General features: G+C 41.7%; 1 protein-coding gene across 5 annotated transcripts; it reads left to right on the forward strand.

Annotated features, from left to right (window-relative positions):
* The first annotated feature begins 25,290 nt into the window (after positions 1-25,290).
* LOC117448988 (solute carrier family 41 member 1-like) lies at positions 25,291-99,182 on the forward strand. 5 transcript variants are annotated; one of them, XM_034086286.2, is made up of 11 exons: positions 25,291-25,543; positions 27,554-27,894; positions 52,382-52,489; positions 56,965-57,036; positions 57,454-57,598; positions 66,383-66,529; positions 74,872-75,016; positions 77,447-77,526; positions 81,532-81,666; positions 97,599-97,747; positions 98,902-99,182. In XM_034086286.2, exons 2-11 carry the CDS (start codon positions 27,598-27,600, stop codon positions 99,073-99,075), a joined length of 1,452 nt encoding a protein of 483 aa, XP_033942177.1. In that variant the 5' UTR covers positions 25,291-25,543; positions 27,554-27,597; the 3' UTR covers positions 99,076-99,182. The 5 variants fall into 5 exon arrangements, with proteins under 5 accessions (XP_033942177.1, XP_033942178.1, XP_071059742.1 ...); XM_034086287.1 differs by lacking the exon at positions 25,291-25,543 and adding an exon at positions 26,098-26,254; XM_071203641.1 differs by lacking the exons at positions 25,291-25,543; positions 27,554-27,894 and adding an exon at positions 37,264-37,287.
* The last annotated feature ends 44,997 nt before the right edge of the window (positions 99,183-144,179 follow it).

Here is a 144,179-nt window from a genome sequence, read left to right on the forward strand (position 1 = left end):
ATTATTTTTAATACTTTCTGCTGACACTAGGTGGGGCTGTGCCTGCCCCTAATGACCAGTCGCCACTGAGCATTTCACATAACGCTACAGCATTTCAGAAAACGCTTCAGCATTTCAACAAAACAAAACAACATTTCAAAAAACACTACAGCATTTTATAAAACACAACGACATTTCACAAAACACTACAACATTTCAAAAATTGCTACAGCATTTCTCAAACGCTACAGCATTTCTCAAAACGCTACAGCATTTCACAAAACGCTAGAGCATTTCACAAAACACTTAAACATTTCAACTCTCGAAAGGGTATTCCTTTAAGGAGAACGCTTCTTGTTTGTGATTGGACAGAGCCACCCAGAGAAGCACTGCTGTGATTGGTTGTTTTTGCTGCCAGTCAAGAAATGACGCTTCGTGATTGGTCAGCACCCGGCCGACAGCACCACCTATTTCCTGTTTGGTACTATTCAGCTGTTTCTGCACACATTTTAAACTGAGTTGAAAAGAATGGAAGAAGAGATGGAAATCTTAAGGGAATATTTTAACAAAGGGTATACATATGATGTTATCCTCGACATGCTGTCAACCCATCACCACATCAACCTGTCCCAAAACATCAGCCGTTAGCTGTGAGCATACAGAGCTCACAGCTCCTCATATCTGTTCAGAAACTGGACAAAAGTTAAAAATATACAAACCACAGACAGTCTGTGTGAATACAGCCGCTGCTTTATTTCTGTCTGTATCATGTTGTTGTGAGTTTGGCAGCTACAGGTTAGTTTATCCTGATCGATCCGATCTCCATTCAGAAAACACGCATTTTAAAAGGTTTTTCGCCTGCCGTCTTGTCTGCACACTTGTCAAAGCATTAACTCATGGTTTTTACTAACCGGTATCAGTATGTTGTTACTTCGGCATCATTTTGAAACGTGTATTACAATAAAATCACGGTAAAATATATTCATTTTGTTGTAGTCTACCATAGCATTTACATGGAGATAAGCCCCAGTATTCGCATTGCTCTATTCGCTCGAGTTTAACCGCGGCTGTCAGCTGTGTTTACTCCTGTCATTCAAACAGGATGTGCTGGAGAGGGGGCGGGGCTTATATCCATGCAAATGTTGTGAAATGCTGTAGCATTTTCTGAAATACTGAAGCGTTTTCTGAAAAGCTGTAGCATTTTGTGAAATGTCGTTGTGTTTTATGAAATGCTGTAGTGTTTTGTGAAATGTTGTTTTGACTTGCACTTCAGGGCCTCCGTATAATCAGGCAGTACCCAATACACCAATAATGAAACACATTTTTTATTTTATTTTTCTCCTTTATTTAGACAGATAGGTCCCTTGAGATCATGGAGCTCTTTTACAAGGGAGACCTGCATCAATTTAGTTCCACATGAAACATAAAAACAACATAAAAACAAAATGGAGGACATCATATGTACATATTCACCAACACTTACCCATAGTGTCAGAAAGCATCTCGTGCAGACGTGCCTTAAAAACATTCAGAGAAATAAAATTGCTCAATTTTAATTTGGACTGTAGGCTGTTCCAAACAAGTGGAGCTGCGCACATAAAAGATGAACACAAACTACAGTTAAAAAAGCAGAAATAAAATCTGAGCTGTTTTACAGTTAAAATTACATCTAATCCTTTTCTTCCCAAGACTTCGTACTTTTTACCCAGGCTCTGTGCTGTTAAAAATGTGTTACTTTACACCCTTTTAAAAAAAGGACATCCAGTAAAACGGTTAAATAAGAGTTGGGCTGCTGGATGGAACAGCTAATGGAGCCAGATGGATAGTCGAGACCAAAGTCTTTTTGCACCCAATTACGTAATCATTTAATCCATTGCTTCCAAAGCCTGGTCGTATTGAATAAAAGTGATACACAGGAGCAGGAGCTTATAAAGACCTTCCTACCCTAGTGTGAGTTAGTTTGCATAAGTATTTGCCCGCCAAGCAGACATCTTGTATCTGGGTTCACTTTTTTACTGGGAGCGCTGCTTTCAATATTGAGGCCCGGGATAGTGCTTGTTATAAAACAGTACCTCCCGTGGGATATCTGCTTTCTCTGGTACACTGGAATGTACAGAAATTGAGACCTTGTGAAGACTTCAGAGTAGGGCATCCTAGAGAGAGGAGAAAGGTAGCAACACACACACACACACACACACACACACACACACACACACACACACACACGCACGTGTACACACACACACACACACACACACACACACACACACACAGACGAGTATGTTTTGTCCTGGACACAAAGCTTTAAACACTACCACATGCTAAGAATCCAGCAGCGGGAGAGACACACACACTGTGTACACACATTTGTGCATGGCAGAGTGTGTTTGTGTATTCATGCTCACTTATCTGAGTCTGTATAAGAGTCAGTAAGAAAGAGAGTTGACTATATTCTCTACTGCTGATGGTTCTGACCAATTACAGGACTGATTTGGCTGGATTTGGCAGGAAACCATGAGGCTGTGCTTGCCTGCTTAAAGCCAATAAGCAACATGGCCAAAGATTTAAAGTGTTGTTTAACTTGGTCTCTCGGAATGATGCTTTTTACAATGAACAATAGTTCTGTGGGAGAGTTATGTAGGAATATGCATGGCTGGTCAAATGTGTTTTACAGAAACTGTCGTCCAACTGTTCCTGGGAAGCGTTATGGTTTTCTTCTGTGGTCGAAGGATACTCCGGCCCTCGTGTGTGTGTAGATATGTGTGTATATATTCAGTTCATTTTTCCCCACTTTTATATGAATGTCAGACCAGTCATGGACATTTAGAACAGAAAGCATTCATTCAGTAAAACGATCCCACATCACGCTCCAGAACCACAATGAGATGAGAAAAAAAATCACATCCAGCACATCTGACAGGCGGAGTGTATCCAATATTCAATAGAGAGTCCTTTATGTGAATGGATTAGAAAAAAATGGAGGATTCCATATGTTGAGTTTGTTTATGTGTGTTTGTTTGACTGGGAAGGCTTGTGTTGCGTTTGACATTTCCTTTGCTGAACAATTTACTGATGAGCATAGCACTTTGATTTATGTTTGAAGCATGAGAGTGTACTAAGAGCTCTGCTAAAAACAGTTAGTACGTTTTAAAATGACTGAGCTGCGTCTTATTATTAAAATAAATTAAAGAGGACGTAAAAATAAAATGTTCAGGTTAATGTTTGTAATTTTCGCCTATACTGTGACATGTCTCCATGCTTTAAGGTTCAAAAAGCTCTTTATTTTTCTCATACTGCCTTTGCTGCAGCACCTCTTTTCACCCTCTTTCTGAAACCAGAGCAGACTGCTCTGATTGGTTAGCTGGCCTGCTATGATGTGATTGGTCAACAGCTTAGAGATGTCCCGCCCCTTATCATGTTCAATGTGTTGGAGCGCTAGCCAATAGAAGCGCAAGTGTTACGGAGGGATGTCATTATGTTACAGATGTAAACAAAGGAATACAAAGGAGACATTTCAGGTGAGGGGGAGTGTGTGGGAGAGAAACTCCCTCTGGAGGGAATGTTGGGATGTTAGCCTTTGCAAACCATTAAGATGTAAGACAACCTATAGAACACACTACAGGGAAACCCCCAAAAAGCATAATAGGGCCTCTTCAATCACATTCAGGGTTCAGATTTACTAACAAGAAAAACTGAGCCTTTTGAAGCTAAGACTTTAACTGAACCTTTAAAATGTTAGCTGAACAACAACTATTGGAGGAATAAGATATTTTCATGAAGCCCTATTGGAACACCGACATGGACACGCCAACAGCAGCTCAGAATTACAACCCTTAAGCCTATTTGCCAGATAGTTGTTGTTCAATGGGATGCAACAAACTAAAAGGAAACATGCGTAGGCCATGTCTCTACGGAATCCAGGCTCAGAACCAATCCAGAGAGATTTACACGTGCCACAGTTTGTGGAAATTGGGTCATTTAAACAGAAGTTTGGAACTACTTTAGTCTTGTGCTATGTACGATTGTGCAACCATGACTCAAGTGTAATTATTCAACATACAAAAATAAATGTACTCAGAGACGTTTATACAAATGTGTTAGACATACACAGTATTTGTGGGGGAAACTTCTGTAGAAATTGGAATCAGGACTCAAAGAGACACGAGGAGAGCTGGAGCTTTGATGGCAAACACTGACGGTTTATTTGGAGCTTCGGCCGGAGAATTCACAAGACATGTCACGGGCCACGAGTTGACCACATGGGATGCCACAATCAATTCTGAAGACCCCAGAGTGTAATAATCAACATTCTTCAATAGATAGACTAAACTGCAGGTGAAACTGAATCACATTCGCTTATGGCTCGGGGTCATCTACACCCCGAGAAGGATTTGTTCCAGGTGTCCCACAACCATAATTATCTCTGACAGAGAGTTGCCCGGTCATAAACTGGTAACAACTAAATGCTAGGGCAGCCCCTCCTTAAGGGAGATAGCGGCTGCCCAAGGTTGGGCATCTGTGTCAGAGGGAAAAAGGTAAACATGTATGGAAATTATCCCCTGACAGTATTTATATTAAGTTAAAGGGGACCTATCATGTGATGTCTTTTATACATAAATATGTGTCCCCAGTGTGTCAGGGAACTCATGCAGCGTCAGAAAATAAAACCCTCTCTCTTTTCCTACGTACCCAAATCTCTAAAAACGGGGATACAACGGAGCTGATCCAGATTTGCATCCAATATGATGTAATATAGGAAATGTGGACCCACGGCTCTATCAGAAACGTTGCTATCTGCCTGACTGCCCGACTGTTTTGGACGTAATATAGTCGGTGTTTACATTAGCATCGCTAACACTCAGAGCTAACCTGTACTGCACAGAGCATGTGTGTGAAGAAGCAGGAAATAAAAAGGAACTCAACTTGTGGTATAACCGGCAAGAGAGAAAGCCTTTGCGCTCCATACTGTTTCAGACATAATCCTTGATAATCCATGATATGGCGTTTCATCACGGCAGTATTTAGTTTAGACAGTAGCTGCCGGGTCCCGCATGAGCTCAGCCCTCTCCTTTTTTTTTTTATCTATTTCTTATTTTTTAAAGCTTTATACCCAAAATCAGCACTTTTGAAACAGGAAGTGAAATAGAGGGATATGAGGCATGGCTATAATGGGTGATCTGTTTGGTATTTTGAGCAAAACACTTCATAGACATCAGTGGCGAGCCGTGACTTTTATACCTAGGCCCTCTGACCCCCCTTCCCTCGAAAAAAAAGAAGAGATATTACGTCACAGCGGAATATCAAAACAGAGGCCCGGGGTGCAAAACGCATCGATGACAGCGACCCTCTACCACACAGAACAACACCATGACAAATGAATTAAGTCGGCACGGCGGCCCGCATTGAAAATGACTTAGGCCTACTGTACCTTTGATGATCAAATCACTTAAACACAAAGTCCATCCTCCTGTCCTTTTGGATGAAGCACTTGTGGGTCATTCAGCTGATCCTTTGCCACTCCAGTTTATCATTGTAACTCAATCTTGAAAATGACTCGGTTAATAATTTCGCAACGATGTCATCACTCTCACTGAAGTGAGCCATCATGAACGAAATATGCTAATTATAAATATATCGATCATAAATCTATCGTTTAGATTTATGATTCGAAAATAATAAAAGTAGGATAGACATGTGGATATTATCAGGCTGAACAAAACGTGCATTTATCTAACAGGTTCGTTTTCCACAGACCTTATTTACAGCTATTTTCCAAAATCCTATGGAGAAATCTCACTGCTTTCTGTCGAGGGAATCCGAGCGCGGCTTACTTCCGGGTTTTAGGACGCGTCACTGCACCACTTGCATAGACCTCACAGCGGGCGGAACTTGTCATAAAGTCCGCGAAAAGAAAGCCCGCCCATTTAGAGGGAAGATATGATTGGTCAATTGTACTGTCATTTGACATTACTCTCTCGTTGAGTTACTATAGCTGGCCCTCTGTGAATGTAGAGAGGGACCAACAAGCTCTCCCGTCTTCACAGAACTGAGAGGGGTCTGCCTGCAGACCTCCACTCTCAGGACAGTTCCGGTGCAGACCTCCACTCTCAGGACACCTCCACTGTCAGTACAGGAAGTGCACGCTAAGGCTGCGGCCCCACGAGGACGAATTCGGTCGTTTGCGTTACTGTTTAGTGTCATATAGACCGTTTGGCCACACGAGGACGACCGAATATGGCACTAAACGACTGAGGAAACGACAACGGGTCCCAAGGTGGATAGAAATGCATACGCCACTCTCTGGGGGGTCAAACAGCTCCGTGTGTGCGCCCTATACGGACATTTTCAGATCACTGATAGTGATTGCGCAATAGCCCCGCCTCTCCCCACCTCTTCTGCTCACCTCCGCTTACCCCGCGCCAGTGCTGAAGTGTTTCGCCACCAACAACAACAACAATGGCGGATCGCAGAGTTGCTATCGTGCTCCGGACGCTATTGACCATGCTACAGTTGTTTGTGCAACATCTACAGCAATAATGATGAGGCAATAGCCCCGCCTCTCCCCACCTCTGCTGCTCACCCCCACGTCAAAGTAAACTGCACCTGAATTCAGATTATTTATCTTTCTCTCGCGAGTGAAGTCTAATCTGACAGGACGGAGACACGCAGCTCTGCTCACCTGCAGCTCCTCCCTCTGCAGCAAAACACACACTTCAAGTCAGATCATCACCCTTAGCTATTTGAATTACCTCTCAAACTCCCTAAACTAGTTATAAATATGTTTATTTTTACAGTCGGCCGGGTCACTGATTACTGGATGAGCTGCTGCATGAGACAGACACTGGCGCTGTCCGAAGAGAGGGAGGAAAAAGAGAGGCTCCGTGTATTTTATCATTATATTATATAGAGTCGTTATTCATTTGTTTTAAAGCTCAATAAATAACAAAGAAGACCTTTGACCGGCACTTTTATCATTTTGTCCGGAAGATTTCAACTTTAATACACGCTGACTGGCGAAAAACTCTGCCCGGTTCCCTCGGCCCCCACCGCGGAGAATAAACAGAAGGGCAACCATGACAACCTTCTTCTTCGCTGCTTTTGTGGAGGAAGTTACAGCGCCACCTACAGGCTCCTGCATATGTACTGCAGCTTCTCCAGCGGTTGGAGCTAAACGGAGCGGTCTCGTGTGGGCAGACACTATCCGGATAATTATTGCATGTGGACGGAAGCCGTTTGCGATTGCGTTTGTGTTAATCCTATGCGTTTAGCCGTTTTCGTCCTCATGGGGCCGCAGCCTAAGAATTCCAAAATAAAATCACCACTATCAGTACAGTGCCACTTTCTAAACAGGAAATGCACGCAAATACAAAATAAAATCAGATCGTGACGGATCGTGACACTTATTATATACATATATATATATATATATAGATATACGGACACCTTGTAATGTAGTTACTATCAGTACAGCCGCAGCGCCACTTTCCGAACAGGAAATGCACGCTAATACAATATAAAATAGCACTGACACTTATTATCTATATAGATATATATATTTATTTATATATATAAATACGACATCTTGTATTTTAGTTACACCCGCTAGACAACAGTGGAAGGTTCGAGAAACAACCGTGTTTGCCGGGTGCACCGCGGCGGAGGTGGGGAGGTTCCAGCTGGGAACCTCCACCCCGCTGCGGGACCCGTGGGACCCCTGGACGGTGTGTCTTGGTCACGCTTCATATCGGCCGGCGCGGAGGCCCTCCGACAGTGGGTCGCGTTTGCCATTCGATCAGTGAGAGGAGAGGAGAACAATGCAACAAAAATTGTCAAAATCCGTTAATATATGGATGAGTGTGGAGGGGGGGGCTGGACACAGGCCGTAGGTGGACACCCGAGACCGGGCCATGTCCCCGGTAGAAACCGGGTGAAATCGCCAAAAAAATAATAAAACCGGGAAAAAGTGAAAAAAAGTGTCCGAAAATAGGCACTCGTGAGGAGGGCAGAGTCCCCTGTCAACTCCCGTTACATTCCTCCATGGTGTCATTTGAGCGAAAAACTTTTACGAGAACCAGGCTGGGGGGGTCAAAAGGGCTTGACCAAGGCCAACCCAAAGTGCACGGTGGTCGGACTCATCACCTCCGTGATGAGTCTCCATTGTGATTTGAAAACTTCCATCAAACAAGTCCTTCGGTGGGCGGGAAAAAAAACGTGTCAGAATCGTCACTTCCTGTACTGACAGTGGAGGTGTCCTGAGAGTGGAGGTCTGCACCGGAACTGTCCTGAGAGTGGAGGTCTGCAGGCAGGCTCCCATGACAGAACTCGCAGAGACGGCATTTAACCCTTCACATTCCAACAGAAACTGAACAGGCAGATTCGAAGGATTTATTTCTTTGGAAATATTATTTTACATACAATTAAATCAAGTTATTTTATTAAAACTAATGAAAAATATAACAACAAAAACATATAATAAAAAATATTTTTTAAAAAAATGTTTTTTTTATTAATGTTTTCAAATATTATTTCTTAGAATATCTAGCCTAGAGGGCCCTGACGGCTCGCCACTGATAGACATGTTTTTTATATATTTGTATATATCTGAGACCTGCTATTCATACTTGCCAACCCTCCCGATTTTCACGGGAGACTCCCAATTTCATTGCCCTCTCCTGGTTTCCTCCCGGGGTCATATTTCTCCTGCATTTCTCCCGATTTCTGACAAAATCGGATTTACTCAGGACTGTTTCCACTTGGACTTTAATACAGCTACACCATTGTTTGGTTTCCATGGTAGCGCGTCTCTTTAGTAGCGCGCGCAACTGAAAGTCTGAGAGGGTGAGGAAGATAGTCACAGAAAACAGAACAAGAATCGACAACACGACCCTCTGCTCACTCCTCTACAGGTCCAGCCCACACATATGCTCCATCAAGGATGGTGCTTCAGGCTGCAAGACAGTGCACTTACAACTACAATAAGCATGTTAATGTTAATCTACAGCTCTGGCGATCCACTAGCACCCCCCCCCGCGGTGGTTTTGGAAATGCTCCCGATTTCTGAGGTGTCAAGGTTGGCAAGTATGATGCTTTTGCCTAATAATAGCATGATAGGTGCACGTTAAATAAACCTAATTCGTGTTGATTTTCTTTTTACTACATTTGCACACATTTTGAAAAATAAGTTGCCTCTCTTCCCCCTAATGGTATATTTTAATAATTATAGTATTGGTTTATTTGTCCAGGCTTTGAGATATGCCACCAGTTTACAATGGCTTTGCATGGGATATTTGCATAAACCTAGTGTAACAATTAATACTTTTCACATAAAGCCCAATGGGACATGGAAATGTGAACAGCAGCTCACATTACAACACTGTGAGCCTAATTGACTGATAGTTGTTTTTCAATAGCCGCGTTCACACTGCGGTACTTTTCCCACAAAGGTTCATGCAAACTTAGTTCATGATCGCGTTCACACCAAAAAGAGCCGGTACTAAAAGTAGTTCATGCGAACCTTTTTACCCCCTCGAAAGTCCCTGCTAGAAAGCAGGGACTTTCGAGCGGCTCTTTTTTGAGAAAAGAGCTATATTTCTGATTGGCTGGGCGAATTGCAAACCACTCCCCTTAAAACTCCCAAAAAGTTTTGTGAAGCCGCCATTTTATTATCCTCGCATTAGCATTATTAGCATTAGCATTAGCCCAGCGCAGAAACGCAGAGAGACTAACTTATGGCAACACAAAATAAAACATGGGAGCGGTGGAGATGAGGAGGTGTCGGCGTTCTGGCGATTTACTCGGAAGGCTTCAGTAGAAGCTGCTGGGACTCCCAGCAGCTTCTACTGAAGCCTTCCCCAACTCCGGGGACTTCCGGCCGGGGACTTTGGGCGGCAGTATACGCCGTGAAGTGGGTTGCGGCCTGCCAGTAAATCCAAAGCAGAAGAAGAAGAAGTGACGTCAGCGGCTTCATTTGCCTAATCCTCCCCCAGGGACTTTTTCTGGTGTGAACGCGATCTGTACTTAGTTCATGCGAACTAAAGAGTTCGCATGAACTAAGTTCGCATGAACCTTTGTGGGAAAAGTACCGCAGTGTGAACGCGGCTAATGGGAGGCAAAAACCAAATAGGAAACATGGCTGTGTCTCTAGAGAATCCAGGCTCTGAACCAATCCAGAGAGATTTACACGTTCGTGGAAATCGGGTCATTTAAACAGAAGTTTGGAACTGCTTTAGTCTTGTGTTTTTGTACGATTATGCAACTATGACTCAAGTGAATTGCTTGTCCTCAGAGAATTTTAAGCAAATAGTTTGACATCTACAGTGTTTAAAACAAGTTAAAAATACACAAATCAGGTTGATTTTGACAACAGTAAAGTTAGAAAAAAGGTAACTCTCTTGCCCCTAGGGGTATCTGATAGCATTGGTTTATTTGTCCAGGCTTTGGGATATGCCTACGAGATTTTTGCTACCACACAATTACAATGGCTGTGACTGGAGTTTTGTGATGAATGATTCAAAATGTGAACAACATATGAAACAATGTTGTTGTTACTGTGGATATGGGTTTGTTTAATCCTAAGAGAAAAAATCCACTGAAAATCGAAACTACTGGCTAATCCTTGTAAAATACATAAAAATATATTCTACAACCATTTAGGTGAGTCTTTTAATGTAATTAAATATATCAGAAACTCCTGAAAACAATATCCTATGCATAACCAGAAATCAAAAGTGATTATCCCATTATGGCATTTATAATGACTAGTGAAACTCATTTTTAATATAAGGCCAATATGCAGAATAAGGATGATAAAAGACATGTTCGTTTAGCCTCAGCGAAGTATTTAATCTACTGTACTGATCTGGTGTACCATCGGTTAGTAAGCGAGTCCGCTATGCTTTGCCATTGATTATATCAAGCAACAGCCCAAGGTCCTGCTGGCACTCTGAACGCTACTTGGCAAAGAGAAGAAGAGGTTTCTCTGTCATGCACGAAATAAATAGTTCTCTCTTTCTTCTCATCGGATGCAGTCACTTTGATAGTCGTCCAGAGTGTGACTCACCACAGACAGAAAATGAAAAGCGGTTCAGTGACATTCTTTTGTGTCATTGTGTGTACTTACACTTGGACTCAAAAAAGCACATTTGCAGATAGAAACAGCAGATGTGTTCAGCAAGACTCATTCAAGGTACTACTTGAAGAATACACAAACAGTACTTATTGCACACATTGGGTAGGTCTGGGACTCTCAGAGTTTATTTCTCATAGACTTGACAAAGGCCAAAGACATAGACCCTTGCCAGTACCTTCTGTTCTGGTGCTCTATGTATGCATGTGTGCTTGGCAAGGCAACTTGGCAACGACTGAGTACAATCAGGCGATGCAGTTGCTAAACTCTCTCAGGACAGGCGATGCCACCAGCTGACTTAATGTACTTTCTTTGCACAGTCTGCAACTAAGAAGGAAGCAAACCAGCAAACAATGACAAATCATTATTTTTTCTTGATTTGTGATGAAGACCCTGGATGGAAATGCTTCATGTCCTGGATCTGTTGACTGAGGCAGAAGAAAACGAAATAAGAACTATTACAAATGCATCCAACAGTTTCACAGGGCACGGGTAGTTATATGCAAATGTGACGTTAGGACTACAAATAGTAATCAGGGTTGCCAACTCTCACGCATCTGGCGTGTGACACACGCTTTCACTCTCACGCTCTCACGCTGCCCAAACTATTCTCACTCCAAAAACAAGATGAACCTTTTTGGTTGGTTATTTACAATGTTGAGTTGACAGCTGCTCAAGCTGTCGATCCGCTCCCTCCCCGCCCCCACCACTCTTAACAACGTTAACACAGACAGCAGAGCAGTGGGAGCCGGTTGGTCAATCAGGTGTATTGCGCATGTGCAGATCTAAGATCCAGTAGAAATGATAAAAAAGTAAAAGTCTGCTGCTTATTGTTCTACTAGGCCAACATAGAGTCAAAGAGTGTATGAGAATGAGAGTGTGTTAATTCATATATTTGGCAGTTTGGAGTAAGTCTGTAGATTTGTTTGTGTGTGTGTGTTTCATGTATAGGCCTCTCACGATAATTCATTTTGTTGGATACATTTTCCCGGAAATTATCGCTATAAATGATAATATTGTCGGCACCGTTGTATGACCATTTTAGACCACTGACATAATGATAATATAATAATTCAAGTACATCCTTTCAAACTGCTAGTCACATCCTCAATTTATCGACTTCATTTTTATTTATCGTACGATAAGTCAATTAATTGCTTATCGCGACAGGCACACAATAAAACAGTGTGTTTGACTTTCATTAGTGAATGAAACGTTGTGCCCTTTATAGTCTGTGTCCAATATTGTGTATTTGTATATATTGTATATATATCCTATATGCTAAGGTCCCGCTGCTGACACGATAGCAGTCATTTAGTGCGCATATGTGTAATCAAACCCATGATATCAAAATCTCACTCCAGCCAGGTGCCCAGAGTTGGCAACCCTGTAGTAATTGATATACAGCTGTTGCACCGGATTGTTTTGCTAGGCCTCAGTGTCAGTAGAGTAAAGGAGGGTTGGTGGTAGCTGTTTTTGTTTCTTCCCCTCTGTTTTACAACCTCTCCTGCCCACTGGTCTGCTTCCCCTTACTCACAGCAGGCCACTGGGTTTGTGGGTGGAATCAAAGACTCTGCTCACTTCATTATATAAGAACACTGCTGCTTGTTATCAGCCTTTCTGCACCGTCTTTCAGGCTTTAAACCTTCACAAGCTGTCAAGTGTCTTCTAAGGCAGACAGAATCCCCTGTAACCCTCCTTCTTCTTCTTTTTAGTTGTAGAAGTAGTAACTCCATAGCAGCTTTTGTAGATGTAATTGTAGTAGCAACAGAGTAAGTATGCTACCTAAAACTACCCACTTTCATGCTTAATATTGAGAACACAAATTGAGGACTTCATTATGAACTTATTGCTGCTAGCTCAAATGTTTCCTCACATAAAGTCATCTTCTGAAGTTAGCTGCTTGACCTGCATCTCAGTAACATGTTGCTGCTTTCAATTTTAGCTAACGTGAGGGGGGAAAAGTAACTTATTCAGGGATTAGCTAACACAGTTGCCAAAAAAATAAACAAGAAATATGTTCATTCATAAACAGTAAACACCATAAAAACAGAGCTAGCATGCTAACATAAACGCTAGCTAAGGCTAATGTGACATTAACAAGAAACAGCTTACTTTTAGTCAGCTAACCTATTCCAACGATGTCTATGTATAATGTAGGCTGTAATCTTAGATTGATTTAGGAATATAATTTAGCAAATTGGCATTATCCAATGATTGATCTTCGGTTAACATGACAACAAATGTTAAAATGACTAAAACGTAACAAAATACCTCATCAAGGCTAATGTATTTATTTAAAGTTCATTACTAATTAAAGTAGCAGCAACACATAAAGTTATAGGTACATAACGTAGTTGTGAGTTGTCTTTGTACTCAGTTCTGATCCGCAGTACTACAGTAATAGTAATTAGTATGACTTTGGTGGTCATTGGTAATGGCAGCACGCAGCAGTCATGTTACTACAGTGTGACAGGAACCTCAGGGTGACATGTGAGCAACATGAGCTGGTGTCCCCCGCACCTGTGTGCGTATGGAAGAGTTAGCAACTGCTTGAGCCATTGATATGTACCGTGACAGTGTGTGGAGATAAATCACGCTCACACATTACTGCATAGCATGGCCTCACTGTGATAAGCAGGGTTGGGAGAGTTAGAAAATAAAAATAAAATGCTCTGTTTTACTTTAATACATACAGTTAAGCTCACACACACTATTTTATGAACATTTAGGTTCACCTACTGAATATAAAAAGAACAAATGAAGCAAAGAAAGTGAAAACCATAAAGCAGATTCAGGCAGTAGGCGTATAGATTCACACTGAAAGTATTAGCCTACAGAACAGTAGTTTACAGAGAATAAATAAAACCTGATCCTTTTACAACAAAAACACTCTTAAATCTCACACTCTTTTCTAGTTTGCTAGTAACATTGTTATCCCGCTAATAATCTTCAATTTTTGGAAATGTAACAGTTATCTAATTATGCCTTTTGTGTGTTACTGTAAGGGAACACAGATACATTTTTGTTGTATCCTGTTTATTTGTTGTTGTGTAATCCCATTACATGTAATCAGTTGCTCCCCAAGCCTGTGTAAAAGGATGTTTTCAGATCCACAGCTCGGTGGAACATGTTCTTTATTTTAAAGTGATTAAAGTGGAGATGTTTTAATAGTGGGGATCTGTCATTACTATAACACATTTGACCACAACAAATCTGTCAATCTAATTTCCAGTCCCATGCTGCTATTATTGTTAATTTAAGAAAACAAGTGGAACAATGAATACAATCAAATATTTGGAAAGAGAGTTAGCAATGCAGAACAGTGAGTCAGTCAGGAGCAACGTGTGTTGTTGAGTAATCCTGCACTGACGGCTTCTCAGCAGACAGGAGACGTCGGTTAAATATTCTCACGCGACCCAGCTGACCCCGACACTGAGCTCCTCCACAGATGCTGGTCCACTGACCACCCCGAGAACCCCGTCTCCTTTAACTAGTTCCCAAATGCTGCGCACAAGGCTCTTTGACCCCAACACTCAAACCCATTGACTTTAAACTGCATGAACCCAATTGCACTTTAAGGAGTTATTTATTATATTGCTAGATCATTCAAACTCAACTATAGATTGTTTTTTATCATGGAACAAATTGTCTTGACTTTCTATTTCATTCATTTTTTTCCCTAAAAAATTATGATTGTTAAAATAATTGTTCATATATTTGTTATTCCAAACAATCACAAGTGTGCAAGTCTTTTCTGAACAAATACATATTTGATGTTCATCCAGATATTTTGCAAAGGGAAATGTGAGCAGCGATATCAGGTCTAAAACCACCCGTTTCATCCCACAGGCCATAAGACTATTAAACTATTAAATTATGTGAACTTTTCAAAGAACATCCATAAACATTCATCTGTTTGCATCTTGAAAATTATTTATCTAATATATCATATTCCATTTACTTGTAGACTATGCTTACCCTTCATTACCATATCTACACTGTAGCTAATTGTAGCTAATAAACACAACTGTGTACGGAGCTCCAGTCATCAATCATACTGTAAAGTTGAGCATGATTATGTAACACGTCCCTTTACCAGCACAGACACTCAGCAGCAGCGATTCAACAAGTGCTGATCTCAGTTCCATTCAGTGAAACACATGCTAACACATGCTAACACATGCACTTTCCCCACAGGTACACACATGTTCTTTTTGATCCAATGGCTATTAAACTTAGTTCTTCCAACTGCCTCCGACATGTTGCTTGCCCAGAGCATGTGATGTAACCTAACGTTTACAACTAAACTATTATATAAAAAACGGCAAAGCAATAACGTTACCAATACACATGAATCAACATCAAAGATGACACATGTTTGAAATGTAGGCCCACCTTGTGCAATGTGAACTGTGTGTACCCTGTCACCTCCAAATTAAAATGTGATCTATGATAAAAAAGGAACCGAGCACACTTGTTAACCATCATTTTATGTGATAAGCATCTTTGAAAGCATTTCAAATAAGCCCCGTTCAAGGTAACATTTGTGGAGAACTTCTTAAAGTCAGCAGGAGGATGAAAGATACCAAGCGGTCATTTGACACAAGTAGAATGGGTTCATAGAGTTTGGGTCCACACAATTTGGTATTGATGTTGTTCTTGGTAACGCTGTACACACAGCTAAAGAATCAGTCAATTACATTTTTAAGTAGTGGCTGAAGAAGTGCTAACCAAGGTCCAGAACTGGCGCCAGAACAATGGGAAAACCCACAATCTCTCATGGCTTATTAGTTTGATGCTAATAAATGGCTTGATGCTGATCAATTAGCTTGATGTTAGTAAGCAATTTGCTGATGTCCATTTGTTTAGACCTGAATTGGAAGTAGACAGAATCAAAACTCAGAACTCCAGAATAGGCGGCAGAATAGTGTAACACACACAACTGTCTTGCATCTAAATAGCGATTGGTCATAATGTTGGTTAATCAGACAATACTCTATCACACGATTTCAAGTATATATTTATTTGATTACATTTAGTATTTAACATCATAGCATCAAAGTAATCAAAGGAAATGCTTCCTATCCTGAATGTTATAATCAAAGGCAATAGAGCATGGGACCATGGCTGTAGCTCTTGCCAATCATAATGCTGTCTTTACCTGCTCTCCATAGTACCATGAGCTAACAACGTACTGTACCTTAAAGCAGACTCCAGACTTCTCAAAATGAACGTCAGGGCTACTCTTAATCTCCCCATGACAGTTCGCATTGTCTTATTTCGAGAGCCTTGTGTGGTTCTTTCACTTAATGAAGCTTAGCGCAAGTTCAACCAGGAAGACCGTCTTTACTCATTCATGTATTTCTATCTCCATGTTTCTACTCTCTCTCCTCTCAATAAGTGACCGGGGGCGTCACTTTTCAGCTTAGCCAATCACTTCGCTCTATTCCCAAGAGCCTATCATAGCGTGCCGTCAAACCCTTTAAATTCTACTCTTTCCCCTCCGACAGCTGTCATTTCAGGTGACTCAACGCCACCCTCCTCCACCCCTTTTCACCTCCCGTCCCTCCGAATCCAGGGTCAAGCTAAACCACTCCTCCTCAGACCGACCCAACTATCCATTCACCACCACCAGTGTCTAGACCCCAGGGGGTTTTCATCGGATCGGTTCTACCCTCCCGAATGATACTTCCTGCACAACGGGGCCTAAAAACTACTGTCACATTAATTTGTGTATCTGCGCATTAAATATGTATTATCACATCAAAACCGTCTCTCCTGATTGAATTACCATAAAAGATGGCATACATGTGAATGGAATTCTCAGCCACCCCACTGAGTGTACTTCCACTGGGTTTGTTTTTCCAAATCAGAAAGTGAAGGTCTCAGTTTTTTCGTTACGTTACAATCCCTTCAAACATTGCCAAGAAAAAAATTACCAATATTCCATGGCTAAGTCCTTACTGCAGCCTCCAAGTCTTTGAGTCTGTTGTAAGGTCATGTATATATTGCATGTTAGATCACCAGTCCACTAGGTGGCACTGCGACATTGAAGTTGTTGCCATTCAATAAGCATAGAAGAATAACTGTGGGCTATGTTGTTGTGCTAAGTATGTGGTGAACCTGAGTCGCAGTTTGTTTCTACCAGGAACCAATAAACTCCTCTATGCTCACAAGAAGCCTCCCGTGAGTTACTACAGAGTCCAACCAGCAGTCCTTTTGCTGCTTGTTGTTCCCTCTCCCGATTCCCTGAACATCAATCCAATAAAGGCTGTTTTTTTACATAAAAAGAAAGACGACCTTTTAAAAGTTAACTCGTGGTCCACATAGCGCGTTTTCAAAATGTATTCCAGTGAGAACAGAGCAAATTCTGTCTCATGCTGTTGCCTAAAAAAAAAAATTGTGATCCCAGTGTCTTTGTATGTGCGGCTGCTTGGAATTGAGAAAATGTCAAATGTTTTGAAAAGCACCAGTGACCATATTTTAGAAATGAAATAATATGCGTGTTTTTGCCTGTATCTGTCAAACAGAAACTATCATAACAAAGACTGGAAAGCCATTATGATGAAGAAGATTGGCCGGGTGATCCCTTGATGTTGCTGCCGATGAGTGTCTTTTATCGTCGTCGTCCTCCTCCCTTGCTAAACGACAAGCTCATTCAGAAAAAGTGAGCGATAATCTTACGGTTGGAAGAAATTGTGAAAAAACTAAGTGGCACCGACATATAATAAAATCCAAGGGGGTGAAGTTTGTCATGCAACAGCACTGATATGTTGACAAAAGCTGATAAAACTGACCAGTGATATTCTGACAGTAAAAGGCGCCATGTGTACACAGGCCGGCCCTAAGTGTACACATTCTACCTTACAAACTTACACACAATCTTAGGAAATGAAGGTCAATAATGCAACTCAAAATGTTATGGTATGTTGCCCCCCCAGCTCTGTTTTCACATTGCACGCACTCACGCACGCACGCGCACACACACACAGACAGACACACACACACACACACATTGAAAGTAAGGAGATACACTTCACACAGTAGCTGTAATGACACAACTAACACAAGTGGGTGAAATACAGCAGTTGGTGTGTGTGTGTGTGTGTGTGTGTGTGTGTGTGTGTGTGTGTGTGTGTGTGTGTGTGTGTGTGTGTGTGTGTGTGTGTGTGTGTGTGTGTGTGTGTGTGTGTGTGTGTGTGTGTGTGTGTGTGTGTGTGTGTGTGTGTGTGTGTGTGTGTGTGTGTGTGTGTGTGTGTGTGTGTGTGTGTTTGACAGTGGGTGAAGTGGGAGTATCACAAGGCCAACAGCTGCAGGTGCTCCAAGGTAAAGCAGAGGTACAGCAGAAAGACCCGCGGGCCTTCGACATATTTAGTCAAATACCTCTTTGTGATACCTACACTACATATCGGCCCACTTCAGATGCAGCCTAGCCCCTTGCAAAACAACTTGATTAGGTGCATTTTTGGTGGTGGTCAGTTTTTTTTGCATTGGCATAATCTTTTGTATGCAGATCGAGAAATGGATAGTCGAACAAGCAATCAGAACAGGACAGGTGTTTTACAAGAAGACACTCAGATGCAATGACAGATCTAGTGCCATGACGATGAGCATGGCTGGCAACAGGGGACAGGGACATTTATTTATAGCAACATTACAAGTTTCCATGATAGTTTCCAGCACGAAGGCCAGAGACCCTGGAAACACATCTATCACAGCTATCAACCAATGTGCTTATCATCACACAAGTACCAAAGCTAGTCTGTCTGCAGCGGCTTATCAGACACTGCAGGGAGCAAGAGTGGCCCAAATCACCATCTACTGTGTGGGCTGGGGCTGCAACAGTGCTTTCACCTTATTCTCCATTCTCAATGAAAAAATCAATTATCTCAAAGGATTTAATGTTGCAATTTAGTGTCAGGCTTGGGGAGTAATGGATTACATGTAGCTGGATTACATAATCAGGATTTAAACAATGTTGTATCTGAATTCCCTTACAGTTACATGAACAAAGACGTAATCAGATGACTGGTACATTTATTTAAAGATAGGGGATTCCATGTTGTTACAATGTTACAATGCATTTAGAAAGAAAGATTGATATATAATACTGCCCGAATTTTATTTTTCTCAATTTATATTTAGGCTCATTCTTCTATATCTTTTTACTTTAAAGCACAAGGCAGACACCTTATTTATTAAATAAAAACGGTGACATGTCTCCATGCTTTAATGTTCAAAAAGCTCTTTATTTTTCTCATACTGTGCTGCAGCACCTCTTTTCACCCTCTGTCTGAAGCCAGAGCCCAGTCTGTTCTGATTGGTTAGCTGGCCGGTTTTGTTTTGATAGGTCAACCGTTCTCACTATACACCTCCTAACCTCCTCTGGAAGTTTTGTTTTGCTAGGGGGCCCTAAGTGGCTGCGGGGAGCTAAGCGTCCGCTTATGTCGCTTAATGGGTCGGGCCGGCTCTGGATAGATAGAGTACACTATCATGGCATGCTATAGTGTGGACTTAAAGCCTTAAACTTAGTATAATATATGAAGTGAAGTCAATGAACCCCTATTAAGGAGTTGAATACCATAGGTACATTAATATTTCATAAAGTATAGTGCAATACTTCAGGCTAAGATATTCCACATTGTGTTCAGCAAATCTTTCTAATGGCTCACTCCCAGTTTGTGAGGCAGGCGTTCTATAAAGAAGTGTTAAGTCTCCGAGCCCAAGCTGAGATAACCCTGTTGACATCGCCAGTGGTATTTAATCACACTTGACACAGCTCCCTTCAGAGCCACAGAATACATTAAGCCACTGTTTTCAGAGACTCAGTAGTGCTCCTCATGACGAGTAAACTGATGTGTAACTGGAGTCCCTTTTTAACATCCATTTCCTTTCACTTCCTTTTAAAGTAACTTTAACATTGGAATACTAATCTTGAACACACTTTGTGACAGTACCATTATTCTGTATCAGCTTGTTCCAACTCTTTATAGGTGCGTAAGCAGATGGAAATACTCCATGTTTTTCTAAGGCTGCAGAAAAAAAACATTCAACCCCATGTTCTGACATTGTTTGTATCTTTGTTGCCATATATAGCAGACCCATTTTTAAAAACATCTCACTAAGTTTCCAAAAACTGTTTTTAACAAATGTTACTCAAACGGGAGTGAAACCTGCATTTATAAGGAACTATTTTCAGCGGTGGAATAACACGTGATGTTTACAGCTCCAAGATGGCAAACGTGTGACTCAAAATAAACTGCCTATGGTGGAACATGTAACCCAGTGTCGCTCATTGACTTGTTTTATTAGTTTCCAGGTCCTAGATTTATGAATACTGCCAACGAATCTAACGAGACTCGCTTCCCGACGACCTATTCTAACCTTAACGATTCGGGGTCAATGCCCAACCTTTACCCAGCTTGCTTCGCACATCGAGGGTTACTATCTAAACACAGCCACAGTTTTGGGACAATGAAGCTCTTTTGCATAGAGGAATAAGATATACCAGGCTTAGCAGGATCAGCAAAAGCAGTTCATTTTGGATTTTGATCTTTTCTGGGACAATAGAATAAGAAAAATGAAGCCTTTAAAATAAAGTCCAGTGTGTTTAAACAGTGTTTGGCTGCACAGTGTGGGTTTGTTATGATGGTCCTGCTGCTGGAACCTGATCTTAAAGAGGACAAAGTCTTAGTTCTCAAATGTCCATAATATCTTTTAGAATAAATGGAAAAGACCAGGTGAGTTAAGAGTTTCCCATCTACTGTGTCATTTGGTATCCGTGACTTATGGTGGCCGAAATGTGCAAATGTGCTAAATACATGCAAATGAAAACACAACGGAAACAGGGACACTAAAAAGTGAGGCACACAGCTGGGACCCGAGTGCTTGTTGACTTTCGGAGATTATAAAGTTGTTGGAAACTTACACCTCACATGTGAGTTGTATTGCCATAGTTCAATAATGTGATAGCATGATTCATTCCAATATCTCTAGTTTAGCTAAGTTAGCTAGTAGTCCTGAATGTCAACAAGCGCTCCGGTCATGCTTTTGTGTTGGGTTCTGTTTCCGATTCTTGCAAGGTTTTTATTTGCAGCATTTTAAATATATTTGCAAAGTTTTGTTTATGAAGCGCTTACAGTAAACCCTGCTTATGTTTCGTCAAGTTGGTCAATGTTTTCGAAACCCTGCGAGTTGGTGAAGAAGTTTCTTCAATTTCATGTGTTTTGGCCATTTGTGTTTTTCTATTTGAATCATTTCTGAAGTGGGTTTCTCCTAATGGAAACGTTGTGGGCCGTTGTAGTGTGTTCTCACCTGTCGGCCACCCTAGTGCAGCTAACAACATCCTTTCTATGGATAGAACAAAGCAGAATACATGTTTGTCCTACGTTTTTTTTCCTGCAGTTGTGGAATGTGATGTGGACTTTATCTTAGCCAAGTCACCAGTTTTAACTATATATATGTCATATAGTTGTATACATGAACCGCTAAACGTGATCATAATCCAGCCAAGCAATTTGGATAGAGATAATATTACAAAACAGCTATAAGACTCCTACAGTTCATTCTGGCAAGTCCCTACTTTTTAACCAGCTTGGAGCAGCTCTGCAGTGCAAATAATGTGTGTGTGTGTGTGTGTGTGTGAGAGAGAGAGAGAGAGAGAGAGAGAGAGAGAGAGAGAGAGAGAGAGAGAGAGAGAGAGAGAGAGAGAGAGAGAGAGAGAGAGAGAGGAGAGAGAGAGAGAGAGAGAGAGAGAGAGAGAGAGAGAGAGAGAGAGAGAGAGAGAGAGAGAGAGAGAGAGAGAGAGAGAGAGAGAGAGAGAGAGAGAGAAAATATTTATATGCAGTATATTTCTCTCTGTATGCATGTGCACAATGCCTGCCTTGAGGCGTTAATGAGGTGCTGAAAATGCCAGGGCTCACACAGTCATAGTGATCTGAAGCCAAAGAACACCACAAAATATATTGTGTAGAGATAAAAAAAAGGCAGTAATGTATAGCCAAACATAATGAAAGGCAATTGAAGTCTTTCCTGGTTTTGATTAAAGTTAATATGTGTTGAAAATAAACAGTGAGGGGCTGTAAACCAGATTTCCATAACCTCCAGGGGGCTTTGGACCTCTGAATAGAAGGATAAAGGAATCTATAACTACGGCATGGATCATGTTACTATAAACTTAAATAAGTACAGGACTTAAAGCCTGTTAGGGACAGATTGGCCTAATAGACCCCCGGGACTACCTGCCCTTCCCACTCTCCTACTTTAAGATCTTGGAAAATTGCTCTTCATACTAGTCAACTCTAATATCTCGAACTTTTTTATGAGTCTCTTTGTTTGGATTGCAGTAAACTGTCCGAGTTTTCTTAGAAAAACAAAGTCTCTCCACAGGGGTCTGTTTTTAGCGTCAGTATAATATTGCTGCTGCTAGGTGAGAATTCTGCCAGGCAATTGATTGTTTTAGAAAATAGTGCTGATGTAATTATGAAGACATGGACTTTTTTGGTCTGTATATCTAATCAGTGCTACCACCTAGTGGAGGAATGGTGAACTGCTAGGTAGGAATCTACAGCTCTCCAAAAGTATACAGTATTATGAGCTTTTGATTCATGTACAGCCAGCCTTTCATTATCTACAATGTGAGTTAGACATTTTGACCACCAATTGTTTCAGTGTGTATTGTCTTGATGGTCACTCAGATAAGATAAGATGGACTTTTATTAATCCCTCGTGGGGAAATTGTTTCTCTGCATTTGACCCATCCTAGTGTTAGGAGCAGTGGGCTGCCATTTTTGAACGGCGCCCGGGGAGCAGTGTAGGGAACGGTGCCTTGCTCAGGGACACCTCGGTGGCACTTGGTCTTGCCGGGACTTGAACTGGTGACCTTCCAGGTTTAAAATGTCCTGACCACTTGACCAATGTTATTTAAATGTTTAAATGTTTCTTCCACTTAGACTTTATTGAGTTTTCTTTAGACAGCAAACAACACAATAAACAAGCAGCATCATCACAGTACAACACTACTTTGTTGTCAGATGCCATGTGATCTAGAGTTTTAAGACAGTAAATATCTGTGTTCTATGAATACAGACGGCTAATTTATTAATGTATAGCGTATTTTGTAAACAAATATTCAAGGTGAGTAGAATAAGTGTTCCCAATAGTAGGTGAGTAGGGTAGATCTACAATCATACTCATTTCAGCATATGTTTTAGCCATTTAGAAAAGCTTACAGTGTATTGGTATTTTCTTTGTCTTGATTAAAATCACCAAATCATGAATTGTTGTAATCATTTCGATCCAACCACTTACAAGTAATTTATTTTTTTACTGCTACAGTTTTTATTTTATCTCACTCTCTGTTATTCCTTCTGGTTGGTCACCCACATAAAGAACTCCATACAGTATCTGTAAGCCCAGAAAATGTTGCATGGTTCTCCAAATATCCGTCCAAAATGGTTGTATTTGGACGTGTCCACATTTTTTTTCCGGTAAATTCACTTTTTATATCAAATTACAATTTTCTAAAAACACATATGTTGCAACTTTAGTGCTGTCACATATGCTACAGCAATGAGTCTATGCACATACTCACTTCTCTACTGAGTTTAGTGTCTGTTGCGTGTTGTTACTCTGCTGGCTGGATTAAGCTTTTCAATCTGATCACCAATAATGGAAGATAATTCAATTTGTGGCCCAAATTGAAGAGAGACATCATGTTTTGTTGTACTTCCATATTGTTGTGTACATATGTGTAATGTGGGGCTCGACTTGTTCTTGTTCAGATGTGGACATGGGCATGGTCTCAACTACAACCTTGTTCTGTGGCAAAATATAGCGCTACCACTACAGTGCAATAGCTGATAGACGCGAGTGATCTGATATGTAGTGTAGACTTAAAGGAGAGCAATAAGGAGAATGAAATAGTTAACATCACTAAGTGACAGCTCAAATGAATGCTAATGTTGCTTTATGTTGGTTAAATATGAAAATGTTAAATAAGTTTACCCTAAAATAAGAAAAAATAGTTAATTATATTAGTTGCTAAAAAATAAATGAATTCTGGTTAAATCACTATAACTACATTACTTGTAGTGCCTACCCCAAATGCTGTTTTGCACTGTTTTTAAAATAGTGATGCAGAGCTTTCATTTTGATTTGTGTAACCCAACAAAACAAGTATTATGGGACATAAATGTACTTTAAACGTTGCTAATGTGCTAATATCTACAACTTTTCCTGTGTTAACCAACATGAGCTATGACTAATGAGCTTTTAGCTTGAACGTGACTCAATTAGCTCTGGACTCAGTCTTGACTTTGTCTTGTCTGCATTTGGACTTGATTCGGACTCGCATGGATTTGTCTTGGTCTTAACTACAGCCCATAATATACTACTATCGTGCAATAAGTGACATAATGCAATACAGACACAGCTATGAGTAACAGCAACCAGCAGAGCAGCTCGATATCTGATCTGGGGTGTAGAAGTAGAAAGAAGACGTCCTCACTCTGTCATCCGCATGAATGAAATGCACAAGTGGAGACTGTATTTGAACACAGACCACAAAAGTATTAAGAACATCACCCAGGCTTACCCAGTGTATGTCAGAGCCTGCGCACAGAGTGGTGTCCTATTACATGCAACAGCCATGAAGACCATGCTTTTTTACAGTATGTTGCACGTGGTAGTTAACGTATGACAAAATAAAAAATGACTTGAATCCAAAAGACATGATGATTGAAATTAATACTTTTATAATTTCAACCGGCTACTATATGGCCAGACAAATATCCAAACAATTGGTAACACAGTGTAGTAGCTTTGTATACTACTCCTTATAAGACAAAAATAGTGACATCAGCGCAAAAATGGTTTTAAATGCCAACACGTTTAGATTATAAGGACTGGGTAATGAATTATCTATTGTTTTTTTTTATATATATGGTGGTTCCTTCCCTGCTGCTGTCACCAGAGATGGAAAGAGACAGGAGGGGGATATCGTTATCTGCCAATGCAATGAAATTCAAGACGGTGCCTCATGATGCATGCCTCACACACTGCATATTACACACACACACACACACACACACACACACACACACACACACACACACACACACACACACACACACACACACACACACACACACACACACACACACACACACACACACACACACACACACACACACACACACACACACACACACACACACACACACACACACACACACACTGACACTGACACACACAGTTAGCCTAATGCTCAAACGTACATTGAAAAATGCACCAGCAAACCAAAAGCGGAAAATACACACACACCTTAATATAGACAAGACATTTACACTCCAACACATTCACACAGCATGGCAAGCATAGTTATTATTGGGAGCTCGCGTTGTGCACACACACCCTCACGAGCTCTGGAGACAAAAGGTAAGGACGAGATGTCGAATAATTCAGAAACATATGTCATCTGTGTGTATTATAGGTTCGTTTAAGCTGTCGGTAGCCAATGACAGAGGGGCAGGAATATGCTTTTAAACTATGAGTTAATGTGTTTGTAAAAGAGCATGTGTCTTCATAATTATGAATATCTGTCACTGATTTTATTTTAATTGCGGTGACCATGTAAGGAGCTTCAGTTCTAAATGGCTTAGCTCAGAGCTGTCATACTTAAGTGTCTCTTATTCTATGTATGTATGTTCTAAATTGTGTCAACACTTGTTTTTGGAGACTTTTACTTAAAATGAAGTTGGACCCCTTGTATTATGATTAAAACATATTAAAGATCTGACTTTTAAGAGTGGCATAAAACATCATTCTTCATTTAAAATGTTGAATATATCCCAATGCAATCCCAAATTCCTGCAGCAGCCCACTTTCTCCACACGGGGGCGGGGCTACACGTTGTTTATCCAATCAAAAAGCGCCTTGTAGTGTAACCTTGGTTATCGGGGAAGTGATATTATGGTATGCAGACATGGCAGCCTGCAGTGGAGGCATGCATATGTATCAACAGAAGATTGTTTATCTGTGTTTTGTTGTGCTGACGCGCATCTAATGGAGCTTCGGAGATATTCGGCCATTTCCGGAATCTGTCGACGATACCATATTTCATTTTTCGTTATCAGTACTTTCGTAAAGGTATTCCAGGGTTTTTGTTTGTTTGTATGGATTGGTTCATCAACACACCCATCACGTAGACAGATGCTGTTGAATGGGCTGCTTTTAGACAACATGAACGTTATACACGTACATTATAAGGTTTTATATCCAAGGACAAAAAACGTATATGTAGCATGCAAAATAAAGCCACTGTCAATGCCATGATATACAGTAGGTTCAGCTTCAGGGCTACAACTATACCAGTGGTAGAATGTAATGAAGTAGATGTACTCAAGTATTACACATTTGAGGCAATTGTCTTCAACTATTTCCATGTAAATGCTACTTTATACTTTCACTCCACTACATTTATTTGTGAGCTTTTTACACATTTAGATTATAAGCTAAAACAACATATACATCAATTAAACATTGACATATCATTGTAAAGTTTAATTAAAATTTGCTCCACATTTCCCAGCTGTGAAGTAGACATTAATGCATCATTAATTAGTATTATAATATAATATTACGCACAACGAGTACTTTTCACCTTTAGTTCTTTCATTATATTTTGACGCCAGTACCTGTGTACTTTTACTTAAGTAAGATTTTGAATAGGGGACACGTACTTGTAACAAAGTAGTTTTACAATTTAATATTGGTACTAGGTACTAGGTACTTCTTTATTGCAGCAAATGACAGTATGAAATATTTTTATGAATATAATAATATAAAACAGCCACAGATAGGTTGAGCAAAGATTTTCATTTAGCAATGAGGCATTCATGCTTTCCTTTGTGCATCTGTATGTGTGCTGACATTGTATTCTATATATAAAGAGAACCAGTGATACCACTGGATCTTTGAATGGGAATTAAAAAAGATAACCATGTTGGAAAGGCCAAATAAACTAAAAAGCAGGGTCACATTAATTGAAACATCTATATAGCATTAGAATTGAAGACTAATGCTAACTTTATAAACTTCAGCCAAGTAGCTAGAAAAACAGAATAGTATAAAAAGATAAAGGTTTAATGTATCTTAACACTTAATTGGAAGTCAAATAAATAATACAAATGAACATTTCTAGTTAATTGAAGGCTAAAGATAAACTAAAGCTTTGTATTTCTTTTGACACTCCATCTAAGATATTGAACTACTCTTTATTGATTTATATCTAGTTTTATTTTTGGATTCGACAAATAACCTTTTACTGTAGTTGTTCAGTTGATGAGATCCATACCTACAAGATTGTTGGGTACAAATAGGATAAAACCAAACCTGACATACCAGATGTCCCCACCAATAAACCACATTTTGATTCTGTATCCCCAGTTTAATCCAACACCAGCCTAGTCTTCACAGCCACCACCGCCATCATGCCCGGGGAGGACAAACCCCCACAGACCCGCCAGAGGAAGAAGAATAAAAAGTCCCGCTCCAAGGGGAAGAGCCCGAGTGCCGGTCCCGGTGTGGTAGGCTCCATAGAGGACCAGGATGACCTCCTCTTACCCCCAGTGGCCCTGCCTCTCCCTAAAAAGGAGGATAAGCCCAAAGTGTCTGCGGCCAAAGTGGAGGATGAGTCCTCCATCGCTATCTGCCTTCAGGTGCTGTTTCCCTACCTGCTGGCCGGGATGGGCATGGTGATGGCTGGCCAGGTGCTGGACAATGTTCAGGTGAGGGCAGGAAACAGTGAAGTGAGAATGTGAGCTTAACATCATAATGGTGATCGCTGGAGTTTTATTTTTTTATTTTATTTTTTCACAGACATAACTTTAATATAATTCATGGTGATGTTGTACATCAGGGATAATCGTTCATGTCCTGCTTGGACACCAAAAGGACATACAATGTGTTGATGCTATCAAATGTATATTGTACAAACATTATCAACACATTACAGACATTATCATTCAACAAAGTACAAGTGCGAGAGCTGGAGTTTTTTTATTTAATTTGAAATGTATTTCATTTTGTATCTATATATTATAATTTCGAACTATTTATATTTTTTTATTATGTCTTTGTTAAATAAGGACCATGCATAAAATGTACAGCACAATTAACAGTAAAACTAAAATATTTAAATTAATTTCAACTAAAAATGTACAGTACAGCCAATGTTATCAATTCTGGTTGCTCAATATACCTTTTTTTGCACAGTGGTAAAAGAGTAAAGGTCGGTGCATGTTTTAGGCTCATCTGGAAGCACATTTTCAAATCAAACCAAATCAGATCGAATTGTATTTATAGCTCAATATCCCAAAACGTATTTGGTCTCAGTGGGCTTTACAGATGTACAAACCTGAATGACATTGTAAAAAGATTAAATCAAATTACACAAATAAAATAAAATTACAAGTTAGAATGTAAAATGCAAATACAATGAAATATAATACAATAAAAGACCATCAAATCTAGGACCAAGGAGGATGTTCGGGCAACCTTGAAACCAGCCCTAGGCTTTATAAAAAATGTTTATGAAATGTGCGTAAATGTCTGTCTCCTTCTTTAGATTTCTCTGACTTCCAGTGCTTCGTCTTTTAACCCCTTTCCTTCTCTTGCGCTCTTTTTCTTTTCTTTACTTGGAACAGTTAAGCCATTCTGAATACAAAGTATTGTGCTCTCCACAAATATAGAAAGGTGTTCCACTGTGTTTTCTGATGAAAACTAATCTTGGTTGTCCACAGCTGACACTTTATTGACCAGACTTCTTTCTGCTGATTGATATAACTGCACATAGTCCCTTGTTCTATCTCACACAGGCTCCACCCTCTACTGGACTCTATGGGTACTACTCTCATCAATGATGCGATCGTTCACACACTGAAGTTGTATAAATGTAGCCGGCCAATCGGGGTGAGTCTACCTGAATGCGGGCGCATTATATAAGGCAGCTACACCTCCTGACTGTCATCCTTTTCTCTTCAGCGAGCTGGACAACACCTGAGAAAAAGGATTCAAAACAAGTCAAAAGTATCTTACCTCCAGGCAAGCTAATGGAGTCGCCACTGCAGGAAACCCGGGCCTGTCCCTCATGCCCGGCTTAATAGGGGGCGCCGATCCCCACCAGCTCTGGTTCGAGTGCCTGGGACCAGACCACGCTGAAGACGAGCTCGAGGTGGTGGACGTGGGAGACCAGGATATGGCCGAGGCGACGCTACCAACATTCGCCATCCCAGCCGTGCGGGTTATGGCTCTGTTTGCTGAGGAGGAAGAAGATGACTTCGCCTCATCGGTGTCTGACACTTCCGGGTCCGGAATAGGCGCTAGTCCACCGCACATGTCTGCCCGCCAGGTCGTGTCGGACTACCGCTCCCCCATCACTGCCGGTAAGCCGGTTACGGTCCGGCCCGCCCGGCGCAACCGGCTTTCGTCTCGCCCCCGTTGCCAGATATCTGGCAGTGTGTGGAGGCGTCGTGGCAACAGCCGCTGGAAGCGAGAGCGCCGGTGGCAGGAAAGGTAGGTATTCTGAGAGTGCGGGGCCGCACGGAGACCCCATAACCCGGCGTTCCCCCCCTCGATGAGAGCCTGGCAACACATCTGCTCCCACAGGCAGCAGGCTGGACGGAGAACCTCTGCCCCGCTGCCGCGTGACAGGGCGGCTGCAAATAACACGGGTGTGTTGGGCGTCTGGCTGACTGATTGCTCTTCCGCAAGATACCCCCACCTCATCGGATCAGAGCGATTATTTGGCCGATACCAAATTAATATCCTGGTCCACGGTGTGACCGCCGCTGCTTGCCGTGTGATGTCCCTGGCCACAGTGGGATCACGCCGCGTGGCACTTTCCAAAAAAAGACCATGATGATCTCCTGTGAACCCCCGTGTCTACGGAAGGGCTCCTTGAATCGATTTCCTCTGTCACGTGGATGAGGAAAAGTTGCAGCTTAGTCGTATGCTGCTGCTTGCTCATTCTCAGAGGAGAGATCACTGTCCCACACTCGCCGCCGCCACTGTGGTTGGGTTTCCAATGTTGGTGCGAGGAGGAGAGTCTAGAGCAGGGGTAGCCGACACGGTGCCCGCGGGCACTTAGTCGCCCGCGGGGCATGTTCTAAAAATGGCTCACCAAGCAAATCCAAAATGTAAAAGAAACACAAAACAAAAAAAGGAAATGTAATTAAAAGAATCTTCCGCATCAACGAAACCTCAATCATAGCGAACTCTATCTACTTACTACAACTCTATATCTATCTAACACCCCTCCTCCCCCCACCCCACAATGAATATCGACCAATCACGTTCTTGCTTGATTTGCGGGACCAGCGTTGCAGTCGGGAAGAAAAGCAATGTGGCAGCTCACCACTTCATAAGGAGTTTGACACATCAGCCCCATTGAACAGCCTAGTCGTGCCAGTCTATACAGCACATGAGGGGCAGAGTTTTACTCTGTGTGTTGCAACTTGCATATATATGTATTGCACTTGACACACACACACACATGGCCCCCCACTTTTCGAAATCCCGTTTGTGTCCCCCCACTTTACAAATATGTTTATTATTATTTTTTAACGCAAGTCGCCATCGCCACGGAGCAGCACACAGCGTCTGCGAGCGAGACAGAGAGAGAGCGAGAGCACACTTTTATCTATTTAATATAGATAAAGTAAGAAATCATTCCAATGTGTACTATAGGACAGTATAAAAAAAAACAAAAAGGGGAGTGATTAGGAAAATATGCATAAATAGAAAGAAAGAATGCTAACTCGGTAACATAAGATAAGAATACACACGTTTAAATGATTAGTTATTGGTTGTGATCATATTCTAAAGATGTTTGGATTATTGAAAAGTATACAGCTCTCTTTCATCTGAGTGTTCAGAGCTTAATCAATAAATTCATGTTGTGCTCAAAGTGCACCAGATTGATGCATTTAACATTTAAAAAAATAAATCTTCCCGGGGGAGCATACCCCCGGACCCCCCTCGAGGATGTGAAGGTCCACCCCCAAATAAAGCAGGTTAAAATAATTAAATTGCATACATGTTCTTTTATTAAACACTGAAAACGGGTCCCACAGACCCAAACAGCACACAAAGGTTAAAGGTAAGCATATAATAATGTTAAAATGTGCTAAATATAAACACTGCAAAAAAAAAGAAAAGAAAGAGGAGTAAAAGTAGCCCCCGACTTGTTTTATTTTTTGAAAGTAGCGCTCATCCTAAAAAAGGTGACCCCTGGTCTAGAGCCTCTCTCCGGTACATTGGGCTCTATTCTATCATATTACGCCTTTCCACCGCTGCCTCTTATTCCCCCACTCCTGGAGGGGGTGAGACAAGAACTGTTGTCGGTCATTCTGGTAGCCCCAGGTCGCCGCTCGGCACCGTGGTACACAGAAGTGACACAAAATGATGGTGGTCCAGCCCTGGACAGTTCTTCAGTTCTGGGTGCTCTGTCTCAGGAGGCGGGTGCAATAGGGGCGTTACCCACTCTGTGCCAACCTCTCCAGGCTTGGCTCCTGAGAAGGACAGGCTGAAAAGGGGTGGGCTGTCTGACAAGGTTGTTCAGCCTATCCAGGCAGCAAGAGCGGGATCCACCACAGCCTGTTACAGGACGAAGTGGTTGGGATTACTGCAGTTACTGGAACTGGTGCAGCCCAATTGATCTTACACCTAGCCAAGTTGGGGGTTTGCGGTCAATAGAGTGGCGAAGTCCCTCCCCTTCCGGGGGAGCTCCGTGGGACCTTATTTCGGAAAAATTATGTATTGAAGTCAATGGAGAGAGAAAGATTATCTTTCGATCCCGTTTGAATTGTGCCACGAAATTACACATGTGATGTTTGTCAATCTTAAAAAATAATTTCTATGTCAAAAAAGTCAGTTTGTCGTAAAACTGTTGAAATATAAGACTATGAAAAATAGACAACGCTGCCCGAGGCACAGACACACACCAGGTCTGTTCGTCCTGCCTCGGGCTGGAACACGCCTGAGGCACTATCGACAACCCCGGCTCATGCGGACATTGCGTCCGCTTCACTGTTAAGAGCCTCCGCCGAAGGTTAGCTCCACAAGCTAGCCTGTCGGAACAGGACCCCCCCATGTCCACGGACCCGCCGATCGGCAGTCAGGACACGGGGGCGTCCGCCACAGAGAGTGAGCCCCTCTCCGTGTTGGTCTGGGGCTCACTATCTGCTATGGCTATAGAACCGGAATCCCGCGCTCTGCGGCCAGACTCAACGTCCTGTGGCCCGAAATGGCCAAGGAGACCTCCAGGTCCGGCTACGAGGGAAAACATCTTCCCCAAGCAGCGGGGAAAAGAGACAACTCCTTCCAGTCTTCCCGGAGATGTTGGATGAGGTGTCGGTCTCGTGGAGAGACCGGCCCTTCAGCAACAAGGTCCCAATCCAGGGTGCCTCCTCCCTAGACTGTGACGGAATGGAGAAGCTCGGCCTGCTCTGCATGCCGCCCATGGAACCGCTGGTAGCGGTTCACCTTCTACCAAAGGTGGGCCCGTCACCAAGCAGGAACCCCACGCTGCCAGCAAAGTCGGACCGTTTTCAGTCAGCAAAGACTGATAAGACCTACAAAGCGGCAGCGTTGTCCGCCAGGGCCCTGAATGTGTCCTCGCTGTTAACCGCCTACCAAGCGGAGCTCTGCAAGGACCTGTCGGGTAACCCGGGGGCAGCCACTCTGGACGAGATGGCAGCGGTCACAGACATTTGTCTCCGTGTCCAACGCTGTGCCGTCCAGGCCACGGGCAAGGCAATTGGGATCATGGTGGTGCAGGAAAGAGCGAGATGGCTCAACCTCACCACTCTCCCAGACCGGGAAAAGGAGGATGTGCTGGATATGCCCATCGTTCCCGAGGGAATCTTCGACTCTGCTCTCGCCTCCATGCAAAGGAGGTGTGAGACGAAGAAGAGGGAGGACGAGGCACTCCACCTCTGCCTCCCTCGTAGGGTCCAGCCGCTGCTCTCGCAGCAGCAGTCCTCTGCCCAAGCTGCCTCGAACTCTGCTCGGTTTAAAACACCGAAGACGCAGAGATCGCAGCTCACCCCGAGTCCCCAGCCCAGGCTGGAGACAAGGGCAGGCTGGCCTAGAAATTCTCCGGTTCCGGCTGCAGCTCAGGCTCAGCCAACCCAGAATTTCGGCCAGCAGTCGAGGAAGAAGAAGCGAGCAGCGTGACAGCCCCTCCTTCTCCCCTCCGTGAATGTGTTCCCGCCACCTCGAGAGATGCCTAAACACCATCCTCAAGTCTGCACAAACACATGTCACACATTGGTTGATCATTCTGTCATAAAACATTTGCCACTGACGCATCCAGGCTTCAGGCCGAGGGCGCAGCTCCAAAAAATGATGAAAATCAATAAAGCCAATAAACAGCCCGCCAATTGTTCCCCTTCTGAGAGCAGCTACGGCATCTCTCAAAAGGCGGATTGTTGATGGGTCTGTGAAGGCACCACCGCCACGCGCATGCGCAGTGTCGGTGGGTATTGTCGCTAAGGGGCACCACTGTGTTCAGACACTATAACACAACAAATAGAGACTCAGAGAGGAGGAGATGTGACATCCTCACTGGCTCTAAGGAGCACGCAGTGGGAGATGCTCACATCATCCGCTTGGGTTTTCAAGACAGTAACACGGGGCTACAGACTCCAGTTCGCTGTCACCCCTCCTCGCTTCTCGGGCATTCTGCACTCGCAGGCCCGAGGAGAGTCAGCCCTCATTTTGGAGAAAGAGATTCTCTCGCTCCTAGAAAAGAGGGCTATTTATATTGTACCCGCCGAGCAGAGTCAGGGCGGCTTTTATTCCAAGTACTTCCTCGTTCCCAAACGGGGAGGGAACGGAATTCGGCCAATACTTGATTTAAGGGCTCTGAACAAATATCTTAAAAAATATAAGTTCAGAATGCTCACTCACACATCTCTGCTGCGGCTCGTGCGAAAAGATGACTGGTTTACATCAGTCGACCTGAAATATGCGTATTTTCACATCCCAGTATATTATCCACACAGGAAATATCTGAGGTTCGCATTTCAGGGGATCTGTTATGAATACAGAGTACTCTCATTTGGTCTGTCTCTCAGTCCAAGGGTGTTTGTACGGTGTACGGAAGCCGCGATAGCCCCGTTGAGACAACAGGGCATTCGCCTGGCGACCTACCTGGACGGCTGGCTGCTTTTCGCACAGTCGGAGCAGGAGGCTGTTACGCAGACAAATGTCCTCGTAAAGCACCTGCTCAACCTGGGTTTCGTAATAAATACAGAGAAGAGCATGTTGTGCCCCGCGCAGACTATACTCTTCCTGGGTTTACGCCTGAACTCGGTGCCCTTTTCAGCTCGCTTGTCAGCGGAAAGAGTGAAAGCTTTCAGAGCTTGTCTTGCTCTTTTCCAGCTGCGCAAACATGTTCTTTTCGGATCATGCTTGCGATTGCTGGGGCTCATGGCGTCAGCCATCCTGGTTGTACGACTGGGACGCTTACACATGAGGGAGTTTCAGCGCTGGGTGGCCGCCCTAAAACTAAACTAGTGATGGTTACTGGAGAGTGATGGTTACTGTGAGATGCGTAATGGCACTGCGCCACTGGCTGCACCCGACTTTTCTAGTACGATGTGTGCCCATGGGTGCTGTCCTTTCACGGAGAGTGGTCACCACGGACGCATGTCTCACAGGTTGGGAAGGTATTTATGAAGATCGCCCGGTGAGGGGTCTCTGGAGCAGAGACCTCCAGCGGGCGCACATAAATTACCTGGAGCTTTTAGCGGTGTTTCTCACCCTAATACGCTTTCTGCCTTTCCTCAGGGGACATCACGTCCTCGTGAGGACAGACAATATGACCACAATATCGTATATTAACCGCCAAGGGGGTTTGCGTTCTCTCCAGTTACACACACTGGCGCGCAAAATTATCCTATGGAGCGGTAGACGTCTCCTCTCTCTGAGAGCGACGCACGTACCGGGAGTGATGAACCCCGGGGCAGATCTACTGTCCAGAGGTGCACCACTTTACGCAGACTGGACTCTACATCCAAGAATTGCGAGGCAGCTGTGGTGGGTCTGTTCGCATCGAAAGACAACTCTCAGTGTCGGCTGTTCTTTTCGATGCGTGATCTAAATGCACCGTTTGGCGTGGATGCACTCGCGCACGATTGGCCCCCGGGCCTTCTGTACGCGTTTCCACCCCTGTCTCTGATACCTCCAACTCTGGCCAGAGTGAGAGAGCAACGCCACACACTTATTCTGATAGCTCCACACTGGCCAGCTATGTACTGGCTAGCGGAGATATATCAGCTGCTGTGCGGGCAGCCTTGGAAGCTCCCACTACGCAGGGACATACTGTCCCAAGCGGGGGGGGCGATCTTTCACCCACACCCAGAGCGCTTGGCTGTATGGGCCTGGCCCGTGAGCAGTACCACAATCGTAACCCCAGTATTCAGAGTAACATGACATGAGATGTCTCACCAGACGGCCCTCCTTGCTATGGTGAAGCGAGAAGAGGTGCTTATTTTGAATGACGCATGCGTTGTGGCGCAAGCTACTTATAGGGGGTGATTTCCCCTGACGCTAACGTCAAGATCACCAGCCAATCAGGATTGGCGTAATGAGATTGATGCTTCTGTTTGCTCCGCGATGAGGCACATCCCATAGTGAGACATCTCACTTCATGTACTGGGGTTACGTAAGTAACCTATAGTTCTATAAGCACAGGCAGAACCCTCTACCTAGGGGCCCTGTCTTTCCTATGCCGCTCGCTGAAGAGGGTGTATGATGACAGTCAGGAGGTGTAGCTGCCTTATATACTGTGAGCCTGCACACGCATTCAGGTAAGCTCGCCCTGATTGGCCGGCTACGTTTCTACAACTTCAGCGTGTGAACGCTCGCGTATCATTGATGAGAGTAGTACCCATAGAGTCCAGTAGAGGGCTCTGCCTGTGCTTATAGGACTAGGGTTACAATACGTAACCCCTTGATCAGAGCATGTTCTTTAGCAACAGTCTGTTCTCGTTAGCAGCGGTCTGCTAGCAAAAAAATAGAAGACTTCTGGAAAGTCCAAATGTACCAATCAGAATCGAATATTCAACTAAGCTGTGTAATATATGTAAAAAAGACATTGTTGTAGTGCAGTGCTTCTCGAAGTGTGGTCCAAGGACCACTGGTGGTCCATGAGCGCCCCCTAGTGGTCCGTGAGTATATTGGTAACATTTGAAATTAATTAATTAATTTGAGTGTTCCGCACTCTCACTTTCAATTGCATGATATAGCCCCGCACAACACCTTCATCACACATGTTGCCACTTGTTTGTACCATATTCAGGCGATTTGTAATCTGTTCTAGAAAAACGATGTGATTTTGGATATTTGTGAAGTTAGGTGGTCCGCGAGTGTTTTTTTATTGGTTAAGTGGTCCTTGGTATGAAAAAGTTTGAGAAACACTGTTGTGATGTAGCCTGTATAATGATTTTCTAAATTGATTACAACTGGTCATGTAATTCTATTACATTACATTGCATTTAGCTAATGCTTTTATCCAAAGCGACTTACAATAAGTGCATTCGACCAACAAGATACAAACTTGAAGAAAACAGAATCATATAAGTACATCAGGTTTCATAGAGCAAAAACATTTCAAGTGCTACTCAACTGGCTTTAGATAAGCCAGTCCTATATTAGTATATAAGTGCTTTGTTAGCAATTCTTTGTTAGTAATTCTATCGCTCGAAGTGGAGTCGAAAGAGATGAGTTTTCAGTCTGCGCCGGAAGATGTGCAAGCTATCTGCTGTCCTGATTTCAATGGAGAGCTCATTCCACCATTTTGGAGTCAGGATAGCAAACCCACGTGTTTTTGCTGATGGGAACTTGGGTCCCCCTCGCAATGCGTGTGCAGTGAGCCATTTGGCTGACCATTGTCTTGAAGTGGATTCTAGCAGTTACTGGAAGCCAGTGAAGTGAGCGGAGGAGCGGAGTTGTGTGGGAACATTTTGGAAGGTTGAAGACCAGACGAGCCGCTGCATTCTGGATGAGCTGCAGAGGTCGGATGGCACATGCAGGTAGACCAGCCAGGAGGGAGTTGCAGTAGTCTAGGCGTGAGATGACGAGAACCTGGACCAGAACCCTGCGTCGCTTTCTGGGTCAGTATCCTGGGACGTATCCTCCTGATGTAGATAAACACCTTATCTTGGCATCTAGTAAAGCTATTAACATTTGTATTTGTTTTATGCCACCAAATATACTTTCTTTATGTGTATGTTCTACTCTTACGTCTTTATCCTCCGCCTGATGTCCTTGGCTTCTCGTCTGCGGCCAGCTGTGCATAGTGAGATCAGACACACCGCTGTCTACTTTATCCTAAACTAACACTTCTTTCTTCCTCCACTAATGGACACTCATCTATCCTCACATGGCTTATTCCCTCACCTCTATCTATTGGTCATCAGTATTTCCTTCACTCCCTCCTCTACAGTATCTGTTACCCTCTTGTGTCTGATGGAGGACAATTAGTAATGAGTGCTTTGTCTCAAAGCACAGGGGACATAGAAGGACATGGAGAGAAGCCTATCTAAATGGAAAGGAGATAAAGACTAAAGCACTCTACAATCAGCACTTATGATTGTTACTGTAGCCTGTAGTGGGTCTGGATCTGGTCTAAATAAGCACTTCCTGTTGTCATTGATTCAACCTATATCCCACATGTTACATCCTACATCATGTGTTCGCCAACAGGCTTTTTCTGATATACTGATATTCTGTACACACTGTGAAGACCACTGAGACAAATGTAACATTTGTGATATTGGGCTATATAAATAAACATTGATTGATTGATTCAGTTTTAACCATCCATGTTCTACCATTGCTTTCCAAGATATGGCTCACTCAGCTAGGGCTTGATTACAACATTACAAAAGACGCCTCCATAACATTACTTGCAATGCACACTGGAGCCTTTAATTTCTCGTTCCTGAAATACTAAATAAATAATGCACCCATGATGTATTCTGCAAAATGTGGTTCTATAGGTTTTTTAATTATCCTTAATGTGTCCATAGTTGGTGATCATCCCAGAAGCTCACGGGAGCTACTGTAGGGTTAAAAGAGACTAAGAGTGTGTGTGGGCAAGGATTATCTTTTAATTAATTGTATTCAAGTGATAAAGTAGAACTGTGTAGGTGAGGAAAATAAACACATTTGGCAGTTGAATCCATTGTGTGTGAACAGGACAATGTGAAGTTTAAATGCTAACATCTGCTAAGGCTAGCAAGGAAAGTTATTTGTTAGCCAATAATCACAGTTAGTTACTTGCTAGATTATAAGTATGAAATTATCTATGTTCTATTGAAATGTTGTGAGAATAAATATAACATAACAATTGCATTAAAGTAGAAAACATTTCACCCATGTAGTGCTGCAGCAGCCCAACTAGCAAGAGATCTTAGCAGTCCTGAGCACTTCCTTTGTTGGCATGCTGTTTGGAATGCAACTGTAACGGTACGTCCACACGGCAGCGTGCGTTGAAGCTTGCCGGTGGGCGTTTCTGGCACGTGACCAATAACCAATCACATTAATCTCCCGCCCCGGACACACAAGCACGCGGTTTGATTGGCTAGCGCTTGTACTGGCATATGATTTTATTGGCTGACACTTCCGTCGAAGCTTGAAAAGTTGAACTTTTCTCAATTTTTGAAGCGAGCAACGGAAGCAAAGCGAGCATTCTCCCACTGAGACTTCTATAGACGTAGCCGGCCTTGGGCGGGCCTCCGTGAATGCACGCGCATCACACCGTATAAAAGGAGGCCTTGCCTCCTGACTATCATCCTTTTCTCTTCAGCAGCGGAAGTGTTTCCACGGAGCTTTAAAAAGACGAGAAAAATAGAGAGTAATGGAGTCAGTTCTTGACCACAGGACCTGCCCGAAATGTCCAAACCTGATCGCGGGGAGTGATCCACACCCCTTCTGCTTCTTGTGTATGGGGCCTGACCACGCCGTGAGCGGTATGGGCCCGGCGCCGGCATGCTCAGCCTGCCAGATGGTTCCTCGGCTCACGCGAGGCCCCGCAGGAGGAGGTGGAGGATCCGGATCTTGACGTTGTCGAGATGGGCGATTCAGGAGAGGAGGAAGAGCCGTTCCGGTTCTCCCTTCCGTGGGGCCAGACGACCCCGATTCCGGAGGAGGAGGACGCCTCGGTGTCTGGAGGTCCGACTCTCAGGTCTGCGCGTATGGATTTCCCAGCGGCGATGACCCTGGCGGCGGAGCGCGCAGGCCTACCGCTACCCCCACCGCAGAGGGGTAGGGGCCTGTAAGCCGCCTGAGACAGGGGTTTTACAGCCCGGTGCATCCAGCGCAGCCGACCTTCGTTTCGCCCCAGCTGCCTGATATATGGGGGTGTGTGGAGGCGACATGGCAGCAGCCATTTAAAACGAAGGCCCCAGTAGCCGCTATGGCAGGCATCATCAAGGTGGAGGGCCGCTCGGACACAACGTGTTCGGGTGTGCCCCCCCTTGATGAGAGCCTGGCAGCCCATCTGCTTCGGTGGGCGGCTGGTTGGGCGGAGGGTAAGCGACCCCTGCCCCCGCTGCCCCGGGACCGAGACACTCTGGAATATCTGGACAAGATGTTCAAGCTTGGTACGCAGATGGCGGCTGCAGCAAATAATCTCGGTGTGTTGGGCGTCTCCCTGATCACCCCTCAGGCAGTCGGCCCCGCCCTCCTGTCTCAAGACGGGAGCGATTATCCGGACCGCACTATAGGTCAGATGAACAATCTGATTCATGGCGTGGCCACTGCAGCAGGGCGGGTGATTTCCTTGGCCACAGTGGCGTCTCGTCACGTGTGGTTGGGACTCACTGCTCTATCTAAGAAGGACCGAGAAGATCTCCTCGGAGCCCCCGTGTCCACGGAGGGGCTATTTGGGTCGATCTCCTCGGTCACTCAGCGCTTCAGCTGCCTGGAGGAGGAGAGTATCCAGCTTAGCCGGATGCTACCGCTGGCCCCTTTTCCGGCCCCGCTACGCGCTCCTCCACGCATTTCCATGCAGGTGAGGGAGCACAGTGCGACAATGAAGCGGAGGGAGAGGCGCCGGCACGGGGTTCCCGTGGCCGCGGCGCCCTCCACCTCTACGGCCCATCCCGTGGTACCGGCATATCGGCAGCCACGGGGACGGGCTGCCCGACCTCGGCATGCTCCTCAGCAGCAGAGAGCGGCCGGGTGGGGTGCGCCGTCTGCCCGGAGCTGACTTGCGGGGGGAGGTAGCGTCTCGGCGGGGGGAGACAATCTCTTCGCCCGGGACGCAAGGGTGAATCCCTCCTCCTCCCTATTTGATGCACAGATTCCCTTGAAAACTTTTTAAAAAAAAGAAAAGGTTGATCTGTATCCAAGTCTAAGTGTCCTTTGTTTCCACAATGCTACACTTACACATGATGTCTGTACAGATTCCCAACTCGCCGCCCCAGCCGTAGCTCCTGTAAGGGAGGAGGCTAGTGGGAGTGCGCAGGTGAGAGTGATAAAACGCAAGCAATGCTATCGTAGTGCTATACGTGTACAGAGGCATTATGGCCGGCGTATTGCTGTTAGGGAACACACTAAGCCTGGGGCTAAGACTCCAATTACTGCAGTTTACCATAGTGGTAAGAGTTGCATTATGGCAGCACCCGCACTCACAGAAGAGCGGGTGGCGTTGCGTTCAGGGGCCTTAGTAGAACACACTACTCCTATAAGGACTCCGATTAATGCTGTTCACCGGGGTGAGAAGACATTATGAGGGAGCGTGCGCTCACACATGAGCGTGCGGCGGTGCGTTCAGGGTCCTCAGTAAATAATCGGCCCTTTCTGTGTCGACCCTCCATGGGCAAATCTTCCCTTCACGGGGAGTTTTGCGGCGGGACGGGTCGCCAGAGAGTACCACAGCTTTATAGCTGCGGCCCCACAGCTGAGGGCTTGTCCTTTAACACAGTGTTATGGGGAATGGAAACTCAGCTGTGTACTATCAAAGTGGATGGACAGGACGCTGAAACGGGGCTATTCACTCCAGTTTTGCAGCGTCCCACCCCCTTTTATGAGCATGCGAGAGGTGAATCTATTCTCTTAGGAGGAGATGGGTTTCCTCTCAGCAGAGATTCAGGCTCTGGTGCAGAAACAGGCTGTGTCTGTTGTGCACCCTCAGCGCAGGGAAGAGGGTCTTTATTCCATGTAGCCTACTTCCTGGTTCTCAAGAAGACAGGGGAATTCAGACCTATTCTAGATCTCCGCGGCCTGAATCGCCACATTTCCCGCAGGAAATTCTGCATGTTAACTGTGAAACAGTTACTGGGGCTTGTGCAGCCAGGCAATTGGTTCACCACCATCAATCTGAAAGACGCGTACTTTCATGTAGAAATTGCTCAAGAGCACAGAAAGTATGCGTTTTGCCTTCCAGGGAATAGCCTACGAATACAACAGGCTGCCGTTAGGCTATTCCCTATCCCCATGCACATTCAGCAAATGTGTGGCCACAGCGCTTCAACCGCTGTGCGCACACGGCATGAGAGTTTTCTTTTACATAGACGACCTCATAGTCATGGCTGGGTCACGGGAACAGGCAATGTTTTGCACAGCACAATTGATGCACCGAACAGCTGTTCGTGTGTGTAGGGGGGCGGTGTGATCGGGAACGTTCTGTCCAAGAAACGCCTGGCAGGCTGGCTCTGCGAGTGCATTGCACATGCCTACGGACAAGCAGGGAGAGCCTGCCCCACGGAGATTTGTGCGCACTCCACACGGGCTGTAGCTGTGTCAAGAGCCTTATTCAACGGTGTGAGTGTGGAGGATATATGCCCAGCGGCGTCTTGGTCAACGCCAGGTCCCTTTATAAGGTTTTATCTCTTGGACATGTCAGGCTCTTTCTCCTCGTCTGTGCTTGCGGGTGCAACACATGACTGGTAGGGGGGGGGGGGGTGGTTGTGGGTCAGTTGGCATCTGACCCCCTCCCCGGAAGTAATGCGCCTTCGCTGTTCTCGGGCCCTCTGAGGGTCCCGGGATGGGCGAGGGGCGCGCTGGGCCCTTACAGGGCTAATAAGACAAGGGTTACAATACGTAACCCAACGTTATATCTTTCACAGGCTCCGCCCTCTACTGAACTCTATGGGTACAGTGGGTGGAGCCCCGATGTATACGCGCACTGTCGTCCAACAACAACATTCCACCCTACTGCCCCTGACCGGCTTTTCTGGTCAGCAGCTGTTGCCCCCTCCTTTAACCCGGTTGTGACCGTGGAAAAGTCTGGGCTGCGGCTGACAGAGCACACCCTGCCGCGCTTACGTGACAAAAGTGTAGAGGGCTGCTCTCCTCCTGCCGAGAGGCAGGAAGGGGGTAGCCCTCCACACTTTAGTCCACACACTCTGCACGGAGTCAGTGTTTGAGTGTGGGGCATGGGCTCTGGCGCTCTCCCTGTTATCCTTAGGGATTCAGGGAGGCAGGCGTGTAGTAAGCCCATTCGAGGCCGAGGGGGCTCTCCCCATCCGTCTATGGGTGGGGGGGGCACACCTTCTGCGAGGTAGGCGCGGCAGGGTGTGCTCTGTCAGCCGCAGCCCAGACTTTTCCACGGTCACAACCGGGTTAAAGGAGGGGGCAGCAGCTGCTGACCAGAAATGCCGGTCAGGGGCAGGAGGGTGGAATGTTGTTGTTGGACGACAGTGCGCATATACATCGGGGCTCCACCCACAGTACCCATAGAGTCCAGTAGAGGGCGGAGCCTGTGAGAGATATAACGTTGGGTTACATATTGTAACCCTTGTTATGTTAGCACAGGCGGAGCCCTCCACTCAGGGCACTGTCTGTCCTATTCCGCTCGCTGAAGAGAGGTGTAGGATGATAGTCAGGAGGCGAGGCCTCCTTTTATACGGTGTGATGCGCGTGCATTCAGGTAGGCCCGCCCAAGGCCGGCTACGTCTATAGAAGTCTCAGTGGGAGAATGCTCGCAGGGTAATATAGTACCCATAGTGTCCAGTAGAGGGCTCCGCCTGTGCTAATATAACAAGGGTTACAATACATAACCCAACGTTTCATACTTGAGTGTTATTGACCAGGTTTAAAAGTAATGTATACTTGCAGTAATGGCAGCTTGTTTACTTCAGCCTTTAACATGGATTCATCTGACTGACTCATTCAAGTTCTTGAATCTATAGACAGCTCTATACGTGTTCACTTTTCCTAATGGAAAATGTTTGACCAACATTTTGACACACATTAGGGAAATAAACTATTAGTCATAGAGTGGTGCAGTAACATATGTTTTTAGGCCGACCTGGAAGCTAAACATCGCAAGGGCTCCATTGACAAAAGGCTATGTAATTTCCGTATATATTTCAGTATTATGGAAAATAAGCTCTCTGGCCAACACACATTTATAATACTTACACATTTTTTCTCAGCAGGATAATCTCCACATATTAACACCATTCTTCAATTTTTGAAGGGTAAATGCAATCGGCATAAATAATATGCTATTGTTAGGCTATAAACAAACTACATCATGGTCCAAGACTGCACATTACCACCGCTAAGCTAAAGGCGGACCCGTGTTGGTGTGATGACTTTTATTAGTTTTTTTTATTCACTTGCTAACAACCAACTTTTTTATAACACATAGAAGCTTTGGAGATTCACAAGTGTTGTATTAACCGACGTATTTAAAGTCGTAAAACAAAAGTGAAATAACTCTTCAGCTTGTAAAAGGCTGAAGAGTTACCTGATTTCAGTCGTCTAACCACAAACATGTTCAAAAAACCATTGACCTTGTGACGAGTGAAATAGAAGTGACTGAATGCTGAGTCATCTCTGGGTTTCAGGACTCTTTACTGCACCACTGTATTAGGTCTGGGTTTCTTCTGCTTGGATTACTTTTTTTTTACTTATCTCCTAAATTCCCATACCAAAATTAATAGACTACCTTGCTTATTCTGAACAAGAAAATGTGTTATGCATACACATTTAGAGCTAATAACATACTAAGAGGAAAATTAATTAAACACATTTAACCATTTACAACAGTACAACACAAACATGATTTTGAGAAAATAATTATGGAAAATGAAAACTATACCATGTTGATAGTTAATAGAAATTAAATCATTACATTTCAAGTCTAGTGACAACATGTATTGAATCAAATAAATTCCAAAAGTCACTAGTTTAATAGAACATGTAATTAGTTACTTGATTATGATAAGAACAAATAAACATGATTGCCATGCAAAAGAGAAACTGACTGCATTATAGATACACGTCTGCATATAAGTGATTCGTAGATGCTTGTGACCTGAAAAGTGCTCTAAAATCAATATTTTTGTCAAGAGAAGCTTTTTGAAAGCAGGGCAATGCTTTAGCCACAAATTAAAGTATGTGTGGGTGCAATCTGACATGTTGTGGTGCAGACCAAGGATATACATTACCTGGGCCTGTGAGTGGATCACAGAACAAACATGCTAATAAAGCAGGTGAACACAACCTAGAGATGGAGAGAATGAATGAGTCACGATGTGGAGGGAGAGAGATTAAAAAAAGAGGGATAAGAGAGGGAGTAACGCAGCGAAACCAGCCGACGTTGGTAGATGGATAGAAAAGGGGAGGTAGGGTGAGAGCAAGGCACGCAGCAATAAAAAGGAGGGAGAGGGGAGGCGGTAAGCCGGTTGTTTCCCTCATGAGTTTGCATGTCGGGCAGCGCAGTCAGCTGTAAAACGTCACAGCAGAGCGGAGGAAGCAGGATTGCCAGCACTCCAGACTGCCAGAAGCCGGCTGCTCCATCTCGTCAGTGGACCTCTTGTATCTCTTTTAGACATTACGGAGCTCTTTTTTGTTTTCCTCCTCATCCTGAGCTTGCCAAAACAGATGATGTGGATTGACAAAAGCATAAAGGACTCCTAACTCTCAAGACCTTCTGGACTATCTTCTTCCCTCTGTCAATCATTCAGCTGTCCCGGCGAGCAGTACTATCATCTTTTCTGGATAAAGATGTGCCTTCACATTGGTCAAGCTGATCAGACTGGGTCAATGGATTGAGGACCCTATCCAACAAACACTAAACTACATTGGACGGACTTTGAACTACAGCCAATGGATTATTTGGTAGATTGGAGAAACTGGACTTTGTCATGACTCTTCATTGTCAGGTTTATTCTCTTGAACCTTTTGTGATGTCAAAGTATTCTTACCAACCTTTAATTAATGATAGATCCAGGGTTGGTTAAGGACTTGGCATATATGGAGCATCTGTGCTAGTAAATGAACATCGTGAAAGACGAAAGAATTGTTCTTAATGATTGTGTCGTGCTGACAAATGGAATCATCATCGTGGCTGAGTCACCACAGGGCTAGAGATGCCACGCTCTATTGCCCTGTTGTGGAAATCAACACCTGTATAACACGATCATTAATCAGGGAAATGGGTGGCAATCTCTCACTTGTTACATCTGATTTTCACGTCTGAAGATTTTAAGACATGCCAGTCGCTAAAATTCTATTTTCCTTAGAGGTAAAAATGATTATTATATGCTGATATATTTACTCTTCATTGTCAAGAACGATTGAAGTAAAGCCTGTCATTTCTTTATAATCCTTTGAGAGTGGATCAACCATGCATTAAAAAATCCAGTGTCTCTGCTCTTCAAACATTTGACCTTGCACTTTATGAACAAAGGACGGACATCGATTGGTTTCTCGTTCACTCTGCTCACTTCTTTGGACAGGTGAACTCAACTCAAGTTTATTTGGACGAATCAGAACCAGATTTCTTCCTCCCTGCTTGGACTGCAGTGAATCTTACCATGGGATAACGATAGGTTGAACAAAGTACCCCTTGTCCATCATGGTGGTGACGCGTCTGGAGCTGGAGCTATGCTACCAGGGCAGGAAGTTACGTGGAGTGACATGGAAGTTGACTCGATCAGAATATGGTTTCCTACCGGAGAGTTCCTGGCTCATTGCTGCCCAGGTTATAGTGCCCTACCTGGTGTCAGGGCTCGGATTGGTCTCCGCTGGCATTGTTATGGACCTTATACAAGTATGAACAACTTTTCTTAGAGATTGATTCATGGGTGGTTGAATAGGGTTCTGTGCTATCTGAAAAGGTGATGCTATCAAAACTGTACTTTTTGTTATACCTTCTTTCACGAATACAGAACTGTTCTGTTCTGCAAAGTTAATTTGTTTACCAAACAAAAGTTGCCAGATGCTTAATGCAGTCACAAACCTATTACCAGACAAAAAACCAAGCTTGTGTGATGCGGCAAAACCCCAAGCTAATGGAAAAGTAGCATTCAAGTCAGTTTAAGTCCAACTAGAGACGTAGAGTATGAATCTGTTTTCATGCAATTGTTCTGGTTCTTGATTGTTTTTAATTCACCTTGGTACTTTGAACAAAATGTGGGCGGTACTTTTAAAACAATGAGGTTAAATATAGACCTGCTCAGCCCTATGGATGGATGTGAGAATGGTTGGGTAGCCTGACTTTACACAGACATTTAACATAGTGGCATGGATGAATTATTAATATGGGCAGATGCTCATATCTACAGACAGCTGTAGGCAGTTGAATGGGTCATCCATGTGGCAATAATGGATTCAATGTAGTGTGAGAGGCAGATTGATTGTACCTGCTTCTCGGTATGAATGGTCTCAACTGGCACCGTTTTCATATCCTTGTGTATAAATTAGGGTCAGACCAACATTGGCCTTTTATTGAATATTCAATATCTTCCAGTCATTCTTATTAACCTTCTTCATGGATTGGCCAATGCCTTAGGTTTGTAAGCAGAGTTATGAAAAATAATGGATTACGGTTAAATTGGTGGACATAATCACTTTGGAATAATTGAACAGGTGGGGGGAACAGATTGATGAATGTATGCAGTTACTGCATGCAGTAGTTTCCTCTTCCCTTTAATGGTGCTGCTCAACAGATGGAGCCCTGTGTAACACACACCTTTCTGAGACTCCCCAATCAGAATTTGATGTGGGGATGAGAGGAAAGCCTTTGAACAAAAGTGAATAGTTAATTTAATAGGAGGTTAGAGAATGGAAGAACAGATGTGAAAGAGAAAGGATATACAAACGTTGATATCTTTAAATCACATAGATGAGAAGAAATTGACATATTTCTCTGTATTTTCATTTCATTTCAAACCTTTATTTAGACAGATAGGTCCCTTGAGATCATGGATCTCTTTTACAAGGGAGACCTGCATCAATTTAGTTCCACATGAAACATAAAAACAACACAAAAACAAACAATAGAGGACATCATAATTACATATTCACCAACACTTACAAACACCCATAGTGTCAGAAAGCATCTCGTGCAGACGTGCCTTAAAAACATTCAGAGAAATACAATTGCTCAATTTCAATTTGGACTGTAGGCTGTTCCAAGCAAGTGGAGCTGCGCACATAAAAGCCGTATTACAAGGGAAAAAATACACACACAGCTGCAAAATTGCCTACATTTGTTTTAGCCTAAAATGTATCTTAAAGGGGGCCTATTATACTTATTTTCAGGTTCATATTTGGATTTTGTCTCTCGACTGTGACATGTTTAAATGCTTTGATGTTCAATAAGCCCTTTATTTTTGCTGCAGCACCTTCTTTCACCCTCTGTCTGAAGCCAGAGCCCAGTCTGCTCTGATTGGTTACTTATCTGTTGTGATTGGTTAACCGCTTAGAGATGTCCCACCCCTTAGTTTATCACGATGAATGTGTTGGAGCACTAGCCGATAGAAGCGCAACGGTTACATAGTGATGTCACTATGTTACGGAAGTAAACAAAGGAGTCCAATGGAGGCCTTTAAAGCAGGGGGGGAGTGTGGGAGAGAAACTCCCTCAAGAGGGAACACAGGAATGTTAGCCTTTGCAAACCATTTACATGCACAAAAACCTATATACAGTAGCACACTACAGGAAAGTAAAATCCCCTAAAATAATCATAGGGCCTTTTTAAGATTATGCCATCATTATAAAACATTAACTAATAACTAGAATGTTTCTAGTGATACGTTTAAAACTACACCAATATCTCCATGTTCGGTTAACAAATCAAATCATCTCCTCAGGACTGCTTTTAATCTGTAATTATTGTTGTGTTTAGTATATTTTAAGTGGGTTGTCTTAATTGTTATTTTTTTAGGAATTTTAACCCTGTAATATGTCTTTGAGAACCTTGAAGAGCACTATATAAACATAATTGTGCTTTTCTAAATACTCAAATACATCATCAGATTAATATCAGTAATTATGACAACAAAAGCAAAAATAATACAAATATAGTTTTTTATCTCCTGAGGGATCTACAGTAGAACAGTTTTTGGCTATCCTGGCTTTTTGCCTGTAACACTCAGGCAGCCGCAGCATTACAGCAGAAGTGGGCCATGTCCCAAGATAGCCTCCCAACGTGACAACCGACCTGTCACTCCTGGTCCTGAGAACAAAGTGTATACATAGACACACTCAAAGCACACCCCTAACATTTACTATACTCTTATTTTATTCTTTTTTTCTTCCTTTGTGTCCTTGTTGAGCACCCTTTAACCTCATCCATATGTCCCATCCCTATTGGCTGTTTCATTAGCAGTTCCAAAAGGTGGAGCTAGATCACAAATGCAACATAGACAACTTGTCTAGTAGCTCCAAAAATGTAAAAAAAGTATCCGCTTTTTCACTTGTTCTTGGCCATGGCATTCATGGCTTAGCTAACTAGCATAGCTGTAGCCTTTCCTTGAGTAGGTCTACCTCAGATTTAGGAACAACAAACCAAAAAGAAAAAGTATTAATTTATCCTACAAACAGCTCCCATCAAAGTGTACTAGCGCAGCAGTGAGCATATTAATGTAATGTTAGCATGGTATCTCATATCCACATCCATCAGCACTCTATTTTAATGTCATTTTTGCTATCTTAAAACTCTGAACAAACTGCAGCCCAAAACATTATAGTGATTCTTAAAGGCTACCAAAAACAAAAATGTAATAAAAACATACAACAAAAAAAAGATTCCATTTTTTTCTGTTGTTTTTTATTTTGGTTATACTACCAGGTCTATCAGGTCTATACTACCAGGTCTATCAGGTCTAAAGCTTGGCATTATACCAGTTTCCTCATCTCAAAGTCAATGTTTTTTTGTAATTAGGACCTGAAGTGAGGTCTGTGGTTAACACAAGATTACGAGATTTTCAAGTTTTGTGACATAAAATATGTCAATAAATACCCCACTTAATATCCAGAGCTTCTATGTGTCATGGAAACGGCGATTGCTTACAAGTGACTAAATAAGACTGCTAATTGTCAAGCTAAACGTTTAAGGATCATAAACGTGTGTTGGCCACAAACGTTGTTTTCTGCAATATATCAAAATCCAATATCTTCCAAGTCCATCAAAAAAGAACATAGACGTTCCATATATACACAGATGGACTTAAGGTTGTAGCGTGCACAGCCAGAAAAAAGCTTTGCTACTTTAAAAAATAAATAGTTACTTGTTTTTCCTGGAACTTTATCTATTATACTAAATATTTAAGAATATCTCTGGGTTGGTTATTGTAGTCATTGCCTTGTCAGCAAAATATTTCATATCTGAATTACTGATTACTGCTTCCAGGACATTTTCCCCCTGAAAAATGCTTTCACAACGAAATCTCTTATCGGACACTTTCTCCTTCATTTTCGCTCTTTCTTTCCTCCGTTCCCTCTGTCAGTTCCTCCTCTCATCTGTAATTCCCTCGCTCCCTGCCTCTGCTCAACATTTCTTCACTCTTGGCAGCCGTGCTGTTCTTTAATATGTGCATCTATTTAAAGATCGAAACCATCCAAGTGGAGTTCTATTCAGAAATATGAACTGTTCTTCTAAACCCACTGAACCTCTGCAGTATGGGGTGGCGTCATCTGATGCTAAGAGACACAGGAAAAGTAGGCTACTGGGTTGGTCTAGAATATATGATGTGCTTATGTCATGAATAATGGACAAAGTTCATGGGGTCCGACCGTGGAGAGGTAAATTAGTTTTTTTTAGAATAATAATGTAGATAATCTTATTCATAAAGCACCTTTAGCCCTATTACATTTTTTGGGGTTTTCCCTTTCCTGTAGTGTATTATATAGGTTTTGTGCATTTAAATAGTCTGCAAAGGCTAAAATCCCTGTTATATCTCTCACAGGCTATCAATTCAAGCATTCACCTACTGAGACTTCTATAGACGTAGCCGGCCCCGGGGCGGGGACCTCGCCTCCTGACTGTCATCCCTTTCTCTTCAGCGAGCGGAAGTGAAACACTGAGCAAAGACGTGAATAGAGAGAGAGAAGAAAAGCATGGACTCACCACTCCTCGAACACCGGGCCTGTCTGACATGCCCTGGCTTAATCGCGGGGGTTGATCCGCACCGGCCTGGGGCCGGACCACGCCGAGGACGGCCTAAGCCAGTCGCCGGCCTAAGCCAGTCGCCGGCCTGCAGCGCTTGTCGGATGATCCCTCGGCTAAGCCGCTGACATCATGGGGATAATTTCCGGGTGAAGTTGGGCCCTCCGGAGGAGGCGGAGGATCAGGACCTCAAGGTGGTGGAGATGGGTGAACAGGATGACGAGGTGCCATTCGTGTTCGCCATCCCGAGGGGCCGGGTGGCCACGGTCAAGGAGGAGGAAGACGACGAGGATGCCTCGTTGTCTGGTCATTTCGGGTCTGGCGGCCAGGAGGGTCCAGCACACAGGTCTGCGCGTCTGGACTCCCCGGTGGTGATGACCCTGGCGGCGGAGCGTGTGGGCCTTCCGCTCCCCCCACCGCTGCCACCGAGGCCAGTAAGCCGCCTTCGACAGGGGTTTTACGGCTCGGTGCATCCGGCACAGCCGGCCTTCATCTCGCCCCCGGTGCCAGATATCTGGCAGTGTGTGGAGGCGACGTGGCGGCAGCCGTTGAGGACGAAGGCCCCGATAGCAGCCATGGCAGGTATCATCAGGGTGCAGGGCCACTCGGACACAGTGTGTCCCGGTGTTCCCCCCCTCGACGAGAGCCCGGCGGCCCATCTGCTTCCGCAGGAAGCTGGTTGGACGGAGGGAAAGAAACTTCTGACACGCTGCCGCAGAACCGAGACACCTTAGAATATTTGAATACAATATTCAGGCTCGGAGCACAGATGGCGGCTGCGGTGAGTAATCTCGGCGAGTTGGGTGTCTCCCTAATTACCCCTCAGACGGACGCCCCCGCCCTCCCGCCTCAGGACGGGAGCGGTTTTCCGGACCGCTGCATTGGACAGATCAATAATCTGATCCATGGAGTGGCCGCCGCAGCGGGGCGGGTGAGGTCCTTGGCCACAGTGGCGTCGCGTCACGTGTGGCTAGGACTCGCCGCTCTATCCAAGAAGGACCAAGAGGATTCCCTTGGAGCTGGGTCTGGGCCCAGTTCGGGAGAGCAGAGGTGGAGCTGTTCGCCAGCCGGCGCAACAGCCACTGTGCCCTGTGGTTCTCCATGGCTCTGAGCGACGATCCGCTCTTGGAGGCGGACGCGTTCGCACCCGAGCCTTGGTCAAGAAAGCTGCTCTACGCCTTTCCACCGCTGCGTCTCATTCTTCCTCTCCTGGGGAGAGTGATGTGAGAACGTCTGTCTGTCATCCTAGTGGTTCCGGATCGCACCGTGGTACTCAGATATGTGACACAGATGAAGGTGGGCCAGCTCTGGGCAATTCCCCAGTTCTGGGGGGCGATGTCTCAAGAGGCAGGTGCAATCGGCGCGTTACCCACTCTGGGCCGTCCTCTCCAGGCTTGGCTCCTGAGAGGGACAGGTTGAGACAGGGTGGATTGTCTGACAGAGTTATTCATTCTATCCAGGCAGCTAGAGAAGGATCCACCACAGCCTGTTACAGGCCGAAGTGGCTGGGATTCCAGCGATGGTCAAATCAAATCAAAAGCACTCGTTTTCACTCCAGAGGGGGTTTCTCTCCCCCCTCCCCTTTCCTGAAAAGCCTCCATTGGACTGCTTTGTTTGATTCCGTAACATAATGACATCACTATGTAACATATGCGCTGCTATTGGCTAGGGCTTCAACTCATTGTACAGATGATGAATACAGGATAAAACCATTGAACTGACATGTTTATCCAAGCTGAGGTTTCGGTCAAATATGACTCCAAGTTTTCTACAATAAAGCTGTCATTTAGTGAATGTATATCTGTGTGCAATGTTTTTGTGAGTGCTAATGTAATATTTCACATGTGTTTCAGCACTGGAAGGTGTTTAAGGTGATAACGGAGGTGTTCATCCTGGTGCCTGCGCTGGTTGGACTCAAAGGAAACCTGGAGATGACCCTCGCTGCTCGCCTCTCCACTGCTGTAAGATTTTGATATCCTCATGAAATATCATTTTGGATTAAGAACTTAATTAAGCCAACCAACAGAGAACTCTGTTACTATGACCGATAACTTCAGTTTACCACCCTACAGAAAATGTATCATGTAGAACAGATACAGTACAAAGTCACACACACAGTAATTCATTTTTAAACTTTTGATATCATAGGATTTAAAGGTCCCATGTCATGCTTTTCTGGTTATTACCCGTCCCCTTGTGTGTTATGAAGGTTGTTATGCATGTAAACCCTCAACGTACACCCTGTAACGAGTACAACTCTAACACAGAAAATACCTGTCTATGCTGCCCCAGAACGCCTCGTTGGAGATTTCTCTTTTTCCATTTCTTTCTTCCGGGAACCAAAATGGACAGCCTGTCCTCCTACAAAAAACGACCATATAGGCCGATTGTTCATGCCCTTATTACGACCCAGACACGTTTTAAAGTGTATGTTGTTTCTTACACGACCACTAGTGGTCGTGTAAGAAACAACATGCTTCCGGCCCGTTCATTGCAAACGCTCCAGAGGGACGTTTATTCACAAATAACCCTCTCTGGAAAATCCTAAATTGTGGAATAGTTTGGCCATTAAAATGCTTTTTGTTTCGATTTCTGGCGAGAAGTATATATTTTACTCTTAGAATCCACATCCAGTCGATGTGTAGGATGTAGGGTATAACGGTTCACAGAAGTCACGGTTCGGTTCGTACCTCGGTTTGGGGGTCACGGTGTCCCTACAACCTACAACAAGGAAAAGCAAAAAAAAGTCCCAAATGCATAATTCCAGGTTTGTTGTTATTTATTTTTGAACAGTAGTGCAAGTTTCAGTTTAAAAATAAGGAACTCTGACATTTTGAATAATTAACTGTATTAAACAGTTAAAAACTAACACTCAGATGGCCATATTATCTATAATGGCTGATGTCAAACAAAAAGGTTTCATCAAGCTGTAAAACTAAAAAGGATGTCTTGAAAATATGACATCATAAATAATTAGAAAGTGTTTCAAGAGCGCATAGCCGTTGAAAAACATATGCCAAAAGCTTCCGTTATTTATTTTGGTCTCACGGCTTTAATGTCTATTGGCTTCTTAAAAATAGCGGGGATCAGCTGTTGTCTTTTGCCAGGCTCCGGTGATTGGCAAATCTGGGTGATGCCTTCTGATATGATTTAGCATGTTTGGCGTGTGTTACCATTAGCATACCGCACCGCTATCGAACAACGCCGACACACCGTCATCGTCCGATCCACCACTCGCGCACTTCATCGTTATTGTAGTCCACAGGGAACCCGACATGTTCCCACACAGCTGATTTAAAAGAAGCAGGTGGGTTCTAGCTCCTGTGTGTTATCAGAAATCGCCATACTAATTTTTCTTCTTCTTGTATTTTGTTCGTTTTGTTGTTGTGTTTCTTCTTGTTCTTCATTTGTTGTTTAAGGGCGGCTGGCAAACAGCTTTTAGGCACAATACCGCCCCCTGGATTATATATAGTGTAGTAGATACTGCCCTGAATGACAGACTTGTTTCCCACTCGTAAAAAAAAGGCGTATTCGTCGTGTGACTGCATGTGCCGAACCGTGACGGTACGGGACGAATACGGATACCGTTACACCCCTAGTAGGATCTATAGTTTGATAGATATTACGAAGATGATTTGAGGTCTCGCCAGGATAACGTGTATGCAGCTTCCATGTAAAGTTAGCATGGGTGAAAACAGTTTTTCCGGTCTCTAAATTTTCATAATAACACCGGATATATTCCCCTCACTGTCAAATGATTACACATTGATATCTGCATTACTCATCCACTAAAAAACATCAGTTTATCCTTGTTAATTACACAATATTGATTGGTTTAAATTGTGTACAATGCTTTTGTGTTTTTAACCTTCGATTCAGAGAAACAAATAGTTTTTTCGGAGTTTAAACACTACAGTTTCCGAAGACACTACACTACCCAGAATTCCCAGCTATCGTTTGCGACTACAACATCCGCCTATATATATTACTTTAAAAAAAAGTAATATATTACACTACTTCGTTACTCTCTACATAAAGTAACTCGATACTTTACTCGTTACTTTACTTGTTACTTTACTGGTTACTTTACTCGCAGGGCCGGCCCGCCCGCCCGCCCCCCCTGCAGGCAGATTACACAGACTGCTAAAGTTTCAAATGTTCTCTTTAGTTCAGTTTCCATTGACTGATCCAGATCCTGAATGTTTTCCTATCTGACCATGGCTGTCCTCTGTCTCCTGCTATCTGTATATTTTGCGCAGGCTATCTCTGCTCACGCTGTTGCGTCGGCGTGTTCTCCTGCGTGTTGACCATGTGTTGCACTGGAACCAGACACCGCAAAGACTTCAGCCGAGCACGTACGAACTGCGCATGCGTGAGTGGCAATAACTCTCCTTACCAGCAGGCGGCGGCAGTGTGTATTCGTCATTCAAAACAGGCAACAACCGGAAAACAGAGACGAAGAACAGACTACATGATATAAACAAACAACAAATAGCTGTGCGTTAGCTTCACCTTAGCATGTGTTCTTTGCAGGTGTTTGTTGAGGTTTGATTATGACTGATTTTAGTAAGTAACGAAGTAACGCATGTCGGGGCAATGTTAGTAACTGTAGTGTGATTACTGAATTATAAAAGTAGCGCGTTACACTACTCCGTTACCGACAAAAGTAATATTATTATTACTTAATACACCCAACTCTGGTCATGAGTCAACTGCTTTCCAGCTGAGCCACAGCACACACACTGATTTTGACTGAACACACTGTATACTACTTATTCCTGTATTTATTCATGCTTTTATTTATCGCATCACCAAGTCCTATTGCGCACAACACATCATCTCTAAACAGCCCAATTACCCAACTCTGTTTATGATCCACGTCACGTATTCAGTTTTGACGGCATTTCTTACAGTTTGTCAAAAGGTCTTCTGATCAGGGCTCTATAAATAAATATATATGGCAGATATGTAATATTTAATGCAGCCGAACCGTGTATCACAATGCCGTTATGTGATGACTTCCAAAGAGAAAAGCAAGAACACTCCGAATAAAGTATTATTATTTTTTTTTTTATGTTTTTCCGATTTTATATCATATAAACACCATATCCCGACATGCATTGCGGCTAAAACAATCGATGTTTTAGCCTATCAAACCCTCTGAAAAAAGAAAGGTGTCTCTCAGAATCGAAAGAGAAAAACCGATGGGAAAAACACAAAAGCATTGTACACAATTTAAACCAATACATGTCGTATAATTAACAAGGATAAACTGATGTTTTTTAGTTGATGAGTATTGCACATATCACTGTTAAATCATTTGATAATTGGTTTTATTATGAAAACGTCGAGACCGGAAATACTGTTTTCAACCCGTAACTTTACATGGAGGCTGCTGCATACCTCAAATCATCTTCGTAATATCTATGAAACTATAGATCCTACATATCGACTGGACGTGGATTCTTAAAGTACAATATACACCTCTCGCTATAAATCTAATCAAAAAGCGTTTTAATGGCCAAACTATCCTACAATTTAGGATTTTCCAGAGAGGGTTATTTGTGAATAAACAACCATCTGTAACATTTGCATTCAACGGGAGCACTAGAGGGTGAAAACTTTAGAACGTAATTATAGGACGTAATAAGCGCTTGAACAATCGGCCCATTGGGTCGTATGCGTTGGAGGACTTGTTGAAAATGGACCAATCCGCAGAGCTCCTCACACAGCAGGAGGGGTGGGGACCTGTAGCATACATTTTCAACTAACAGGGAGTCCCATTGACTTACATAGAGCTCCCTGGTAGACGAGTTGGGATCGCAGAGAAATGCTCTCCGCAGACCCATTCTCACAGTGTTTATAAACCTTTTTCTTAATCTCAATATCAAGCCACACTTCTTGTTTTGACTTCGGCTGTGATTGTTTGTGTGTGCTCGGGATGAGTTTTGCGCTGTCTCGCTGTATCACCGACCTGGAAACCACACCAGTAAGCCAGCTCACCGAGCAGCGAGCCTTGCAACGTCCCGACCAATCAGAGCACACTGGGCTCACAGAGAGGGAGGGGGGGTGGGGGGGATGGCTGGGGGCAGGAGCTCCAACAAGCCGTTTAGGACTAAGAGTGAATACCGGTAAATACACATACTTTACAGAGATGCTGTGAGAAACCAATGTGAGTTTGGAAAATTGCACAATATAAATCTATTCTAGTAGACCTCAACAACGGAATTATGATCAGTAGAAATGGCCATGGCATGGGCATAATATGTTATGTTTGTTTTACACATCATGCAGAGCACTTTTGCAGGTTTTTACATTCTTATGTTCCCGTTTTTTATGAAAAACAGACATATTGAATATTATATATATATACTCACTGAGGGCCTGTACCAAACTAATGCTTATATAATGACTAATGGTATCTTTGTGTTTGCAGGCCAACACAGGCCAGATGGACGACCCTGGTAAACAATGGACCATGGTGTGCAGCAACCTGGCACTGATACAGGTAACATCACCTCAAACACCTTTGAAATACTTTGTTGAGGTACATGTGGTACCCTATGGTCTAATACTGACTTTGGAGACACATTACATTACATTACATGTAATTTGTTAGACGCTTTTATCCAAAGCGACTTACATACATTCAATACTGTGGACAATCCCCACAGGAGCAATTTGGGATGAAGTGTCTTGCCCAGGGAAACAATGACATGCTGACTGCAGTGGGACTCAAACTTGCTATCCCCTGATTCGTCCAAGTCCAGCACACTCGCCACTGAGCCACACTCTCCCTCGCCACAAAGCTTACTGTGTTCACCAGGCAAAAAGAGTTTACAGCCTCGTGCAAATGTCACCACACTGTTTGTCAAATGCATTGTTAAATCCTAATAATGATGTCATGTTTGCCATTCTTTTGCAGGTTCAGGCGACAGTGGTGGGTTTCCTGGCAGCAGTGGCAGCTATTTGTTTAGGGTCCTTTTCTCGAGGGGGGATTGAACTGGACCAGGCCGCTGTTCTCTGTGCCAGCAGCATCATCACTGCCTTTGTTGCTGCTCTTTCCTTAGGTGAGTAATTAAGATTGTTTTTCTTGTTTTGTATTAGAAGTATAATACATCTATCATATCTATATTTTCCAATTGTTTTAGCTACATTGTTTTAACCAAGTCTCAATTTGCTAAGTAGTTTTGCCCTTAAGAGCTTCCTTACTTGTGACAATTAGTGAATTACAGTAGGGAACGTGTGTAAATTGAATATTTATGCTGTGAAGATCCACTCATCTTGGATCAAGGGGGCAGCAATTAAGCACACATTTGGTAGAGAATGCTAGAACATTTACATTTGACAGGCTCATCCACTTGAGAGCTGATGTGTAATCAAACACATGATGGCTGAAACACTTGCTTCATAGCAAGCCTATATTGGATTATTTGTGTCTTGTCTTTGTTCTTTTTTATTACAAATTACAGGAATATCAGTTTATATATATTTTTGTGAAGAGTCAAACAGTCTCTTAAAGTATTTTTCACACATCCTTGGACGAGAGAATGAACAGATCAGAACTTGGAGTTCAGTTTTTTTGTTGTTGCTATAATTAAAAAATGTATACGCTTTAAACACAGAAATATGATGACTAATAGGATGAAATTGCTGTCAATTCTAATGACAGCAATGACCTGTGTGACCCGCTCTATTGAAATCAGTCAGATGTCGGCACATTACAAGACAATCATGGGTTTATGTCAAGAACTCTTGTTTTGGTTGATTTTAAACAAACAAAACAGTGTTTCCAATTCAGTGATAACTGTCAGCTCTGACTCTGATCAGCACCCCTTATGGAAGCAAACAAGAGACAGAAGTATTTGAATTTGATCAGACACCGAATTTATAGCATTGAAAATAAATACTTTGAAAATCATGTATCTGAATTTGTTTTGCTCCGAATTTACCTATGTGTAATAAAAATGTAAAAATTCAAGTTAAAACATTTCGAATGTTCAAATTCAGATCCCAAAAATTAAAGTGAAAAAAATTCGACATCAAATATTTCGGTGTTTAAAATTGGTCCGTGTACTTTTTGTCAGTTTGATTTTTCGTTTAAACCAAAAGCCTTTTTCCGTTTTTTCTTTAAAACGGAAAACCAAAGCCGTTTTCCCGTTTGTGTTGTCTGACGGATAACGAGAAAACCTAATAAAAAAAAGTCTGTACGTTTTGTTAGTTTTATTTTTCGTTTGAACCAAAAAAATGAAAATACCAGCCCTAAATCAAAAACAAAAAAAAGGGAAACCAAAGCCGTTTTCTGAATAAAAAAACGGATAACAAGAAGACCTAATTAAAAAAACGGTCCGTGTACTTTTTGTCAGTTTAGTTTTTTTCAAAATTCAATATCACAAAATTCGGTGTATAAAATTCGACGTCAAAAATTGCGATGCAGCATCATCCGGGCTAAGCAATCGAGCCCTAATGCAATCAAACCGACTTCTGGCCTATCAGAGCCAAGTGGCGAACCCCGGGACAGTGCGGTGAAGCCCAATGCTGCAAACTGTAGGCGATGGATGCAGATGGGAGCCATTCCCGTAGACCCTATGTTAAAATGTCCAACTTATCATCAGAAAATGAACATGTTTCTAGCCTGGATCCACAAAAACATATTCTGTATATAGTTAGATTCCCCCTTCATGACAACGGGACTGCTGCTCCAGTAGCGTGGTGTGGGAAAAAAATTAGGGGAAGCCAATAATACGTCCTTTCTTTTGGGTCGGGGGTGTGGTGGTCAATGTAATAACGTAACCAGATGAGTGATTACAGCACCCGGTATCATTTTACACACATTTGTATCAGATGCAGGACTTACACATGCCTGTTATCGGTCTGCACGCACTCTCCAGCCGAAACTCTAATAGGCATTCATTCACAAACTAAATCAGGAGACCTTTAAAGTTTTACGTCCGATTCGCTCCTTTTTTCCTCGCTGTACACAGCTCCAGTTTGGGCATTGGCCTGTCATCAGATTGTATTTGTTGTTGCTGCTGTAGCGGAAGTTTAGTACAATTATTTTTGATGAAATACTCCATAATTGCACTTGCTTCAGTTGCTTGCTACTTTCTAACGGTGGTGAGAGTGATGCAGTGATGCTATCTATCTTCTATCGATTAGATTTATGATTTGAAAAGTATAAAAGTAGGGTAGACATGTGGATATTATCCGACTGAACAAAACTTGCATTTATCTAACAGGTTCGTTTTCCACTGACCTTATTTCGAGCTATTTTCCTAAATCCTATGGAGAAATCCCATTGCTTTTTTGTCGAGGGAAACCGAGAGCAGCTTACTTCCGGATTTTAGGACGCGTCACTGCAACACTAGGTTAATGCGATTTGATTGGATTGTGAGGCAAGGGAAGCCAGCCGCCTCTGGCTTCCCTTGGCATTGCCCTGACCAATCACAGGTTGGCAGGGGCATCACGTGAGCCTCATCTGATTGGTCAATCCCTCAATTTTGTTTCACCAAGGGAAGCCAGATTCGGCTGGCCTCCTCTCGCAACAGTGAGTGCAATCTACTGTTTCACCATAACATCTAGAGGGGCGCTGTTTGTTTCACTCTTTGTAAAATACTCAATGAGAATGGGGGAGAGACCAAGCCCCCAGGAAGTGCGCCGGAGTCTGATGAGAATATTCGTGCTGGTCAAACGGCGGTACTACACTTTAGGTTGCTGGGCCCGGAAACACTTCTTCCCATTGACTTACATTGGGAAAGAGTGGTCTGTAACACGTTGGATATTTTTGTTTAAACTAAATAAACTACCCAGTATGAACGTTTGTATAGCCCTTATTACAAACATTCGTTCCTCAAGTTGTAAAAATGTGCTAATAACATTATTCTGAGAGTTATTTCCCTCTGCATTATGAACGCGCATCTAACCCACGGGACCGCGCTGCCCGGCACGTTCATGTTACGTGTTCAGTACTACATGAGTTTCTCTTTACCCATGGATGCACAATAACAACGGACCATATCGCCTTACTGCCATCCCACGGAGCTGTAATAATGGATATATTGCACATGTTTGCTGTAATTCATCATTTGTAAAATATTATACTACATGGGCTGTATGATGTAAATCTTGTACCGTAAATGTTGTATTAAATAAAGTTATTACCGACGTAGATTAACGTTCCTGTAGCTTCTTATTGCACTTGCAATTGTTTTAGTTACTTGTGGGCTACTTAACATGAATAATCACAGTTACTATCCTTTTACTCCATTACATTTCAAAAAGAAATAGGCTATTGTTATTTTAACTCCACCACAGTAATCCATCATCAGCTTTATTTTTAGATAAAGTTTTAATTCACAATTGATCATAACAGGCTTCAACATATACATTTGTATATATTACCAAGTGGTTTCATGTAGAACCCACACAAGTATCATGCTAAATGAAGCTCTGTTGCTTGGATATCACTAGATCCTGATGTCAGCGTAATATAAAAGTACATAACGATTGATGTGTAACTTAGCATAATTTACTAGCTAGCCGCTAACTGCCGCCTCGTTAATATAAATCCAGTACCATGCTGTCATGAATGCGCGGTGCTGTTACGTGTACGCAAATTCACGTGCTTGATGTGAACGAGCATTTTGGTTAAAGTTGCGCATGCTCTATGAGTGCACATACGGGTACTTCTCAGGCATGCCGGGTAATCTGTGACGTTTCGCTCTCTCAAAAGTTGGGCCATTTTGTCATCATGCGCCATTGAGCAACTCTCATAGGAATTAATGAGGCCCCGCCTCCCACGCTGTATCCAGTTCTTATTATACATCCATGGGAGAGACGGGCCAGCAGCAACACACAACAAAGGAGAATTATCGAAACAGAACAAAGTGTTTTTATTTATTTATTTAAATTATAACTACAATCCGAAAAAACAAGGGAAGCCTGGCTTCCCTTGACCTCCGGGAGAAAAGGCCACTGTGCTGCTCCTAGCCTAGCTCCTCTGTCTCACTGCTAGCTCCGTTAGCTCCATTGGCTCCGTGATGCTACAGGGGCTCAGCTCATGAGGAGAACACTACTTGAACTCGGCCGTGTTTGTTGTGTTGGCTCCTGGTGGACTATTCGTCATGCGAATATAGGATTTATCTGCGGTTAAAACAGACCGTCCATGAATGCAGTTTCTTCGGTAAGTCAACCCTGCGTACTTTATGTTATGTTACTGTTGTTTTTATTAAGCTAACGTTAATGAATGTTTAGAGTTGGGTTAGCATTTGAGCAATCGTAGCTCCATCTGTGCTAACGATGCTATGCGTAGCATCCAAGAGTGTAAAACATTAAGTGGGATGCTACTGTATACCAAAAGGCTTCTGTGTGAGGTTGCTAAAATAAGGTCATCCTTGTACGTTAGATAGTTAGTTTGCTAGTTAGGTTACTGTATGCATTGTTAAGGTTCGTTTAAATTCGCTATATGCTACTATAGCATAACATAGACTAGCTAACGTCAACGTATTGTTGAAGAGAGGCTTCGTGTATATTAAATCAACCTCACAATGAAATGTGTGTATCTTTAAGATATGAACGTCACATTTCAAGATGGTCCAGAAATAACGCTCCCTTAGATATTGTAATATGGTTTGTTGAACTGGAGTTAGTTATTGAAGCTAACCGTCTATCCGACGAACGACCCAAACATTGTTGTTTTTAATATTATTACCAATGTCTCTTTTAATTGTATTATCATCACACTTGAGAAACAGCCTTATCGTGGCTGTAGAACAGAAAATGTAACTTAATGCCTGCATTTAAGGACGATGAATAGCGTATTCAATGCTTTAGTGACAAGGAAATTATTTGTTTAAATATTAGATGCAGTGTGACGTTATCTGTGACTTCAGTGAAAATTAAATGTATCCATTGCATTGCATTTGTTCAATAGGTTTGTGTCTTACCCATACGTGTGTGATACATATGAATATGGCATATGAAAACAAATTAATTTGACTGACTCATGAAAAACTCATCCAAAGTAACAGTAAAATAAAAAGGACCTACACAATAATACTCAATCAAACTGATACAGTATAAGGACTGTGATATCCAGCAATTTCTTAAGTATAACAATAAGATTATGACCTGTTTTTTAAAAGAAGATAAAACATTGTTTGCATGTAAAGAAGTCTGTAACCCACGCATGTAACTTTACATCTGTTTGTTTAAAGTGTCCTTAAGGTGACCCAGACAGGCTGGACCAGAGGAGGAGAGACAGATCTGGACTCCTATCAGCAGAGAACTTCAGCACGGATTCCAAGGTACATATACCTTTTTCATACTTTACAAAGAATGCATAAAGTAATGACTCTAATACACTGATATACATGCCATTAAACATGACTGAATACTAGATCACCTACACATCAGTGATGTTGAGTGTACTTTCTTGGCAAAAGGTTACATTTGCATTTAACCAAGCAACATAACTTTTTTGTTCAACTTTCACATTTCAATGTATTTAAGGCAAATATTATTGAACATAGTGAGAACTACGACCCTTTGTCTCTGCATATTGACTGTAAAGAAACATGTTAAAAGTGATTCTTTCAGTGAGACAACCGAACAGCTTCTACAGTTGCACTAAGTTTTGATAACAGTTAAATATTATTTTAATAATACATTTATTTCAATGTTGATGAAATTAGAACGGTTTATTCATAATCTGATTATCTTTGTAGTACACTGTTGGATTTAAAAAACACATTCAAATAAAAAAATCATTATATGTATAGCCCCTGAACAAACAAACACACACACCTATCTTAAATAACACACTTGTTCTGCAATAATATGTTTTTTGATATTTCTGTTAGGAAAGGACATGCCTGAGACAGGACTGCTTCACCATTTCCTCTTTCTCCGAGGGTCCAGAAGAACATACGAGAGGGAAAGGAAAAGCTGATGTTATGAGATATAAGAGCAGTACTGGACATTCACTAAGAGACACTTATATTGTAACACAAAGACCTGCACACTGACTAGTTTTGTAGTCTAAAAGGAACTTCATTTGTGTTGTTTTGTGTTTTACGTTGCACCTCAGAGACAGTGTGATTTAACAGCTTTAACATTGTACAGGTGTCAGTCCAAACGATAGCTGGGGATTGTGGGTAGTGTAGTGATCTGCCATCCTTTACTCCGAAAACATATTTGTTTCTCCGAATCAAAGGGGAAAAATACAAAAGCATTGCACACAATTTAAACCAATCAATGTTGTGTAATTAACAAGGATAATCTGGTGTTTTTTAGTCGTAGAGTAGTGCAGATATCAATCGACAGTAAGGGGAATACTTACTTCCGGGTGTACAATTCTCCATTATCCAATGAGAATGGACGCTCACATTGCCTTTTAAGGGCAGTCGACACAAACGAATGCCGTGCTTCCATGAGCGTCAAATCCTGACGCAGATGGGAATACATTGCAATCAGTTGAAAGCTATTTGCGTCCCCTTATGAAGCTGAAGGAGCCTAGGAGCGTCACAACTGGACGCCACGGACACTGACCAAACGTCGCTCCTGGACGATTATGGAGTGAGAGTGTGTTGGCCTGAGAGACAGGACTGCTTCATCATTTGCTCTTTCTCCGAGGATCCAGAAGAACATCCAAGAGGGAAAGGAAAAGCTGATGTTATGAGATATAAGAGCAGTACTGGACATTCACTAAGAGACACTTAGGCCCTTTCTCATTTCTCTAACTCCCCTCCTCGACGCCCCTCCTCGAATCCTATCCTCAAGACTTAGTCCCGCCCACAGGAGATGCGAGCGGAGGAGCCAAGGAGAGGAACCGAGGAGAGAGGAGGGGAAGCAGCAGGCGGTTAGAGAAATGAGAACTCCTCTCCTCTGAGCAGTCATTTTAAAGAGACGTCCATTAATGATGACAGGAGGCACAGCAGCTGATGGACAGATGTGTTCATGAAGACTTATATATTTACTTTTAATTCATTCACAGTGCGGTATAATGAGACAATAACAGATGCAGACACACACACACACACACACATATATAAAGTTAACTGTTGAGTTGCTCAGTTTTTTAGATTGACAGGGTTTAATAATACAAACAAAAGGAGAGGTACCGTAAAATAAAGATTGGTCTTTCAATAAATTGTGTTGATTTTGTCTTTTGAATTATTTGTCTAAAGGCAAGTAGCTAGAACTGTTACTTATAGTTTGAATGATACAGTGTGGTTATAATGTTTGGAGGAGGCATCACAGGTAAGAGCACCATTTGTTGTATTCCATCCACAACAAATGCACACAGATTGATGTCTGTGTGTATTTACTTATCTACTATTTCTTGAATCATTACTGTCAGTCCAAAACAAGATGTTTTGTTTTAGTAACATTTTTCTCTGGGTAATTATGACAGCATGTCCTACTATTTTGAGAGTTTGAACAAACCAGACCTGCATTTATTAATGTAGAAAATAATCAGCACATTAAACCATTATGAAAGTAATCATTAGTTAGCTCATTGTTCAAAATGAGCTCCAACTACAACAGTTAAGTCAACTCTTGCATCGGTAATAACAATTAAACAAATGATATAATATAATAGTATAACTTGTGTCTACTTTAACAACACTTTCCTAATTATACCAGCATACTTTTACTAAAGTAACATTAACATGTTTAAATGCAGGGCTTTTGTAAGAGAGTATTTCGTATAGTGTAGCATGGTCTACTTGACTTAACTAACCGAAGTGATCGTAACGTTACTTTGCAAACCGTCACACCCCCCCCCCACACACACACAAAAGGACACGGTAACGTTGTGATTCACTTCAATTAATGATAACTACTGAGCTTGCTAACAGCAAGGCACAAGGCTACTTCACTCATTTAGCTAGCTAATGTAAGATACAAATGCTGTCGAGCCCTCACTGCTTGTAAAATAAAGAGCACAAACTGACTACTTACCCGAGCGGCGAGCCCCGCTGTTCTCCGTCATTTTTCTCCCGGGTTGTTGTGATCACATGACTGACAAAGCCGTGCTCTGATAGGCCAGAAGTCGGTTTGATTGCATAAGGGCTCGATTGCTTATCCTGTCTGAGTAGCCCGGATGATGCTGCATCGCAATTTTGGACACCGAATTTTTTTCACTTGAATTTTTGGGATCTGAATTTGAACATTTTTATTTCACATAGGTAAATTCGGAGAAAAAACATTCAGATACATGATTTTCAAAGTAATTATTTTCAATGCTATAAATTCAAATACTTCTGTCTCTTGTTTGCTTCCATAGCCCCTCCCTCTCTACGACTCCCTTAGCTTTGCCATAGACTGCAAAGATCACATCAAAATCAGAGCTCATTCAATTGTGGTCCTAAGGGGGGGCAGGGGTACTATGCCCTCAAAATATTAGGCATTGAACCCCCTCTTAAAATAACTTAAAAGTAACTTTAAAATATACTGTAAACTTTGAAGGTGTTTTTTCTCAGAACAGCGTCTTCATAACAGTCATGTAATATTTGCAGTACGAAAACAGTAAGGCTATAATTGGAAAAATAAGGATCTCCTTTTTCTAATGGTGTACATAACTCAACGTTTTGTTTTGGGGTCAAAGTGACTTTATCTATGCCTCTGAAGATCGTCTTTAGTGATAGGAAAAACCCAGCATGTTTCTGCTGAAAGCTTTTATTAAGTTGTCATGTAACCCTGATAAAAGCTCTCTCTGAAAACACTGAATTATTTCTTCTGTCTACATTCAGTCCTTTTTTTTTTACCTTGTTTGAAAGTGATTACTTTTTCTCCACCATCATGTTTTCTGTTTCTCTCTTCTCTCCACTCTTCCTTCTTCCCTTCCGTAGGCCTGGTGATGATAGGAGTGATCATTGGCTCCAGGAAGGTAGGGATCAACCCGGACAACGTGGCCACCCCCATCGCTGCCAGTCTGGGGGATTTAATCACTCTGACCCTGCTGGCCACCGTCAGCACCGTACTGTATGAATATATAGGTGAGGAATAATCTCAGCTCTTATTTATGACTATCTCTCACATCTGGAACTTTTCTTTCAATCATTTTATTTTATTTTTATGGAAGTAATGAGAACAGTGTCACACAGTGATTTAGGGCTGCAGATCTCAATTGATTCAATGTCAACTATCAACAGTAATCAAGAAATGTATTGAAAGTAAACTCAAGCCCAAATCTTTAGATCACAGATTTCTAATGTGAGCATGCTCCTCTATGAAAGTAAAATGTAAATACACTGAACAAAAATATAAACGCAACACTTTTGTTTTTGCTCCCATTTTTCATGAGATGAACTCAGAGATCTAAAACATTTTCTATATACACAAAATAACCATTTCTCTCAAATATTGTTCACAAATCTGAAAAAATCTGTGATAGTGGGCACTTCTCCTTTGCCGAGATAATCCATCCCACCTCACAGGTGTGGCATATCAAGATGCTGATTAGACAGCATGATTATTGCACAGGTGTGCCTTAGCCTGGCCACAATAAAAGGCCACTCTGAAACGTGCAGTTTTGCTTTATTGGGGAGGTCCGAAAACCAGTCATTATCTGGTGTGAGGGGTAGGGTTAGGGTTAGGGTCATGTTCTGAATTGAGTGGCCCATGGTGGTAGTGGGGTTATGGTATGGGCAGGCGTATGTTATGGACCACGAACACAGGCCACTCGATTCACAACATTACCCTAACCCTAACCCTACCCCTCACACCAGATACTGACTGGTTTTCGGACCCCCCCCAGACCCCCCCAATAAAGCATAAATGCACGTTTCAGAGTGGCCTTTTATTGTGGCCAGCCTAAGGCACACCTGTGCAATAATCATGCTGTCTAATCAGCATCTTGATATGCCACACCTGTGAGGTGGGATGGATTATCTCGGCAAAGGAGAAGTGCTCACTATCACAGATTTGTGAACAATATTTGAGAGAAATGGTTATTTTGTGTATATCGAAAATGTTTTAGATCTTTGAGTTCATCTCATGTAAAATGGGAGCAAAAACAAAAGTGTTGCATTTATATTTTTGTTCAGTGTATTTGAGGTGTGGAAAAAAATGAATTTGTATTCATTTTGTGAAAGACTAATCAATATTTTTCATAATTTTCATTATAGACTCATACATTATCAATTAATCCATCAAATAATGGACATGAAATGATAATAATGTATATTATTTTAATTATATAGTTTGAATTATTGTAATAGAGTGGCGAAGTCACGCCCATCTATTTCCGGTCCATGGGACCTTATTTCGGAAAAACTATGTATTGTAGTCAATGAAGAGAGAAAACGTATCTTTCGATCCCGTTTGAATTGTGCCATGAATTACACATATGATGTTTGCCAATCTTACCAAATAATTTCCATGTCAAAAAAGTCACAGTTTGTTGTAAAACTGTTGAAATATAAGACTATGAAAAATACGCATCAGTCGCGTAAGTGATGTCATAATTGTTTTCCTCCACCAAATAAGAGATAGCTAAGATAAGATAACTTTAAGATGCCTGTGTGCTTAGTACCAGGTTGTTATCATACCAGCAATGGGTATTGCTCGTTCTTTTGCTTCCCGTCTGATGAAAGGACCAGGAGTGGCTGGATCAAGTTAGCTACCTAGCTAGTAGCAAGCACGTTAGTTAGCATTACAGCCTTGTCATTTTTATTAGCCTTAATATCATGTAACATCAAGTAACCCAAAATGTTAAACAGTAAGAGTAGTCATATTTCGTGAACCCTTTGAAGAGTACTGTCACACCGGTGTGATCATTCTATAATACACCATTTAAGCCCGGGGGAGAAATGCTAACGCTAATGCTACATTAGCATCGGCGATCTGTTCTACTTCATGCTATCTGCACAAATGGTTGACATTAAACATTAAAAAGATCAGGCAGTTCAGAGAGAATCAAAGGAAGGCAGGCAGATTTGCATGGCGTTCTTCTGGATGTGTTTCATTGTGGTGATAGTGAGTGTTAAAGAATATTTTAATGGGATCTGTTTGTGTCTCGTGATTCTCAGCTTTTCTGAGAATCTGTTATTTCAAAGATATGTTTTTCATTAAGTTGCCTATGCTCTTGCCTGTAACTTGAGGAGGGCACAGGTCAAGAGGCGCTCTCCTTTCCTGTGGGGGAAGTGTGAACTATGCACGTTGGCATTAACAGGCCATTCTTTTGTTTTCAACATGTCTGGTACTAATTAGAGAAAGCGCGCAGTTAGCAGCTTCCCCCTTTTCATGTATAGAGGTGCTGCTACCATTTTGTGCTCAGTGTTGTCAGGGTATTTCAAATGATGAAACACCTTGATAAATGCTCCGGCCGTATTCAACTCTCAATAAATCCCAGTGTTTGACATTCAGAACTCCTGCTCCTCCCGTGTCTCTCTGAGTCCTGATTTCCATTGCAACAGAAGTTTCCCTTACAGTGAGGGTAGTCAATCCCTTGTTTGGTAAGACAGTAGTGACGACCATCTTGGTGTTGTTGTGCTAGTCGGCGAGACCAGAGATGTAGTTCATTGAGCGGTTTCACACAAAAAATGTGTTACTTCACAGTTTTACGACACATCTTTTTTTTTTTAATTGCAAAATTATCTTTTAAATTGACAAACATCATATGTGTAATTCGTGGCACAATTCAAACGGATTCGAAAGATAATCTTTCTCTCTCCATTGACTTCAATACATATTTGTTCCCGAAATAAGGTCCCATGGAGCTCCCCCGGAAGGGGAGGGACTTCGCCACTCTATTGTTGTGTTAATAATATGAACTTGCAAAGTAACTATTAAGTACTGTTGTGAAATAAGTGTAGGGAGTAAACATTAAAATATCTTCTTCCAAATTGTAGTGCATGACACACATCTTTTTTATTTGTCAGACTATATACCACCATATGGCATTTTAAACCAATGTCAATAACCAAACTGCAGCTGTCAATATTGTATTTTGTCAACTTAATAATATCATAATCATATTGTAAGGGAAACTTCTGTTGCAATGGAAATCACGACTCAGAGAGACACTGGAGGAGCAGGAGTTCTGAATGTCAAACACTGGGATTTATTGAGAGTTTAATACAGCCGGAGGACTAACAAAGCAACTCGCACTGTTAATTGCCAAATCAATTCTGCCCACACAAAGAAAGAACCGCTCGGACCTGGTCTCTGAGAAGGGGCGGAACTTAAAAACGCAGGGCTTTTACTCTAAATAATAACAGATGGACAAACAAAGATCGGGCAATAAACCCTTCCTCCCACAGGAAAGGAGAGCGCCTCTTGACCTGTGCCCTCCTCAAGTTACAGGCAAGAGCATAGGCGACTTAATGAAAAACATATCTTTGAAATAACAGATTCTCAGAAAAGCTGAGAATCACGAGACACAAACAGATCCCATTAAAATATTTCCTTCACAGATCCTCCCTTTTATCAATGTATTGATAACCAATTAACATTAGTCTAAGAATATTTCAGTCACTACTTAATCAATAAGCGTCTTCAGAGTTGTGTGGGCTCACATACATCAATTACATCAACAAGTAAAACAATTACTTATTAAAACACAATTAGGATTATAAGAAATCCAATTGAGGTATACAATCAGAATCATGAGAGATCTAGTTAAGATTCCCAGTTAAGGTATACATTCACAGTGATGAATCGATCAATCTGTAATCTGTACAGTGTCCTCAATCTTTAACATTACATTACGTTTACTTCAGTACGCTTAATTCAAGAGTAAGGTACTTTACTACATACATTTTATTCAAATACATGTGTTCAAAATCTGAAAAGGAAAAGTCAGACATTTTATTGTAACAACCTGAGGAAGGAAAAATCAAAAACATCTGTTCTTTATTCAAGGAAAAATCAAAACATCTATTCGTTTGAAACCGTCAGCCAGGTAATTTTTTATTTACTGTATCAACAATGAGAGACTAAGCCCTCGTACTGTAAAGGTTGCTCAGAGTCTATGGGTAGGAAAAGATGTACCAATCCTCAGCCTCATCGCTAATTATGGATGCTATTTCCAGCTCACTAAACCAGCTTTCGTGAAAGGAATTGGGCTAAACATAGGAGAATGCATAGATTCTGGCATATTTTGGCACAGACAACAGTTGCTAATATTGCGTTCATGTGCGTAGTCCAACATTAAACTTGCTGCAGAATTAGTTTTAGTTTGTTTAAAAGGAGTGATTAAGGCCTTTTTGAAAAATCTACATCACCTGCTGAGTATTTAAGTGGAGTGGATAGAATAGATATTTGTTTTTCTATCTAAATTTAGCATGCAGTAGCACCTGGATTGGGAACCTGGTAATCTGGTTTCCTCGTTGTACATTTTACCTGGTAATGATTAAGGATAGTGACATTGTCTGTTATAATATTAGAAATATCTTATTGTTCAATACCTTATAAATCTGAAAATATCAATTAATTTATTTTGTTTAGTGTGAAAGTGTAATCTGATCTGACAAAATATATTTGTCACCACTATTTAACACATATCTGTTCATCGGAAATATAAAAACAATCAATTAATTGTACATCTGTAATCATCTGGTCATTCAATTCAAATGTTATCTTTGTACAAGAGCTAGAAAAAACATGTCGTCCTGACTCGTTCTCCTCCTTTCTTTATGACACAGAATATCTGGTGTGTGAAGGCATCCTGATACTGTAGATTAGCGCTGAGGTGCTGATTGGCTCAAAACTCTTCTTCACCAGAGCACCATATTTCAAACCCCCCAATTGCTCTGCTTTTTGTGGCTCATTTCAGTGAGCACTTTATGATTTCCCAGTGAACCAGAGGCTCATCTGCCTGTATTCCTTCTGCTATCTGGTTGAGAGCAGAGCCTATTCCAAGTAGCACATCCAGATGCCCCGACCCGTGATGGAAGATGTTTAGGAAGAAATCTGCCCCTCCAAGAAACATGGAGACTCTGAAGCCATCGCTCGTCCTGCAGAGTTGTCTGAGCAGAAAGATGAAGAAGCATCCCATCCCATCAGAAAGTTGAAGATTAGAATCCTCTCATCTCGAAAGACCTCGTGCCTCCTTGCCCGTGGTTGGGGGTGCCCTCTGCAGCCGGAGAGTGTGATCCTCTCTCTCTGACCCTTGGCCTTCAGAGCTGTCCTAGTTATTGGGTTAACACTTGATAGAGATGTTTTCCTGAGTGCAGACAACTCAAAGTAATGGATTAGCACATTATCATTCAATTACAAAAATAGGATAGGCCCCTCAGAATTATTTGGGAGCCTTCCTGACACATGCACATGCATGCATGTAAGGTTTGTGTTAGTCATTTAACATTACATTACATTGCATTTAGCTGACGCTTTTATCCAAAGCGACTTACAATAAGTACATTCGACCAGGAAGACACAACCTTGAAGAAAACAGAATCATATAAGAACATCAAGTTTCAAAGAGCCAATCGTTTCAAGTGCTACTCAACTGGCTTTAGATAAGCCAGTTCTTTATTAGTATATAAGTGCTCTGTTAGCAGTTCTTTGTTAGTCATTCTATCGCTCGAAGTGGAGTCGAAAGAGATGAGTTGTCAGTCTGCGCCGGAAGGTGTGTAAGCTTTCTGCGGTCCTGATTTCAATGGGGAGCTCATTCCACCATTTTGGAAGCAAATCCACGTGTTTTTGCTGATGGGAACTTGGGTCCCCCTCGCAGCGAGGGTGCAGCGAGTTGTTTGGCTGATGCAGAGCGAAGTGCACGTGCTGGGGTGTACGGTTTAACCATGTCCTGGATGTAGGAAGGGCCAGATCCATTCGCAGCATGGTACGCAAGTACCAGTGTCTTGAAGTGGATTCTAGCAGTTACCGGAAGCCAGTGAAGGGAGCGGAGGAGCGGCGTGGTGTGGGAGAATTTTGGAAGGTTGAAGACCAGACGAGCCACTGCATTCTGGATGAGCTGCAGAGGTCGGATGGCACATGCAGGTAGACCAGCCAGGAGGGAGTTGCAGTAGTCTAGGCGTGAGGTGACGAGAGCCTGGACCAGAACCTGCGTCGCTTTCTGGGTCAGCTGGGGACGTATCTTCCTGATGTTGTAGAGCGTGTATCTGCAGCAGCGGGTTGTAGCAGCGATATTTGCAGTGAAGGACAGGTTGTTATCTAGGATCACACCCAGATTCCTTGCAGTCTGAGTCGGGGAAACAACAGAGGTGCCGATGTTGATAGTCAGGTCAAGAGAGGGACAATCTTTTCCCGGAAGGAAAAGCACTTCAGTTTTGTCAAGGTTGAGCTTGAGATGATGAGCGGACATCCACTGAGAGATGTCAGCTAAAAAAGCAGAGATGCGTGCGACGACCTGGGTCTCTGAGCGGGGAAAGGACAAAATTAGTTGGGTGTCGTCAGCGTAGCAGTGGTATGAAAAACCATGCGGGCTAATGACAGATCCGAGCGAGTTTGTGTACAGGGAGAAGAGGAGGGGACCAAGAACAGAGCCCTGAGGGACCCCTGTAGTTAATTGACAAGGGTCGGACTCGGACCCTCTCCAAGTTACCCTGTAGGTGCGGTCTTTGAGGTATGAGGTGAGGAGGGAAAGTGCAGAGCCTGAGACTCCAAGTTCTTGGAGAGTGCGAAGGAGGATCTGATGATTCACCGTGTCGAATGCAGCAGACAGGTCCAACAGGATGAGGACAGAGGAGAGGGAGGCTGCTTTAGCAGTGTGCAGTTCCTCAGTGACAGCAATGAGGGCAGTTTCTGTGGAGTGACCTGCCTTGAAACCAGACTGGTGCGGATCCAGAAGGTTGTTCTGATGGAGATAGCAGGAGAGTTGTTTAAAGACAGCGCGTTCAAGTGTTTTAGACAGGAACGGGAGGAGAGAGACAGGCCTGTAGTTTATAACATCAGACGGGTTGAGAGTGGGTTTCTTCAGGAGAGGGTTTACTCTTGCCTCCTTGAGACTGTTTGGAAAGTGACCAGAAGTTAGAGAAGTGTTGATGAAATGGGTGAGAAACGGTAGAATATCAGGAGCGATAGTCTGAAGGAGGTTTGAAGGGATAGGGTCCAGAGGACAGGTGGCAGAGGTAATGAGGGTAAGAACCTCACATGGAGAGAGCATTTAACATGCAAGAATCATATACTCATCAGTCCAAAGCAGAGACCTTTTATTTTAAGTTAAATGTGAGCTAGTCCCTGTGGATATAACCCTTTCTCAATGATTCTAAATGTTATTTTAATTCACCATTTACCGTTTGATAAAAGATTAGTTTATCAGAAGTACATTTCCTCTTCCATAAAACATAGGTCTGAGAAATGAATGTTTCAATATGAGATCAATTACTCAAATATAATTGACTCTCCCCTCCCTTTTCTTACTTATGTCACATAATGTAATAACAACGTAGGAGTCCATTTAAACATGGTATTGTCTATAAGCTATTAATCGAGAAAACTCAGTATCAGCATGCAACTTGCAAATAACTCTTCTCTCTTTCCTATCCCTCTCTTATCCTCATCTCTCTATTCTCTCTTCCACATCCCTCTCTCATCATCATCTCCCATCTCTTTCACATCTCTCTCTATTCTCTCTTACTTCCGTTAGATATGAAATAAAACATAGGAGTCCATGTAAGCATGGTAGAGGTCATAATCCATCACTCGAGAAAACTCAGTATCAGCTGTGCGCAACTAACAAAAACAATTGTGAGAAACATATATTATGCAGGAAATGCACACCTTTGTTGAAAAAACATCTCTGATTTGGGAGGAAAAGCTTCAACCCCCTTAACATCTGAGTTACCACTGAACGCATAGCATGAATGATAGTGGGCGTCTGAAGGTGTCTTTACTGAGAAATGTCAAACAAATTCAAAACCTTACATTTGAAAACAGGTTTGCATTCCTCCACTTAAGGCGACGTTATCATTGGAAACAATAAAAACAAACTATTTTGATATAGAATCTATAAATGTAATCGTCAGAGCAGAACAGAATGGTCGTATTTTTGGCCTAAGCTCCGTGCAGCCTCTAGTTTCACCAGGTGGAAACATGGTCTATACAGTAAGAGGCCCCTGACATCAGGCCTATACCAAAAATAGTAGGGGCTTTTCACAGCTTGCCAATCGTACAGGCATCCTCTGCATAGCAGTAAGAATAGCCTTAAAAAACAAACAAACCACTCTGTGGTAGCGAGAGTCATATTTCTGACCCTTATGCCCTAAGTGAAGCCGTTAGTCTCAAAAAAATTCCAAATCGGGATCAATAAAGTATTATCTTATCTTATCATATACAGTATCCTGTCATGTATGTCTATTACTGTGTTCTCTTTTTTTCTTCATATTATTTTCTCTGAGTCAGATGTACTAGTGTGTCTCTTCTTGTCCCCCAGACGTGTGGTACCTGTCCCCCCTGGTGTGTGTGTTCTTCTTGGCTCTGATCCCCCTGTGGGTGGTGTTGGCGCGGCGCAGCCCCCAGATCAGCGAGGTGCTCCGCTCAGGGTGGCAGCCTGTTTTAGTCGCCATGTCCATTAGCAGGTACACACTTTTCATTCTTCAACGGGGAATAATATGAAAAACATCTAAATCTAACCTTTTTTTTATACAATTACATTTTCAATTTCATCTCAATTAACTTCCAGCTTAACTTGTTTTAGTTTATGCACTATATTTTTCATATTAAGTGTTTAATTAACTGTTACATTTGACTAATTTGGGGATCTTTACCATTTCTCCTTATTGTTGCCATTATTTTTTACTTATTTGCTTTTCTTAGTGTCAGGATGTATTTGTTTTATTCTTACCCAGCAATTTTTTTAATGAGGTCTCTTTTTATCAAAATCACAATGTGAACAGTTGCAATATTCAAATCGCGGGAAGCACAGTATGTTAAATGCTAAATATGTGTTAAAAAAGCATATTGAAAAAAGTATTGTGGAGCTTAGCACAAAACAAAACAGATTTGTTTGGTACAGATTATTTTATACAATCACACCATAATAAATATTTGAATGGTAATAGGTATTATGATTAAAATATGATAAATCTCTTATATAGTGAATCATATCCCAATATTAGTCAAAATAGTCACAATATTTCGTTTTTTTAAATAATGCAGCCCTAGTCTCTACCTCTATGTTTTTTCTAAATTGAAGGTTAACCAGTGGATGCCATGGTTAAGCCCATGGATGTATAATAAGAACTGGATACAGCGTCGGAGGCGGGGTCTCGTTCTTTCCTATGAGAGCTGCTCATTGGCATATGAGGACAAAATGACACAACTTTTGATGGAGCAAAACATCACAGATTACCCGCCATGCCTGGCTGTCAGAGCAGAAGTACCCGTATGTGCGCTCATAGAGCAGTTGAGCTGCCCCTTAAGCCCTCAGAATAACGTTATTAGCACATTTTACAACTTGAGGACCTAATGTTTTTAATAAAGGCTATACAAATGTTCATACTGGGTAGTTTATTTGGTTAAAAAAAAATTATCCAACGATTTACAGACCACTCTTTCCCAATGTTAGTCAATGGGAAAAAGTATTTCTGGGCCCAGGGACATCACATACTGATACGGAAGTTGCAGTACCGCCGTTTGGAAACAAAGAATATTTTCCTCAGAGTACGGCGCACTTCCTGGGGGCTTGTTAAGCCCCATGCCCCCGGTACTGGGTGCAAAACACAACATCTTTCAAGAAACAGCGTCTGAGCGCTTCTTAACATTTAATAAACTATGAATGTGTCATACCCACTTAACGGGAAGAAACTCAGCTATCAGACAATATTAACAATGTTTAGCTAAACGAAACACAAGGGTAATAACAAGACTCTGAATTAGCCCTGAGCGGAAAAATGCGAACGCACTTAGCACATAACTCAGGGTAGAAATACTTTATTAGTTATCGGATCTTCAAACCCAGACAACACACAACGTAGCTTTACGGGACCAAAACGGAAAATAAGTCTTACCGTTGCTGTTTTCTGATAAAAAGTTGTGTTCAATGGCATTAAAACACATACAACGCTGCTGAAGGTTAATCCAATGTCTCTGTGTCATTTTGAAATGATTACTGATAATCCATCGTCATATTTATGGCAAAAACTGAGTTTTCATATATAGCTGCTATGATAGCTACGAGAGCGTATGACAGCTTCCGGTTTTGGGCATTCTGGCTGCGCATCACTCATTCACCAATGGGTGATGTTTAGATAGATTTTAGGAACTTCCCCTCGATTCTATTGGCTCTAATGGTTAAAAAGAGGTGTCAATCATCAAAATCGACTGAGGGGGGCCAAAGATATTGAAAATACACCCAAATCACCCAAAAAGTGGGTTTTTTTTCTTCTAAATCTCTCTAAAAAAGGTAAAATGTTACTTGTTTTGCATCAATCTTTATACAGGGTACTTATTATATGTAGTAGTTGGTATTCCTAAAGCTTATAGTCTTCGATCCCATCATTCAAGGGTGGTTTTCACTATAAGTGTTTGTTTCTTTGGACGGACAATATCATTTAAAATGTTTTATTATGTTCAATCTGAATTTACTTTAAAATAAAAATAATTCTATATTGATTCTGACTTTTCTATATCCAACTCACAGGTTTATCATTGCTTTGAGAAAAAAGATTATTAATGTAACCCTTTTAGAAGTGAAGATATAGTCATTTGTACTGGGAATATCATTTTCGAGCCTGAGCCCTTAAAAACAGACTTGGGGCTTAACTGGTTAAAGAACTTCCTGGCAACCTAATTAATTATAATTCAAGCAGTATGTCATTAAATACATTAAAATTATCTTTGCAGGTTAATCTGAGCTGGTTGTAGTAGATCAGTTCGGGATTTGCTAATAAAACAGCTGAAAATAAGGGTTACCTTTATCTGATTATTTTCATTTTTCATTATCAGAATGGGAAACCATGGCAGTGACTGTATGTGGCTCTGATTATCTCTGTGTTTGTGTTTCCCAGTTTTGGAGGCCTTATACTGGACAAGACAGTGAGCGATCCAAACTTTAAAGGCATGGCTGTCTTTACGCCTGTTATGAATGGTAAGCTCTTTCAAGTGAAATGTCAAAATGAGAGATGAAATGGCATTGTTGCCATGTATTGGTTATTCTCCAGATTTACAATTTCTGCAACACTTTCATTATTAAAGAGGCCCTATGCTCAGGTTCATATTAGTATTCTGTGTCTCTACATGTCTTCATGCTTTAATGTTCAAAAAGCTCTTTATTTTTCTCATACTGCCTGTCAGGGCCGTATCCAGGATTTCCTAAATACCGAGGTCCAAACATGCTAGGGGGGTTCGGTGATATACATATACATTGTCAACATTCATTTTCCATGTCTCTCTCCTTTCCATAACCTGCAGCCTCTCTTCCATCTTCTTTAGTCTCTCTGTGTTCTTCCTGTTCATTACTCTCTCTGTCCTCTACTCTCTCTTTGTTCAATCTATCTCTCGTTGTTCACTGTTTGCTCCTCCTCACTTGTCGCTCCTGCCAGTGAATTAAAAGCAATTCAGCAATTTAGTTCATTTCACTTGTTTTTTGCATTATTTTTTGGTAATTAAATCTGTTTTATTTGATTCTCAAAAGAGAACAAAGATGTAAGCAAATTGTGTTTTATACAATTGTATGTTATGACATCATAACTGCAATAGATGTATGTTGTTTTAAAATGATGCCTATTGTCTATATTGTAAATGAAGACATAGATAGATAGATAGATAGATAGATGGGGTTATTAAGCCTACATTCTTTTGTGTGACTGTACCTGCAGTTCCTCCCTGACTTCCATCACTTTCTCTCTCTCTTTCTCTCTGCCTGTCTTGTCTCTTCCTTACCAAAGCTGAGCTTCAACTGACGTCGTCTTTTCATTATATCTGAGTCAGTGTAAAAAGAAAACAATACAATGTTATATCTTCAATGTTTTACTCAAATTGAAATAAAAGAAAAGCATTACAACGTTTGTTAAAAGGTAATCCTTCTGACATTGGATGAAAGTAATTAACTTTAGCTCTCTAGCTAGTTTATTCACGCACTTTAAACCAAAGTATAGCCTATAGCTGCAATATAAGTTAGCGTGCATGTTGTCGGATGTCCACTGACTAACGTAGAGCGTTCACACAGGATCTGCTGGTCATATGATGTCCTCTGAGGAACAGAAACACAAGCAGCCCGCTGGACTCAGATCTGTAGATACCTCCTCCTCCGCTGCTCTGATACAAGTCCAGGCTGCGGTGGTTTGTTGATACATTTCGTCTTCTTCTGTTTGTTTCACCGAGGCTACAGTACGTAGTTATGCAGCGCCCCCATCGTCAGTAAATGGAAGTACTACAAAGAACCCTGTTTAATTCAGTTATTTCACAAGTTTAGTTATATACACAGCTCGGAGAAAATTACAGAGGTCCGGACCTCGGTGACCTCAATGGTGGATACACCCTCTGTCTGAAACCAGAGTCCAGTCTGCTCTGATTGGTTAGCTGTCCGGCTCGGTTATGATTTGTCAACTATTTAAAGTTGTATGGTAAAAGTCCCGCCCCCTAGCATATCACCTACAATGCGTTGGAGCGCTAGCCAATAGAAGCACAAGTATTACATAGTGATCCACCTGTACACAAACTCGCTTGGATCTGTCATTAGCCCGCATGGTTTTTCATACCACTGCTACGCTGACGACACCCAATTAATTCTGTCCTTTCCCCGCTCAGAGACCCAGGTCGTCGCACGCATCTCTGCTTGTCTAGCTGACATCTCTCAGTGGATGTCCGCTCATCATCTCAAGCTCAACCTTGACAAGACTGAACTGCTTTTCCTTCCGGGAAAAGATTGTCCCACTCTTGACCTAACAATCAACATCGGCACCTCTGTTGTTTCCCCGACTCAGACTGCAAGGAATCTGGGTGTGACCCTAGATAACAACCTGTCCTTCACTGCAAACATCGCTGCTACAACCCGCTGCTGCAGATACACTCTTTACAACATCAGGAGGATACGTCCCCAGCTGACCCAGAAAGCGACGCAGGTTCTGGTCCAGGCTCTCGTCATCTCACGCCTAGACTACTGCAACTCCCTCCTGGCTGGTCTACCTGCATGTGCCATCCGACCTCTGCAGCTCATCCAGAATGTAGCGGCTCGTCTGGTCTTCAACCTTCCTACATTTTCCCACACCACGCCGCTCCTCCGCTCCCTTCATTGGCTTCCGATAACTGCTAGAATTCACTTCAAAACACTGGTACTTGCGTACCATGCTGCAAATGGATCTGGCCCTTCCTACATCCAGGACATGGTTAAACTGTACACCCCAGCGCGTGCTCTACGCTCTGCATCAACCAAACGACTCGCTGCACCCTCGCTGCGAGGGGGACCCAAGTTCCCATCAGCAAAAACACGTGGGTTTGCTATCCTGGCTCCAAAATGGTGGAATGAGCTCCCCATTGACATCAGGACAGCAGATAGCTTACACACCTTCCGGCGCAGACTGAAAACTCATCTCTTTCGACTCCACTTCGAGCAATAGAATTACTAACAAAGAACCAGAGGTGGGACCAAGTCATTGTTTTGCAAGTTTGAGTCAAGTCTCAAGTCTTTGCGCTCAAGTCTCAAGTCTTTGCGCTCAAGTCCAAGTCGAGTCAAGTCAGGATGGGCAAGTTCAAGTCAAGTCCAAGTCCTAAACTTTGACAAAACGAGTCATAAACAAGTCATTATGTGCTTTTCACCAAATGTAATGACATCGATCAACAGAATAATACTTAATAATCAAACTGCTTTTTATTAGTCACATTAATAATCTATTTTCTCTCTGCTGGTAAAGTAACGTATGTTTTTTTATTTTAAGAGGGATCAGTAAGTTAAGGCTACGGTGACGGTTTGATTCAGAAGGAGTTTAATGTATAAGATCCCTGATGTTGAGGTGACCAGAATGTTTATTTCCACTGTGTACAACATGTTATAAGGGACCCACAATCTATCTTTATGCGAGGGATAATGTGCAGCGAGGCGGTCTCTATGGGGAAGAGAACACCTGCATCTAGATCCCTCTGCAGGTGGTACTTTAACTATATTTTGATGCTAATACTTTTCTACTTTTACTTGTAACCGAGTATTCCTACACTCTGGTGCTTTTGTACTCAAGTACAAGATCTGAACTTCTCCCACCTCTGACAGTAAATCCTGAGTGGTTACGAAAATAAAGGTAACCAAAAAAGGTTATTTTCATTTTACAAATCCTGCACTCAGCTTTGCGTTCTCCAATATCATTGAAATGCAGCCAGATGCTGCTTCTTTTTTCGATTTTCGCTAATTTCTTTTTCCAATCCGTCTCCCCCGTCGCTCTGTGCAGCTGGCCTGTACCACTACACCTTCTGTGCCCCCCACCTAGCTAAATAAAGTCCCGCCCCTGCCTGCAAGGATTCTCAGCAAGAGTAGCGGCTGAAGATTCTGCTCTCCCAGACGGAAGTCTTTTCTTCTAGCGGCAGCTCGCGATCGGCGTGTTGGAGACCTCTGAATTAAATGATCAAGTCACCTCAAGTCAGAAGGCTCGAGTCCAAGTCAAGTCCCGAGTCATTGGTGTTCAAGTCCAAGTCGAGTCGCAAGTGTTTTGTGATTTTGTCAAGTCGAGTCTCAAGTCATCAAATTGGTGACTCGATTCTGACTCGAGTCCAAGTCATGTGACTCGAGTCCACACCTCTGCAAAGAACTGCTAACAGAGCACTTATATACTAATAAAGGACTGGCTTATCTATAGCCAGTTGAGTAGCACTTGAAATACTTGGCTGATGTACTATATGATTCTGTTTTCTTCAAGGTTGTGTCTTCCTGGTCGAATGCACTTATTGTAAGTCGCTTTGGATAAAAGCGACATTTTGCAACCAGTATATTTAAATAATTTCATTTTCATTCACATAAGGTGTCACAATACTGACTTAAACTCACAACAACAACAAAAATCAGTTTTTTCAGATCTTCAAATATGTTTTCACATGTTGCCATAATGCTCTTCCGTACCTCACATTCCTAGTCATTCTGTCCTCTCTGTTTCCTTCCCCTGTGTAGGAGTGGGTGGTAACTTGGTGGCCATCCAAGCCAGCAGGATCTCAACGTACCTGCACTTCTGGAGCATCCCGGGGGTGCTGCCCTACAAGATGAGGCAGCACTGGCCCAATCCCTGCATCACCTTCTTCTCCTCAGGTAACACTGCCATGCTGAATGCATGACTTTGCACCTTTCTACATAATAATAATAATGCATTTTATTTATAGAGCTTTTCTCTCGAAACTCAAAGACACTTTACAGAGGAGTAAAAAAAAAAAATCATAAAAATTGACTTCCGGTTGAGCAGCCATGAGGCAGGCAGTGTAGAGTTGGAGCTCCTTGACCCTGACAGCTAAACGCCTACTTTATGTGGTTAAAACAGTCTAATAGACAGTATTACGAATAAGGCGTTGGTGTAATGACCAAGGGGAAACGGAAAACTGCCGTACAGAAGAAAGAACAGACGCCTCCAGTTATAGAAAAGTCCGCTGATGATACGGCTAATGGGAACCATTTTTACCCTGAGGAATTAGCACTACTGGAAACTAACGATATGCCAGACATACAGACAATAATCCAAGAATGTAGAGACTTTCGTCGGGAAAACGGCGAAGCGCTCCGTGATATTAAGGAAGAAATTACTGCAACACACAACAGAGTGGACGAGGCTGAAAACCCAATCTCAGGGGCGGAGGAACAAGTGTAAGTCGTGGAGGAGGCTTTGCTAGAGGTGCTAAAGCTACAGGAGAGACTGGAGGCTAGGCTCACGGATCAGGAAGGGCGGTCAAGACGGGTCTAGAGGCCTGTTGTGATAATTGATAAATTGACTTATCGTACGATAAATAAAAATGGACTCGATAACTTTTCTGAGCTCGGTAAATTGCCGTTTACATAAGGATGTGAACAGCATTTTAGCTAGGAGCACTGGGGCTGCCAGGCGCGCTGTGAGGGGCGGGGCTGCGCATGCACGTGCAGCAGCCAAATTAATAATATAGCGACAAGCGGGAGACAACGTCTGACTTACTCGCACATCTGGATTCTCCGGTGAGGCAGTATTTTGGATTCAAGCCAAATCAACGAGACAAATACGGACGTGAATGAGCAGGGCGGTGTGTCGCATTTGTTTAAAAAAGGTAACGACAAAAGCAGGCAATACCACGCATTTTAAACTACACCTAAAACACAACCACCCCATTCCGTTTTCCCAGCTGGTAGCAAACACGGCAGCTAGAGATGGAGAGCCCCCACCTTCCCGACAGTTTACAATCAAAGATGCATTTGCCCGACGACAATCCAAACATGTTGGTGTTCCTTGCTCGAAAACTTTGAAAAACAGATTTGGATATGGCCTGTTGAGGCATCTGCGTCTTTGTATGGACAGTGGACTGTACACTTGAGTGTTGTTTTAAGGAGGCTTTGTTTGCTTGTGGGACAATGTGTGCTTTTATTTATTTATTTATTTATAGATAGATAGATAGATAGATAGATAGATAGATAGACAGACAGACAGATAGATAGATAGATAGATAGATAGATAGATAGATAGATAGATAGATAGATAAGGAGAGCTCTGTTTTCCAGCCTGAGTCTATTTAATGTATTGTTTTGGTTGTGTGTGATTTAATACATTTATTATCATTTAATTACATTTTTTTTATTTATTATACATCATTTATATAGTTTAATATTATTTCACATTTCATTTGCAATGTTGAATGTTCAATAAAAAGTTATGTTTGAAAGTATGTATGTACTATTATTATATATTATCATTATGTCAGTGGTCTAAAATGGTCTTACAACAGTGCCGACAATATTATCGTTTATCGCAATAATTTCCAGGAAAGTTTATCGTCCAACAAAATTAATTATCGTGACAGGCCTGGACGGGACAACATTCGACTTCACGGTATAGTGGAAGGGGCCGAAGAACACTATGGGAGTGGCTGCCTTTGTGGAGAATCTGCTACGAGCAAAGCTAGATATTCCTGCCACTACCGAGCTCAAGATTGAACGAGCCCACCGATCCCTGGGTCCTAAGCCGCCACCCGAAGCCCCTCCACGATCAATAGTGGTAACATTCTCAAGCTTCAGAACCAAAGACGGCGTGCTGAGGTTGGCCTGGCAGAAAAAGGGGTTTATGGACCAGGAGAGGAAAGTGATACTGGACCATGATTATGCCCCGGAGATCCTCAAGAGGCGTTGGGAATACACAGAATAGAAAACAGTTTTGAGGGAGAATAAACTACGCTTTCAAACACTATTCCCGGCCAGGCTGAGGGTCTTATATGAGGAGGACATGCGAGTACAACTCAGCGACGGAGGCAACCAAGGACATGGCACAACGAGGACTACAGGTTTGTGTCTACAAACCCGCAGTGAGTTGGTAAGACAAGATTAAATCCACGATGTGGCTCACAGCCGGAGCCTCTGCAAAATACACTCCGCCAATAACCACGAGAGCGGCTTACAAGAAGAAACTGGGGGTATTAAACGGACATGTTTGTTTTAAACATTATGGTCATACCAAACTGAAGTTAATCATTTTATTTTGTCTTATTATATAAATAACCCTGAAATTGGAAGACTTATAGTTTTGATATTTTTTGTGGGCAAAGTGTGTGGAGAGACTAATTACAGAAACGGTCACTCAAGGCTCGGGTTTATGTGTGCACGTTCAAGTACGGAGCAACGGGAGGGCCCTCTGAACCCTGGAGGCTGCAGAGACTATCCCTCTGAGCCAATAACGGCCCGTCCACACAGCGGCGTGCGTTGACGCTTGCCGGCGGGCGTGTCTGACACTCGACCAACAACCAATCACATGAATCTCCCGCCCCAGACACAAGACACAAGCACGCGGTTTGATTGGCTAGAGCTTGTACTGGCATATGATTCGATTGGCTGACGCCTCCGTCGAGGCGTCAAAAGTTGAACATTGCTCAACTTTTGAAGGGAGCAACGCTCCACGTCGCTTCCCAAAATGCAGTTCGGCTAAAAGTGACGTCACCCCATTCAAAGTGAATAGGCAGAAGTGTTCAGAAGCTTCAACGCACGCCGCAGTGTGGACGGGCCGTTATACATCTTGGCTCACACAAGGTCACAAACATGAACTCTTCACAAGCAGATTTGTTTCGTTTTTTCAATGTCTGCAATCCGAACTATGTTCTTGGTTTTGTTCGGATCCTGTTCCCATTAAGTTTGAGTAGCCTTGGGGGAAGGCATTGGTTAAGAGTTATCTCAATTTTGAATAAAATATGGAAGATAATCCAGCTCCGATCGGAGTAGTTACTTATAATGTGAAAGGTGTCCTCAGGGGCGCAGTAAGGGGGTGAAAAGTTAGGATGATTCTAAGGGCCCGTGACTGACAGGGGCCCCAAAACATTTTAGAACATTAAGAAAAAAATGTTTGAGTAACCTTTCATCAATCATCAATAATTAACGTTAATATAACGTCATATTGATGATGTACTCACTAAACTTATGATTCATTTAACTTATTTACTTCCAAAAGTTAATTATCCAAAGCATCGAACACCCCCCTCTATTTACATGTAACCCAGTATGAACACTTGTATAGCCCTTATTAAAAACATTCGTTCCTCAAGTTGTACAAATGTGCTAATAACGTTATTCTAAGAGTTATTTCCCTCGGCATTATGAACGCGCATCTAACCCACGGGACCGCGCCGCCCGGCACGTTCATGTTACGTGTTCAGCACTACATGAGTTTCTCTTTACCCATGGATGCACAATAAGAACGGACCCATATCGCCTTACTGCCAGCCCACGGAGCTGTAATAATGAATAAATTGCACATGTTTGCTGTAATTCATCATTTGTAAAATATTATACTACATGGGCTGTATGATTAAATCTTGTACCGTAAATGTTGTATTAAATAAAGTTAATATTACCGACGTTAGATTAACGTCCCTGTAGCTTATTATTGCACTAAGAAGCTTATTGCACAGTGTGTATATATATATATATATATATATATATATATATATATACGGTGCAATAACTCTTTCATGCTAAATGAAGCTCTGTTGGATATCACTAGATCCTGTTACAGCGTAATATAAGTACATAACGATTGATGTGTACATTAGCATAATTACTAGCTAGCCGCTAGCTGCCGCCCCGTTAATATCAAATCCATCATAACAATCCATTACCATGCTGTCATGAACGCACGGTGCTGTTACGTGTACGCAAATTGACGTGCTTAATGTGAACGAGCATTTTGGTTAAAGTTGTGCATGCACTATGAGCGCACATACGGGTACTTCTCAGGCATGCCGGGTAATCTGTGACGTTTCACTCTCTCAAAAGTTGGGCCATTTTATCATCATGCGCTAATGAGCAACTCTCATAGGAATGAATGAAGCCCCGCCTCCCACGCTGTATCCAGTTCTTATTATACATCCATGGCCCTTTCTAGCAGAGAGACTATGGAAAAGGTACATGGTGACTACTGAAATTTGCACGAAACCCACAATCGTTACAGCAAAGCAACTACTGCTGCTTAGTGGACGAAACAGGGAATGCCGCTATGGCCAAGACTTCAAGAAGAATGGGACGAAGCGCCCCTTGCCTGCCCCACCTTAGCCAAAGATGTTAATGTAGCTCTCTTTGGCATACTTCCGTGTTACAAATGTTGCACTCTGACCTTCTAGCCCAATTGACATTGCCACATGTGTTGCACTTCCAATAATTTACACTGAAGAGACCCCTGCTCCTCCCAGACAGAGTTTTCCAACTAACTGTTTCTCTAGCTTTCATACTTTTCTTCCTGCCACATCTGTAACAACTTGTTCTTCTAGCAAAGTTCATCATTCCACACTTATCAGAACAAAGCCAGTCCTCGCCTCTAACATAAACTCTTTCTTGCAATGTTTATTTTGTTACCACTGATTGGCTTTGCCTGATCTGGCCAAACATGACCACCTGCCAGGTCATTTCCCAAAATGATGTCCACTCCAGTCACAGGCAACTCTGGACGAACACCAACCTCCACTTCTCTCTGGTCCAAATCACAGGACAGAAACAGTTTATGCTCAGGCACAACAATGGTTTGCAGACCAATCCCTCTAACTGGAACACAGCACCCCATGTCTGAATCTGGAGAAAAAGGCAAGATGCCCTCCTTCACAAAAGTATTCAGAGCTCCCGAGTCCCTCAAAATCCTGACTTGAACTTTCTTGTCACTCCCAACTAGAGTTACAAAACCTTCAGACATAAACGGAGCATAACCCGACTCAACCTCTGAGATATCAATTGGCTTAACCTGCACTTGCAATGGAGCCAAGACTTCTGTTTCACCAACTTTGGGATTATGAATAGTTGTAGCCAAACCAACTGACTTCACATGAAAAGTGTTGATTTTCCCCTCTAGCAAAGGACATTCTTTTTTCCAATGACCCTGTTGATGGCAATAATGATACACATGTGCATTGCTTGTGCCATTAGGATGCTGTGCAAACCTTGGGGACAAAGAATCTGCTTTCTGAGATTCATTCCTTTCATAACGCTCACCAAAGATGCGCCTGTGCGTCAACACATATACTCATCAGCCAGTACTGCTGCCTCCCTTGGACATGTGACTTTATGTTCATTAATATATGTTGAAATGTTATCAGGGACAGCAGGGATGCGGGAAGTCAGTCAGAGTTGGGGGTGCGGGGTGCGGTGGGGATTATGTTTTAAATATTGAAGCATGAATGAGATCTATGGATAACTGTTTTTCATTTATTCTCTCTGGCTGTCCATCTCATAATGTTCACATTGAAACTAGCTGTCAATAGGAATATAATTTAGAAGAATTATAATTTCATGCAAAAATCTGTCTCAAAAAGAGGTTGCACATTTAAATTCAGGTGTTGTTATGGCAACGTCAGCGGCCAAACAGCCACATTTACTGCTGCAAATACGTTCAAACATGCTGTCGACACATAAAGCAGTGGCAACTATGCCACCATTTCAGCTGACTTTTTATCAGAAATACTGTCACATAACATCCATATATTTCAGTGCTAGGTTGATGCTTAGCTAAGCTAACTATGAAACACTTTAAGTGACAGGACTCAGGATCAACGGTGGTAAGGTAGCTTCTAGCTTCATGTGGAACAGTCAACATTTTCCAGAGAGCTTTCTTTGAAATCACCAGGTAACGCTAAAAAACATTACATTTAGATGATATGACAAAGTGTTTATTTAATATCTCTGGCTATCTATAGCTACTTGCTAACGGTTTAGCTTACCCCCGCGATTCAAAGTAACGTCAACGTAGCTTTCATTTATGCTTTGCTTACATGTTCGCATAACTTGGAAGTTTACTGACATTTACATACCTTGTTTATCTGGCTCAAGTGGTGGATCTGGGGTTGTTGTGTGAGCCACCACTTGAGAATTGTCGTCTTTTTTAAGAAAAAAATTTCTTATGTCCATCTTCAAAAACTCTGAGTCCGGGTGACAGTTTAAACATTGTCAAAGGATAGGTATCTGTCAGCCAATACGATGTATTTCCATGCAACTCTCTGGTTGGTCTGGTGTCTTGCCTCTGTTGCATTCACTGAGCACGGGAAATTACAATTCTGCCATCCTCTCATGATGAGGTTCAGGTAAAGCACAGTTAATATATTATATTATTGAGGGAGAATTGTCCGGGGCTACAAAAAAAACATTCGGGGCTTTGGTCCTGTATAATAACGTCATATTAAATGCAGTAATTTGGTCTTTATCAACAGCTTGTGAGAGCAGTGCATTCATTGGTGTTTGTTTTAATGCTGCCAGTTTGTTGACGGACTGTGTGTTGATGGGACTTCTCATGCTCCCTAAATGTTTGCCCTGCCTTTCGCCAGTTCTTAAATCCTCCTTTCACAAAACTCCCATCCCTGTTCTTGTCTGCACTGACAAGCTGATTTTCTATAGCAGAGCAACAGAAGAAGCACACCACATTAACACTTTCTCTTATTATTTAGTGAAGCTTTTTATTAACTGCTTACACTAAAATGCTAACTCAAAAATAGTAACTCAAAATAAAACTTTTGTATTGATTTATTTAGTGAACTTTTTGGCGTTGCAGTTACAACTCTCCGCCAACAAGTGGGGGTGCTGCAGCCCCCTCAGCACCCCCGCTTCCCGCGTCCCTGAGAGACAGACTGTTTCAAATGCTCCAGAATACTGAGCCTGTTTTTCAGGTCTCAGGCTCGAAAATGACATTTCCAGAATAAATTACCATAACTACACTTCTAAAAAAGGGGAAAATTAATAATCTTTTTTCTCAAAGTAATTATAAACCTGTGAGTTGGATGTAGAAAAGTCAGAATCAATATAGATGTTTTTTATTTTAAAGAAAATTCAGATTGAACAAAAACTCTTTTTTACTTATAGTGAAAACTACCCTTGGATGATGGTAAGGTAGACTACAAGCTTTAGGAATCCAAAGTACAACATATAATAAGTACCCTGTATCAAGATTGATGCAAAACAAGTGACATTTGACCTTTTTAGAGAGATTTAGCCAAAAAAACTCCACCTCTGAGGTGATTTGGGTGGAAATGGCCGTTTTTACCGTTTCTCTGGAACCCATTGGTCGATTTTGGTGATTGACATCTCGTTTTGACCGTTAAAGCCAATAGAATCAAAGGGGAATTTCCACATACACACACACACCTTAACATTGATAAATGAGAGCTATGCCCACGCAGTTTTGCATGAGAGCGCTATGACATCTGGAAATGGAAAAGCAGGTTTATTGCTTATGGATTATCAGAATTAATTTCAAAGGGACACAGACACATTGGATTAACCTATGGATTAATAAATTAATTAATTAATTTAATAAAATAAAATAAACATTGATTAACTTCAGCAGTGTTTTTATCGTTGTAATGCCATTGAAGACCACTTTTGACCAGACAATGACAAAGGTGAGCCATTTTCCCGTTTTTAGCTACCTAGCGCCACATGTTTTGATGTATGTTCTTGTTAACCTGTTAAGCCCAAGAGACCCCGGTACCGGGGCACTGCCGCAACATCTTGCAGGAAACAGTGTCTGAGGGCATGTTCATTTAATAAACTATGAATATTTTATATCCATTTAACGGGAAGAAACTCATCTAACTGATTTTATTTTTTTTAAATAAAACCCACAATGCTAACGCTGAGCCTCTGAATTAGCAATGAGCGAAAAATGCTAACAGATGACTGCACCGAAATTCACTCACAAAACCTTATTATTTATCTTTGCTGCACATCGTTTCACATCGTGAAGTGACAGACTCGAAGGGTACGCTCATTATCACTCAATTATACGAAATCGCGACTTTATAAACAAAAACAGACATCAAAACATGTGGCGCTAGGTAGCTAAAAATGCTAACATGGCTCACCTGTGTCTTTGTCTGGTCAAACGTGGTCTTCAATGGCATTAAAACGATAAAAACGCTGCTGAAGTTAATCCATAGGTTAATCCAATGTGTCTGTGTCCCTTTGAAATGATTTCTGATAATCCATGAGCAATAAACCTGCTTTTCGGTTTCCAGATGTCAGAGCTAGAGACAGCTTCACTCATAAAAAACTGTGTGCGCAAAGCCCACACCTTTTTGTTTTACTATGGCCCATTCCCAAACCGCCCCCTACCCCCCCGTTTGCGCGTTCACGCGGAGGGTCCGCCATATTGAGGGCTGTTCCAAAGCAACGAGTGTGGAGGGGGAGTGGGCTATCAAGCCCTCAAACAGCGAGTCTGCAGCGGTGCTGACTTGAGACCGGTCTCTACCTGACCAGAGTCACGCTGTGTGTGTCTGTTAACAACCTCATGATAACCTCATATGTTTTTAACTTAGGATCATACCTGTGTTTAGTCTAGAAAAAGGTAAATGTGTGCATTTTATTATAAAGTTGTGTATATTTACAGACCGTTGCAAAAACTAAGAAGCTTATAAACATCAGGTTTAAAACTAAAAGAGCTTTGAAACACAATGAAAGATGTTTGGAGTTTTTTTTGAGTTATTCATTTAAACTTTTTGTCTAAGAGTTGCTGATTTGAAACCGTTGTTACATACAGTTACGGCATTTCCTGTTTCTGCCGGAGAGAGGGGAGGCCGTCCCAAAGCTTGCTGCTGTGTTTACTCCCTCCATCTGACAGGAGGGAGCCTCGTTGAGCTGCGAGTGTGGCTACAGACGGGGGTAGGGTCGAGGGAGTGGTTTGGGATTGGGCCTGAGTGTGTGAGTAGGGAGATTCCCCTTCGATTATATTGGCTCTAATGGTCAGAAAGAGATGTCAATCACCAACATCGACCAATGGGTTCCAGAGAAACGGTAAAACCCCCATTTCCACCCAAATCACCTCAGAGGTGGAGTTTTTTTGGCTAAATCTGTCTACAAAGGTCAAATGTCACTTGTTTTGCATCAATCTTGATACAGGGTACTTATTATATGGTGTACTTTGGATTCCTAAAGCTTTTAGTCTACCTTACCATCATCCAAGGGTAGTTTTCACTATAAATAAAAAAGAATATTTGGACGGACACTATAATTTACAGTTTTTTACTATGTTAAATCTGAATTTTCTTTAAAATAAAAAAAATCTATATTGTTTTGACTCTTCTACATCCAACTCACAGGTTTATCATTACTTTGAGGGAAATGATTATTAATGTAACCCTTTTAGAAGGGAAGATATGGTCATTTGTTCTGGGAATATCATTTTCGAGCCTGAGACCTGAAAAACAGGCTCAGGGCTAAACTGGTTAATACAGGGTTGCCAACTCTCACGCATCTGGCGTGTGACACACGCTTTCACTCTCAATCTCACGCTGCCCAAACTATTCTCACTCCAAAAACAAGATGAACCTTTTTGGTTGGTTATTTACAATGTTGAGTTGACAGCTGCTCAAGCTGTCGATCCGCTCCCTCCCCGCCCTCACCACTCTTAACAACGTTAACAGACAGCAGATCAGCGGGAGCCGGTTGGTCAATCCCCAACCTGTATTGCACATGTGCAGATCTAAGATCCAGTAGAAATGCTAAAAAGTAAAAGACTGCTGCTTATTGTTCTACTAGGCCAAAATAGAGTCAAAGACTATATGAGAGTGAGAGTGTGTTCATTAATATATTTGGCAGTTTGGAGTAAGTCTGTAGATTTGTTTGTGTGTGTGTGTTTCATGTATAGGCCTCTCACGATAATTAATTTTGTTGGATACATTTTCCCGGAAATTATTGCGATAAACGATAATATTGTCGGCACCGTTGTTTGACCATTTTAGACCACTGACATAATGATAATATATAATAATAATTCAAGTACATCCTGTCAAACTGCTAGTCACATCCTCATGTAAATGGAAATGTATCGAGGTCAGAAAAGTTATTGTTTGTTTGTAGCCTTTATTTAACCAGGTGAAGCCCCTTGAGATCAAAAGATCTCTTTTTCAAGGGTGACCTGCAAGACATTAGTTACACATGTAACATAAAAACAACAGAACAACAATAAGGATGACATACAACATAATGTACAGGGTACAGTTTACAAAACTCTATTTACAGTGACAGGTACCATGAGTATCAAACAGCATGTCACCCAGCCGAGTTTTAAATGATGCAGGGGAACCAAAGTGCTCAGGTTTAAACAGGTTTGCAGACTGTTCCACTTTAGTGGAGCTGCACAACTAAACGCTTTCTTCCCTAAGACAGTCCTAGCACTTGGCACATTTAATAAAACAACATCATGAGATCTCAGGCAATACGTACTTTCAATTCGTCCAGAGAGCAGATATAAAAAGGTAGTTTACCCAACATGGCTTTATAAATGAACATGTACAAATGACTGAGCCTCCGTACAGTTAGTGAAGGCAGACCTGTCTTGGCATACAGGGTACAGTGATGAGTAAGTGCTTTACAGTTCGTAACAAATCTCAGAGCACTGTGATACGCAGGCATCTAACTTTTCCAGGCAATGGGCAGGTGCATTCATATATATCAAATCACCATAGTCCAGCACAGGTAAAAAGGTCACAGTGACTAGCCTTTTCCTGGCTTCAAATGAGAAACAGGACTTGTTCCTGTAGAAGAAACCGAGCCTAACCCTCAGCTTTTTAAGCAGATTAGTGACCTGAAGTTTAAAAGTAAGACAATGGAGTTCATTTTTAATTTATCGTACGATAAGTCAATTAATTGCTGATCGCGACAGGCCTATGCACACAATAACACTGTGGAAAATGTGTTCATTAGTGAATGAAACTGTTCCCTTTATAGTCTGTGTCCAATATTGTGTATTTGTATATATATCTTATATACACTGAACAAAAATATAAACGCAACACTTTTGTTTTTTCTCCCATTTTTCATGAGATGAACTCAAAGATCTAAAACATTTTCTATTTACACAAAATAACTATTTCTCTCAAATATTGTTCACAAATCTGAAAAAATCTATGATAGTGAACACTTCTCCTTTGCCGAGATAATCCATCCCACCTCACAGGTGTGGCATATGTTGTAAATCGAGTGGCCTGTGTTCGTCGTCCATAACATACGCCTGCCCATACCATAACACCACCACCACCACGGGCCACTTGATTCCCGTGAGCACAGTCACCAGCTACAAGGATCTCACACACCCAACAAAACAGGAAACACAGAGCCTAAATACCCACACTAATTAACCCAACAAGACACAGGTGAGGGGGAGAGACAACACAGGGCACCAGGTGAACATAATCAGGAGCAACAGAAAAAACGGGAGGGGGAACACTTTTCAAAATAAAACACATGTGCAATATACAAGGCCTGAAGCCGTCAGTCCACAGTGACAAAGTTATCTTCGTCACACTGTATAATGACCTGTATTCCTAATAAAACATTTGAATAACAAAAAATAAATCATAAAAATATATTTACAAAACACTTAATTAAACACAACATTAATTACGGTTAAAATCAGTTCTGAAAAGGTTAGTTTTGGTTTGTGATTTGAACATTTGAGATTGAGGCAGTCCCGGATGTGTTTTGGGAGTGAGTTCCAGAGGGAGGGGGGGCAGCGATGGAGAAAGCTCTGTCCCCCCCAGGTTCGGTACTTGGTCCTATGAGGAAAAGACAGGAGGATGGCGTCTGAGGAGAGGCGGCTGCGGAAAGGAGTGTGGTGTTGGAGTCCAGAACAAATGTCCTTATGGGGACAATAGAGTATATTCATTGTATCGTATCGTATGTCTGTGAGGTAGGAGGGGGCCTGGTGATGGAGGGCTTTGTAGGTAAGGAGAAAGATCTTGAAATGGATGTTGCAGGACGGGGAAGCAGTAGAGGTTCTGCAGGACAGGGGTGATGTGGTCATGGGAGAGGATGTGGGTGAGGAGTCGGGCGGCAGAGTTCTGGAGTTTATTGAGGAGTTTGGATGGTGTACCATAGAGCACGCTGTTAGTCTAGTCTGGATGAGATTTCATTTCATTTCAAACCTTTATTTTTCCAGGTGATGAAGGCATGGATGAGGGTTTCGCCAGTAGAGAAGGAGAGTGATGGGCGGAGATGGGATAGATTTCTAAGGTGGAAGAAGGCAGTTTTGGTGTTGTGCTTGATATTGTTTCCAAAGGAGAGGTTGCTGTCGAAAATGACTGAGGTGTGCGGATTTTATTACATTACATATTTTGCGATTCAACCGACGTGCTCAACCAGAGTGCCTAAAAATAACAGCAACTTCCTAGAATTCCTAAATGTAAGGTGTTAAAAGCAGTAAGATTTTGTTACGTTCTATAGACTTGAATTTGTCAGCTACACAGCAAAAACCACAGCGTATATTGTACTCTATAAGAGTACATTTAACACCAGTTTCGGGGTGTATAGGTCCAAGAGTTTGGTGTTCTCTGAACACTGTCAAAAGAGTAAAATATAAACTCTAAATAAAGAGTTAGATTTGAACACTTTGTGTCAAAATATACACTATAACTGGTACTTTTTCCACACTGTTTGAATGCTTTCCAACACGTGCAGTGTAAACCTAGAACCCTCAGAGAGTTAAAATGTACTCTTATTCAGTCTTATACTGTCACTGTGCAGAGCTGATTATTCAACACTTTGAGAGAGAAAATGTACTCCATGGTCATTTTCACACTGTTTCAGTGCTGTTTATCTGATGTACACCAAACAAACAATTTTGGGGTGAATCATTAACACTTCAAGAAATAAAGTACACATCAGATTCTTGAAAACATGCGTTTATTTAAAAAAATGTGATTTTGATGTGTTTTTAAATATAACATCTTGCAACATCAAACAACCCACAAAATACATTTGTCATAGGTATACATGTGTGTACATTTGCTCATTAAGGCCTCTTTAGCCTGAGGAAACACTTTAGAGATCATCATTCCAAAATCCTGTTACAACAAATGGGCAACGTGGAATACCATACACGAGTGCTATTGTGCAAAGTAAACTGACAAAAATAGTGTTTTGAAAGACTAACAATCACCGAGCAGGATGACCAACATCTAAAAGTGTCTGAATGTCTTTCATTTTTGTAAAGCACCTTGCCTTGTGTTGAAAGGTGCTATATAAATAAACTTGCCTTGCCTTGCCTACATGGCAACCAGTTTACATCAATGTTGTAGACGGTGATCTGCAAACATGTGTACATGCCGTTTAAGGCCTGGTCATAGGAGATCCCAAACATATAATGTGCTTTAAAAAGTTCATCAAAACTGACAGGGAAGACTTGGCCATGCAGGGAAGGAGCTCACCATCCAACGCAATGTAGTACTCATGGAGCTGTTTCTTGTGGTCCCAACTGCTAGGATGTAGGGTTGCCTCCACTGGACCAGAGTACTCCTGAAGGCTGGAGATGACTAAGATAACAATAAACACAAATATAACTTTACTGTACATCATATTTTGATGGATGGCTCAGGCACTGACAAAAACCTTTGATAGCAAATCAGATCAGCTCGGCCATTACCATGAACAGAAGTCAAATGCAACATACACATTAATGCAGCAGTAATATAAAACCTAAAAGCATCCCAAAATAGTAAAACACTGACAGGGACAATTTCACTGCACAATGAGTGCTTTTACTTATACTTAAAGTACATTTAGCTGATTATACTCGCATACTTTTACTTAAGTCAGGTTTTAAGTGCAGGCCTTTTTACTTTTAGTATATTCACAGGGTGGTATTTGTACTTTTACTTAAAGGTAGGGTATGTAAGTTTGAGAAACCGGCTCGAGATACACTTTTTGTTATATTCCATGGAATGCTCTTAACATCCCGATAGCAATGAATATCTTAAGTACTTTGACATGAAAAATATCATCTGTGGAAGCAGCAGTACTGTAAAAACCACGACCAATCATTTTAGCCGTCCCGGCTAAAATAACTGGATGGCCTACCTGCCTGTCAGCCTTCCATCTCGCACAAACTTATCTCGTGCCATCATTGGTCATGTGTACGTTCGTGTGTGTTGGAGGAGGGGCTCTATAAGGAAGTGGCAGATTTTCTCCGGTCGTGTATTTTCAAATTCTAGCGATCTTGAGCCGGTTTCTCAAACTTACATACTCCACCTTTAACTTAAATCATATGAAACTTCCTCCACAACTGGAATTTGTCTATTGCACATGTACAGTACCAAATGTAGTGTGAAGTTAGACTTAAAGGTGGGGTATGTAAGTTTGAGAAACCGGCTTGAGATACACTTTTTGTTATATTGCATGGAATGCTCTTAACATCCCGATAGCAATGAACATCTGAAGTGCTTTGACAAAAAATCCATAAAAAAATGTCATCTGTGGAAGCCGTAATACTGTAAAAAGTATGACCAATCATTTTAGCCGGCCCGGCTAAAATAACTGGATGGCCTACCTGCCTGTCAGCCTTCCATCTGTGCACAAACTTGTCATGTGCGCATTTGTGTGTGTTGGAGGAGGGGCTCTAAGGAAGTGGCAGATTTTCTCCAGTCGTGTATTTTCAAATTCTAGCGATCTTGAGCCGGTTTCTCAAACTTACATACCCTACCTTTAACTGTTAACAGCATTATATCAGCCGAGAGGCAAGAGCTTCGAAACCATTCATTCTACATGAGTAACGTAAATTGGCGGTAGCTAAGCTAACAGCTGCTAACGTTAACGGTCTCATTATTTCAAACGGTGCCTGCAGACTAGAGTTGATTATGGATTAAAAAACATTTATTCAAGGCCGCTGCGGCAGTTCCGTAACGTTACCCCCTGTCGAATGATTGGAAAGAGGAGCGGTTTTCCCCCTGAGTCAGTGTGAATGAAGCCTAACAATTAACACAGGAGCAGCAGCTAAAATAGCAAAGAAATACATATTTTGTTGTCAGAATAACGTTAATCTGATTGACTACGGCTAACGTTACCACTACAATAACGTCACAAATATTCTATTTGCTAACTTTATCGTTTTTAGTTGTTTAGTTATACAAATTAAAACAAGAAGACAAATATGAATATTCAGAATTATTCACTTGGTGTCTACTTACCTAACGTTACAGTCCTGCGGAGAAATGTTGCCGTGTTCGATCCATGGATGTATAACTCTTGCATCAATCTGTAACGGTCACGGTCGCGCTTTTCCTGGAGAATATTTTCAAAAAGCCGAGGCTGCATTAAACCAATGAGAAGGCGCGGCCTATCTGATGACGAATCGAAACCTAAGATCGATGCAGACAGACTCAATGCGAAGATATACTCTGGGGGAGTCCATCATCCCAGAATAAACACTACACAAGTCAACACCAACACCACACAAAGAAACAACACCAAAGAAAGGTTCTGGTGCACTCTGAGAAGTGTACTTTATGTCCATTCTACTCCAAAGTCTAAACATGTCTACTCTTTGGTATTTGCTGTGTAGCCAGAAAGACAAATATCTATTTTTTACAACAAAGGTGCTTATTGCAGGAGTAGAAGTGATGTCAATGTATTTGACCCAAAATAGAACCTCCTGATACATTTTCAAATAAGAGTTCTAGGATGTATTCCAATTGAACATTTGAACTGAGTTAACCACAAGGACAATCCATTCATAAGTGATCAAAAGTTCTAACAGAAAGTTCACTGTTCTCTGTGTCTCCCAGGGGTGAACTCCAGGTCAGCGCGGGTGCTTCTTATGCTGGTTGTCCCCGGTCACCTGGTCTTCCTCTATGCCATCTCTCTGCTGCAGGGAGAGGAGGCGCCTATCAGCGTGGCCTTCGCCATCTGCTACCTGTTTGCTGCTCTTCTGCAGGTAAACTGTTGCAGATTTTTTCTACATCCCCAAGAAAGTAGTGCAGTGATGACGTATTTTTGTTGGCCAAGCCCGAAGTTAGCATCTCAAAGGTTCCCGCCACAATACGCAATGGGATGTTTCCATTGGAATTTGGTACGATGCAGAAAATAAGCTTTGTGGCCAACACACTTTCATGATACTTAACACATTGTGTTCAGCAAGGTAATCCAACATATTAATGCAACTTTGTGATTTTTTGGAAATGTAATCGGCAGAAGTAAAAGCTAATTAAATGCTATAAACAAACTACTTCATGGTTGCATGCGCTATCACCACCACTAAGCTAATGGTGGACTAGTGTAGGCGTGACGATGTTAAGAAGTTGATTTAGTCACTTGTTATCAGCTGCTGTTTTTATGACACATTAAAGCTTCAGACATTCACAAGTGGATTAAATAATAAACAAAACATTTGCATCGGTAGACAGAAAGACACATTTATGTATATTTTATGAGCTGCTGAGGTGCACTATTCCAGTTACCCCCATAGCCAAACCAGATAAACAGAACTAACCTTGGTCGAAACGTCATGTTCCAATTATATTTTTCTGATGGAACTGGATATAATTAAACAGATGTGGTTATAATATAGTTTAATTGTTGGCACCATTTACTGTAGGTTGGTTTGGTCAGTTAAAGTTAGCCAAAACCCTGGCGATTGTAGATTTAAATCAATTATACACCTGCAAAATTACCTTTTTTATATCAATAATCCACTCCTTGTTACCTTGAATTTTTGAATGCCTCAATACTAAACTAAGAATATTCTTGATAAACTGAAGGACAAGTAGCTTGCCTGTGTGACTGCTTATGTGAAGGTATTTTAAATAATAATGTTTTAGCCAAAATGCATGTTTTACAAAGCAGTTCTACGAATTAATGATTGAGACTTATTATTATACTACGAATGTGTGACCCTTGTGGATGTGTTCACTGTTGAAGAATCCAAGAAAAACTAATATGTCCTCGGGAATTCAAGGTAACGGAGTCATTGATAAAAATAAATCATTTTCAGGATTATTTTCCTAATTCAATTGTTCCTGATTGTTTCCAAGTGTTGTCGTATTTTCCTCTTAATGCAGCCAATTCAGGTCAGTTTTCTTCCCCCTCTAGGTGGCCATCCTGCTTTACTTAGCCGACCTCATCGTCCGTGTGATGTGGAGACGGAGCATGGACCCTGACAACTTCTCCATCCCCTACCTGACCGCCGTGGGGGACCTGCTGGGCACCGGCTTCCTGGCCCTGTGCTTTCACAGCGTCTCGCTGGTTCAGAACCTGGGACTCTGAAGGTTTTTCCTTTTACTCATGAACTCTTAGTCAGCCACCATCTTGTTTCACCTGTTTCGTTACACAGAAATGCTTGGATTGCACAATAAAGCATTATTCAATGGTTATCACTGGGACAATCCATACTGAGGAATCTGTCTTTGTCACAAGTTCAGACCTTTAATAGGATGGAGAGACTGCACACACCCACCTTTTACCATCCATGTGGGTGAGGAACCACATCCAACCAATCTAATAATTGTATTTAAGGGAAAAAGCCTTTCAAGTTTAAATTCTCCACCTGTCAGTATGTCAAACTTTATTTTGCTATTATTCCTCTCTATCTGTCTTTCACAGAGGTGGGAGTAAGTCCTACATGTGCAAGTCATGAGCAAGTCTCAAGTCTTGACCTACAAGTCTCAAGCAAGTCCCAACTCACTGTGGTGAGAGTCAAGCAAGTCAAGTCATTGCTCAGGTCAAGCAAGTCACAAGTCAAGTCATACGAAATGCTGATGAATAATCCCAGTTTCCGCATTTAAATCAGTAAAAATGTTGTGGTTATGAAAAGTTTAGTTTTATTTTCAACATAAACAGCAATGGAGAGTGGGGCGCTGAAATTATAACCCTTTAAGTTCTAAAAGGGCTCTAAAGTGAAAACAGGAGAACAACACAAATATTTTACATCAACATGTTAAGCCTCCTGCCCTGGCTCCCCTTCAGCAGGGTCACAGCATTTATCCATGGTCTGTCTAAGGTGCTCCCATATGACGCTGTCTCATTCTTTTCCTAAATGTGTCTGTGCACAAAGATATATTGCATCAAAACCAATACAACGAATGATGATGAGTAGTGGAGATATCACTGTCAAATCAATCGACAGTAAGGAGAATACTTACTTCCGGGTGTATAATTCTCTGTTATCCAATGGGAATTGACGCTCACATTGCCTTTAAGAGCTGCCAACATAAACGGATGCGATGCTTCCCTAAGCGTCAAATACCGCTGCCGATGGGAATACATTGCAATCAGTTGAAAGCTCTTTGCATCCGTTTATGAAGCTGAAGGAGCCTCGGCGCGTCACAAATGGACGCGACGGGACCCTGACCAAGCATCGCTCCTGGACGCTTAGGGAGTGAGAGTGTGTTGTGGTTCTACAAGCATGTCAGTGCATTATTTGGGTGGTATCAGAGAGTTACAAGGGTCTGTAAATGCAATGAAAACAATTGGCCACAGCAAGTCATTTATATTACAAATATAATTTGTTTGTACTTCAGTACAAAGGATGTATTTAATAATTTAAGTGATATGTGTACACATATAAATCATTAGTCAAAACAGGGCTACATTTGACTGAATTATAAAAGGTATATGTGGTCAAATTAAGAGCCGTTTGGGAGCCGAAAGAACCAAATGATCCGGCTCACTAAAAAGAGCCGTAATTCCCATCACTAAGTCAAGAAAGTCTCAAGCCTAAAGATATGCGACTCGAGTCTGACACCAGTCAAGTAATGTGACTTGAGTCCCCCACCTCTGGTCTTTCAGTTTTCTTGCATTAACTTAATCTCATGTTCTTTGACTTCATCAGAGGAATATGAAGCAACTTTACATCGCAGCAGCAAGACTGAAAAATTGTCCATTTGGGGACATTTTCTTCTTCGTGGATGGATCAAACAGACTTGTTTGTGTGGAATGTACTATGCATTAATGCTAAAGGTTATTCAGTTTGATGTTACTGGAATTTAATATGTTCATAAAAATGGGACGGACCTAAACAATCACCTAAATATAACACAGAAGTTGGTTAATATCAAAATAGTTTACTTAATTTTGCTTTGCATTTTCTGCAAATGTAGTGCAAATTCAGTTTTGAGATAGCGTAACAAACAGAAATAATTATACCAACAGAGTATTGATGCTAATCAGCACAAAGCAGATTCACCTTAGAGTTTTCCCATAGGCCTATATGGAGCGACACAAAGACTGCCTGACAGGAGGGAAAGGTCCTCATGCGGAATCCTTACCGTGATTGCACCTTCTAGCATACATAGTTACAGTATTCGCTCTTCAATAGTGGTATAAAATATAAAACCTCTATGGCTTTAATGAATTCCTGACATTTTGAGACTAACACTAATTCACTCTAAGTAACAAAATTGACACCAGTCATGGGTACATGACAAATGTATGCTACTGCATTACAAAGGTATGCTGCTGCTAGTAGCCGGCTAACGAACGCTAGCTAGGCTCTTTCGATAGGTAACACAATCATCCTAGCAACAAGTCGCAAGCTGACAAATTATAATGGTTTATCCATTTGATTTAATCCGTACTATTCAAAGTGACTTTTTACAGAGTCATGTGCCAAACTGTTTCCTGGCAGAGAACTGTATGATTTTTTGTTTTGATGTATTAAACCATGAGATCTTGTCGGATTTTATTTAGAGCTGCTTTTGGTTTATTTATGACAATGCCAGGTTAACTGTTTCCACGTCTTAATGCTAAGCTAAATTAGCCAGCAGCTACACACTATGGAAGAATCAACATGCTAACATAGATTACAAAACGTACAACCTTATCATCTAACTTTTATCAGGAGAGAACAAAAAATTGCAAAATGAATTTGCTAATAACCATTTGGTTAAAGCTACATCATCCCTGGTCAAAGTCAATTTCACTTGAAGTAATGAAAATACTATGCAGGCAAGGATATATTTGTGCCCTGTTAAAGTGCCACCAAAACAAAAAAAGAATGTCTATCATGTAGAAGAAGAAGTGTTAATAGTTTAAGGTGTAACGTAAACACAAATACCTTAAAAGGTCCCATGACATGGCCATTTCTACTGATCATAATTTCATTGTTGAGGTATACTAAAATAGATTTATAATGTGCAATTTTCCAAACTCACATTGGTTTCTCATAAAGCATTATGTGTATTCACTCTCTGTCCTAAACGGCTTGTTGGAGCACCTACCCCCCCCCCCCCTCCCCCTCCCCCTCCCTGTGAGTCCAGTGTGCTCCGATTGGTCAGCTCGACCACTCTGTTCTGATTAGTCAACCACCAGAAAGGCTCGGCCCATGTCTAACACAGTGTTTTTTTTTTTAGCTCTGAGCGGAACATCACTTTTACAATGGTGTCGGTACAGCCGTACATGTATATATGTATGTATATATATATTTATCACACAAGTCTTTAGGGTGGTATAAACATAACGACTAACAAAAACAAAAAAAATACATTTTCATTTTTGTTTTATTGTGTGTCCTTTGTAGAGGACATTGGGTGTTAGTTATGTGAAGCATAGTAAACAAACAACATTAACACACAAGTACATTTAGACAACATTAGAGCACAACAACACAATGCAACAAATATTGAGCCCTCATTTGTAGTACTCCATCCTTTTTTGAAATGCAGAGATACATCTGACACTTGAGGCACTTGATGTATGTTTTCCCACTGCATCCGTCTGCTATAAACCCTACAGAAACGTAATTGTTAGTTGCAATGGAAACGCAGCATAAAGTGAGCCTGGCCTAATTATACCATACTAAGCCGAGCAGGGTCCTACAATGGCCCATAGACTGTATAAAGGTTGGGAGCGAAAATTCTGGATCTGCTTGTTAGCACCCCCCTTCATTTTCCTTTTTTTTAGAGATGTGGGTACGGAGGAAAAGAGAGAGGATTTTGTTTTCTGACACTTTGTGAGTTCCCTGACACACCGGAGACACATATTTATGTATAAAAGAAATCAACAAGTGCATTTAGCTTAATATGTCCCCTTTTAAATTAAAATATAAATATAGATTGAAGTAACGTTGTTTTTAATAAAATATTTCCCAAAATGTAAAAGTATTGCCCTTGATAAAATACTTTAGGAGTGATACATACCTGATTGTAAACGTGCAACATTTTAACAGTAATCTAAGGTTGCCTTGAACAAAAAAGTTATGTTGACTGTATCTTATGTAGTGTCTCATCTTCATCCATGTCAATGTAAAAAACAAAGTTGGGCTTTATTTAAAGGAATGGTCCACTCATTAGATAATTAATCAAAACTTCAGTATTTAGTGAAACGTTATGTTTAAACCATACCCTGAAGAAATCAGCGATATTCCCCGGTAAATAATGATTTTATAGCTCTTTTTTATCAAGACCTGTATATTCCGTCTGGCCGCCGCCATGTTTGCCATTTTCAGTAGTCACGTGATGGTCGTGACGTCATCCATGCGTTCACTTTGTCAACACACGGAAACATGGTGGAGTATTTCAGTTTGGACTAGTCAGCAGAGGAACAAGTTTTGACCAATGTGAAGAGATTGGATGGAGGAATTCAGCCATACATATCAGTATGACAATACGACACCCTCTGTCCTAAGACCCTCACATCGTACAAGGAAAAACTTCCGAAGAAAACCCACAGTTTAAAGGGAACATGGGAGAAACCTCAGGGAGAGCAACAGAGGAGGGATCCCTCTCCCAGGACGGACAGACGTGCAATAGATGCCGTGTGTAAATTGAAAAGATAATACATTTGCAACATAGGTAGTCCAAATGTTTGGAAATGCATGTGTGTATAATGGGAAGATGATATAAGATACTATATGTATGCATGTAGTACCACCCTTGCTAGCGATTCCCTCTCTAGTTTAGCATACTCAGCTTCGTTGTCCCTGGCCATAGAATCACGATTTTATGGGGCCGGAAAAACTGGGGGGAAATACACACTAGCCGGTACTACGCTATATGGAAAGGCCACCAAAAACTGTCCTGGCCTGGACGTTAAAACGGGGCTAGCCGCTGCAATGGAAATGCGCTATAACATACCTTATTCTTACTCCGAGCACTACTTCTACTCCTCCGTCGCTTCACACTTGCAGAGGGCGATTTCTCTACTGGCCTAACTGGTGTCCTGGTCGGTGATGACACCAGAAAGACCGATGGTACTGCATCTCCATTGAGTAATGGTTGTTCTTTAAATCCCATGTTATGTTTGATCATACTCTCAGAGTAGTCGTCCGGAAATGTGAAATGTTCGCTGCATACATGAGCCTGTAAATCTCTCGGTTCGGGCCAGCCACATTTCGCTAGCCACTGCCTCCGAATGTACTTCTTATGCTTACCTTTTGGCAACAGATGGAACCGAGCATTCCGTGGATGGTTCCTATCCGAATTATGGCAATATTTCGCGATACAGTGAGGCATATTTGAATAGAGAAACTACAGTAAATAACATGGAGATCAACGTGTCTTCGAAAACCAAACGCATGGATTACGTCACGTCCGGGAAATGGCGGCGCCCACAGTGTTGATGTTATTTCGGTATATAATCAGTTTAAAATCACTGATAATGTCATCGGATTAAAAAAAAAAAAAGAGAGACTGGCAGAGACTGGTCTGTTTTATCGGATGATCATTTTTAAAAAATGAGTGTCATGAGCATACCATTCCTTTAAAGACTGTTTCTCTAAAAGGCAAGTTTGTGATTTTAACACTTTTTACGGACACTCTGCAGATTTGTGTGTAATTCTCTCACAAAGGAACTGTAAGATACACTTTTTATGTATGCAAAACCTTAAACATTTCTGAAAATAAAATACTTTATCTGAATACATTTTTCTTTTAACCCTCTGGAGTCGGTGGACGCGCCGGCGCGTCCAGGTGCGCATAACTTTACGTAATTAATCATATATTTTCGATTATAAGGAGTAGAAACATTATTCAGATATCCGCGGAATCGCTGGAAGGGTAGCTTTCCAGCGGTATCTCCTGTGAGACTGTAACCAGGGCACAGCAGCCAATATGGCCGCTCAAAGCAGCTTGACTTTACACTGTGTGGGATTGGTGGATTCGTGTGTCCGTCAAGGAAATCTCGGCCGGCAGCCATCATGGTCTGAAATGACCAATGGACATCGAGAAATCACTAAGGACCTACCCACCAAGTAAAAAAAACATAAACCACGTGTCTCCCATCAGTTTATGTCTGTGTGGAGAGAGAGAGACAGAGAAAATGGCTAAAAAAAATTACAGTTGCCGACTTCGCTAGAATTTTTTTTCGCTAGCAGCAGTGAAGATAGAGCCTCAGAACCTGAAGTCTTCGACTCTTCTGAAGAAGAAGAACACAAAGACAACAACAAGGATCTATTTGGACATGGGTAAGTGTAAATATTACAGTAATAGTGTACTGGAAATGTGTGGGGAATACCGCGAAAATGAACAATAGGTTTATTGATATATATTTTGTATCGATAGTCATGAACTTTTTCTTGGGACAAAATAGACTCCATTAGCAAACGTTTACTCTCTGTTAATGTTATTTTGGTGTGTAAAAGTTAGATTACATATGTAGATGATTAAATTAATCATTTATTCGTCCCACAACGGAGACATTTACAGTGACATGTTTTTGCCATCGATTATTTTATCATACTGTTCTGTACAGATGAGACTTTGTCATAGATGTATTTATGTGTGCCTGTTATTATGTTACCGTCCTGTACAGATGAGACTTTGTAATCAGATGTACAAGAGTTTTGAAGATTTTCCGAAAATCGGATGTAACATTTTAAGCTTTTTAGCTACTTATCTCATCAAACAGTGCTCTAAGGTAAGTAATTTGCATATATAGCAATACCAGAGATTGTCCTGAACATTTTTATATTTAACACATGGGGTGACATGTTAGAAGAAATACATTTAAAAGGGGATTTAAGAAAACATCAAAAATTTGAGAAAATACCCTTAGACTCTGACTGGATGTTACAAAGTAGGGGAGAGGATGTTCCCGAAGAAGAGCTCTCCTCTATATCATATCCATGTAAGGTCTTTAGGACAAAAGAGGACTATGATAACATGATATATGAAGAATATCTTTCTTTAAAAGAGGCTATTATAGATAACCTTTATAGAAACAATATATCTCATACCATTTGCCAAGATCGCAAACGACAATTGGCAGAAAAGTAAAGAAAAACGAAGAAAAAGCTAAATGAAAAGGAGAAGAAAAAGGAAAAGCAAATGCAGAATGCGAATGAAAAGAAAAGGGGTAAAAGGACAGAAAAAGACAAAAAGAAGGAAGGTGAAAAGAAAAAGGAACAAAGTGAAGACGTTTCAACTAACTATAGAGGATGCTGATGGTGTTGTAGAGCCATTACCGGATCATAATAATCTTATAGATCATCTACCGCTAACCGACTGCTGCAAATGTGTTAAGCAAATACCAAAAACAATGGCAGAGCTGTGCTTCAATATAATGAGAGAAAAAGCACTATACTATGGAATTGCCCAAATTGGCGACAGTGCCAGAACATATATTAAAAGACTGTTGGAGGATCTCTATTCTAGTATCGGTTGTCATTACATCGAAGGATATGCCAAAACGTGTGACGACATAGACAAAGCTTTTGAAGACAATTATATGGTACCTGTCCTTGCAGCTAAACAAATCATATGTCAGGTATTCAACAGACCACAAGAAGCACAAGAAGCCCCAGAAATGATTACATTCAGAGCTAATAATGGTGAAACCGAAGAAGAAGCAAAGCAGATTATAATCGTTGCGGGTGAAATGATAGAGAATTTGCATGTGATGTTAATGCATTTATCTGATAGAAAAAATGCATTTGTTTACTTCCAAGAGACCCCTAAACATCTACTTGGGCAATGTGAATTGAACGATAAACCGATCACTGTAAATGAAAAGCGGAGAGAAGCAGCAGTGCAAATTGTTAAGTCTATTACCTTGTATGCACTATGACATTAACTTGGTAAAATGTAATATGTTTTTCTGAAAAGGTGTTGAATGTTGTCTTTTCAATTAAACAACCATAACAAATGAAAATGTGTTTTATTTTTGCTTTCATATAGAGTAATAGTATTAACTCATTTGACTAGACTGTACTAAAATAACACATTTCACTGTTGAATACACATCTTGGAACATTTAACAAGATTTCTAGAGGCATAGGATTTGTTTAGCTGTAAGGACAGGTACCATATAATTGTCTTCAAAAGCTTTGTCTATGTCGTCACACGTTTTGGCATATCCTTCGATGTAATGACAACCGATACTAGAATAGAGATCCTCCAACAGTCTTTTAATACATGTTCTGGCACTGTCGCCAATTTGGGCAATTTCATAGTATCGTGCTTTTTCTCTCATTATATTGAAGCACAGCTCTGCCATTGTTTTTGGTATTTGCTTAACACATTCGCAGAAGTCGGTTAGCGGTAGATGATCTATAAGATTATTATGATCCGGTAATGGCTCTACAACACCATCAGCATCCTCTATAGTTAGTTGAAATGTCTTCACTTTGTTCCTTTTTCTTTTCACCTTCCTTCTTTTTGTCTTTTTCCGTCCTTTTAACCCTTTTCTTTTCATTCGCATTCTGCGTTTGCTTTTTCTTCGTTTTTCTTTACTATTTATTTTCTTTTCTGCCAATTGTCGTTTGCGATCTTGGCGAGTGGTATGAGATATATTGTTTCTATAAAGGTTATCTATAATACCCTCTTTTAAAGAAAGATATTCTTCATATGTCATGTTATCATAGTCCTCTTTTGTCCTAAAGACCTTACATGGATATGATATAGAGGAGAGCTCTTCTTCGGGAACATCCTCTCCCCTACTTTGTAACATCCAGTCATTAAGCCCATATCCGTTATCCTGGTGATAATAAGGGTAGGCTACATCAGACTTGGTTTTTCTCAGATCCATGGCTAGTTTTCAACAGTCGTCTTAGTGGGGTCCTTAGTTTTAGATGATTTGCTGAGTGGGGTGGGACTTATTGCGTTGAGTGGGGACTGGGGAGAGTCATCTGTAGAATTGAGAGTTTCTTTCATCAGTATAATGTCCCTCGCTGTGTGACTCTTTTTAAATAGTTTCACCAGTATAATGTCCCTCGTTCCATATTTCACTCTTTTTAAAAAGTTATGTAAGGGCTATTGTTATTTTGGTTTATACGGGGGGTAGGAGTTCAACTGTAAAAATGCATAGGATAAATTACTGTGGATAAATTACTGTGTCTTAAATCTTTAACTGCATACGCAGTAATTTGTTTACCCTCTTCATTATACAGTACACCTCTGTTATAAGGAAGACAACAGTGCATGTGAAGGACTGTAATACATATCAGACACGCTCCCCTTGCTATAATGAAGACAACACTTTTTTTAATTATTTTTATTTCCTATTTACATTTTTTTATTTTTTCACACCCAAAATCAATAGTTATACTGATTGTAACATCCCCAGGACCGTCTCCAGCTTAGATTTCCCCAGATTACTGGAAATATCATGATGGAGTTTTTTCACTTCAGTCAAAATATTCATGTGTATGCTGTTTTTGACACAAAGATGCAATACATCTACAAACAGAGCATACAATGAGAGCACCTGATACACTTTTGATGTTTGTTTCATTTATTCGGTAATGTTACAGAATGTTTCGTTTACAATCGTTTCCCAATGACCCGGAATAGTACTGCCAGAACTAACGATATCCAAAATGTCTTCCAATTTACAAACTTCAGCCATTCTGTTTACACGGGGGTCACTACTCATTCTATTTTAAATCGTCCTCATCACCACACTTATTAAAAGGGTATTGACTACATTCTGATCAATATAATACAGAGCGTTTTGCATAGTAGTTTCCCATTTTTATTTTACTTTTACTAAAATTCAAAGTATCGAAAAAAAAAAATAATCCCCCGGCTGGTTATTAGTCTTCTTCTTCTCCATACAACTCGGTAAGGATATTTTCAAGTCTCTCCTTGAGGCGTCTGCAGTTTTTGAGCTTGTGCAGAAAAGGATCCTCCGTTCATCTTCGCAGATGCCTTTATCAATAAGACTCTGGTCAATCACAGTAATGAAGTCGGCGAGCCAAAGTCTTTTCATTAACGCGTTGTAATTGTTTCTGAAGAAAAAATCGGGCATTTCATTCATACAATCGTGTTGCCTCTGGCCGGGGTGACTCAGCATCCGTTACATATGTCTTCTCTGTACCGATACAACACCGTCTCCAGAATATGAACCAACTCCAATTTCACTGTGTCCATAAACAGAGACGTCTTGGCCCCAGGAGTAACATCAGCAGCAGTAGTACTGCAAGATTCGGGTGTCCAAAATGGTGGTGATGATGGTAGTCCAGGAGTCTGCTCCTGGCTGCAACTCGCTGGGGGAGACTTGGTTTTTCTCAGATCCATGGCTAGTTTTCAACGGTCATCTTAGTGGGGTCCTTAGTTTTAGATGATTTGCTGAGTGGAGGGTGGGACTTATTGCGTTGAATGGGGGGAGTCATCTGTAGAATTGAGAGTTTATAAAAAAGTTCTTTAAGCGTTGTAGCTTTTTCATCTATCATTTCCAACCAAGCAGCAATAGTTCAAATTTAAGAATAAGTAATAGTTTGTCAAGATTTTACGGAAAAAGTCAAAAGTATAGTTTGTCAGAAATATGGAAAAGTCATTGTGTACAAATAGTATGTTGAAAATCAAAAGAAAGAAACTCAATTAATTACAAATTAATGAATATTTTACCCAGTTCTAAAGTGTTGCACCCCTTAAAGAAAACCCCATTCCTTACAAAGTACTTCATATTATACCCTTTGTTAAGTGTTGAGTACATCAAAGTGTATCTTAAAGTATCTTGGTAGCAGAAAATAACTAAAATATGTAAGGTTATCAGAAAAAGAAAAAAAACCTTGTTTAACTGAACAAGTGTTTAAAAAAAAAACCGGCCATTAAAATAAACCAAATTCCTTACAAAGTACTTCATATTCTACCAGTTGTTAAGTGTTGCATACACCAAAGTGTGTCTAAAAGTGTGATGCCCCTGTGGGTTCATCAGTGGAGAGGGTGTGGCTGTCCTGTCTTGGCTGCATTGATCGCACTGATTGCAGTAACTCAGGGCACCTGGGTCTGGTGCTCTACAGCTATTTTAAAGCCTCTCTGCTCCTGTCTGCTCTCTCTCTCTGCTTTTTCCTGCAGGCACCCGGCTCTAATGAGTATAAACCATGAGTTGACTTGAACAGTGTGGTGCAAATAAATAAATACCTTTACCTACCCGTTGACATGTTGTGTCTCCTTTTTGTTGTTGCCTTTTGAGCCAGGTCGCAACAACAAGTATCTTGCAACACAAGAAAAGAGAAAAAAGCATTGATGTTAACAAAAACTGAATTGTTCCACTGAAATAATAAATAAATAATTTCAAAAGTGCGTTTAAAAGAAAATGTATTCAGATAAAGTATTTTATTTCCAGAAATGTTTAAGGTTTTGCATACCTCAAAGTGTCTCTAAAAGTATCTTGGCAAGAGAAAAAAAAGCCAAAATCTGCCTAATGTGAGTAAAATAAGTGTTAAAATCACAAACTTGCCTTTTAGAGTCACAGTCTTTAAGAAAATAAAAGTTGTACACAGTGACTAACATTCTGTATGGGGGTTTCACACCTGAGCTGCTGCAGGGGTATGTCTGGCTCTCGGGGGCAATGGTGTGTTAAGAGTCAGTCTTTAAGAAAAAATCTAATCAGACAATGTACTTCATTTTCTAGTTTTAAGGTTTTGCATACCTCAAAGTGTGTCTAAAAGTATCTTGGCAAGAGAAAAAAACCCAAATCTGCCTAGGCCATTTAAAAGAAACTGAATTCCTTACAAAGTACTTCATATGCTAGCAGTTGTTAAGTGTTGCATACATCAAATTATCTTAGTAACACGAGAAAAGAGAAAAAAACATTGATGTTAACAAAAACTGGCGGTGGTGGCGAAGTCGATAGGGACTTGGCTTGGCAACTGGAAGGTCACCAGTTCAAGTGCCTTTAAAAGAAAATGTATTCAGATAAAGTATTTTATTTTCAGAAATGTTTAAGGTTTTGCATACATAAAAAGTGTATCTTACAGTTCCTTTGTGAGAGAATTACACACACATCTGCAGAGTGTCCGTAAAAAGTTTTAAAATCACAAACTTGCCTTTTAGAGAAACAGTCTTTAAGAAAAAATCTAATCAGACAATGTACTTCATTTTCTAGTTGTAAGGTTTTGCATACCTCAAAGTGTGTCTAAAAGTATCTTGCCAGTAACTGCGATTTACACAAAGTGTCTAGATTGTCGACGTTGTTTTTTCTTACATCCATGGTTAGTGTTTAACGAATGTCTTTGAGGGGTCCTTACTTTTAAATGATCTGGTGTGGGGGTGGGACTTGTTATGTTGAGTGGGGGGAGGAGTCATCTGCAAAAGTGAGAGTCTTTTTCACCAGTATAATGTCCATCGATGTCTGACTCTGTTTAAAAAGTTCTTTTAAGCTTTGTAGATTTTTCATCAATCATTTTCAGCCAGACAGTCAGAGGCACCCGCAAGGATGTTTGAAAAACCCCACATGTAGAGTTGAAATACTCCAAAACAAAATCATCAGAGGGGTCCTTCCCCAGCGTCATCAAACGGCTTGCGCGGTAATACCATCGCCCCGATGGTCCGCTTTTAGTTTCCCAGACGGTGCTTGTCAGGACTCTTCTCACTTCTGGCGGCGGGGGAATATCTCCTTCTTCTTCTTCCTCCACATTGAGGGGTAGCGGTGAAAACTCTTCTTTAATCTCGCTTTTCTGCGTTCCTTTGCTTTTTACTGCAAATATCTTGTACACCGTTGGTTCCACTATGGTTTCTTGATGCACTACTTCTTCCGATACAATGTTTGCGTGGAGATCTCTGGAAGACACCAGAGTTAACACAGCCCAATCTGTGAGGTCAGCATCGCTTTAACACTGCGGGGTCCATACGTTTCTCCATTCTTCACATTGTAGAAATGCAGTTCATTTGCCACATAGTTGAATACATAACCCCAAACATCGCCATTTTTAAGAGTCCATTCTTCATGAAGTTCTTCGGCTGGAGGCGTCTGAACCCGGCACAGATACTGCATCCGTTTCTTGATTGACGCTCCCGACGGATGGCGGTAAGTTGTCACAGGCGTCTCGCTGATTAAACCCATAGCCATGCGTCTCTTGGCCATTTTTCTTTTTTTCTGAAAAGTGACTTGATGAGTGGAAATGACTGGCTTTTTATTTAGTTAGTTAGGGACGGTGGGGGACATCATCAGCATAATTGGGGGGCGGGCCCTCCTGTCATTTTGTTATGCATACTAATGTGATTGAAACAGCATTTTTCTGATTAGGCACCATAAGGCACTGCTACAGTGGGGGCATTTCACACATGTGAATACACATCACCCCCCTCCTATCGACGGATCTCACACCTACTTTGGATATCACACCTACTTGAGATATCACACCTCGACCAAATGGGAGGCGGGACTTAGCTCATTTGCATAAGTTGTAGAGGTTTTTATGCATACTAATGTGATTGAAACAGCATGTGTAATACTACTCATGTCAGGAAACACTGGGTAAACAGACTATGGTCAAGCCAGCCCCCATTTCGGAAAACAGTCAAGCCAGCCCGCACGTTGTATTGCAGTGCGCGAATATCCTATGCATTACGGTAGAAGCCTGTAAAAACTGCCTTCAAAATAAAAGCGTTTACTCGGTCAATAACAAATATACCTAAAAAACATACCAAGCATATTCATATATACTGGAGCTTAAATTAAGAAATATGTACTATGTAATGTGATCAATAATAATTTAAAACAAACTATGTATAACTACCACATTATAACTGAGTGAATGTAAAATGTAAGTATACAGTTATGAAGACATATCTGACATTTCCACTGGGTGACTAATTTCAATTGATGTTGACACCATCTCACAACACTCGTAAAATAACATTACTTTCTGAAGCACATTTTAAAATGTATGCTGTTTAAAATCTCAAATTAGATCTATTGTCCTCAATCAAAGAGTCATTCGAAGTCAATCAAATACTTATTTCACTCCAGGGTGATAGCAGGACACCCCATCTAGTCACTCAGAAAGAATCTGGACAATCTGATGTAGAGTTTCAAAATAAAAGATCTTTGAAGTCTCATATGAGCTATCGTCCTTCTGTTTGTATCCAACAATTCAAATGTTCGAATTACATTAAACCAGAATTGTCCCCCTTTTTTCTTTAACAGTGAAGGCAATTGGATATGTTAATGATATATTGACCGCAAAACTCAAAATGTCCCCAGTTTTCATTTAGAAAATCTGGTCACCTTACCATACATGCTAGAAAGTACATGTGGAACTCTGTTTTGTAAAAGGGAAACTAAAACTTAAGTACAGTTTTATTAATGTGATTTTGACCTTTTTAATCATTTAAGTCTTCTACACACTTTAGGTATGCAGCTCCTTCAAAAATGAAACGAGAATCTATGCAGTTGTTCCTCTTCTGTGTTCTGAGGTTATGAGCCGACCATTAGTCAGTTTGTTTTCATAATGTTCTGTATGCTAATTTAAAAAAAGGGTAACCAGTTTGTTTATAAAGTATAAATATACATTGTCAAAACAAATGGAATACAAGCTATATGTATTACTCTCACCACAGTGGCCTAATCAAAATTGTTTTTGAAATATGTCTCGTCACCTATTTTCTGTCTAATACTAAAAGGTGGTGTTTTGTATCATTTATAATGTTTTGAATTTGCTATAAAGGTCAATAATAGATAGTGTTTTTGTGTTCAATTACAGTATGTATTTACCATGTTATACCCCTTGTAGTTTTGGGTCCTGTTGAAATAAAATAGTCATGTTTTAAAACTTGATTTAATAAAGTTATGTCAATCATCTTTGATCCCAGTGTGACACAAATCGCTTTGTTCAGTCTAAAACAATTTATAACCTAGAGACATAAGATAACTGAAGAACATGTTGTGTTGCTGTTGTGTATTGTATGTGTTGAGAATGCTGAACATGTTGTGCCTTACAATAAAGGAACTTATTTCAATTAAGCTGTATTTGTCTTTTTAAAAAAGGAAAGAACAACTAGCATATACAAAATAAATCACACAAACACATGTATACATAACACAAAACAAGGTTCTTTTAAATGTTGTTTGAAGTAAAATGTTAACTATCCCTATTATATTCACTTCAGATGAATAGGATCAGAAAATGTAAAATGAGAAACCAAAGTATATCAGTAGGTGATTCTCTTTGTCATTGTTTTCATCTAGTCTATACTTTTACAACAATAACATTTTTTGTTTTGGTGGGCCACCCCAAGATTTTCAGTGGCCCCATTTGGCCACCCCTATGAAAAATGTCTGGAGGCACCACTGTGTAGAGGAGGAGGAAGATTTCAGAATGTGAGGAACACATTTCTGAGAATTCTGAGTCTGACAGTGACTTTGAAGAAGAGGATGAGATTGAGCATCAGCTAGTTACAAAAAAAAGAGGAGCCACTGGACCAGCCGGTCAGCGGGCAAAAAAACTAGTAGCACTTTAATTAATTAATGTGATCCACCAAATGTAAAAGGGCAAATATTAACCATATATGTTGTTTATATTGCTTGTAATTTGGATGAAGTAAACATCTGTTCAGAATTTTAACATAAAATAGTTTGATTGTGTTGAATTGAAGCCCAAAAATCAGCGGGTCCACCAGACCCACGAACACTGAATAACAAAAATATGAACACCACAAAAGGGTTAAAGTATCAAAGTAAATGTACTCAATCTGTAAATCATAAAATTATTATTATTGATAAGGAAGGAGCTTACTATATAAATTGATGATTAGCTTTTCATTTTACCATGTATAAATATGTTTTCCTAGACCCAAAATAATACATGAGTAATTATTTTACACATCAGGGGTTTTCAGTTTGCACTATAGTAGAACACGGGGTCCCTTAAGGAAAAAGGGTAAAGCAGGAATTAAATACTTTCTTATCAAAATGAAGCAGCTTGCAGTTGCAAAGCCTTACCACTGGGTGGAAGTATAACCAAAGCATTTTTTTTCACACAATAAGAACACACCAGCAGATGTGCAGAGTTCACATGAGGCCACAGTGTGCAAAGAAAGCAGGCCCTGAGCCAAAGTTCCTCTTTAACATTCACCTAAAATCGACTACAACGGTGACGGGAAGTATTATCCCCTTTACAAAATTAAAGATAATTTCTACTTCAATAAAGGGGCCCTAGTATGTCTCCCCCCCCCCCCCCCCCTGCCTGAAACACCTCCTTTGTTTAGCTCCATAACATAGTGACATCAATACGTAACATTTGCGCTTCTATTGGCTAGGACTGCAACATATTGTACCTTATAGGCTAAGAGGCAGGATATCATGTTTATCAATAACCTTTTGTACATTTTGATAGCACATTTTCAGGTTCATATTTGTATCTAAATATACCATATACGGCCCGTTGGGCTTTTTAATCTGGTCCGCTGAATATTGGTACAAAATTGTCCAAATGATAGTAAAGACCGCATTCATTTTGCCTTTTTCCTGCAATACCCAGTATTTCAGTTGATCCCACTAGATGGCGCACTCTAGACACCATTTACCTATGCTGGATTCCGCAACCCGGCAAGATCTAAAAAGCAAATATGTCACGCTTACATTGGAGGGGATCGAGATTAACCTGAGCAATAACAGTTCATGGCGAAATACAAGTTGTAACAAGCAGTAGCGCTGAGTAAAGTGACTAGAGCGCGACCACACACTTATAAAAAACACTCAGGCAACACTAACTACAAGTCAGGCAACACAAACCAGGCTTAGTGTGATTCTGTTCATTTTACCTTACTTTAATGACCATCCGTTCACTGTTATTGACCATTGTGAAGAGGCAGACGTTTTCCTGTTGTTTTGTGTTATAGCAGTTATCAGATGGAATCAGGGCCGGACTGGGAGAATAAGTCAGGCCGGGAATTATACACCCAGTCAGGCCACTACCAGTTTTTTGTGCCATTTTGCTGGATTTATTTGTCAATATTTACAGCGTTGCTGCCCGTAGTGATCGCCCTCTAAATCTACTACCAAAAAATAAACATATGGAGATGGGTTACTATTTAAACAAATGTGAAAATCTATTTAGGAACCTATTAATGTGAACATATTTTAAGTGGAGGTGGACCTCAAATCCTATAGGGGGTTCCGGGGGTATGCTCCCCCGTTAAGATTTTTTTTTTAAATGTTGGACTTAAATGCATCAATCTGGTGCACTTTGAGGGGGAAATAAAGAGACTACACCCACATGAAACAGAACTGTATACATTTAAATAATCATAAAATCATAATAACATGGCCATAACCAATAACATACCATATCCAATATGAAAAAACATTGAAACTTGTTTATTTATTTGTTTTTGGTTCATTTATAGTTGTGAGTGTGTCTGTGCTCCTGACCCAGCCTCTCCTGTCTCCCTCCTCTCCCTCTTCTCCCCCCTTCTCCTCTTTGAGGCAGCAGCAAAGACTAGTTTTAGCTTAGTTTTTAAGGTTTATCTTACATATTTTTTACGTTTTTTATTATTATTCATGCATATTTTACTAATCAGTCCCCCTTCAAATGGAAATATGTGTTTACATGAATGGTGACCAAACCGTGAGACCCACTGAGAACTAAGTTAACTATTCTAACACTCAGCAGAGTCCTTTACCTCACCTGAGCTGTAGTTATCAGTCTCTCAGTCTGACAGCAGAGGACTCTCCTCCACCTTGTTGAAACAGCTCCTTATATCCGTTAGCGCAGCTAGCTAGCACCAGATGCTAACAACAACAATAGCCTACACGTAACCGGTGCGCGCGCTTTCTCTCTCTTGCTCACTTGCGCCACACATACACACACACACCCTCCCAAGCTTGAATGACACACAGAGACCAATCGATCGAGGGCATTCGTGTATGGTCTGTATGAAAGTGACTATGTCGGCAGGCCACATCATGTAGACAGCCAGTCACCCTCTGTGAGGCAGAGTCAGACCCACATTTGCGCAGCGTTGCGTTCACAATACATACATACAAAAAATCCTCAGGCCAGCAGTCCACTTAACAGGCCAGGCCATCGGGAAACCTCCCGGTGCTCCCGATGGCCAGTCCGGGCCTGGATGGAATCAATACATGGGCTCAGGGACGTGCACAGGTACGGGTTAATGTTGACCGGGCAACGGCCCGTTTTCCCTTTTTGGCTGACCTGCCAAGCGAGAGGTTTTATTTGTCTTTCTGTTGTGGTCGAATCAACATGATAAGCCCACAATTAGTATTGTAGTGTCTCGCTGCGGAAAACACACCAGCTTCATTCTTCTTCTACTACTTATTTTACTTCGTCTTCTCCTCCTTCTTCTTACATGTAATTGCCCGCGACATTTTGAATGAAGAAATCGTTGGTTTCAGTATGAACTCATTCTACAGTTTGACCACAAAAGTGTTTCAAACCAGGTAGGCCTACGTTTTTATTATTTATGTTCTATATCGCTAAGTGTGTGATTGCACATGTTACGTATTATGTATTATAGGCTACTGTATTGGTGCAGGTGCGTTAAGACCACCTCTAGTGTCGGATTTTGAGTTTTCTCATGGCAGGGACTTTACTTCCTCTTGACACCGTCGGTTATTTACAAAAGAACACCTAGATATACTTGTTATTGTGCTTCTGTCTTTCTGTGGCTTTTCATCTGCTTCGTAAACTCCTATTAAACATCCATGGTAAACTCCCTCAACAGGGCAGCTCGCTCTCTTTTCTTGATCGCCCTCTCTCAGGAGAACACTTCACTGTCCTGCTTCATTGTAGGATTTCTGCCATGTCTCTATACTTTAATTTCACCATCTCTGTTATTAAGTTATGGAATACTAAATAAATAAGTAATTAGATACCTTACCATTACTGAACTCATAAAGAATGATAAGAATGTGAATTGAACTGGTTTCGTTAGTGAGTTTATTTAAGGTAATTATAGAAGCCCTATTTTATCAGTATGTCTGCACAGCAGTTACAAAGCTCAAACTACATTAAAACGGAATTTTCCCCATGTTTTCTTTAATAGTTACTAACATTAGATATAATGAGATATGGACCGCAAAACAAAAAGATGTCCCTGGTATTCATTTTTTTTAAAGTAGTCGCCTTAGCTTATTTTGTTATGAGATGATGATGTGAATTACTGTTCAAATTAGTTAATGTAATAATCGTTTTGGTCTTATATTTTTTATCGGGGGGGAGGCCCTTTTTCCAGTTTAGAGCAATAGCCCCTCCAAAGGTCTGTGCACTGCATGGGCTACATGTGGCCATCACAAGTAAAATCATAACGAAAACGGCTTATGCCACAATGATAGCAACAAGTAGTCAAGATAGTCTGATTAGCTTTGGTTGCTATGCTAACATCACATGTAGAATGCCAGAGAAACTTTCATAACAGCCAAACAGCGTAAATTCATACTGAAACACATTCACTTATGTGGATGGGGGATATTTATCAGCTGCTTGTGTGACAGTTGGACAGTGAATACTTTACAGCGGCCGCTGCCACGAGTTAAAAGTAGAGTAGACTAAACTCCGGTGCACGAGCAGCACTGCAGCGGGCAATAATGCAGCTGAACCGCATTAATAAACAATGCACCACGGAACTCTGGGGAAAGGTATAAGGTTGGAGAAGTAGTTCTTTATTTTAATCTGGCTTCGTATGATTAAAAACTACCTGACGCAGTTCTTTATTGATGTTGTTGTGAGCGGTGTTGTGGAGAAAATTTGCGACGTAAAACGCAGTGTGGGTCATAAGAAGGCACGTAACGGTTACGTCATGACGCAAACAATGACGCAATGACGCAATAATTCACCTTTGAACCTGCATCTGTAACAATGAGTGGAACAAAGAAAAAAAAGTCGACATGTCTCCATGCTTTAATGTTCAAAAAGCTCTTTATGTTTCTCATACTGTCTGTCATCCTACACCCTCTTCAGCGAGCGGCATAGGAAAGACATGGCCCCTCGTTATAGTACTGGGTTACAATACGTAACCCACCGTTCTATCTCACACAGGCTCCGCCCTCTGACCGGCCTTTGGTTAACAGCCACCGCACCCCAACTTCCTACCATCCGGTTGTGACCGTGGAGAAGTCGGGGCCGCAGCTTACTTGGCTGGGTAGAGCCTAATTGGTCTGAATAAGCCCATAGCTCCACCCTGCAGGTGCCAGCGCAAGTTACTATACACTGCGCACTGCATTACCCAGGTCCCTAAGGAGCATGGGGAGAACGTAAGTGTACTATGTCTTCCACACTCACACAAGCTTACCTTGTGTAGAGTGTGCATGGACCCTAGTGGGGAAGGCTCTCCCCGCCTGTCTTCCTGCCCTGTATGGGGCATGTTTCCCGGGTCCCTAAGGAGCATGGGAAAACATAAGTGCATTATGTCCAGGTGGGTCAGATACAGCTTACTGACCCACAGCCTCCCTCCTTTCACCAGTCCTGTGTTGCCCCGGGAAGCACAGACGATGAAAAAGACCCAGACATGTCCAAGAGATAAAACCTTATGAAGGGGCCTGGCGTAGACCAAGACGCCGCCGTGCATATGTCCTCCACACTCACATGGTTGAACAAGGCTGTTGACACAGTGTGCACGTGGGGAAGGCTCTCCCCGCCTGCCCATAGGCATGTGAAATGCACTCGCAGAGCCATCCTGTCAGGCGTTTCTTGGACAGAGCTTTACCGGCCACACCATCCCCAAAGCACACAAACAGCTGTTCAGTGCGCCTAATGGAAGATAACATGCCAGTGCACGAAATGGGCAGAGGAGGTGCAATTTTGCCTCCCTGTCCCCAGTATGGGGTGGAAGACTAAAGCCGTCTAACTGTATAGCCCTCGACTTGAACAAACTCCTTAGGTTCTTGGGAACAAAGGATGGGTTCGGTCTGAGTGTCGCCCCGCTACGGTCACCGAGAATCAAAAGGCAACTCGGGTGCACCGACAGAGCGGTCAGCTCGCATGCTCTCGTGGCCGAAGTCAAGGCAAGCAGAAAAGCTGTTTTCAATGATAGCACCTTCAGGGAGGAGAGCTTCAGAGGCAGTGACCAAAGCCTCGAGCACCAATGGCAGTTCCCATTGCGGGGTGGAGACATGCCCCACTGGGCGCTGTCTCCTGAACCCCTGCAAAAAATGCTTCATAAGCTTTGATGGGGGCTGCATTGAGCAAAATCCCCAGATACCCCACCTGCTGGTGAGGTATGGGACTGCTCTTCTTCCAATTGACCGAAAACCCCCAACTTGGTTAGGTGTAAGATCAATTGGGCTGTGTGGAACATCTGCCCATTCCCTGGACCTGGCCATGACTATGAGATCGTTGAGATAAAATAAAAACCCCATGCCATGGTCGCAAAGCGGCTGAAGCGCTGTGGCCACACATTTGCTGAACGTGCGTGGGGACAGACAGGGAGTAGCCGAAGAGTAGTCAGTTGTACCCGTAGGCTATCCCCTGGAAGGCAAAACGCAAATACTTCCTGTGTTTTGGCTTTCTAGCAATTTCGACATGAAAGTAAGCGTCCCTCAGGTCGATGGTTTGTGAACCAATCGCCCGGCTGCACCAGTTCCAGTAACTGTAGGAATCCCAACCACTTCGTCCTGTAACAGGCTGTGGTGGATCCCGCCCTTGCTTTTTTCCGAATGCTTTTCTGGTCAGGTGTTGTCTCGCTCGCTGAAGAGAAAAGGATGACAGTCAGGAGGCGTAGCCGCCTTATACTGTGAGCTTGCGCACACATTCAGGTAGGCTCGCCCTGATTGGCCGGCTACGTTTATACAACTTCGCGTATCATCGATGAGAGTAGTACCCATAGATTCCAGTAGAGTGCGGAGCCTGTGTGAGATAGAACACAGGGATTTAAGCCTTTTCAGACTATTTACATGCAGAACAACCTATATAACACTACAGGGAAGGGACAACCCCAAAGAGCATTTTAGGGCCCCTTTAAAATTAAGTGTTTTGCTCACCTCCTGTTTTTGTTCCTTCTTAACGATAACAAATTATTTGGTGCTGACTTACAAGAGTGACACATTCCAGGGTCATGAAACAGAGGCGGGGTCACTGTCAGCGTCAGCAGCTCAGTCTCCCACAGGAAATACTCCAGTGGCTCAGTTCACTTCCCGCTTCAGAAAAATACCTCAGTGTTTTGTTGCCTGAAGCAGCCGTACCGGGGAGAGGGTGAATCTGAGGTTAAGGATGTTGGCAGTTAGTCTACTTTACATGTGTTCAATCACCTTAATCCTTTTTTCCGTGTACAGTGTCACATGATTATTACGGAGAGTTCAATTGAGTATCTTTCAACACATTTTGACTTTTTGTTTTCATATAGCAAGTTTTGAAATATAAATATCTAGCCAGTGTCAAACAAGTACAACTAACTGATGGATAGAATCATGCTCCTCCTGATTTACATTTAATAAGATTTGTATGGTCATGATAGGGCAGACATTTAGTGGAACCAGCTTGTTACATTTACTCCTCACAATCACATCCCGTAGCTCAAATGGCTCAAAATCCAGCTCCAGACCAAACATGCGTGTGGTGTAATAAGCCAGTTACGCAAGCAGTTGGCACACTATAGCTTGTGACCTCTCTCTCTTAAGTGTGGGTGTGTGGATTAAAGTGTGTTTGGCCCAACCGGAGGACAGGAAGTGGGTCATGGCAGGATGGAAATGGGTCAGAGTCACTGTGCGCTTGTAGACAGGTTGGGGAGTGATGACGTCAGCAGGATTTGGGGGTTTGTTGTGTGGTAATGTAGTTAATCAAAAACAACTCCTTGTAAAACACACTGCTCTATGTGTGTACTTATCCTCTGGTTCTACGTAGAAGATACAGAGAAGACTCTAGATAGTTTCCCTTCCATTTAATTCATCCTATTACCAAGATTAGCTGGAAATAGAAAGGCGGTTGAATCATGTGCCCCATGGCTCTCATTGTACCTTCACTTTTTACATCCTGATCACAACTCCCAATTTCCTTTTGAAACCATCTCTCTTTTCCTCCGAACACAAAATAAAAACAGAGAGATTTCGAGAATAAAGTAATAATTACGAGATTAAAGTCGTAGTTTCATAAGTGACTTGAGAGCGGACTTGGAGGAGATTGTCTCCGTTCTGCAGGAGGAAATGGCTGGTTCTGGCCGACTACATTACATTACATTGCATTTAGCTGACGCTTTTATCCAAAGTGACTTACAATAAGTGCGTTCGACCAACAAGATACAAACTTGAAGAAAACAGAATCATATCAGTACATCAGGTTTCATAGAGCTAAAACATTTCAAGTGCTACTCAACTGGCTTTAGGTAAGGATGTAGGAAGGGCCAGATCCATTCGCAGCATGGTACGCTAGTACCATTGTCTTTCTATTCTAGCAGTTACCGGAAGGGAGCGGAGGAGCGGCGTGGTGTTTCATCTAGTCTGTGACAGTCGTTGTAGCATTTTTGAGACTTTTAAACTGTAATTACCGCTGTTGCGCCCAAACTTCCAACAGGAGTCATTTGGGGGGGCTCTTGGGAAAAAAGGTTGAGAACCACTGCTTTAATGCATCAATAATTATAAAACATATATATTATTCTGAAATGGACCAATCTGCATCATGAATACTTTACTTGTTGTACTTTAAGTATATTTTGATGGCAATTACGTTCAACTTTTACTTGAGTAACATTTTGATTACAGGAATTGACCTGTAACACAGTATTCCTACACTCTAGTACTTCTATTTAAGTACAAGATTTGAGTAGTAGGATAGGGTGCATTGCAATAGCGTTTATAATCCCCTGACTTAGCGCTCCTAGATATCTTAAAAACTGATATTCTCATTGGCCTTAGCTGCACTTTGTGTTCCATGCTAATTAGCAATGTTAGCGTGCTAAACTAAGATGGTGAACATAGTTAACAATACCTGCTAAACATTAACATGGTAGCATTGCTATTGTGAACAGATAATCATGCAGATATCAGACTTTCAGCACCAAACAGCTTTTGCACGCCAAGTCCTTATTTTTATGAAAATATTGTCTCACCTTTAAAATAAATACGATCTGACATAGTGTCAATTTCGTTGCACCAACTTCAAACATGTTTGATTTTATGCTTTCTGTCCAAAGCTTTTAGAATGTAGTTTGACCACTCAGACATTATGGCCTCTGTAAAGTTGATTTACTTTGTCTGACAAGCACTTTACAACAGACCAGAGATTTTAATATAAAGATAGATTGTGGCAGCTGATTGAAGCATAGACTGGAATCGGGGATGGTAGGTACTTAGGTTAAATGTATGAACAATTAAACAGGAGTGATGTGTAGAGCTAAATGATAGATTATTGCTTATTTATTATCCAGCTTTAGACCCTATCGTCACCTATTGCACATTTTTCCCAACACATACAATAACAAAATGCATCGGACTCGAGTGTTAAGGCTATCTGTGTAAAGATTTTCTATCCATTCATGGATTAAAAAAATGCATTTGAATAATACTCTTAATACACTTTTTTAACAGTTTTCAATAGAACCGAATTGTAAGGATCATAATTTTTCGCACACAGACAAACATGTCCAACACACAGCCCTGAACCTTGACCTTCCTTAGGTCCAGATCCAAGGCTGCAAGGTAACCTTATGTCAGTTCATGATGCAGGGACAAACAATCCTTTAAAACATATTAAAGAGCATAAAGCAGCATATTATAAACTGCTGGTCATTGGTTTACTTTTGTTCCACATTTAAACCCGATGTGCAACAAGTATTTGCCAATTATTTCGCAATTGTTTGATTCACGTGAAGTGTAATCTGCATTTGTATTCCACCAGATGGGTGTTTTGTTCCTGTACCAGCAGACATTCACTACTAATAATACTGTTTATTTTATACTTCTGAGTATTTAACTTGTATCTCTGTCTGTTCCTTAACGTATACATACATTCATATTTGTACTGTTGATGTAATCACTAGTCCTTTTCATTTGTTTGAAGAAAATATTCACCTTCTGCTCCGTCATCACTGACGGATGATAATATCCTGTCTAACGCTTTGAATGGAGCCAGTACCAGCCAAGACAGTGACAGACACTTTCAACACATCGGAACTCACATGTACCTTCCAGACACACACACACACACACACACACACACACACACACACACACACACACACACACACACACACAGCTTTGTGCAACTGAGTTTTCTCAGAGGAAGCATCACAAACAGCCAGTCACTTCCTGTTTTTTGTACCTTTTTTTCGAGTTCTTCATTACTATAAACTGCAGACCGCATAATCCCCAGTTTCCTCTGCTATTAATGAGTGATTAACAAACAGCCCAATGGAAAGATCCGACAGTGCAGTTAGGGGATAATTCATGGTCAGGCTTTCTCTACTCAGCAGTTACTATCAGCCCGGTTGGAGCCGGGAAGCCTCTCCAACAGAGCTGCGCCTATACTCATAGAAGCTGGGTTACAGTACGTAACCCCAGGGCTTCTTGTTGTTGTAGTCTGACTTTCATCCACAAGGGGCTAAAATGCAACATTACCCTAAATTACACTAAAAGCAAACATATTTTCTTCCAGGTGCATTTTAATGTACCGTATTCTCTTAACAAAAGTAATTTGCGGAAATTATATAGTAACCACTTTAAAAAATACTTGCCTTAATATGGAAACAAAACAATTAAGGCAAAACCTCTTTTTTACCTGTTCTTAAAGAGGATATTATGATGTTGGGTGTTTGACACTTTCCTGTGGTGTGTTATACAGGTTTTTGTGCATGTGAATGGTTTGCAAAGGCTCAAATTAAATTAAGAAAATGTGTGAACTCACTTCTTAATTCATAAACACAAGAGCAAACAATTTGTGTCAGACTTGCCTTCCTCATGTTGTTTAGCTCATTTAGCAATCACCTGCCACTGACAATCCACAACAACAGGGTTAAGAAATGCAGTGTATCACTTCAAGTATGTAATCTACAAACACACCGAAGACAATTCTAGCAAGCAGAAGCTAGAGTGTTGCCACATCAGTGTTCTTTATTGGTTTTTCAGGAATGAGGAAGTGTGTGAGGCAGCGTCTTTACGGGAAGACAGTGAGTCAGTGTGGTAGGGAGGGGCTAATGGGAATGCATGTGGGCCGGGAGGTTATGACAAATATTTGTTAAGACACACAGTTAAGGGTGAGAAGTAAGACAAAGTGCAAAGGTGGAACCCTTTAATTACATTGGAGGCTGGGTAATCACATTTCTCATCGTACTCACACTCCTCAACTGTTGGTCTCTTTGTATCCACCCTGCCTTTTGAATTATCATTGTTGTTACTTGCAACCCTTTGGCAAACATGGTGGTTGTTGTGAAAGGAGGTGTCATATCTTATTTGGCAAACTGGAGCATTATTTAAAGAGGGAATTATTGTAGGGAATTAAATAGAACACAGTGTAATAACATGGGGCGTTATTACACTGTGTTCTATTTCACAATTACATTAAAAGTTGGTCAAATATGTTCCAGTTGTAGTTTTTGTTATAGAATCTGACAGACATTGAAAGACATACAAAACAACCCTCTGTAGAAACAGTTACATGATTCACAGGTCAGTGCCATGCACGTGTTTGTACCACCTCATTGATCTATGTGTGTGTTTTCCGCTACTACATGGATAGATAGAATCGGAGGGATGCAACCCTCTTTAATGGTCAGACATGCAGAGAACACATAACACACAGTGAAATATGCCCTCTGCATTTAACCCATCCTAGTACTATAGGAGCAGTGGGCAGCTATTGTACAGCGCCCGGGGAGCAATGGGGGAAGGGGGTTGTCTGGTGCCTTGCTCAAGGGCACCACGGCAGGGCCAAGGAGGTGAACTGGAACCTCTCCAAGTACCAGTCCACACTCCCATTTATATGGATAAAGTCTCTCACTGCAGTGCATTATTGTATGTTCTTCTTAGGTCCATATCTGTGTCTGTTTTCCCACCCGCTGACAGAGAGCGATAGCAGCCTGACCTTTTCCCTTAAAGGACGTGGCAGCAGCCGGCACCTTGTGCAAGCTGGTGTGTCAGCCAACAGGAATGCACAACACTCCCACGGAATCTCCTAGAAACCTCTTTCCTTTCCCACAGAGAGATGGAGAGTTGACAGCTAACTGCTGCTGCTAACTCATATCTGTCTCATTATAGACATTAAAGCTTGTTTGTGTTTTGCACAATTCTCTTTTTAAGACAGGCAACCACCCAAACCCAAGAGCCACCTTTAGCAAACACTTAGTCTAACTCTATTTCCTGTATTCTAATCAGGCAGTGAAATTCAAATGATCATTTCCAAGTGAAACTCTTTATTCCTACCAAGAAGTTGGAACCAGATGGACCTGGTGGACCTGGTTAGAGCCTGCTGGGTTAGCCCTTCATCTATTACCACTCTCTTAACATCAGGTCTGACTTCATTCTGCATGTCAGCAACAGAATACCAACAATACTTTTACTTTTACTTCTGTAAGTTCAAATAACTTTGTGGAGCTCAAGTAAGGACTTCCGTCAAAATGTTCTAGGCATCATTGCTCCAATGTGCAAGTGATGCTAAGCATGGTAACAAGTTGTCCTGCATTTGTATTGCTTTATAAAATAGTTTGACATTTTTGGAAATAAACATTATGCTACTTCTTGCAGAGAGTCAGTAGAGATGATAACACCACAAGATAGGTATCACTCTTGTACTGTAGCCTCGCAAGTAGGTGGTTAGCTTAGCTTAGCATTACAACTGTTAGCAGCTAGCCTAATTCAGTCAAAAACCTCCCACCATCACCTCTGAACCTCACCAATGTCATGTCTGATGTTAAATGAATTTTAACATTTTACAAGAAAAGATAGAAAGATGAGAAGTTGAGGTTTTAAATGGAGTTATATGTGGTGGTACCACTTCTTGACGAGCTAGCAGCTGGGCGCAGTGACTTATTAGGTCTCTACTGCTGTGTACAGATCAAATAAGACATACGAATTTGTACAATTAAAATGGTTTCAGTCTTTTTGCCAAGCTAAAGCAGCATTTTCTATTCTATTCATTTTTCTCAATCTGCTCTTTTCTGTTTCATTTGCGAAAGTTAAAGATGGCTCCCTTTTTTGGTACCATAAGGTGGTTTTAAAACACAGCAGACAACTAATTGTTTAGAAAAAATGAACACTAGTGTGACAAAAAGTCGCATTCTTGGATAGCCCAGCTGCCGGTAGCAACCACAATTTTGTTTAACTCTGTGAAGATTTTTATCAATTGTACAGGTGCAGATTTTTTATAATTGCATCTCGCTAAAAGTAGGTTGTACAATTGACAAAGTGCAGATGTTTCTCTGTTTTGATGACAACAAAAGGATTCACAGATTGTTAAATATAAGATGATGTAACAACAGTTTAATTTGACGTCGCGGTGGCAATCAGCCTGGAACCCTGTCTAAGCTAAGTAGGTACTACAGAAAAAGGCCTGGCACCAAATGTCAATTGTATCGAGTGGAGCCAAACAGTGCATCGGAGACTAGGCATGAGACTTGGCTTAACTCTCTGCAAGAAGAAAATAATAGTTTTTTCCCAAGAAATCCATCACTATTTCTTTATGGCGACAGTGTGCATTAACTGGACATTTATAGGGACAATTAAAAGGATCACACGTTGAGGTCATGACAAAAACTCAAACACTTCATCTAAATTCAGAGGAGAACCTTTTTTTGGTGATTTTGTCTGACTCCATTCTTCCGAGTTTCCTCCACCTCCCCTTCCCATAACCTTTCAGACTAGAGGATCTGCTGCCTCCCTGTCCCACAGCCTATCAGCTGCACATGGAATTAGCCAAAGAGAAAGTCAGGGTCAACCCTGGCTCAGACTCCCACTACCCTGGAAACCTAACAGGCATCCTGGAGACAAACACTGAGCCACTGAGCTACCACAGTGAGTTCCTTCACTCCCACGGTGTCCAGTCAGCCCCTGGGAAAAATAGGCAAATAAAAGAGAAGAGGCTGTTGGAGTGTGTTCGGTGAGAAGCTTTAACTGGCCTGTGTCAGATCAGGACTCCTAATTTCTTGAATACACTCTGTTGTTTATGGAAGAGGAACGTTTAGCTCATGTCTAGCTGCTTGAATACTTATTTGTTCTTCTGGCACTGGTCCAAATGAATTTCCTCTTGGTCAATGTTAAAGCTTCTTTATTACATTAATAACCGAACATAGCCCGATTCTGAACCCTGTACATCGCAAATTCCTACAAAATTGCAACAAAACTACTTTGTAAAAGATCATGTTTCGGTTAAAGGAAGTATGTTTGTTATATGATGTAACCAAAATACTTTTGCTTTCACACAGGGCACAAAAAGACGTCATTCGGTCAAAGTAGGGCTGAATATCGATATTATGTAAATATAGTGATACGAGACTAGATATTGACTTACATTTTGGATATCATAAAAGCACATATGTTTTCCTAATTTGAAAGGCTGCATTACAGTAAATATATGTAAATGACCTTTATCCATTTCCCCATCATATCCACCAAAAATCTCAGTGTTTGAATATGTTGTGAAAACACCAATAGTCATCCCAATAATTATGTTGTAAATCCATATCTCAGCCCTGTGTGAGAGTCTTGGGTTTGTTCAGCCCATCCATCTAACCCAGACCTGGCGAGAGATGGATAATATATGACCAAGGATGTATATTAAAAGAACGTGTAGGCCTGAACATATTTTACATTTACGCTGATAATAATCTTTGAATCTGGTGGTCAGCCCTGAGAGACACAGGCAAAAGAGGAAATGTAACTCATTTACATTTTTCAATGATTGAGACATGTAAATGAGTAGCCAGAACGCATGACTACCAGCATGATAACCCATCCTACAGAGGTCCAGCTAGACTGAATCGTTATGTTGTTAATATTGCTTTGCTGGACCAAAACCGGGACAACATATTGGCAATGCTTTGGAAAAAAAAATGTTGTGAACCGTTACACCCCTAATAGTCATGTATAAACGAAGAGTGCATTTTGCATTATAGGTCCCTTTTTAAAATAGGTCAGCAATTTCCCATCCTGTAGGTTGCTTTATAGACAGGGGTGCACATAACCTTTTTAGTGTGTTACTCAGATGAGTACCAGGAGACAGCGTTAGGTACTCATCCCACACAAAGTGTGGTGTTAATAAGTGCAGTCTTCTTTACTGTCCTCCTCAGTGTCTCCTTCACTGTCCTCTAGTTCCTCTTCTTGCATGGTAGATGATGAAGATGCTGCAGATGCACCTCCCTGTCCCTGTTTAAGCCTCCGATTTGCTTTCTTCAAAACGTGTTGCCAAAAATGTGAAGTCCTTGCATTTCCTGAGGCCAAGTTGAAGGATCAAATACTAAGAAATGATCACATGACTTGAAGTCATATCTGATTTCAGATGTGGGAAGTTACTAAGTACACTTATTCAAGTACTGTACTTAAGTACAATTTTGAGATTCTTGTACTTTACTTGAGTATTTCTATTTGATGCTACTTTGTACTTCTACTCCAGTTCAGAGGTAAATGGTGTACTTTTACTCCACTATATTTATTTAATACCTTTAGTTACTTTACAAATTTGGATTAATGATGTAAAATATAAGCAAGTCTTTATCAGACTTTAGTTACACCTGGAATACATTCACAAGCTACCCTGCAGTATACAAAGTCATTACAACTAGCAGCACCTTTACCAGCTTTTTCAGAACACTTAAAGGTGGGCTAGGTACGTTTGAGAAACCGGCTCGAGATCGCTAGAATTTGAAAATACACAACCGGAGAAAATCTGCCACTTCCTTATAGAGCCCATCCTCCAACACACACGAACGCGCACATGACCATGAGGGCACGAGATAAGTTTGTGCCCCGATGGAAGGCTGACAGGCAGGTAGGCCATCCAACGGATTGGTTGTACTTTTTACAGTATTACGGCTTCCACAGATGACATTTTTTTATGGATTTTTTGTCAAAGCACTTCAGATATTCATTGCTATCGGGATGTTAAGAGCATTCCATGGAATATAACAAAAAGTGTATCTCGAGCCGGTTTCTGAAACTTACCTACCCCACCTTTAATGATCAATAATTATAAAATATATCATATATATTATTCTGAAATGGACCAATCTGCACAATGACTACTTTTACTTTTGGTACTTTAACTATATTTTGATGATAATACTTTTCTACTTTTACTTGAGTAACATTATGAATTCCTACACAAGAGCTGAGTACTTCTTCCACCTCTGTCTGATTTCAAACTCTTCCATTAACACCCTGAGTAAGTTTACACCTGTGTGTTCGGTTTTGCTCCACCTTGTTGTAAATCAAACTGCAGCAGCTTGGCAGCGCGTAAACTTTGCGATCAGCTGATTTTGCACAGTTCTCCAGTGTATGCGCGGGCCCCGAACGTGCACAGGGGGAGTCTCCCTCCGCAGCCAGTTGACCTATGTTGTTCATACATACCGACGTTAACAACAACCCCGTCTGTGCACACGGTGAACAACTCTGTCGTCCGGTAATCTAAGCCTCTGCCTCCTGTAAAGGCTTCACAGGTCCGTTATGGCCTGTGCGGCTCGGCTCAGTTCGATCAGTCCAATAAAGTCTGGAGATTTTTTGCAGGGAGCAAAACGCTAAAGTGGCTGCCTAATGTATTTTGGTTTTTTGGACATGTCTAGTTTGACTCCATTGAGTGTTCACAAAAAACACGTGTGGACGAAATATGTGTTTTTGTTTTGATGACCTATCAGATACGCAAAGGCGCGCAGTGACAAAAGTGAGGTTACGCATTTCAGATTTTTGCAGCGCATGCGTACCTGCGTACCATTTGTGCGCACCCCTGTTTATAGATGTCCTATAGGCAGTGGTGTGCTAGTTACTGAAAACCAGTAACTAGTTACCATTACTACTTACTTCATTTCAAAAGTAACTCAGTTACTTTACTGATTACTTTCACCAAAAAGTAATGCGTTACTGTGAAAGTAACGTTTTAGTTACTTAAAAAAAGGGCTCCCAAAAGAAAAAAAAGTCTCCCATTAATGCCCTTATAACCTTCAATTCAGTACTGTTATTGCATTGGAGAATAATACAATCTGTTGATCAACTTGACATGCATTTGCATCACTGAACTCTGCTAAGCAATGTGGTCTATACAAACACAAAGATATGTTTCAAAGTGCCAATTTATTTCAGGCCAGAACAAACTGACAACACTTTAGTTGCCTGCAATCTACAGGTCTAGTCTGCCAGCTTTAACACAACATAGCTGTAAAACTGTTATGGTGGATCTGAACACACTCAACAATACACACACTAACATTCCCAAGATCAAATACAATCTGAATATATTATTCAGAATCAAGTTGGAAAAAATGAATGTACTTTCACACCAAATGCTGGTACAGACAAGACAACCATAAATGCATTAAAACAAAAAACATCAGCTCCTCAAAAATGAAATCTACAAGCAATACCATAAAATAAGAGTTGTATGCCGGCTTTTCTGAAACTAATGGCTGAATATATTGTGCTTTTCTTTCAGCACCATATAGAGGCAACTGCTGTTGTAGTCCAACAAAATAAGTATACAAAAAAGTCAGTGTTTTTCCTTTAGTTCAAGTATGAAGTCCAGTAAACATACAATAAGTGTTTTGGAATATATATAACAGAAATTAAAGTGCTGTTGTGTCACTGTGGCACACACACACAGATAACACATGTGGGCCTAGTTAATCAAAACAACAAAAAGTGCTTATTGGCAAAGACCTAAATTAATGTTTGAGTGGAGGTTTAGCTCTCAAACCAGTGGTTGTACCTCATGAGAAGCAGCTTCTCAAACCTTTGGTCAGACAGCCTGTTCCTCTTTGGAGACAGTACCAGACTTCCCAGACTGAAGAGTCTCTCAACTGGTGCACTGGATGGGGTAGCTGCATTTAGCTTCAGACAAATTGCCTTTATTGTGGGAATTCTTTTGAGAATCTCCATGCCTGTTTCGGCTGTTTTCAAGTAGGCCAATACCTCAGTTTCCACAGTGCTGAAGGTTTCATCATCATCCTAAAAGCAAAAAAAGTCCTGCTCTTTGTCTTTGGAGGAGCCTGAGTCTGGTGGAGTTGTCGGAGACACAGGATTCTTGGCTGGTTGCTGCTCAGGGCCAGGGAGAAACTTGTGACACTCTGCTGCCAGGATTCCCTTGACCATCTCTTTCTTCCTCTGGTCTCTCACCCACCGTAACTTAAACGTAGGAAGTGTGACGGCTGCCAGCATTGCATCGTTGCTTTCCAAGACGGATGCAAATCGCTTTTTGATAGCCTGTAAAACATACACACAGTGACACAGACATTAGAATAAGTGAGATTCCCTTTTATTTATTCATTTTATTTGTGTACATTTCCATGAAAGCTGCACACCACCAGGTGATTTTGAACTATAGTTATTAGGAGTTATTAAATCATTTAAACTAAAACTAAAACTTTATTTAGCCAAAAAAAGTATTACTATTTATTTCTGTTGCACCCTGGAGTCGAGTTTATACATTTCAGTCAGTTTATCAATATGTTCAAGACTTATTCTTTCCCTTAAATAGAATGCATTGAAAACTACTTTTTGCACATTTCATCCATTTTCTTTGGCTATATTAGTGCTCTCTCTCAGCTAACAATATTAATGACATATATTCTATAGTTAACAATTATACCACGTGTGCTGTAATAAAAATGAGTGGTGTGGTGTCCACTGATTACATGCAGTCTTTCTCTACAGTGAAGAGGGAACACCAGATAATTACAAAAGTGCTGATGAATGTGTCTTACCTGAACTATGGCTTCAGGTAGGCCAGTTGCTACAGTCAGACTGTCTTTCATCTCCAGGGTCTTTGACATTAATGTTTCTAGAGTGGGCAGGAGGGTGCCAAAGTAACAGTTGTCCTCTCCTTGCAGGATGTCCAGAGCAACTGTGAGTGGCTTCATTATGGCAAACTATTCCTTCAGAAAATGAAGTTCCCTGTCGCTAATAGATGTTAGCTGTAAACGATCAGAGGTGGCACTCAAGTCAATCACAGGCATTTCAACAATTCTTGCCACAGCATCATAAAATGAATTCCATCTTGTAGTGCATGGCACAAGCAGCTTTATGGTGAACACGTCGCTCACTATCTCTGAGGCCACTGTGGACCTGCTTGCCTTATTCCACAGTGCTGTGCACTTAGCTGTAGAGCTTCTGTAGATTCCTTTAGTCCCAGGATTTGAAAGGAGCCACTTCAGCACGTCAGCGCATGAAATTAAGTTTAGTGTGTGAGATGCACATCTTTGGTGCGGAGGTAAAACAATCCCTTCCTCTGCGGCGGTGTTAAGCACGTCTGCAACGTCAGTGAAGATAACCTCTTCTTCATCATCGTCGTCAGAGAGCGATTCCGGTTGATACATGGCAAAGGCTTTCACAAAGTTAGAGCCGTTATCAGTAACCGTGGAGGTAACTTTTGTTGACACTCCATACAAAGAGTGAATGTGGTCAATCTCACTAGCAATAAGATCGTACGTGTGCCTACCCTTTATCCTTTTACAGGCCAACGTAGCTTTCTGGCGTTGTAAAGTGGTGGGGTTTCTCCAGTGAGATGTTATCCCGAGGAAGCTTCTGTTGTGGACAGACCAAATGTATGCGGTGGTCGAGATGTATTCCAGCCCCTCAAATGTTTTCTTTAGCTCGCTTTCCATTTTTGTATATTCTTTCTCCAGGTAGTTGGAAAACGTTTTGCGTCCCATATGCCGTGTGCCGCCCGGACATGCTATCATGCTAACTAGCTCCCTGAAAGCGGGTGACTCCACTGTAGAAATAGCCTGCACGTGTTCTACAACATACCGTGCAATGGCTTTATCCACTTTCACCTTGCTAGCAGTCCCTCGGTTGAAATCCAGCCGCTGTTGCTTAGGTGGAGGTGGAGGTGGAGTGGCGTTGGATGGCTCTGGGTCTGTGGTCTTAGCTAATAGCGTCGTCCCAGCATGTTGTGCTGATAGAGGTGTGTGGTGCAGTGGACTAGTGCTTTGGTGTTCGGGTTCAAACCCCACTGCAGTCACCAACTCCGGGGCCTTCCGGCCGGGGACTTCGGGTGGCAGTATAAGCCGTGAAGTTGTTAACCCAAAGAAGAAGAAGAAGAAGAGGTGACGTCAGCGGCTCCCTCAGGGACTTATTCTGGTGTGAACGCGATCTACTAGATAGTTCCGGAACTATTCCTGGGAAAAGTACTTGGTGTGAAAGCGCCTATTGTGTCCCTGGGCAAGACACTTCACCCCAAATTGCTCCTGTGGGGATTGCCCACAGTATTGAGTATGCAAGTCGCTTTGGATAAAAGCGTCTAACATGTAATGTAATATATTATGCTAATTAAATAATTCAATTCTTATTGTAAGCTGTATTTGCTCATTTTTAAACTTAATTTAAGATTTACATTCTAAGTTTAAGACAAAGTCACTAATATATTTTATATCAGGAATCATTGCTTGTAATAAGCATTTTGTTCTAGTTTCAAGGCCCGTTATGGTCTTTCAGTAGCTAGATTTGAATTCTAGTTATAAGAATTCTAGCCAAGCAAATTTGGCTCACCCCATTGGCAGATTTTTTTACTTGATACAGGAAAATCTGACTTAATTCAAGAAGGGCTATTTTTGCAGTGGCATATGTTACTCAGCAAGATCAATTAACTGATGTGCCTGCGTTATCTATCTGTTACTGTCCTTTCTTCTTAGAGGAAGTACAGAAACACGTAACTCTGGATTTGTTTTAATGTTTGAGGTGCAATAAACGACACAGCAGCTTTTTGTCATGTTAAAACTATTATGTTCTGCCTCGCTCATGAGAGTAACAGCTGGCGAAATTACAGCCTCGCCTACTGATTTTAATTTAACCATATATCGAGCCCGATTCTCGATTTCAAATGTGTGCTCTAAAATGATATTTATAAATGACTATTATCATTATTATAAGCAAGACTGGCAAAGATATGTAGAAAATAAACGTATTTAAGATACGTTCATAACAAACGTAACGTGGAAGAAAATATGCTTCTAGAAGATATGTAGAAAAGAAACGTATTTGAGATACGTTCATAATAAACTTAAGGTGGGAGAAAATACGTTTCTAGCTAAACGTAATTGAGAATGCAGTTTAGTTATGTGGGAACGTAATTTTTAGGAGACAGGGTTGTGTGAGGATATGCGTTTCCCTAAAAACAAAATTGAAAATTGTTTGGGAAGGCAATTTTTAGCAGCCACAGCAGAAAACTGCCTTTAATGTGTTGCCAGCTGACTTAGTAGGAATTTGAAAATGTCAATCCATGCTCTCTGGTTCCCACAATCCCTTATCTGCAGATCTGGTATTTCTCCTGGGAATTTCAATGCATAGTTAGGTGGTTGCAACAGGAGCCCTTACACAATATGGTGTTATCTGTGTGTGTGTGTGTGTGTGTGTGTGTGTGTGTGTGTGTGTGTGTGTGTGTGTGTGTGTGTGTGTGTGTGTGTGTGTGTGTGTGTGTGTGTGTGTGTGTGTGTGTGTGTGTGTGTGTGTGTGTGTGTGTGTGTGTGTGTGTGTGTGTGTGTGTGTGTGTGTGTGTGTGTGTGTGTGTGTGTGTGTGTGTGTGTGTGTGTGTGTGTGTGTGTGTGTGTGTGTGTGTGTGTGTGTGTGTGGCCTACACAGGATAAACCTCCCCTGTTGGGGCTTGTTCTGAGGCGCTTGGCGGGCTAGGGAAGGCCACAGCCCGTGGGATCCTGCGTAGCTGTTGAGTGTTCTGAGGCGGGGCGGGGAGCTGTCCGCCTCCACTCTCTGTCTCTCTCATTGGAAGTCTGAGTCATTCATAAAAATGTGCAAACAAAGTCAACAACAAAACCGCCTTTCGTGTGACAACAAGTCGAGAAAGAAGAAAGACCGCTGGCTGTCGTTTCATGCAGATTAAAGCGAACAGAAGGAATTTACGCACACAGTGGAAACATTCTTACCTAATGAGGCAATCAATAACACCGCCATGGGAACGTCAGTTAATGAACAAATGCCGCGCTTCTGTGGTTGCTTTTATTTATTTCACACTCTGCTGTTTCCTATTTGGAGGGAACCTGCAGATGTACCATCAGTAGGCTATCACTAACACTTGTATTGCTCTGTGCTGAAGCTGTGCTGCTCAGGATGGATGGGTAGGATGATGTCTGCAATGATTTACAGTTTAAATGCAATATTAATAATTATAACATAAAGAATGACAGGGTAGATGTTAGGAAAATATCACTCAACACCAGGTTGCGAATCAATAATCAGGTACTAATTTATTCTTGTAAGAAGGAGCAGAGTAAAATCACATACAAAGGATATGGGTTAACTCACACACATGGTGTATGTTGCTCAACGGAGCAGGAAAAAACATCAGGCTTATATAGTCCAAAATACGGAGATAACAACAAAGTTGTAAATCGAGGTGGCGCTAATATCATCTGCAGGTGTCGGAAAGGTGACGGGGACATCTGCGACGTCTTCTGGAAAGAGTCACATACTTCCTTCAGGCCTCATAGAAGTGGGATATTTAGGAGACAACAAGTCTTCTCATAAATATCAACAACCTGAAATGCCCTGCCTCCTCCTATCACAAGAAGAGGCAGCTGCAAGGTCATACACAGTGCAGAGTCACACATAGTATCAGTGCATTTATTAAAACAACCCATAAAGAGGAGACAACTTGTTTTCTCCAACAGTAGACATGTCTCTCAGTAAATAATATTGGCATCAATTTGTCTGTCCCTTTAATAATAATAATTCCTTACATTTATTATAGCGCTTTTTCAATGACTCAAAGCGCTTTACATATACACACATTACACATATCATACATGCAATGGTCAGAAACTGTGGACAATACCCACAGGAGGTGTGTCTTGCCCAGGACACACCGGCTTTACAGACGCAGCAGCGGCGGGTTTCACCCCTTGATCTGATGATCATTGCACAGCGCACTGCGCCACACCGTCCATCTTCACGCCTCGATGTCATCGAGGCGCTTTTACAAGTACACATTGATATTATACATGTACTGTGGACAATACCCACAGGAGCAAATCCGGGTGAAGTGTCTTGCCCAAGGACACAATGGCCTGACGCAGTGGCGGCAGGAGCGGGTTTCGAACTGGAGTTCCCCAGCACTCCCCCTTGATCTGATGATCGGATGCACAGACCACTGCGCCACCCGTCCCTTTAGTTTGTATTTCGCTGACTGATCACACTTGTTTATTTGTGTGGGCATTTGATTTATCCAGCTTGTGGTACAGTAGCAGATGGGTTGGGCCTACTGACATTGCATTGTAGTACAGTATATTATTGTGCTGTTGTATTGTGATCTGCTGCAGGAGGGGCAAGCATTTTTACAGTATTATGGACCGTCTGAAAAGAAAACTGCAGGGTTGAGGAACTGATGTTTGAATTTCATAAATACACAAAACATTTAGTTTGATAAGTTTCAGACTTTACACTTTTCAATACATAGTTATGAATATTATACTCAGTTTTCTTCTAATTGTTAACCCTACAGACTGGACCTTTAAGGCCCACTTTTGATTGTTAGAACCACCTTCCCAAATAAATAAGAAAAGTTAAACTGGGCTGCGTTATGCCACTGTTATTGTATTGACCAAAATACACTGCTTACTCTAACCTCTCACTTCCTGCCATCATGAATCACATTTACTTAAGGTCAGATTTCCTCTCCAATTGCTTTGAAACTTATCGGGTTATCCACAATATCGATACATTTTTTAACATGTTTGTGGTTAGATGCTTTAACCTGTTAAGCCCGAGAGACCCCGGTACTGGGGCCCTCCTGCAACATCTTGCAGGAAACAGTGTCTGAGGACATGTTCATTTAATAAACTATGAATGTTTTATATCCATGTAACGGGAAGAAACTCATCTAACTGATCATTTTAATTTAATTTTTTTTTAAAACCCACAATGCTAACGGTGAGCCTCTGAATTAGCAACGAGCGAACAGATGACTGCACCGAAATTCACTCACAAAACCTTATTATTTATCTTTGCTGCACATCTCAACCCATCGTGAGGAGACAGAATCGAGGGGTGCCCTCGTTATCACTCAATTATACGAACTCGCGGAGATAATAACAAGGACAGACATCAAAACATATAGCGCTAGGTAGCTAAAAAACGCTAACATGGCTCACCTGTGTCATAGTCTGGTCAAAAGTGGTCTTCAATGGCATTAAAATGATAAAAACGCTGCTGAAGTTAATCCATAGGTTAATCCAATGTGTCTGTGTCCCTTTGAAATGATTTCTGATAATCCATGAGCAATAAACCTGCTTTTCGGTTTCCAGATGTCAGAGCTAGAGACAGCTTCACTCATGAAAAACTGTGGGCGCGAAGCCCACACCTTTTTGTTTTACCATGTGTGTGAGTAAGGAGATCCCCCTTCGATTCTATTGGCTCTAACGGTCAGAAAGAGATGTCAATTACCAAAATCGACCAATGGGTTCAAGAGAAACGGTAAAACTCCCATTTCCACCCAAATCACCTCAGAGGTGGAGTTTTTTGTTGTTAAACCTCTCTCAAAAAGTCAAATGTCACTTGTTTTGCATCAATCCTGATACAGGGTACTTGTTGTACTTTGGATTCCTAAAGCTTTTAGTCTACCTTACCATCATCCAAGGGTAGTTTTCACAATAAGTAAAAAAAAGAATTTGGACGGACACTATAATTTATAGTTTTTTACAATGTTCAATCTGATTCTGATCAAAATAAAAAACATCTATATTGATTCCGACTTTTCTACATCCAACTCACAGGTTTATCATTACTTTGAGAACAAATATTATTAATTTAACCCTTTTAGAAGGGAAGATATGGTCATTTGTTCTGGGAATGTCATTTTCGAGCCTGAGACCTGAAAAACAGGCTCAGGGCTAAACTGGTTAAATAAGGTTTGTGGTTAACACAAGCTGAAGAGATCATCACATTTTGTTTTACGACCAAAATTAGATCATCGCTGCACTACTCAATTTCTGGATCTGAGGTCCCTTCTATATCATATATGTCAGAGTAGCTTTGGAAGGACTTGGAAACATTTTCTGTGTAGTCTACAAGAACACATTTCCTGTCGTAGACGGGAAAAACAGTTGTTTGAACCGCAAATTGGCTAATGAAATCTAACAACAACAAAAGATGTAGAACTTTAACGGTTTAGTTTATTGAAAGCTAATGAGTTTGTATTTTAATTAGGGCCGGGACTTTAACGCGTTAATTAAGATTAATTACACAAAAATTAACGCGTTAAAAAAATTTACGCATTTTAATCGCATTTTCAGAGTTTCAGGCGTATCGATTATACTGGAGCACCAACTAACGTTCATGACTTCAGCATGGGACTTCAAACAACAACAAACCACGGTGAACAATAGTCAAACATGAACGAACAAGCTGATGAGACCGCTTTGGTCGGCCCCGTGGACGGGAAATTTTGTTTTAAAAAACAGACGGATGGAAGCGTCGACAAGAGCACGGTTGTGTGCAAATTATGCAAAAAAGAATTTGCATATCACCGCAGCACATCAAGCCTAAAGTATCACCTAAATGCAAAGCATGTAGCAGCTAGCGTGGCCGTTAGCCCGACTCCGAGTGCAAGGAACCACACCCTGACCCAACCCACACTCAACCAGATGACTGGTTTCAGGGCCAGGATAAGTAAGTCCACGTCTGAGAAAATAACCAACTCCCTGGCTCACTGGATTGCACTCAGGGCTCGGCATTAAGGACTGCCCGATGGCCCGGGGCCATCTAGTATTTAGCTCGGGCAATGAAGCCTCACCTGCTGGTTGCCCGATCGGGCAATCTATTATGCCAGTATCATGCAGCTCGCGGATCCAGTAATGAGTGACCCGACAGTAAAACTAAACATATCTATAACTAGTTTAGGTAGTTTGAGAGGTAATTAAAATAGCTACGTGTGATAGTCTAACCTGAAGTGTGTGTTTTGTTCCGCTCACCGCTGCATGTGGTTATGCAGAGCTGCGTGTCGAGTTTCGACTCGTCAGCAGCAGCTGATCTCTCTCTCCCGTCAGATTAGACTTCACTCGCGTTTATGTCCATATCGATCAGATCCAGCTAGTTCTAGCTAATGATATGACTACCTGCTTATTAAAAGACAACTACACAATAAGTGTCGCTATGCAACTGGATGAGGCCACAAAGTATAGCGCAGCATTATGCATTTGTTTACATGCCCACCGGAACCCCGAGGCATTACCAACAGATCAACGCACAATCAACCCATACAGGACATCTCTTTCTCCACATTAAGTGTTAGACATTAGAGTTGACTATTCTTGTCTGTCACTTACTCTTCTTGTCTGTCACATAAGTGGCGCAACTGAAGCGGTATTGCTCTAAAGGGAAATTATTTTGACCAAAGATATTTAGATTTGCCGGCTAACGGGAACTCTGACGTGTGCTTCGTAGATGCGCTCGGCTCCTCTCGACTGCTGCTCGGGTCTGCTCGGTCAGCTTCCGGATGAGGAGGCATTCGTTCGACCAACTTACAGTAGTTAACATTACAAACATTTTTAACAGGGGCCATAATAGTGTAAATAATGTTTGTTTTGGCAGTTATAACTGAGTGTAATGTTTTCTACTTTTTTCCATCTGGGAAGGCATTTGCCTTTATCAGATGGAAAGTGTTTTGACCAACAACTTAAGTATTTCTTATAGCTATGCAGGGCATGCAAGCGAGCAAACACAAACAAACAAGTGAAATGAAGAATAAAATTGAAATTGTACAATATAATATTGTGGTGGTTCATCTTATAATTCAGTCTAGAGAATGCACCAGACAGCATCTAAGACCTGCAAAAATCAAAATGTTCTAGGGGGACGGAGGCCCCCCAAACCCTTCGTGCCATTTCGTCCGCGTGCATTTTTCAGGGCAATCTCTATTGGGCTCAGGGCCATCTGTAAATTAGCTTAGATGGCCCACAGGGCCATCTCCCAAAATCCTTAATGTCATGCACTTGGACTGTAGACCACTTGGAGTAAAATCCATGTGAAAATTGCTTCTCACTGTTCTCAGGTCAAATATGTATATTTGATGAAAAATGCGATTAATTTCGATTAATTAATTACAAAGCCTCTAATTAATTTGATACATTTTTTTAATCGAGTCCCGGCTCTAATTGTAATGGTTGATTCCACGTATTGTTCGTTGCTTAAGATGAAAGGTAAATGCATTGCAATGTAATGAAGTTGGCAAATATTATTGGCATGGAGTCAAATACCAATAATTCATGAGAAACGGGTAAGTTGAGGTGACTGTATCCCTCTGATAATCAGCAGCTACTGGCCATATTTTAACCAACCTGTACCACTACATCACTGCGTGACTCATTCCACTGAGGAGATGGAAACTGTGAGCTGATCTGCGGAAAGTCGTTTTTTCAATCTGGCAACGGACAAATACTCCTTAAAGGCTAAATTGGATTGAGCATAGCAGCCAGGAAGGCCCGACAGTCTGGTGCCCGACCTCCCTCCCACCGCACGCACGCACACAGTCTGGATCAACTGTTCGACAAGCTGAGAAGAGGAGCATGGTCGGAGCCAAGCGGTGACATCTGGAACACGGTGTGGCTCCATGAGGAGGCAGCACGGCACTACCTTTACTGGAGCATCGCACCCTCAGTCCTGCTGGAAGGAGTGACACTGGCTGGCCAACAGCCTGTGTGTGTGTGTGTGTGTGTGTGTGTGTGTGTGTGTGTGTGTGTGTGTGTGTGTGCGTGTGCGCGTGTGTGTGTGTGCGCGCGTGTGCGCGCGCGCGCGTGTGTGTGTGTGCGCGTGTGTGTGTGTGTGCGTGTGTGTGCGCGTGTGTGCGCGTGTGTGCGCGTGTGTGCGCGTGTGTGCGCGCGCGCGCGTGCGCGCGCGTGCGTGCGTGCGTGCGTGCGTGCAGACTTCTGCTTCATGAGGTTGTAGTGACCTCGAGACAGAGAGATGCAGGATAATCTATAAGGACACTTTGCTCCTTGCTTTACTGGGGATCAGGTTAGCTTTCAAATGTGTGTGAGGTTAAATTGGCAGCACATCAATCGTGAACTGTTAGTGGGTGGGTGGGTGGTCATATGAGGCCCTATGCACTGCGTGTGTTCTGCATACAGGTTTTTAGGCGATAAACTACTTGGTTAGATAATTTCAGACATAACATATTTAAAGTTAGGGTAACCGCATTAAAGTAAATTAGGCACACTGTGAGCTAAGTTTAGTATGGCATGCAAGTTAACTTGAAGACATAAGTTAAAAAAAATACTTGTTTTTTCACACGGAGGTCTGTTGAGGGAAATTCCATGTTTGTTTAAGCCATCAATCCACACAACCTTTCAGGCTGGATGATCAAAGTTGTGTTCTGTGGAAGTAATATAATGTCTTCTAGGCTTATTTTATGGATTAACAAAAATACCCTATTGAGTTGGATTATGGGCAGGTTTTCTTTACTTGACTCGAATTAAGGTTAAAAGTCTCTCTTCGTTATTCAATCCCATCCATTGTGTTTTACAAAAACATTAACACACAATAAAACGTGTTCTTTGTTAAAAGCTGTAACCAGAAAGAATACCTAAAGTTTAATCAGGTTTCTTTCTGATTTGGGTTTTTTTCGAAGTATTTACTTATTATATTTTTTGAAGAATTGAAATATTAAAAAATAAATGACTGCCAGTATCAGAGGGGGAAACCTACAAACAAAAAAGTGCTGATTCTGTGTCTGTTACTTTAGATGAAATTAGGAGCCACTCCCCACGCCCCTCTGCGAGATATTTGGTTAAAAAGATCACAATGGTGCTTTAGGAGGAGATTCAGGTGATAAGGTGAGGTGGGGGTACCTTGGTTGGTGATTGGCTAATGGTTACACAAGCCAAACAAATCGGTGGCCGACAAGTTTTTATATAAATGGATCAGGACAAAAAGTGAGCCAATCTTTTTTCCTGAAACTTTCAGAATTTCTTTACACAGAGGGGACACATGGTGATGTATAAAATACATGAAAAAGTGGATTTTACATAATAGGTGACCTTTAAAAAAAAACGAAAGAAACAGAGGATCATTTGAATCAACTTGTCGAGTTCAGCGTTTTCAGCACACATCACTCATCAAAAGATCTGACATCTGAGTGTGGTTTATACTAATTAGGACAGGGGAGGCCAATCAGCTTGAGGGACATAGAGATAGAGTCACAAGCTGGGGAGCTCTAAAATAATCAACCCGGTATCACGGCAAGATGTGAACATGTGACGATGTACCATGCTGGGAGACGTGAAGATGTCACGATTTCGTCCCTTCAAACGTGACAGTTACACGGTATTGTTAACATGGCCCAACCGGTGGAGATATACCCGGAAATGCCAAGCAAATGCTACCGCGACGGTCGATTGTTATTGTCAATATTAATATAAAAATGATTTATATTTTAATAGTCACACTCGATTATGCCGATTTTCTTGTTGCTCCAGCTGGTCGACACCTCTTTTAGCAGAAACAAAGGCTACATTAACCTGTTAAGCCCGAGAGACCCCGGTACCAGGGCCCTCCCTCAACATCTTGCAGGAAACAGTGTCTGAGGGCATCTTAACATTAAATAAACTATGAATGTTTTATATCCATGTAACGGGAAGAAACTCATCTAACTGATCATTTAAAAAACTTTTTTTTTTTTTAAATGCTAACGCTGAGCATCTGAATTAGCAACGAGCGAAAAATGCTAACAGATTACTGCACCGAAACTCACTCATAAAACCTTATTATTTATCCTTTCTGCACATCTAACCCATCGATTCGCATCGTGAGATGACACAGAATTGATGGGTACAGACATTATCACTTCATGATTAGAACTCACGACTTTATAAACAAAAACAGACATCAAAACAACATGGCTTACCTGTGTCGTTGTCTGGTCAAAAGTGGTCTTCAATGGCATTAAAACGAAAAAAAACGCTGCTGAAGTTAATCCATAGGTTAACCTGTTAAGCCCGAAGGTCCCCGCCGACGGGGACCCTGGTTTTTTTTTTCACAACACTGTGCCACAGGGCATCTTAATATTTAAAAACCTATGAATGTGTTATACCAGATTAACGAGAAGAATCTCAGCTAACTGACAATACGAACCATTTTTACAGAAACAAAACACAAGTCTCACAAGAAGCGTTAGCATTAGCCCTTAG

Source organism: Pseudochaenichthys georgianus, chromosome 7, assembly GCF_902827115.2.
Source record: "Pseudochaenichthys georgianus chromosome 7, fPseGeo1.2, whole genome shotgun sequence".
Lineage (NCBI taxonomy): Eukaryota > Metazoa > Chordata > Actinopteri > Perciformes > Channichthyidae > Pseudochaenichthys > Pseudochaenichthys georgianus.

What these genes read in the sequence shown, in the direction of transcription:
- LOC117448988 (XM_034086286.2), top strand. Translation starts at nt 27,598, where the DNA reads ATGCCCGGGGAGGACAAACCCCCACAGACCCGCCAGAGGAAGAAGAAT. An exon ending in GCAACCTGGCACTGATACAG is followed by an intron (nt 57,037 to 57,453) that starts GTAACATCACCT and finishes ATTCTTTTGCAG; the next exon opens with GTTCAGGCGACAGTGGTGGG. An exon ending in CTTTACGCCTGTTATGAATG is followed by an intron (nt 77,527 to 81,531) that starts GTAAGCTCTTTC and finishes TCCCCTGTGTAG; the next exon opens with GAGTGGGTGGTAACTTGGTG.